This window comes from Globicephala melas, chromosome 1 (assembly GCF_963455315.2).
Source record: "Globicephala melas chromosome 1, mGloMel1.2, whole genome shotgun sequence".
Classification (NCBI taxonomy): Eukaryota; Metazoa; Chordata; class Mammalia; order Artiodactyla; family Delphinidae; genus Globicephala; species Globicephala melas.
The window spans coordinates 149,162,025-149,304,283 of NC_083314.1; the positions used below are offsets into that span (position 1 = coordinate 149,162,025).

At 45.6% G+C, this 142,259-nt stretch overlaps 4 protein-coding genes across 13 annotated transcripts in view; 3 read left to right on the plus strand and 1 right to left on the minus strand.

The window, feature by feature from the left end:
- The first annotated feature begins 4,712 nt into the window (after window positions 1-4,712).
- On the plus strand, window positions 4,713-59,147 carry STIL (STIL centriolar assembly protein). Of its 3 annotated transcripts, none has more exons than XM_030870066.2 (17): window positions 4,713-5,173; window positions 7,258-7,344; window positions 10,706-10,813; window positions 13,206-13,318; window positions 13,638-13,825; window positions 14,777-15,024; window positions 17,574-17,657; window positions 19,190-19,276; window positions 25,487-25,637; window positions 28,144-28,253; window positions 34,391-34,505; window positions 35,650-36,618; window positions 42,206-42,371; window positions 43,578-43,806; window positions 48,165-48,378; window positions 49,664-49,914; window positions 57,650-59,147. In XM_030870066.2, the coding sequence occupies exons 2-17, from the start codon at window positions 7,301-7,303 to the stop codon at window positions 58,434-58,436; spliced, it is 3,864 nt and encodes a 1,287-aa protein (XP_030725926.2). In that variant the 5' UTR covers window positions 4,713-5,173; window positions 7,258-7,300; the 3' UTR covers window positions 58,437-59,147. The 3 variants fall into 3 exon arrangements, with proteins under 3 accessions (XP_030725926.2, XP_030725927.2, XP_030725929.2); XM_030870067.2 differs by having other exon boundaries at window positions 48,168-48,378; XM_030870069.2 differs by lacking the exon at window positions 10,706-10,813.
- A 14,420-nt stretch (window positions 59,148-73,567) lies between these two features.
- On the plus strand, window positions 73,568-89,137 carry TAL1 (TAL bHLH transcription factor 1, erythroid differentiation factor). Of its 7 annotated transcripts, none has more exons than XM_030870062.2 (5): window positions 73,568-73,627; window positions 76,381-76,542; window positions 79,978-80,415; window positions 81,730-81,824; window positions 85,514-89,137. In XM_030870062.2, exons 3-5 carry the CDS (start codon window positions 79,979-79,981, stop codon window positions 85,966-85,968), a joined length of 987 nt encoding a protein of 328 aa, XP_030725922.1. In that variant the 5' UTR covers window positions 73,568-73,627; window positions 76,381-76,542; window position 79,978; the 3' UTR covers window positions 85,969-89,137. The 7 variants fall into 7 exon arrangements, with proteins under 7 accessions (XP_030725922.1, XP_060161814.1, XP_060161815.1 ...); XM_060305831.1 differs by lacking the exon at window positions 73,568-73,627 and adding an exon at window positions 73,896-76,098; XM_060305832.1 differs by lacking the exon at window positions 73,568-73,627 and adding an exon at window positions 73,896-75,459 and having other exon boundaries at window positions 75,920-76,542.
- An 8,520-nt stretch (window positions 89,138-97,657) lies between these two features.
- Window positions 97,658-112,184, plus strand: PDZK1IP1 (PDZK1 interacting protein 1). 2 transcript variants are annotated; one of them, XM_030870058.3, is made up of 6 exons: window positions 97,658-97,811; window positions 106,496-106,558; window positions 106,763-106,938; window positions 109,315-109,423; window positions 111,149-111,244; window positions 111,871-112,184. In XM_030870058.3, the coding sequence occupies exons 3-6, from the start codon at window positions 106,872-106,874 to the stop codon at window positions 111,941-111,943; spliced, it is 345 nt and encodes a 114-aa protein (XP_030725918.1). In that variant the 5' UTR covers window positions 97,658-97,811; window positions 106,496-106,558; window positions 106,763-106,871; the 3' UTR covers window positions 111,944-112,184. The 2 variants fall into 2 exon arrangements, with proteins under 2 accessions (XP_030725918.1, XP_060144141.1); XM_060288158.2 differs by lacking the exon at window positions 106,496-106,558.
- A 27,990-nt stretch (window positions 112,185-140,174) lies between these two features.
- Window positions 140,175-142,259, minus strand: part of LOC115850513 (taurochenodeoxycholic 6 alpha-hydroxylase-like) — an 11,097-nt gene continuing 9,012 nt past the window's right edge. Inside the window, exon 12 of the mRNA XM_060288161.1 lies at window positions 140,175-140,343. Within this exon, the coding sequence (XP_060144144.1) occupies window positions 140,175-140,343 (169 nt within the window). The remainder of the gene's footprint in view (window positions 140,344-142,259) is intronic.

The following is a 142,259-nucleotide window of genomic DNA, read 5'->3' on the forward strand; positions in this document are numbered from 1 at the left end:
CTTGACCACACCTGTTTGCTGGTATGTGCTGTTCATTTTTCAGGATTCAGCTCAGATTTTACTTCTTCCGGGAAGCTCTCTCTAAATTCCCAAGACTGGGTTAGGTGCCCCTCTTTTGTTTCTACACCCACTACCACCACCACCACACTTACTCCGTTCCTTGTTTACTTCTGGCCTAACACTGTGGCGTATTGTGTATCTCCCTACTAGATTTAGAGCTCCTCGAAGGAAGAGACTATGTCTGATTACTCTTTGTACAACATAACAATGTCTTACTGTTACAACGTGATTTGCTCTCTTAAGGGAACTCCAAGGTTCTTGGAAGATTCAGAATATATAACTTGGTTGCTGCCACTCAAGTTCTATCTACAATGGTCTTTGGCAACTACTTCCTTGTAATTCCAGAAATACCTTTCTTGAGTGTACCTAGGAACTGGTTTCTAGGATCAGTCTGGGTGATGGAGCAAAGATAGGGCATGTGGGTGGCACAGGTGGGTGGGTGGCAGGCCATATGCTTTGCATTCAGGACTTCACAGCCATCTGTTATATTGTGATCTATTTCCTGGAAGGATGCTTAGCCCATTACACAGCCTGATGTTTAATGGAGGTTCTAAAATGAAGATTCACGTTATTCAGATTTGCACGGTTATTGCTGTAATGCTTTATCAAAGGAGCTTTTATCAAAGATTCTGAGAGCATTGGTTAAAAGAAACATGGTCTTTTAAAAGCTGATGTGCCAAATCTGGCAACAGACAATATGCCTACCCTCCTGGGAGTGACTGTCGGCTAAGCTCAGTCCATACTGCAGAATGGCAGCCTGACCAGTGAAGGGAGATTGTCTTTGGCAGGTCTTACAGTGTTTTTGCCTGTTAACTTTGCAAGCCTAGGTAGTTTGGTTATGCCTACAGTGTCTTTGTCTGCAAAATCAGGATGATGGTAAAAAAAATCAGTGTGGCCAATACTTACAGAGAATTTACCGATGTGTGTTATTTGCTCATGCTAGTCTTTATTCCAAACAATCCAAGCTCTAAAAAATAAGTAAAATAAGTCACATGACTTGACACATAAATTATTATTATTACCTCTCCCAAGAGGTTTGAGTCTCAAGGAATTGTGCATAAATTAACAGATTAACAGTCCCCCTTAAAAATATGATGTTGCTTAAAAGCAAAGCTGTAGTTGTTTTGAAAAAGCAGCAGTCCAGCTTAGCTCAGAAGTGTAAATACAGAAAGGGAAAGTTGGGTGTTTGGAGAAATTTAGTAAATAAGGGCAGAACCGGTAACTGATTCCAACTTCCCTGTTCCTGGTGAAAACAATAGCTCTTTAATTCCCACGACTAGCCTATTAGCAGGCACATCAGGGTTTATAACACTGAACATTTACCAGGTCTTATCATAAAGAGCATGTCACGTGGTCAGGGACTGAAAGGGAATAAGGAAAAATGAAAACAATTGATATGTTAGAATGTAGAATTTTGGATTAATTTTTCTCTTTACATTTTTTTCTTTGTAGCATTGTTTATGCGACAAATTCATACATTTTTTTAAAAGTATGACATACTGAGAGGCCCGCGTACCGCAAAAAAAAACCAAAGTATGACATACTGGAAATGGTTCTCTGTGAAACAAATTAAAGTGCTTAGAAATTTGAAAAATAATACCGGTAGCTTTTCTCTGTAGGGGCCAATAGCCATAGCAATTCCATGGTGTCCTGAAATAACATAAATATATATAAGCAAGGATCAAAGAATAGCACAGTATATATTCAGTCTATTTAAACTGGCCTGTAATCTAACAATAATTCATATTTGCTTTGGATAATTACCTCTTATTACCCCCCCATAAAATTGTGCCTTCCTTGTTCTTTGCTTGTCATGTCCTTCCAATTCCCCATGCCATCTAGCACAAAGCTTAATGTGTAGTAGATCCTTGGTAGAAAATCTGTAGGTTTTATTTCACTAAGCTTATTCTCTAATTTAACAAATCAATTCCCTTAATCTCTATGTACGTACAGCAATGTGTTGCTCATTTATTAACACTGGCAGTTGTCAGTATACCTGGACTAATAATATATGGGCAGCCTTTTAATTAACTTTCACACTTATTATGAATTAACTCTTTTATGATAATGTACAATATACAAATGAGGAAAATCAATCTTAGAGAGTTTAAATGGCAGAATTGGGGCCAGATGCCCAAAGCCAGTGCTTGTTACATCATACCATATTTCAAAAAAAAATTTTCAATACCTAAGGAATAAGCCCTTTGGACTCCTCCACGTTGTCCTAAATATGAGGCTGAGTCATTCCAATCCAAAAATGAAGTCAGTAATTACTTTTCATTCAATTCAAAAATATCTACTCTATCTATAGCATTTAACGTATATCCTGCTTAGAAGTCCAGTGGTAATAAAATGTTTAATTGAAGTCTTTTTGAGTTATTATTAAGCAAAAAAGAAGGCATTTATCTTATTTTATTGCTGTTGTTCAAAAAATTAGCATATACTTCAACTCTCCTCTTGCCCCCTCCTTTCTTTTTTTTTAAACAGAGTTTATTTTTAAGAACAGTTTTACACTAACAGGAAAATTGAGAATATAGTAGAGTCTCCTCATACCACCCCCCCACCGCCACTCAGTTTCCCCTATTATTAACATCTTATATTTAGTATGGTACATTGTTACAATTAACTATCCAATATTGGTCCCTATTATTAAGATCCATAGTTTATTTACATTTTCTTAGTTTTTAACCCAGTCTTATTTTTCTGTTCCATGATAGCCCATTACATTTAGTTATCTCTTTAGGCTCCTCTTAGCTAGTTTCTCAGACTCTCCTTGTTTTGATAACCTTTACAGTTTTGAGAAGTACAGTTCAGATACTTAATAGGTTTCCCCACTGTTGGAATTTGTCTGATGTTTTTCTCAGGATAAGTCTGGATTTATAGATTATTGAAAGGAAGACCACAGAGGTAAAGCGCCATTTTCATCACAGCATATCAAGTATACATACTATTGGCCTTGATCACCTGGCTGAAATACTGATGGTCAGGTTTCTCCACTGTAAAGTTACTCTTTTCCCCACTCCTTTACATACTGTACACCTTGGAAAGCTGTCAATATGCCCAGCCTACACCTAAGGAGTAGAGAGTTGTGTGTTATGCTTGCCCCTTCCTTTTTGTCTAATTCATATCGTCTTACATTTCTCTTTCAGATATTTTAAAGTAGTTCTTAAAAGAAAACATAAATCATGAGGGGCCCACACAAAGTTTTTTTCTTTTACATCCTAAATTCACTCTGTAATCAAATTCTGTTGAGTTTACCTTCAAAATATACACAGAATCCAGCAACCTCTCACCACCTCCATTGCGGTTCAAGCCATCACTCTCCCTTACATTATTGCAGCAACCTTCTAACTGGTCTCCTTGCTTCTGCCTTTGCTCCCTACAGTTTATTCTCTATGTGGCAACCATAGTAATGCTTTTAAAACCTAAAATCAGATCTTGTCATTCTCCTATTTAAAATCTTCCATTGGCTTCCAGTCTAACTGAAGAGTGCAGGTAAGTCCTTATAATGCCTTATTTGATCTACCAACACCTCCTCCATCTTCAGCTGCTGATATTCTTCTAACCCACTTTGCTCAGCACATACTAGCCTCCTGCTCTTCCTTGAAGATGCCAGGAAACTCTCAACCCAGGGCCTTTGCACTTAATGTAAAGCATGGCAGCCATCAAAGTGTGCCACCTGTATCTCTCTCTAGAAAGAACTTGACAATTAGCTGCGCAGAGTACACTTAGCTGACAGCCTCTTGTTATGGTCTTCTGGATCTGCCTTAATTTTGTGCTTGCTCTTTTTGGGAAGCTCCAGGCAATGACTGAGCACAGCAAGGGTTCTAGTCATTTCTGCCTAATGTGGGACTCCTCCAATGGGCAATATTTGCTCCAGAGTTCCCCACTGGGTCAGCCAACTTTGTCAGACGTGCATCACTGGCTAAGGCTCTTCCTGTTCTCACACCAGAGCTGAAGAACTCACCAGCATTTCTCTTAAAATGTGTGCCCTAGATTCTAGGAATTTTTCCAGGAAAGCAGAGAATGACACTCTATGGAGCATGTATTTCTTGGCTCATTTGATACATTTTTCAGGATGGTGTTTTCACTCTGTCAAAAGGGTGGATGCATATTCAGAACAAGACAGCCTACAAATGCAGCGCAGACTTCAAGACACTCCCACATTGCTCAAGAAACTAACAAAAGTCTAGAGAAACGTAAGTGACATTTGACATTTCGAATCTGGACTCTGCAATAACTAGCTGTGTGATCCCTTGTTGAATAGGGATAGTAATACCTACGTTGACTGTTGGGACAGTCAAATACGATAATGGAGAAGGCTCAGTTACCAACGATACTTGTGGAGATAACTATAAATCATCACACTAATACTAATACCATATGCTATATATATAATACCAATACTATATATAATACCAATATCATACATCATACATAATACCAGTTTTCGTTGTGGAGATAAGTATAAATGGCTTATAAATTTGTCACGTTCTTTTCTGCTCAAACAGGAAGGAACTAAAATTTTTTTATGTTATTAAGAGGAAAGGACGATTCTTAGGAAAGAAACTGGAAGAAATCTAACTTCCCCTCTCTTTTTGTCCAATCAAGGGATTTGGTACGCTTCTAGTCGCCGAGCGAGGACCAGGGCAACGAGCACTTCCGGTTTCCTCTGCCATCCTCTCATCCGCCAGGCTGGGCTTTTCACTGCGCGTGCGCAAAGTCCGCCCCACCCCGGAACTTAACGGTTGACGAAATTGAAGTGTTTAAATCCTCCGGAATCTAATCCTGGATGGCGGGTGGCGCCCTCCTTTCTCCACGGAAGCTTGGGATTGGTCGGTATGGGACCAGTGCGGGGCGCTGATTGGCTGGAGCGCCAGGGTGTCGCGGCGACCGTGCGTGACACCTTCGGCACCGCCCTTGCTCCCTGACGGGTTGGGCTTCTGACCAGTCAACAGGCGCGGCGCGGACTTCGGTTTCGCGAGTTTCTGTTTGCCGCCCTGGTTCCCGCGACCTCAACGTCCCAGAGGCGGGGCGGAGTCGGCGGAGGCGCTCCTTGGGGCCGACCTCTGTTCCGGCCCAACAAACAAACCTCGACTCGGCGGAGGTTGAGGTGAGTGGGGATATGTGCTTCGGTTCCCCTGAGGAGCGGCAGCAGGACGGGAGGAAGGAGGGTGGGCAACACTCAGGGCCCAGTGGTGGGTTCAGGCCTCCAGGAGCCTGGACTAATGAAGTGAAGGGAAGCTAGTAGGAGAAACAAATTAAGCGGACCATGAATTCCTTGGGAATCGTTTGTACGTAGGTGTGTGAACGTGGTTTGGAATCGATAACGTGCCGTTTAAAGTTTTTACTGTGAAAATTTCTTGACTAAAGCCCTGTGTGCTCGGACAGCTACATAGTAGGGAATCAGTTAACGTTTGAAGTTCGTGGTCTACTGGAAGTAATGTATAAACAACAAAGCGTGAAAATGCTGTGTATGTGAACACAGGCGGTAGTAACACCACCATGGTGCCTAGGAAATGGTTTCACAGAGGAGTTGACATTCGGATTGGATTGTGAAGGATGCTGGGGGTTTACCAGAGCTTTCCAAGTAAAGGGGACAGCCTGCATGCAGAGATACTCGGGAACTGCAAGTAGTTCACTTTGATTGTGTTGTTGGAGGAGTGAATAGGGGTTAAGTTTGGAATAATAGGATGGGGCCAGATTTTGAAGGTCCTTTATTCTGTACATAAAGAAGAGCCATCAACTCTTCAAGCAGAATAACTTGATCAGATTTATATAGAAATAACCCTTCTAGCAGCACTGTGGGGACATTTCAGTAAATCTGGTGAGAGCTGATGAAGTCAGGAACTCAGGTAGCAGAGATGGAAAGACAGAATTTACATCGGGGAAGAGGGAGGAAGGAAGAGGTAAGGATGACTTGATGCTTTCTGTTATCCAGGGAGAATATGTTTTGCTAGGTATATGTGTTATGTTTCACTAGCTTTAATTGCTTGTGTGTTACTGTCAGAATAAACTGTCTCGTGTGTTTTTTTTATAATGAGAAGTAGGTCAACATTATCTTTTTACCCTAATGCATAAAGGAAGAGCAGACAAATATGGAGTTTTAAGACTCTTTTGTTTAATGAAGAAAAACGGCACTTTATTACTTCCTAGAGTTACGACTATCAATCTGAATATTGTTATCCATGACAACCAAGTAGCATAGAAGGACTTTAGAGTTTAAAACATGCATTGCCTGGAAGCTGTGTGACGTCCAGATGCCTCTAAGAGGGACTTTTTATCAACCTTACAAGGGCACTTTCAATAGGATTTTGTTCTTGTAAATATTTCCAACTTCTGACTTTAACTAAAAAATTCTTCTAAATGACTTCTGCACCAGCATGAATAACTCTCTCCTTCCTTATCTTGCTTTAAACAATTCATTTTTGCTAGAATTGAAGTAGAATGTACAGGGCCTAAAGATTAACTCTAAGATTTAATAAAAAGACATAGCAAATAATGAACTGTAAAGAAAGGACTTTGAGGTTTGTATTTTGCTTAGATAATATCTAGATTTAGATATCCAGTGGGCAATTAGAAATATGGGCTTGAAACTCAAAAGAGAGGCAGAAGCCGAAAGTTTGGTATATACAGATAGGTGTGGAAACAATTGAGAGTGGATGAGATTACCCAGAGAAGGTATGTGGAGCCAAAGAAACACCACTGACTTGGCACTGATACAAGTTAGTTTGTGGATATGCAGCATTTGCCTCCCATCTCCACAAGATTGAAGATTCATTGACTTTATTATAGACCTAATAAACATCTGGCCCAAATTGTTCCTATTTGCTTCTTTGTGGTTTTCTGAATATTATGAGGCTTTTGGTCAAAATCTCATGCCCAAACTACGACTGCCCTACCCAGCTCACTAAATTCATACAAGGATCTTGGGGCAGAATCTGTACTTTCTTTAATGAATAGATATATTGGTGGGTTTTGCTGCCTAGAATAAATACTAACATTAATTATACTGAATACTGTAAAGTATGAAAATGATCAGAATCCACAGGCACTTTATCTTATTAATTATGGTTGAAGACACTTCACTTAAGTAACCTAACTTTGTCTGTTATTTTCTTAATATGTGGTTAAATCGTGTTTCCTTTTGTTTTTCGTTTTTGTCACTCATTAGTAATATTCTTTTTACTTCTTTAGGATCCTGAGCATGTGAAATTGAGTAAATCATTCACCAACTATCATGGAGCCTACGTATCCTCTCACAGGGACCCAGATGAATACCAGGTATAGAAATATTTTTACAAAATGTTTTCTTTCACAGCTGCTCATATAACTTGGGTTGGAATAGAAGGGAAAAAATAATCTTTAGAACCAGGAAAATCTGGGTCCATATCCCAGCTCTACCTCTTATTAGGTGGATGACCGTGTTCAAGTTATTTAACTTCTCTAAGCCGCAGTTTCCTCATCTGTAAATTGGGGACAGTAATCTCTAACAGAAGATAATTGTGAAGGGTTAAATAAGATTACTAAACTAAAGGATCTGGGACATAGTAGGCACTCAGTAAATATTAGTCTTATTTCCTCCTTCCCTTATTTTAGTTTCACAGAGGGTCTTTTTATTCATGAAATAGTACCTGAACTTTTGAGGCTAAAGATCACATACATATTTATTTACATCCTAGACAAATGGGAAAGTGGTTGAGTTCCTTCTTCTAAACCCTAATTCCTTGATGGGAAAAATTTCACATTGGATGTATCAAGTTTCCTACATGTCCCTAAGCCTTTGCCCACTCAAGTGGTATAGGAAGGAGGAGCTTGCCAGCTGTCTCCTGATTTTCTCAGTTTGTCATTACTGTGAGGACCAGGCAAATTGGCTTGTGTTATTTGGCTCTTTGGATCATTTATTGTTCTTTTCTCCCCCAGAGAAGAACAATTAATGCTGACGTGTGAATTTTTTTCTTCTAAACTAGAATTGCATCCATGAGTTACCTTTATTTTCTGTATTATTTTTCTTTGTGCCAGATGTTCTTGATGAAGACAATGGGAAGCATGACCCAAAGAGGCTATCATATTCCTTTTACTTAATTTTGGCCCTTCTGTTCTGTCCTGTTGCTACCTCTTATTCTTTGAAAATTTGTCAACCTCTGTTCTTCTCTTTAATTTTATTATTGGGTCAAATCCATTCCTTACATTCTAGAGAAGTTAATATACTCGTGTGATTTAAACTGATTATTCCTGGTATATTCAACTCTAGTTTTTTAATTCATTTATTGAACTCTGGTTTTCAGTAATCTGTGGGCTTTAGGGCAGCAGTTTTGAATTATTTTTGGTTACAGACCCCTTTGAATATCTGATAGCCATGAATCTCATTCCCTATAAGGAAAAATACTTTTATACATACATGCAACATTTTGCACCCAATTTCAGGGCATTTGTGTCTCTCTTGCCTCTGAAGTCTACCTGTATACCTTAGATTAAGAAAAAAGACTAATAATGGCATTTATTGAAATCTTGCTCTTGTGCTAAGCACTTTGCATACATTATTTTTATTTAATCCTCACAACAAACCCATGAGGAGTAGGTACTATTATTATCCCCCTCTTTTTTTTTTTAAATGAGGAAACTAGCATAGAGAGATGAACTAACCCAAAGTTATATAGTTGGTAAATGGTATAGCCAATATTTAAACCTGAAGTGATTTCTATTCTGTACTGCAAGGAAGTAAACCTGAAGTAGTGTAGGTTGGGCTTTAAAGGTGCAATGGACTACTTAGAGCAGAAAGAAATAGCTAACATTGAGCACTTAAAATAAGCCAGGAATTTTTCTAAGCATTTTACATTAATTGACTCATATTCAGTATAACTCTACCAGGAGATACTGATGTTATTCTTTTTAACAGCTGAGGAAACTGAGGCACGGAGACACTAAATAACTTGATCAAGGTCACACAGCCAGCAAATTTTGAAGCCAGGTTTCAGACCTAAGCAGCTGATTTCCAGGCTTTGCTTTTAACCCTTATATCATACTGCCTCTCACCAGTTGGTAAATAATAAATATATTAGATATAGAGGTATAGATAACTTGACAGTTGGTCACTTACTACCTTTGTGACCTTGAACAAATTTCTTAATTTCAGACTGTGCCCTCATTTCAAAAAAGAGAGATTAAAAATCCTTATAGATATTATGAGCTCAAATCAGACAAAGATTTGAAAGCAAATAGCTAAGAATGTGGTGGATAAAGCACTACATCATTCAGTTTCTACTAGTATAAGCTTTGAAATCAGCCACACTTAGATTCAAATTCCAGCTCTGCTACTTAGTTGCTGTATCAAGTTATAAAAGCTACAGTTTGTTATCTATAAAGTGGACAATAAAGTGTTTCTGGAACAGTTTTAGTGAGAAATATTGTATATGTAAAGTGGCCAGTAGGATGCCTGGTACATAGTAGGTGATCAGTAAATGGGCTAATATATGTATATTTTTTACTGCAATTGACTTCTTTTTTTAAAAAAAAAAAATTTTATTTATTTATTTGGCTGTGCTGGGTCTTAGTTGCGGCACGCGGGATCCTCCGCTGCAGTGCATGGGCTTCTCTCTAGTTGTGGCCCGAGTGCTCATTAGTTGAGGGCACGGGAGCTTAGTTGCCCCGAGGCATGGGGGATCTTAGTTCCCCAACCCAGAGATCGAACCTGCATCCCCTGCATCAGAAGGTGGATTCTTAACCACTGGACCATTAGGAAAGGCCCTGGGGCTAATATTTTAGTTGAGAAGTTTTATCAGATGAAACATGAAAGTAAGATCTAGAACAAGATATTCTTAGTGCATGATATGATAAATATTTTTTCAGTTCAACTATTTCATAATCTACTACCATGCAAATGCACTTTTGTAGGTAGCTCACTGTCAGAGATTTCTTGCTTTAATTACATGTGATTAAGAACTCTGTGATGATATCCTATATGATTTAACATTGAAATCTTGCTTTACATTGCTTGCGTGATTTTTGTGGAGATTTATTAATGATGTCCTTTTGATGCTTCACTAATTAAATTTATGTGTGGGACTTCCCTGTCCATCCAGTGGTTGAGACTCCACGCTTACACTGCAGGGGGCACAGGTTCGATCCCTGGTGCCTGATGCCACGTGGCACTGCCAAAAAAACCCCCAAAAAACACAGAACAATAACATAAAAAACTCATGTGATAGGGCCCAAGATACCAAATTTGAAAACCCTGAAAAGTTTTTGTGCTTTTCGTGATTTTTTAAGTGTTATCTAGAAATCAGTTCAGAAGGATGGATATTAATTTTAAATTTAAATGTAAATACATGGTTTATATTCATTTTTCAGTTACTTAAAGAAGATTATATAGAATTGATATTCCCAGTTCTTTTTAAAAAGACTCACGTGTATATAAATATATATATGGATAGGATAAAAAGGACAGAAAGTCATACCTAAATTTTGAGTGCTTATTCTCTTGATAGCAGAGTTACAAGTGATTTTTCTTTCCTTTTTACTTTTTAAAAATATTTTTCAATTCTAAAAGTAATCTGAAAACCCTATCATTTACAGTTAAACTGTTTCTTGTAAAATTTCTACTGTTTTTCATTGTGCTTTGATTTAAAAAAAAATTTTTTTTAAGGTTTTCTTCAAGCAGGATGGTGCCTTTCTATTTTCCTCCATCAAAATGTGCACTTTGGAACCCAATGCCAATTGGAGATTATATCTACTTACGTCTCAATTACCACAGGTATAAAACGTTTCTCTTTCCAAATCAAACCAGGTTAAACAGGAGTCAAAAGAATATGTAAGGCAATGATTACAGTGACCCAATTTTTTTTTTTAAACTTTTCTATTCAGGAGCTCCCCTCATACAAAGTATTCTTTCTGCTGCTTCTTAAATCTGTTCCTTGTGCTTTTAAGAAGTAATCTTAATTTCACAGTTAAAATATTCTGCAAATCTAAAGTTCTAAGTATTATAGGAAATCAAAAGAGACAAAATATAATAAAAACTGAGTTTTTCGTCATGTTTCCACATGGTGTCTTTGAAGAACACTGAGAAGATTGATTTTGAGTTGAATAGACCATATTAGAAGGAACATAAAATATTTTGGTTATGGCCAGGATTGTGAAAGAAAGACATAGAAGCTTAGTCTTCAAGTAATAGAAAATAGAGATCCACTGAGATTTTATATTTAAGAAAGTTACTTGCTAAAAGCAGAGTTCTAAGAAGGATGGATCATAGTGGGGAGACCCTAGAGTCAGCCTAATGCAAGATGGTTTTCTGTAATCCAAGGAACGTAGATTTATTCTGTAGTGGTTTAAGGTGGTGTAACTGGAGTCAGACTTCCTGGAGGGGCAAATCCTGATTTTACCCTTTCTTATTTAAGTGACCTCAGTAAAGTAGCCAAGGATCAGTTTCCTTATTTATAAAATGGGGATATGACACTTGTTTCATAGTACTTTTGTAAGGATTAAATGAGACAGGCTGTAAAGCAGCAGTTGGCACAGTACCTGGACATAGGAGGTAGTCAATAAATGCTAGCTCTTATAAGGGTTTAGAGCAGTGTAGCAGTGTTGAGACCAAGAGGAAAGAATGAAACAAGGTGTTTTGAAGAAATGTATAGCATTTGATGATCAACTGAATAGAGGAACTAAAGGAAAATTACAAGTCAAAAAGTATTTAAGGGCCTCCCTCATGGTGCAGTGGTTAAGAATCCGCCTACCAATGCAGGGGACACAGGTTCAAGCCCTGGTACAGGAAGATCCCACATGCCACGGAGCAACTATGCCCATGCGCCACAACTACTGATCCTGCGCTCTAGAGCCTGCGAGCCACAACTACTGAGACTTCTTGCCACAACTACTGAGCCTGCATGCCTAGAGGCCGTGCTCCACAACAAGAGAAGCCACCGCAACGAGAAGCCCGTGCTCCTCAACGAAGAGTAGCCCCTACTCACCACAGCTAGAGGCAAGCCCGCATGCAGCAACGAGGACCCAATACAGCCAAAAATAAATTTAAAAAAAATAAAAGTATTTAAGTTCTCAGAGAAGGGTGGTATCATTGACAAAAACAGAGAGTGTCTTGTGGAAGTTTAAATATTTGTCAGACTTGTTCATTTTCTACATGTCTGTTAACCTATATTTTCTATTGCCATCTTTCTCTACTTCATTTTGAGTAATTTCTTTTGCTCTTCAGCTCTTCTAATTTTCTCTTTAGCTGTGCTTAGTTGCCATCTAATCTGTTCATTTAGGTTTTTTTTTTTTTCCTGGGGTAGTTTAGAACATATACCTTAATTTGATTTTTAAAAAATATTTGGTTGGGTTTATTTTTATTTTTGGGTGTGTTGGGTCTTCGTTTCTGTGTGAGGGCTTTCTCTCCTTGCGGCGAGCGGGGGCCACTCTTCATCGCGGTGCGTGGGCCTCTCACTGTCACGGCATCTCTTGTTGTGGAGCACAGGCTCCAGACGCGCAGGCTCAGTAGTTGTGGCTCACGGGCCCAGCTGCTCCGTGGCATGTGGGATCTTCCCAGACCAGGGCTTGAACCTGTGTCCCCTGCATTGGCAGGCAGATTCTCAACCACTGCGCCATCAGGGAAGCCCTCATTTAGGTTTTTAAATGTGGGAGTATGCTATATATGTGAAAGATTATTTATAATATATACACACAGTTTATAGAATAATAAATTTGTCTTGTCTTTTTTCATAGTATCTTGTTCCTTACTCATATTCTAGAGTCCTTTTTATATTTCTTTAAACATGTGAATTGTATTTATATTCTGTATTCAGTAATGCTAGTATCTGAAGTCCGTAGATCATATGTAAACAAATGGATGTGACTATTTCAATCAAACTTTGTTTACAAAAACAGGAGGGCTCATAGGTTCTTGATCCTAAAATTCATAAAATTAAGAATTTTATGAATGCCTGGAGAACAACTATAACTTCAGTGTCTGCTTATTGCAATTCTGCTTTCCAGGTAGCCCTCCTTACCTGCTGCCTTTGACCCTAGGATTTCCCAACAGTGATCTTTCTGTACATTTTAAAAGATGTGTATTATATCTTAGGCAACATTTCATGGCAGGAAGGTTTTTTAGGCTGTCAGGTCCACCACATTCGTAAAAGACATTTGTTATTTTTCAGAAATCCAAAGCTTGTGGTAACTGAAAAGACCATCCGACTTGCTTGTCGTCATGCTAAGCAGAATAAAGAAAACTTGCCATGCTTTTTACTTGGTTCTCTCACAGTAGATGAAGGTAATATACTTTGAAAAATTATTTTTATGAGTATAATAGATTTTATGTTTACTGTTTCAGTCAATTACTGTAATGTACTTTGGCTAATTTTCTTTACTGTATACCAACGTTATGAAGATGAGTAAAAGTTGACACTACTCATCATAGACTTTACAGTTTGGTCAGGTGGATAAATATATATGTAAGTCATTTTTTTTTAATGAAAGTTTAATGTACTCTTAGTATGAACAAAATACTTTCCTGTAATCTAGGCTTGCTTGGTTAATTTCACATTTCATAATTGGCGTGCCATATAATAACTGCTATTTTTGTTCTTCAGATGAAGAAAGTGTGACATTGACAATAGATCGTTTTGATCCTGGTCGAGAGGTACCTGAATGCTTAGAAAGAACCCCTACTGCTTCTCTTCCTGGGGACTTTGTGATCCCATGCACAATTCATACTCAAGGACTTTGTTCAAGAGAAATAATAGTGCACAATGCAGATGACTTCAATTCAGCTTTTAAGGTGAGATTTGTTGATATGTGATTATTTCTTATCCAACACAAGAATCAAACTATGTGTACTGTGTTATATTTTAATAAACCCATATTTAATAGGTATTCATTTAATTTCTGACTAAATGATGTTGACCTAAAATGCAATTAGATATGGTTTCTGAGGACAGAAATCCTAGGTAGGTAATATGGGTAGCATTCCAGGAGAGGAAGCAACATGACCAAGATAGCAAAGTGCAACATGTACTCAGGGTAACATTGAGGGTGGAGAGTTTTGCTGGATTTGTGGGCAGTCAGACTTGAGTATTAGTTTGTTTAGATCATAGAGAGCCTTGTCTGCCAGGCTACGGAATTTGAACTTTATCTAATGGGCCATGTTTTTCATTGAAAATTTCTGAAAAGAGGAAATACTGTTAAATCAGGGATGGTTAATGTGATAGGGAGGGCTGACTGAAGTCAGAATAGGTAGGCCATTGCAGTAGTCAGGTGTGTATTAGAGGGGGGTGTATTAGCCTATAGCAGAGTGGTGGCAGTGAGACCAGAAAGGGCACAGTCTGCATGAGCAACTACAGAGGAAGAACTAACTTGACAATTTGGAGTAATAGAAAAGAATCGGAGAGGAATGGACCTTAGATTCTCTGAGACTGAGTCAAAGTTAATTTATGTCCATTTTTACCCACGTAATAAATATTTATTGAAAGCGACATTCTCCAGTAAGAGTTTAAAATGCTGCTGGGACATATAGGTTGGAAATATATGATGGAGCTTGGTATATAAATCTTTTTTGCTTTAACATAATTATTCATATAACCTTTTGGTCACATGGAAGAAATAAGAGAATTGAAATGTTGCAAATCAGAAATTGTTTAATTTTATTAATATAAGATATATGAAACAAAACCTTCAGAGATAAGGACAAATTTCAAAGCTTTAAAATAATTGTATAATATTGATTCCTCAGGCTCTGCAGCATCATGTGTGTAGCAAAGATTCCTTGGATTGTGGTAAACTGCTTTCCCTAAGAGCTCATATCACTTCCAGGGAGAGTTTGGACACTGTGGATTTTGACTTGGATTGGGCAGCAGTAACTCTAGCAAATACCTTTAAATGCACACCTGTGAAGCCCATCCCCATTATTCCAACAGCTCTGGCAAGAAACTTGAGCAGTAATCTGAATATTTCTCAAGTTCAAGGTACCTATAAATATGGGTAAGTAAAAGACCTATTCATCCAAAATTTTAAATATTTGTCACATTAGTATATTTTCATGTTATTCACATAATGTGAAATAATTGTTTGGTCAGTTTACATGCCTGAGATCTGTGGCAGCTAGATAAACAACCAAGGAAGGTGAAAAAATTGTTAATTTTTGCTGAATATAGTTTTCTGATAATGAGCCTAATGGAAGTGGAGAATTATTTATAATATGCAGGGGTTTTAAAATAATTAATTAATTAATTTATTTATTGGCTGTGTTGGGTCTTCATTGCTGTGCACGGGCTTTCTCTAGTTGCGGTGAGCGGGGGCTACTCTTCGTTGCGGTACGCGGGCTTCTCATTGTCGTGGCTTCTCGTTGCGGAGCACGGGCTCCAGGCACGCAGCCTTCAGTATTTGTGGCACGTGGGCTCAGTAGTTGTGGCTTGCAGGCTCTAGAGCTCAGGCTCAGTAGTGTGGTGCACGGGCTTAGTTGCTCCGCGGCATGTGGGATCTTCCTGGGCCAGAGCTCGAACCCGTGTCCCTTGCATTGGCGGGCAGATTCTCAACCACTGCACCACCAGGGAAGTCCTATAATATGCAGTTTTAATTGTGAATAATGAGCACTGCAGATAAAGGAGATTATTAAATTATAATGTATGATACTCTTGCTTACCAAATTGTCAACCACTTGAGGGTGGAGTTTCCTCACATAGCTGAAGCAGCATCCTCTCTAGCTTCCTATTAACACTCTTAGTTTCTTAGGAAATGTAAGCCAAATTGCTTGCTTTCTGATCCTCAGCAGGGCTGCTTCCCTGAATCCTCATCCACTTTCTTTATCCATTGTCTACTGAGCTACATCAGACAATGTAAGCACCAACTGCTTTAAAGTCTAAGCAGTTCACTTCTGGCTTCCTTTCCCACTGACTCCACCCTAGTTCCTGTTAGGTCTCTAGAGCTCGAAATGTTTGGCAAAGTAAACTCAACTTCAAGTCTTGTCTACCAAATATGCCTCTTCAAAAGAGGATAAGAAAAAGGATTTTCTTTTCAGAGTGTCCCTGGAACAGCAAGAAAGTTCCCACATGCTGATCAGAGCACCTTTCTGGTTGGGGTGGCACAAAAGAAAAAGCGTTGCTATATTCCAAAATCATGGAATGGTCAAAGGTGATAGTGATTAAAAAGTGTTTGAATTAAATTGAACATTTAATTCTCTTGGAGTAATAAAATACTTCTCAATTGGTACATAGAAATTTGTGTTAAAATTAACCAAAAAATTAATTTATTTTCCTTAGTACCTGAGTCCATCTAGTGAAGCATGAATTTACCTTTCTTTGAATTATTCCTTTGTGACCCCTTGGCATGCCAGTAGTAACCCAGGATGTTCAGTATTCTACCTAATCACCTATTCCTCTTGCCCCTTTCTACCTAGAATTATTTAATTTATGACGTTTGCCTTTTTCTTTGACCACATTCACTTGTTTACCCTAATATTTATTAGGGTCCATTGTGGAATAGTATTGTTTTATACACTGGCATTAAATATATTAAAAAACCGTACTTACTGTCCACTAAGTATATTATCATGTAAACACAATGTGGATAAACGTAATAGGGTTTTATATATAGTGCAGGGAAAGCAGGAAGGTGTGTCCAAATTGCCTGGGAAAATCATGGAAAGCCTAAGCTGGTTTATCAGGTTGTCAAGGCAGAAGAGCTCTCAAAGCAGGTGTAAGGGTCATTGTTGATACATAAATCTCGTGCCAACTCAGGCTTAATCATATTGTCACATGGCTTGATAAATTCATCATCTTTGTGTTTTAGGGTTATTATAGCAATAAAATGTATCCTCAGTGATACTATTAAGACTTTATATCACAAATGGCATTGTTTTTACTTTTGTGTTTTAAAGCCATAACAGTAAACTCTTGACAGTTGTACTGTACTTATCAAATTCTTAAAACTTATTGTCAGTAATAAGTATATTATATTAACAAAGTATAAATGTAGTATGATGTCCTTTTAGGGAAAAGTGAGCTTTGGGGTTCTATCATGATGGTTGCAAAATTCTTTGATAGCGGTTGGAGGAATATAGTACATGGAAGATTGAATATCCCTCACCTAATTCAGCCTCCTTCAGTGAGAAGTCACATCTGTTGCAATCTTGTCAAGTCACCTGCATGCTTGAATACTTCCAGCAACAGGAAATTCATTTCTCCCAGGGAAACCTATTTGGTTCTGCACTTGTTAGCCTTGATTTTAATACTTTTGATTTAAAAAAGTTGATACTTTTTAGAGCAAACTTTTTCAAAAGGTATGTAATCTTCAGTGACCATTTTAATACATAGAAATTTTAAGATATTAAATCTCTTCCATGTCATCCTCATAATTAGTAGAATATTTTTCTACACTTTGAACTGTTTTCTTTGTGTGCATGTGTATGTAAAAGAAATTATTCATTTGAATCCTCTTCTCTGCCTAAAATATACTTCTTCAGCACTCAGATTATCTCTTTTAGGTAAAAGTGCATATTTCCAATTGTTTTTACATGAATGTCTTCTGTTTAGATATCTTACCATGGATGAGACACGCAAATTGTTACTTTTGCTGGAAACTGATCCCAAGATTTATTCTCTCCCATTAGTGGGAATGTAAGTATTGCATTACTTATGAAAACCTTTTCAGCCATGTATGTATTCAAATGTATATTATAAGCATGTGAATCATTTGTACTATGAATATGTATTAATACTTGGATCACCTTATAAAACCATAAATGCTAATGATGCTTAAGCTTTCTTATTTTAACAGCTGAATCAGTTAAAATAAGATTTTTGTCCAATCTTAGGAAGAATTCCAGTATATAAAACAAAACAATTCTTCTGGTTGAAGTTGAAGCCTTAGAGCCCTGTTTCTTTAACCTTATTCACTACCCCTGTCCTTAAGGCATCTTGAAGAACTCAGGACTCAGGATAACACTGTTTAAAATTCACTGCCAGGCAATTTTGCAGAAATTCTCTTTAGTGTTTATGGAGATCTCTTTTCGAGTTGGTGGTTAATGACATTTAGATAGATTATTCAGTCAGAAATTTATACTAATTCAGTATTTAATGAGTGCTTACCCTATAAATAGTATTATGTTTCATACTGTGTTGGGATTTAAAGCTCCTCAAGGAATTAATAATTAAAGGTGAGGCGATAAAATATTCAAATATTCCCACATAGAAAGATAAATAATAAGAAAGTGTATGATTTACTATGAAATAAACAATTTAGACAGTGAGCACTATTACTGTTTGCAAGAGAGATGATAGGGGACATTTTCTTAGAGAAGGCAAACTTGAGCTGGACCTTTAAGTGTATAGATAATAGAAGAGAGGATTGACTGGGTAGGGAACCCATATGTGGGAATGGTATATGCAGACAAAAAATGAGAGTACAGAAATGTTCTGTGGACCACGAAATCTCCTTACAGTCTTTTTGCTCTGGTCCTGGTAGTGGCTGTGTGTTACTGCTGCTAAGTGAATATCTATTAAGAGTTTTCTGAGACTTCCCTGGCGGTCCAGTGAGTAAGACCCCGTGCTCCCAATGCAGGGGACGGGGTTCAATCCCTGGTCGGGAAGCTAGATTCTGCATGCATGCCACAACTAAGAGTTTGCATGCTGCAACTAAGAGCCAGTGCAGCCAAAATAAATAAATAAATACTTAAGAAAATAATAAAAAAAAAATTTTTTTTAAAGCGTTTTCCGTTTTTCAGCCTACCTGTATAATTATAGACTTAAATCCTCTCAATAACTCTATGGTTTTAGGCTGCTAACTTCTTTCTCCCCTAATTCAGCCTATTCTTTCTAGTGCAGGCTAATTGATTCTAACTGATTTCTGCTTTCACCTCTATTGTTAACCATTTTCTTTCCCACAGTTTTACCATCATTTCAGTGGAAGAGGACAGAAAGTAGTGCTCTGTCTCTGAATCTGTCTATGGTTATATGTATATCTATAGTCTCCCTCTTAATTATCAGCATGGTTTAATGTTCATAGATTTCTTATTTATGAGCCCTTTTATCTGTTCCTGATGAATGCCAAGAATTTCTGCCACATTACCTTGAGAAGAGCATAATCTAAAGGATGTTAAGTACTAATTTGTAAAATGACTATAGTTTTTAATTTCTATTTTTTGTTTTAGCTGGCTGTCTGGAATTATACATATCTATAGTCCTCAGGTGTGGGCTTGCTGCTTGCGATATATGTTCAGTTCTTCTATTCAAGAAAGGTAAGTGATATTTTTTTCTGTAGGGTTTTATTTTGATCTTCACCTCCATTCATGTTTTACTGGTGTTATTTAAAGTTCATGCAATGCCTTAACCTTTTATAATACTTAGAAACCAGAAGAACAGGCACACTAAGGAAGTCAAACATTATATTAAATGGGAATAAAACCAGACAAAAAAGGTGACATTGTGCTATACTTGGAAATGTGAAGGAATTCACTTGCCTAATGACAGTACTGTAACACAAAAGACATACTTTTTATGAGTGGAAAAAAAACCCTAGGGATCATCTACTCTAGCATCCTATTTTATAAAAAAGATTAATTTTCATGGAAGTGACTGAAAATGAGTTTGAATTTGTTTCAAGTGTTTTATTGTTACCCTGTGCTGCTGATAGTACCTTAAGAAACACTTGGGATGAAGTTTAATGTTCTTGGAACTAAAGCACAAGCATTGGAACTAATAGGGAAACTTTATTTCTAACCTCAACTCCTCATTTAATTTTGTTATTTTGTACATGTTGCCATTATTTGCCTCTTACTTTCTTCATCTATTAAATGAAAATTCCAGAGTCTGTTTCTGTCTGCTTTGGTGGCTATAATACACTTTTTAAAAAAAACTTTAATGAAAAGGCAGTATAAGTACATGGCACTAAATCAGATATATATAAAGATACATAATAAAAATGTCTCTTCCACCGCATTTCCCCAGATCCTATCCCCAGAGACAATCACTGTTAAAGGAGTATCTTGTGCTTCCTTCTTGAAATACCAATGCATAGACAAATAACACCCTTCCCTGGTCTGTAAAAGTTAAATCACAAATGGGATCAAACCGTTCTACCTTTTCTCTGTTGCTTTTTTCTTTATATCATTATACCTTGGAAATCATTACTAAATCTTGGCACATACAGATTTAATACACATATTTTACAACTGAATAGTAAATAATATATACTATATTTTAAAAACTACTCCTTTTGCTTGCGGACAACTTTGTGTATACATCTTTGTGTGTATATACTAGTATATTTGTGGAATAAATTCCTAAAAGTGGTTTTTCTGGGTCAAATAGTATATCACTTTAAATTTTGTAGATATTGCCAATTTGTGCTTCAAAGACTATCAGTTTATAATCTTTCCAACAGTGTTTGAGAGTGCCTGTTTTCTCCATCCCCTCACTAACACTGTGGAACAAGTATTTGTTGAGCACCTACTATGTACCAAGCACTATTCATGATATTGGCAATAAACAGTAAACAAAATAAAGACCCTGCAGAGATAGGCAGTAAACAGAAAAAATAAGTAAAATAAATAGTATTTTACAAGGTGATGAGTGCTGTGGAGAAATAAGCAGGGGAGGTGGATGTTGTGTCTCTGGTAGTGGCAGGTAGGGTTGCAGTTTTAAATAGGGCAGTCAGGCAGACAAAGACTTGAGATGGGGGAGTAAGCCATGTGGCTGTCTGGGGCAGTATCACAGGGTGATGGGTACAAAGCTGTGGGTGAAAGATCACCTTGCATCTTCAAGGAACAGCAAGGATGTAGCGTGGCTGGAGAGGAGTGAGGGAAGGGAAAAACAACAAGACCTCAGAGAAGTAACTGGAAGGCCATTATTAGACTTTTTTTTTTTTTTTTTTTTAAATTTTTGGCTGCGTTGGGTCTTTATTGGGGCGTGGGCTTCCTCTAGTTGCGGGGAGCCGGGGCTACTCTTCATTGTGGTGCGCAGGCTTCTCATTGCAGTGGCTTCTCTTATTGCAGAGCACGGGCTCTAGGTGCGCAGGCTTCAGTAGTTGTGGCGTGTGAGCTCAGTAGTTGTGGCTCGCAGGCTGTAGAGTGCAGGCTTAGTAATTGTGGCGCACAGGCTTAGTTGCTCCATGGCATGTGGGATCTCCCTGGACCAGGAATCGAACCCTTGCCCCCTGCACTGGCAGGCGAATCCTTAACCCCTGCGCCACCAGGGATGCCCCCATTATTAGACTTTTGATCTTTGCAAATCTGACGTTTTATAATCTCATCTTCTGGGAACCTCCTAATCATGTCTCTTGCCATTATTCTGTTGGGTTGTGTATCTTTTTCACATTGCTTTGTAAGAGCTCTCTTTTTCTTTTTCACTCTCTGTATATATACATTTATATAATATGTAAAGTATATATTTCTTAAAATATATGTTATATGCTGCAAAGATTTTTATATATGTGTATATAAATATGTTATAAAAATGTGCATGTGTACATACATATATGTATTGGTATTGGTATAGATATGTGGCAAAAATTTATTTCCCCCAGATTGTCATTTCATTTCACTTTGGTTAATATTTTTTCCCAGACTTTTTTTTTCTTTTAATTATATGTTCAATACATTCTAAGCCAATATCCCATTGTGTTTGTGTGAATACATGTGTATTAATTAATTTATTTATTTTTGCTGTGTTGGGTCTTCATTTCTGTGCGAGTGCTTTCTCTAGTTGTGGCAAGCGGCAGCCACTCTTCATCGTGGTGCGTGGGCCTCTCACTATTGCGGCCTCTCCCATTGCAGAGCACAGGCTCCAGACGTGCAGGCTCAGTAGTTGTGGCTCACGGGCCCAGTCGCTCCGCGGCATGTGGGACCTTCCCAGACCAGGGCTCGAACCCGTGTCCCCTGCATTAGCAGGCAGACTCTCAACTGCTGCGCCACCAGGGAAGCCCCCAGACTTTTTTTAAAGTCCGATTTATCCATCTTTTTTTTTCTATTTTGCTTAGAAAGGATTTTTATTGAAATGAAAATCTCTTGTTTTTTCTCCAGAAGCTACAGTTCTACTTTATACATTTTATTTTAATTATATAATATAGTTAGTTTTATTTGCAATAAAAGAGAAATTAAATATTCATTTTAACGTATTAGTAATATTAAGTTTTATTATCAGTGACGGGTCTTGCTTTAATTATTTATTGATAGTAAATGCTTGGTGAAGTTAGTTTTGAAGCTCTCTCTGTCAAAATGAAGCGTTAGGGAATTTCTTTGATACCTGGACTCTTTAATTACTGCCGGCCTTTAACCAGGGAGGTATCAGCACTGCTTGGCATAGCTTAGGTTAGTACTTTACAGCATTCTGATCAGTGGTCTTGTCTGACCCTAGAGAGAGGAATTGAGCAGAATAGGCATTCTGCCTCCTAACCCTCACTGCTTTGTTTTGTTAATAGTGTAATATATCCCCAAATTATCTTTCATTCAACATTTTACAAAGTAGAGACAACTACTAAAAGGTTTTTTTTTTTTTGGGGGGTTCACGGGCCTCTCACTGTTGTGGCCTCTCCCGTTGCGGAGCACAGGCTCCAGACGCGCAGACTCAGCGGCCATGGCTCACGGGCCTAGCCGCTCCGCGGCATGTGGGATCTTTCCAGACCGGGGCACGAACCCGTGTCCCCTGCATCGGCAGGCGGACTCTCAACCACTGCACCACCAGGGAAGCCCTAAAAGCATTTTTAAATAGTGGGTTTTGGTGTGTATTTTAAGGACTCTTGATTACTTTACAGATATTTGTTGAGTCATGTAGTGAATAATAAAATGAATGTTCATTTTATCAGTGTTTATAGTAGTGAACTATTGTGAATAATTTAAATATCCACTTTTAGAAGTCTGGGTGAATCAATAATAGCACATCTATAAATTGTAATACTGGATAGTCACTAAAAAAGAATAGGGAGATCTAAGGTATAATATAGAACAGTGACATGGAAAGAAATCCAAGATTGTCAAATAATAAATAGAAAATGCAATTAAGGAAACAATCCCATTTACCATTGCAACAAAAAGAATAAAATACCTAGGAATAAACCTACCTAAAGAGGTAAAAAACCTGTACTCAGAAAACTGTAAGATGCTGATGAAAGAAATCAAAGTTGAAACAGATGGAGAGATGTATACCATGTTCTTGGACTGGAAGAATCAATATTGTGAAGATGGCTATACTACCCACAGCAATCTACAGATTCAGTACAATCCCTATCAAATTACCAATGGCATTTTTCACAGAATTAGAACAAAAAATTGTACAATTGGTATGGAAACAAAAGACCCCAAATAGCCAAGGCAATCTTGAGAAAGAAAAACAGCTGGAGAAATCAGGCTCCTTGACTTCAGACTATACATCAAAGCTACAGTAATCAAGACAGAATGGTACTGGCACAAAAACAGAAATATAGATCAATGGAACAGGATAGAAAGCCCAGAGATAAACCCATGCACCTGTGGTCACCTAATCTGTGGCAAAGAAGGCAAGAATATATAATGGAGAAAAGACAGTCTTTTCAGTAAGTTGTGCTGGGAAAACTGGACAGCTACATGTAAAGGAATGAAATTAGAACACTTCCTAACACCATATACAAAAACAAACTCAAAATGGATTCAAGACCTAAGTGTAAGGACGGACACTATTAAACTGTTAGAGGAAAAAACATAAGCAGAACACTCCTTGACATAAATCACAGCAAGATCTTTTTTGACCTACCTGCTAGAGTGATAAAAATAAAAACAAAAATAAATGGGACCTAATGAAACTTTAAAGCTTTTGCACAGCAAAGGAAACCATAAACAATACGAAAAGACAACCCTCAGAATGGGAGAAAATATTTGCAAATGAAGCAACTGACAAGGGATTAATCTGCAAAATATACAAACAGCTCATGCAGCTCAATAACAAAAAAACCCCAAACAATCAGAAAATGGGCAGAAGACCTAAATAGACATCTCTCCAAAGAAGACATACAGATGGCCAAGAGGCACATGAAAAGATGCTCAACATCACTAATTATTAGAGAAATGCAAATCACAACTACCATGAGGTTATCACCTCACACCAGTCAGAATGGCCATCATCAAAAAATCTACAACAATAAATGCTGGAGACGGTGTGGAGAAAAGCAAACCCTCCTACACTATTGGTGGGAATGTAAATTGGTAGAGCCACTATGGAGAACAGTATGGAGGTTCCTTAAAAAACTAAAAATAGAACTACCATATGACCCAGCAATCCCATTCCTGGGCATATACCTGAAGAAAGTCATAATTCAAAAAGATACATACACCCCAGTGTTCATTGCAGCAGTATTTACAATAGCCAGGACGTGGAAGCAACCTAAATATCCATCGACAGATGAATGGATAAAGAAGATGTGGTACATATATACAATGGACTATTATTCAGCCATAAAAAGGAACGAAATAGTGCCATTTGCAGAGACGTGGATGGACCTGGAAACTGTCATACAGAGTGAAGTAAGTCAGAAAGAGAAAAACAAATATTGTATAATATCGCTTATATGTGGAATCTAGAAAAATGGTACAGATGAACTTTTTTGCAAAGCAGAAATAGAGACACAGTTGTAGAGAACAAACTTAAAGATACCGAGGGGGGAAGGAGAGGATGGGATGAATTGGGAGATTGGAATCAACATGTATACACTACTATGTATAAAATAGATAACTAATGAGAACCTACTGTAGAGCACAGGGAATTCTACTCAGTGCTTTGTGGTGACCTAAATGGGTAGGAAATCTAAAAAAGGGATATATGTATACGTATAACTGATTCACTCTGCTGTACAGCAGAAACTAACACAACATTGTAAAGCAACTATACTCCAATAAAAAATAATATAAAAAAAAACTATATCACAGACCTATTGAATATGTGGTTTAGAAATACACTAGTAATCATGTTGTGTGCTTTTAATTAAATGTTATTTCTCTTTTCCCTCAAAAAAAAAAGGAACAAATGCAAATAGTGTGTATAGTATCTTGTTTTTGTTAAATTGTATAAAATGTTTGCGTATGCCTAGGGGAAAATTCTGGAAGTAAATACTGTAAACTGGAGAGTGGAATGGGATGTTTTCATTTTCTATTTTATACATTCCTGTTTTTGTTTAAAGTATTTACAAGGAATATGTATTCTGTAATAAATGTATTTTAAAAATTAAAAATTAGTAACATTAAAAAGTAAGCATAGGGAATTCCCTGGTGGTCCAGTGGTTAGGCTCCACGCTTCCATTAAAGGGAGCATGGGTTCGATCCCTGGTCAGGGAAAAGTAAGCATAAATTTGCCCCTCAGTTTTCTTCCAAAAATTGGACTGTTTAGTTAGTCTATTAACTAGATTGAGGGACTCACATAGAATTCTTTGAGTGTATTCTTGTTATTCTCAGTAAATTTTAATTAAATGGCATTTTTTTATCCAGGGTTTTTTCAGAATCTGGAAATTTCATTATAGTTCTCTATTCTGTGACACATAAGGATCCTGAGTTTTATGAATGCCTCCCTTGTGATGGCAGGTTACCTGACCTTCGATTCCAGCTACTAACTAGTAAGGAAACATTACATCTTTTCAAAGTAAGTGATTTGATTTCCTAGCACACTTATGACTATTCAGGGTTGTACTCAAATTATTAGGCTTTATTTATAATCAGTCTTACTAAATATTAACTTTATTCATTTATGGTTAATTTTGTTTTGTAAATTTTAGGCCATATCTCCAGAACCAAATTCTAATGCAGGATCAAACGTTATCTACAGAGTAACTTTCCCATGTTTTCCTAAAACCTTTGAAGACTATATCAAGAATTTAATGTATATGTTGTATCATTTTATGATACTGAGAGTTAATTTGTGATCTTAGTGTTTTCTTTGTCCTGATTGTTAATTTTTAAATGTATGGGTATAACAAATGGTTTCTCATACTTAAAAGTCAGTGTCTATAATATATAACCCTAGGAATCAGAATAGATTAATATGACTGGCAAAAATATTCGTTTGGGTTTTTCTGTAAGATCTTATGGAAAAACCTGAAAGAACTTTTTGGCCAACCCAATACATTTAGGTGATGGTCGCAGAAAAAGTAGATCTTTGAAACCGTAAATGTCATTATGTAAAAATATTCTAAGGCCAAAAATGAACAATAATTCTGCTTTTTTTTTTTACAAAAATATTGACTATCCCGGGCTTCCCTGTTGGCTCATTGGTTAAGAATCTACTTGCCAATGCAGGGGACATGGGTTCAAGCCCTGGTCCCAGAAGATCGCACATGCTGTGGAGCAACTAAGCCCGTGTGCCACAACTACTGAGCCTGTGCTCTAGACACCGTGAGCCACAACTACTGAGCCCACGTGACGCGCTACTGAAGCCCACGTGCCTAGAGCCCATGCTCCACAACAAGAGAAGCCACCGCAATGAGAAGCCCGTGCACTGCAACAAAGAGTAGCCCCCGCTCGCTGCAACTAGCGAAAGACCACGCACAGCAACGAAGACCCAACACAGCCAAAAATAAATAAAATTTAAAAAAAATTTTACTAGCCCTAAATAACCATGTGTTACCACTCAGATCTTATTTTGTGCCTTTAATTTCATTTATAGGTTGTATTGATTCATGAATCAAGTTTTTGTATTTTAATTATAAACATAATCATCTTAAATGAGGTCTATTTCCATTTTAGAGACATATCTCACATATATATCACTCATTTTATTCTTCAGATTGTATGCTCAGTTTAAAGTTACTATTTTAACTGAATCCCTGGTTATTGAGTAAGTTACATAGTAAAGATAATTAGGTTTTTACTTTCATTTATGTAGTAGGGAGACGGATAGTTTTTTTAAAAGGTTGCATAAAAATAGAACCATATGATTCAGCAATTCCACTTCTGGGTATTTATCCAAAGGAAACAAGAACACTAATTCAAAAAGATATGTGTACCACCATGTTAATTGCAGCATTATTTACAATAGCCAAGATATTAAAGCAACCTAAGTGTCCATGGATGGGTGAATGGATAAAGAAAATATAATTTATCTTATATTATATTACATTATATCATATTATATTAATATAATGAGAAAATATTCAGCTGTAAAAAAAGGAAGGAAATCCTGCCATTTGTGACAACATAGATGGACCTCCAGGGCATTGTGCTAAGTGAAATAAATAAAACAGAGAAAGGCAAATACCATATGTCACTTATATGTGCAGTATTTAAACAACAAAAAAAAAAATTTCATTGAACTCACAGACACAGAGAACAGATTGGTGGTTTGCAAGAGGTTGGGGGGGTGGGTTTGAGGGTGGCCAAAATGGCCAAAGGTGGTCAAAAGGTACAAACTTCCAGTTATAAAGTAAATAAGTAATGGGGATATAATATACAGCATGGTGAGTATAGTTAATAATGCTATATTGTATTTCGAAAGTTCTTTTTTTTTAAAATTTATTTATTTTATTTACTTTTTGGATGCGTTGGGTATTCGTTGCTGTGCGTAGGCTCTCTAGTTGTGGCGAGCAGGGGCCACCCCTCGTTGCGGTGTGCAGGCCTCTCATTGTGGTGGCCTCTGCCGTTGCAGAGCTCAGGCTCCCAGTGCACGGGCTCCAGCAGTTGTGGCACAGGGGCCAAGAAGCTGTGGCTCGTGGGCTTCAGAGCACAGGCTCAGTAGCTGTGGCGCATGAGCCCAGTTGCTCTGCGGCATGTGGGATACCCCCGGGACCACGGGTCGAACCCGTGTCCCCTGCATTGGCAGATGGATTCCCAACTACTGTGCCACCAGGGAAGTCCTTGAAAGTTCTTATAAGAAAATATTTATCATTCTGCATGGTGATGGATGGTTAACTAGATTTATTGTAGTGTGTGTTTCACAGTATATTCAAATATTGAATCATTATGTTGTTCACCTGAAAGTATTATGTCATATGTCAATTATATCTCAGTTGAAAGAATTATTTTTTTTAAAAGATTATAGTTTCAGAAATCAGAAGTCGCCTTCCCCCCAGTGTTTCAGAGCTACTTGTCATCTAAATAGAATTCTCTGGTGTTTATGTAAGTCACATCTCAAAGTATGACGTACTTTATTTCAGAATGTTGAACCTTCTGACAAAAACCCAGTCTATTTTGAACTGAGTGCTGAAGGCCAGAATGCAGAAAGAGAGTTTTTTAACAAAGTTTCCAAGAATCTTTCAATTAAGAGGTAAAAGATATTTTATTGTCATGTGTACTTTTTAAATTAATTTTATTAGTTTTTTGGTGAGTAATTAAAGTAACTCCCTAAATATTTCTGAGGAAACTATTTGTAAATCTTTTACCATAGGTATCCTTGCTTTAAATGCATTCCTTCATACTCAGAAGTTGGATGATCATTTTAATGAAGTGACAACTCTAATATGGTTCTCATTTGAGTTGATTTATTACATAGGGGAACAAAAGTATTTGTCGAGACATTATCTTGTTTAAGAAGAAGCATCCTGTTTTTGTTTAGTTTGCCTTCTCTTCTTCCCTTCCTTGTAGTATTAAACCTAGGCCTATCAGATAAACTACTATAAAAAATAACTCCTCTATCTAAAAAAGAAAACTTTTAAAGCAAATGCACTTGGAGAATATTAAATAATGGTTGTGAATTTTTGGGTCCATATATACCTTTTATGGTAAAGTAGATATTTCCTTTGTATTAGGGTTCTCCAGAGAAACAGAAGCGACAGGATATATATACATAGAGAGATTTGTGTTAAGGAATTGATTTGTGCAGTTGGGGAGGCTTGTCGGGGCCAAAATCTGCAGTGTAGGCTGGCAGCCTGAGAAAAGTTGCAGTTAGAGTCCAAAGGTGGTCAGCTGGCAGAATTCCCTCCTCTTGGGGAGGTCAGTCTTTGTTCTATTAAGGCATTCAGCTGATTGGATGAGACCCACCCACATTATGGAGGATTATATGCTTTACTCAGAGTCTACCGATTTAAATGTTAATCTCATCTTAAAAACACCTTCACAGAAACATCTAGAATAATGTATGACCAAAAATCTGGCTAGTGTGGCCTAGCCAAGTTGACACATAAAATTAACCCTTCATATCCCTATTCTAGCTTTCTCATTTATTTTACTATGTGCCTGATAATGTGCTAAGAGCTGGGGATATAGTGGTATTAAAAACAGATGCAGACACGATCCCGTTCCTCATGGAATTTATAGTTCAGTAATAGAGTGTTGAATTCTCTGTATTATTTGAGAGGTTCATTAATTTAAGTTAATATTTGCCAAGTATTTAATAACCTCATTTAAAAGTTACTTTGGAATGCTGGTTTATTCTTTGATTCTGTAGCTCAGAAACTTGTTATTTTTAACTTGCACTTACAACTGATTTGTCCTTTTCTCAACTTTTTGATTATAACCTTAACCTATCTTTGGGCCTCTTTAATACTATCTGTTTAGTATCTTGTATGAGAAACAAGCAGGTATAAGGTTCATTATAGATTATTGCAATTATTGCGAAAATAGCTTCACCTTTTTTTTTTTTTTGGCCGTGCCGCCTGGCACGCAAGATCTTAATTCCCCGAACAGCGATCAGACCCGTGCCCCCTGCATTGGGAGCACTGAGTCTTAACCACTGGACCACCAGGGAAGTTCTAGCTTGACCTTTTTTTTTTTTTGCGGTACGCGGGCCTCTCACCGCCGCGGCCTCTCCCGTTGCGGAGCACAGGCTCCGGACGTGCAGGCTCAGCGGCCATGGCTCACGGGCCCAGCCGCTCCGCGGCATGTGGGATCCTCCCGGACCAGGGCACGAACCCGTGTCCCCCGCATTGGCAGGCGGACTCTCAACCACTGCGCCAGCAGGGAAGCCCCTTGACCTTTTTTAAATAGCATTCATTCATCTGTCCTTAACACTTGATTCTGTAGGTGGAAGTTAACTATGATACAGTTTTAAAATAAGTGCCAGCTATGCCAACTATTTATAGAGGCTACATAACATAATAGTTGTGAGTTCAGGTTATGGTATAAGACATATATGTGTTCAAGTCTTGGTTGTAAACATCACTATCCCATCTGTAAAATGGGAATTATGACTATATCCATATTGGTTTCCTATTGCTGTTCTAACAAAGTACCACAAACTTAAGTGACTTCAAACAATACAAAGTTATTATCTTCTAGTTCTGGGGGTCAGGAGTCCAAAATGGATCTTTGGGGCTAAAATCAAAGTGATGGTAGGGCTGCATTCCTTTTGGAAGCTTTAGTGGTGAATCCATATTCCCTTTTCCAGCTTCTAGAGGCCACCTGCATTCCTTGTCTTACTCCATCTTCAAAGCTAGCAGCATAGCATCTTCAAATCTCTCTCTGACTTCTTCTGTCCTCCTCATATCTCCATCTCTGCCTGACCATCTTGCCTCCATCTTATAAGGACCATTGTGATTACATTGAGCCTCCACATCTCAAGATACTTAATCATATCTGCAAACTCCCTTTTTCCTTTTACACTAACATATTCACAGGTTCTGGGGATTAGAAAGATGTCTGAGGTATACGCTATCTTTGGGCATTTTAAGTTGTTCTTTTTTTTTTTTTTTTTAAGAAGATGTTGAGGAGTTTATTTATTTATTTATTTTTGCTGTGTTGGGTCTTCGTTTCTCTGCGAGGGCTTTCTCTAGTTGCGGCAAGTGGGGGCCACTCTTCATCGCGGTGCGTGGGCCTCTCACTATCGCAGCCTCTCTTGTTGCGGAGCACAGGCTCCAGACTCAGTAGTTGTGGCTCACGGGCCTAGTTGCTCTGCGGCATGTGGAATCCTCCCAGACCAGGGCTCGAACCCGTGTCCCCTGCATTAGCAGGCAGATTCTCAACCACTGCGCCACCAGGGAAGCCCTTAAGTTATTCCTGAAGCGGGTTAGATCAGCAGAAAACTATATTCTTACAGACTTGCAGGACCACCTTCATTGTCTTAAGGTTTAAGGTTTTATTCAAGATTTTATTGAGTGTTTATGGAAGAAAAAGCCAAATTAAGGGGGCACTTGGAATTTCTTTAACATTGTTGAAAAACCGTGTCTATTTTCTTTTTTTATTTATTAATTAATTTATTAATTTACTTATTTATGTTTGGCTGCATTGAGTCTTCATTGCTGCGCATGGGCTTTCTCTAGTTGCAGCGAGCGGGGGTTGCTCTTCATTGCGGTGGCTTCTGTTGTGGCCAAGCACAGGCTCTAGGTCCACAGGCTTCAGTAGTTGTAGCACATGGACTCAGTAGTTGTGGCTCTTGGGCTCTAGAGCGCAGGCTTAGTAGTTGTGGTGCACAGGCTTAGTTGCTCCGCGGCATGTGGGATCTTCTGGGACCAGGGCTCGAACCTGTGTCCCCTGCATTGGCAGGTGGATTCTTAACCACTGCACCACCAGGGAAGTCCGGCCGTGTCCATTTTCAACTCTGACCAAAGCTTTGATAAGGATCAGTTATTTTTACTCTTTTTTTTTTTTTTTTTTTTGCGGTACACGGGCCTCTCACTGTTGTGACCACTCCCTTTGCGGAGCACAGCCTCCGGACACGCAGGTTCAGCGGCCATGGCTCCCGGACCCAGCCGCTCCACGGCATGTGGGATCTTCCCGGACCGGGGCACGAACCCGTGTCCCCTGCATCAGCAGGCGGACTCTCAACCACTGCGCCACCAGAGAAGCCCCAAGGATCACTTATTTTTAGATTTTAATTTTAATAAAATGTTTATCTTACCTAGATAACTGGTATTAAAATTATACAACATTAAGTTTTTTCTTTTTGTCTTGGGTGCTAAAAAAGCTCAGAAATGAATATTTTTTGTTTTTTGTGTTTGTTTGGCTGTGCCACACAGCATGTGGGATCTTAGTTCCCTGACCAGGGATTGAACCTGCACCCCTTATAGTGAAAGCACAGTCTTAACCACTGGATGGCCAGGGAAGTCCCTCAGAAATGGATTTTATTGCTCAGCGTTGGGAAATTTTATATGTGTGTATCTATGTGTATATTTGTATATGTTTATCATAAGTAAGTATGTAGCAAATATTAATTCCTTGCCACAAACTCAGGTGTACCAAAAATGTAACTTTTTTTGTTTTTATTCTTTTCTCTTTTTTGGTGCAGCATGTGGGATCTTAGTTCCCCAACCAGGGATCGAGCCCGATTCCCCAGCATTGGAAGTGCAGAGTCTTAACCAGTCGACCACCAGAGAAGTCCGCTACTTTTTTTCTTTTTAAAAGTAATTGAGGGAATTCCCTGGTGGTCCAGTGGTTAGGACAGCGTGCTTTCACTGCTGGGGCCTGGGTTTGATCCCTGGTTGGAGAACTAAGATCCCACAAGCCGCGCGGTGCCACAGCCAAAAAAAAAAGTAATTGAAATTAATTTCTATTTTGAGCCCCTATTCATTTTGCTTAGTTATAGAAGCCAAATTTCAGTTAATTCAAGGTCTGTTTATTCTGTTTCTTCTGAGATTATATGTAATTTAGAGGGAACTAATGCTCTGCCACTACTGGTGATGTGGGGTGACATGATTATCATCCATCCACACCACTCAGCCATCTGCTGAGGTGTTTTCTTTCTTTCTTTCTTTCTTTTTCTTTCTTTCTTTCTTTCTTTGGTTGCACCAGGTCTTAGTTGCAGCAGGCAGACTCCTTAGTTCTGGCTTGCGGGCTCTATAGTTGCCGCTTGCTGGCTCCTTAGTTGAGGCATATATGTGGGATCTAGTTCCCTGACCAGGGATCGAACCCAGGCCCCCTGCATTGGGAGTGTGGAGTCTTACCACTGCGCCACCAGGGAAGTCCCTGAGGTGTTTTCATTTGCATCTGGTTTTTGGCAGTTGGTTTGTGCAGGATCCTGCTGCGACCTCCTTACCCTATTCAGGTCACTGGCTCTCTGGGTCATGCCCATGCTGCACTGAGGCATATGGAATATCATTCTGTATTCTCCATGTCCTTCTTGGGTGTGGGAGGAGAGCTTTGTGAGATTGTTTCATTGCAGCACCTTGGCACAGAAAGAACTCTGTGTTTGCCTCTACAGACTATCAGGGTTTGGGACTAAGGTCTATTCTGCTGTCAAATCTTCCATATCTACTTGGGGGTTTCTGTTGTTCTCCTGCTAAGGAGACAGGACCCTTTCTTAGGAGTTCCATTGATGTCTAAGCTCTCTTAGCTTCCTTCTGGCTTTTCTTTTGTCTTCCTTACCTCATCTACTGAGATTTTATTTAGTTTAGGATGGAAAAAAACTGGATGTGTATAGTCTTTCAAATTTTAGTCTTAAACTCTAATTTCAGCTTTTGAAACTCAGTACCAGCACTTAAAATTTTTCTATGTTCTACTGGGACATGGCACCTGTGACACAATAACTTCAACTGACTAAATGGAAGGAGGTATTTCAATTAATGTCTCAGAGTTTTTTACCATCACAGATATAAGTACATAGAAAATGTAATTCCTTACTTGATTTTTCTTTCTAACACAGTGTTTAATGCAGTATGTTTAATACAGTGAGTATACATTTCTCTTATCAGATAATAAATTTTTGATGGCAAGCTCTGTATCTTATTAATTTCTATACTCCCCTAAGTGATTAATCAGAAAATGCTCAGTAACTATTGCTTTATTATGACATTAAGATTATCTGGGTTATGGATGCAACTAGAGATAATCATACTAAGTGAAGTAAGTCAGAAAGAGAAAGACAAATACCGTATGATGCCACTTATATGTGGAATCTAAAATATGACACAAATGAACCTATCTGTGAAACAGAAACAAAATCAGGGACGTAGAGAACAGACTTCTTGTTGCCAAGGGGGAGGGGGGCGGGAGAAGTTTGGGTTAGGAGTTTGGGATTATCAGTGCAAACTGGTATATATAGAATGGATAAACAACAAGATCCTACTGTGTATAGCACAGGGAAATACATTCAGTATCCTGTGATAAACTATAATGGAAAAGAATATGGAAAAGAATGTATGTGTGCCCGCACATGCGTGTGTGTGTGTGTGTATATAGATAGATAGATAGATAGATAGATAACTGAGTCACTTTGATGTACAGCAGTAATTAACAACATTGTAATTCAACTATACTTCAATTAAAAATAAATTTAAAAAAAAGAATAACTGGGTTAAACTTGCCATGATCAGGAGAAGAGGGTAGATTATTAAGCATGAGTCTGACTGGCTCAGCTTTCCTGATCATCTGGCACTGGCCTGAAAAAATAAAATAATTTTTGGTTGTCAGATACTAAATTAAATGATCCAGATACTATTGTGGCTTATTAAAGGACTTTATTGAGCTTCAGAAAGAAAGAACAAATGAAAACTAAATACTGAAGATTTATATTTTCTCCCCTCTGTTCTTTAGGTCTTCTCAAAAGTTACCTCCAGGGAAAATGCCAATAAGTGATCATGACTCTGGTGTTGAAGATGAAGATGTTTCTCCAAGACCAATTCCTAGTCCTCATCCAGTGAGTCAGAAGGTATCACTGATCTTAGAACTCACCTTTGTGATTAGAAACCTAAAAGTCTCTTCATGTTAAAGCACTCAATAATATTACCTAAAACTTCCTTAAGTTCATTCTAAGATATCTATAGCTATCTATATGTATATGGCTTTGACTATATATAAAGAGATATATATATATTCCTCACAGGTACATATAATTATTATATGTAATAATATATATGAATGTGTACACATATTGTAATAAGTATATATAATTATTATTCCCAGAGAAAACTGAGGAACAGATTGGTTAAGTTACCTGCCTAGGATTATATAACTATTAAGTAGTAAAGCTGGAATTCAGGAAGTTTGGGATTTGGTAAACCTAGTGATTTAGGAGGTTTAGTTTCAGAATCTGGTGCTTTTAACCCATATAGACACAACATTCTGTACATTAACCAGAGCTCAACATCGTTTCTTATTACCATATTCTGAGAAAACATTCTATTTCCTTTTGGAGATTGCTAATAACCTGCCATAATTTTTTTATTGAGGCCAACTAGTGGGTTATTTTAGAATTGTTGTGTCTTAATTACTTATTAGAAGAAAAAGGAATGAGAAAGGCTTTTTAAAATTAATATTAAATTATAACCAAATTCGCCACAGCTAGTATTTTGTTTATTCTTTTTGGCTCTCTTCCAACTCTTTTAGTTGATATCAGTAAAAAGAATAGCAGTGAATAATTTCACTTAGTAGAATATTCTGAATACTTATTGGAAGACCCTTATTTAAGATGCAGAAACATTATTCTTTACTAGATGTGTTGAAGCATCAGGTCTGATAATTTTTTTTTCAGAGAGGGTAAAAAGAGGTCTGTTATAACATAGTTTCCCATATTGTGTTCTGTGATCTAAGCAACATTAATCAGTGTTCCAGTGAAAGGAGTTTCATTGTTAAATAAGTTTGTGAGGGCAAGGACCTTATTTATTTTGTTCACAGTTGCATTTCTAGTACTAGCACATAGATGCCCAGAAAATATTTAACTGTCTAAATAAAGAATAAACACTTTTTAATAAATAACTGGATGTGATTTGGAAAATACTAATCAAAGGAAAATGAAGCATATATCATTATCCTAAAAGGTACTTTTTCCTCTTTAATTTCTTTCCCACTTACAGGTTTCTAAGATCCAGCCATCAGTTCCTGAACTTTCACTTGTATTGGATGGCAACTTCATAGAATCAAACCCTGTGCCTAACCCATTGGAAATGGTGAATAATGAAAATCCTCCTTTGTTGATTAACCATTCTGAACACTTTGAGCCATTGCAACCGCAGCTTTATGATGAGAAACACAGCCCAGAAGTTGAAGCTGGAGAGCCTTCCGTGAGAGGGCTACCAAATCAATTAAACCAGGACACTGCTCCTTTGAGACACTGCAAAGTAAGACGGCCATCTACCTGTAAGAAAGGGAACAACCCCCATATCAGGAGCAGTGTTACACCATCTTCTTTTAATGGACCGTCTCCTGAGGCATCTGAAAAGCTTCAAACAGTTTCTGCTGGAAATGTACACAAAGAAGAGTATCCTGTAAGATCCTCCACATTTAATTCCAGGCAGTCTTCCTTTGCCCCACAGTCCCACCCACACAATTTTGTTTTTTCACCCCATAATTCAGGAAGACCAATGGAATTTCAGATACCTACTCCCCCACCACCATCTTACTATTCCACAAATGTTTGCAATTGTTTTCAGCATCATGGCTGTATTCAATATAGTCCAATAAGTTCTTGGCAAGGAATGAATACAGTAGGATCCACTCAAGACCTCCAGTCTGAAGCCCTTCAAAAACATTCATTATTTCATCCAAGTGGATGTCCAGCTCAGTATAATGCATTCTGTTCCTCAAGTAGTCCTGTAGCCTTGAGACCTCAGGGAAACATGGGGGGTTGTTCTTCCCACAGCAATGTAGAACCATCGCCTGTGGCAAGACTACCTCCACACGTGGACTCATGTAACCCATGGCCTTGTGCAGTATGCGTGCACACCCCCAAGACTGGGTCAGATAATGGAATGATGGGACTATCTCCGGATGCGTATAGGTTCGTCACAGAGCAAGACAGACAGCTGCGACTACTTCAGGCACAGGTTTGCTAGCTTTCTTCTGTTAAATTCTTGGTATTAATAGGGTTTTGAAAAAATAACTGGCAACTCTTCAGTAATTATAGTTTATGGAGTAGAATTGTAGAATGTCAGAACTAGAAGAGACCTTGGAAACTGAATTCTAGTCCCTGTTTTACAGGTAAGTAAAATGAGGATTAGAGAGAAAAAATAATTTACCCAATGACACATTGCTAGTTAGGAGTAGAACTAGGCCTAGAAAGCAAGTCCTCTCTTCTCTGTCTTGTGCATATCCTAACCTACAACATAGTTGTATTTTTCTTTCACTTTTTGCCTCTAATGAGAAGTCTGTATAATTTACTAAACTCTATATACAACTAAATATAAAGCCTGCACAGTAGGTTCTGATACTCTGTAGTTTGTCAACCCTATAGTGTGTAAACTAACCTTTAGCCAGTGTACCCTTACAGAGTACATGTAGTGCCGCCTCTGTGTATCTATACTAGGCTTGTTCTACTCATTTTATTCTGAAATGCTTCCTTTCTTCAGGCCTTTATGACAAAGTTCTTAGTCTTTTAATTATATCCTTGCACAGTTTAGTCTTTATTGTATTGTGTCTTTTTCTTTCTTTGCTAACTGACACCCTTCTTCCACATACCTACCGCAAACCCCCCACTCCTTCCTTTCCCCGTGGTACCAATGGAAACAACCTGAAGTAGATACTTTCATAGTTTTTTCCATGACCCTATAACTATACTAATATATGTAAAATGGACATATATACATGTGTGATTTTTTTTTAAAAGTCTTTTATAAAATTGGGGTCATAGTGTTCGCATTTTGCAAAAACAAGATAATGACATTTTTCAAATTCTGCTTTAAAATGCTTTAGATAAGACACCCAAGAAAAATTCAGCTTTGCTGTTTTTTTGAACCCAGGTATATCCTCTGAAATTGTAAAATGTAACAAAAGATTATAAACATTTGGCAGAATTTTTAATGTGGCTAAATATTTCACATTGAAAAGAAATTTTTCTTTCTTTCTGGTCTTTTTTTTTTGCGGTATGCGGGCCTCTCACTGTTGTGGCCTCTCCCGTTGCGGAGCACAGGCTCTCGACGCGCAGGCTTAGCGGCCATGGCTCACGGGCCCAGCCGCTCCGCGGCATGTGGGATCTTCCCGGACCGGGGCACGAACCCACGTCCCCTGCATCGGCAGGCGGACTCTCAACCACTGCGCCACCAGGGAAGCCCTTGATCTTGTTTTTTGAAAAAAGATAATAGCGGCTAAAAAGGTCTTCGAAGCTATTTAGAAATCTTAGTACTTGGGATTTATATACTTAAAATGTAAATTATAGACTACTGGCTCTGGTGTAGATTATGAGTCATACTTGGAGAACACAAAAGATGATGTAGAAAATGCTTCTATGATAAATTCACATAGTATTTTGCTAACATATTTTTTAAAACTTTTTTAAGGTAACATCTTATTTAACTTTTTTTTTAAACTTTTTTTTTTAAGATGTTTTTGATGTGGACAATTTTTAAAGTCTTTATTGAATTTCTTACAGTATTGCTTCTGTTTTATGTTTTGGTTTTTTGGCCACGAGGCATGTGGAATCTTAGCTCCCCGACCAGGGATCAAACCTGCACCCCCTACATTGGAAGGCAAAGTCTTCTTAACCACTGGAATGCCAGGGAAGTCCCTATTTAAATTTTTTGAGAGTATCATAACATTTTCTATATACGTTTCTATAGAACTGTCTTATTCTGCATAGGATTCCCTTGTTATGTACAAGAAATCGTCTAATTGGTCTCTTATCAATTATTTCAGCAGTTTGAAGTTTCTGCTTTTGTAAACAGTGCAGCAGTGAACACCCTTATACTTGTATCTTCTGTATATATGCATGTACCACTGTGGCATAGATCTCTAGAAGTAAAATTTTGAAGTCAAAGGGAACACACATTTAAATGTTCAAAGGTACCCAAACTTGCTCCTCTTCTAATATTCAAAGTCTTATTTTGGTGTAGTGGTTAAAGAGAGTGGACTCCTTGGGTTCTAATCCAATTTTGGTGTGACGTAAGTTATACAATCTTGGGCAAGTTACTTTATGTGTCTGACTTAAGTTTTCTCATCCACAAAAGAGGAATATACATAAGTGTATGGAGTTCTAAGGGCTGAATGAGTTACTAGGTAGGGGCCAAGAATAGTGCCTGGCATATAGTGCTCAGTAAATGTTAACTATTATTATTATTTTCATTATCGTTACTATCTCAGTTAATGACATCACTTCTCATCCTGCTGCTCAGGCCAAAATCCTATGCATAAAAACCAAGGCTTTTACTTTTCTAGCTGTATCCTGAACTTAACTATTCTTTACCATCTTTCCTGCTACCACCCTAATTCAAACCATCATTTTCTCTTCTCCATACATGCTGCTTCCAGTACTGTTCCCTCATGTTTTCCTGCAGTTGGAAACATGAGAGCCATCTTTTTAAAAGCCCAAGTCAGATCATAGGGATCCTGCTTAAAACACAATGGTTTTCCATTGCAATTAAAATAAAATCAAAATTTCTTACCTTGACCCTCAAAATCCTTTGGGTTGATCTTCTGTCTCCCTCTCCTCGCTCATCTCTTGCCACTGTCTTCCATGTTGACTACACTTCAGCTGCAGTGGTATGCTTTTTGTTCTTCAAAAACACAAACATCTTTCCACTTTATGTGCTTAAGCTTCTAGTCCCCTTTGCCTGAAACATTCTTCTAATTCTACTAATGGCTAGCTCTTTCTCATCATTCAGTCAGGCCTTAATTACATGTTTTAGTTTTTTGTCTCTAGGGAGCTCTAGGCAGGGAGCTTCATCACTGTATTCTTTAGCACCTTGAATAATACTTCACTTAAAACAGTTGTTCAGGGCTTCCCTGGTGGCGCAGTGGTTGAGAGTCCACCTGCCGATGCAGGGGACACGGGTTCGTGCCCCGGTCCGGGAAGATCCCACATGCCGCGGAGCGGCTAGGCCCGTGAGCCATGGCCACTGAGCCTGCGCGTCCGGAGCCTGTGCTCCACAACGGGAGAGGCCACAACAGTGAGAGGCCCGCGTACTGCAAAAAAAAAAAAAAAAAAAAAAAAAAAACAGTTGTTTAATACATATCTTGTAACTTGAATGAGTGAAAAAGGCCACCAGAAAGGCTATACCAATTTAATACTTGAAAATTTTTCCCATGTCTCTAATACTGGACATATCTACTCTTAAATTGTTATCAGTCTTTATTAATAGAAATGTTTGATTTGCATTGTATTATTATGAGTGATCATTTTATTGTTTATTGGCCATTTGTATTTTCTTTCTATAAAGTCTCTGCTATTTACCCATTTTTCTATTAAGTTCTTTTCTAATCAATTTATAAGAGCTTATTGTATATTAAGGAAATTGGTTCTTTATCATCTGTATGTGGTATTTCTTACAGTTTGTCTTAAGTGTTTTGTGTTTTAATCATTTGTACAGAATATTCCAGCTTAGACATAATTAGATTTATCAGTCATTTTCTTTTTGGGTTTTGTATTATGTTTAGAAGAGCCTCTTCCCTTTAAGATCATAAAAAATTTAGTCTTCATTACCACCACGCCCCCAGGATTATATTTGTTGCTTTATTTTGGTATATGAGATAAAAGATTTTTTTATTTTTAATCCTTAGATGACTGACTCCATATATTTACTGAATAATATATCTTTTTGTTAGTGATTTAGAAATGCATTTTTTATTGTATAATTAAAGTATCATGTGTTTGTATCTGTTTCTGTACTGTGTTCCCCATTGATCTGCCTGTCTATTCCAGCACTATTACCATTCAGTTTAATCTCCATAGCTTTATAATAAATCTCTTATCGAGTACTTCCTAGGCAGTCTTTCTAAACCTCACTTTTCTCAGCTGTAAATTGAGGGCAGTGATTGGTATTATATGTAGATTTGATGGTTAAATGAATTTATATGTATATGTATATATATTCACACACACACACACCTGTCAGTCTAGATAAAGTGCTTACTGTAGGATGAGGCTATAGTAAACACTCAACAAATTACAGTTATTTTGTTTATCTCTTAGTCCTCACAACAACCTTAGTTTTAGGTAATGTTGAAGCTCATAGTAGCTAAATAGCTTTTCCAAACGGTAGCAGAGTAGGATTTAAACTTATATCCTCATGACACTAAAGCCCATGCTCCAAACCACTATAAGTACATATGCCACTTTGTATTATTAATGCAGGTCGTATTTCTATTGATCTCAACAATTATTGATAATACTTATTTTCCTATATTAATAAAGTTAATCTACTAAAGTTAATGAGTTGAACACAACAGTATAACTTACAGGGAAATAGAAAATTACAGTGTTTAAAAAGGGAGGCTTTTCCACTCCTAGGTGTATATCCAGGGGAAATGAAAAAATATGTTCACACAAAAACTTGTATACACATGTTCATAGCAACATTATTTATAATAGCCAAGGATGAAATAATCCAAAGTCTATCAACTGATGAATAGATGAACACAGTGTGACATTATCTATACAATGGAATATTTCAGTCATCAAAAGGAATGAAGTACTGATAGGTACTACAGCACAGATGAACTTTGAAAACGTTATGCTAAGTGAAAGAAGCAAGATGTAAGGCCACATATTGTTTGGTTTCATTTATATCAAATGTCCAGAATAGGCAAATCTACAGAGACAGAAAGTAGATTAGTTGCTGCCAAAGGCTAGGTTCTGGGGCCATGGAGAGTGACAGCTAATGGGTACAGAGATTTTTCGGGGGTTGATGAAAATATTGTAGAGTTAGATGGTGGTGATGGATGCAGACTTTGTGAATATCCTAAAAACCATGGAATTGTATACTTCAAAGGGATAAGTTTTATTGTATGTGAATCACATCTCAATTTTAAAAGGAGGAGGGGAAGCTTTTGGTGTTTGAACTTCAGCTTTGCTACTTGTTAGTTATGTGATCTGGGCAAGTAACTTTATTTTTAGTGCCTCAAGTTTTTTTCTGTGTAAAGTGTGCTTAATAGTAGTACATTCTTCATGGAGTCATTGTAAAAATCATACATAAGAGCTCTTATTGTAGTGTCTTGTAAACAGGAAGCACTCAGTGTTAGAGACTGTTATTAATATTTCCAGTTTCAGCATGACCAAATGCGGGCAATTCTGGATAGCTTTTATAAGATGAATCTTGTGTAAAAAATTGTTCAAATTTGGTATATGGAGTTAGAGTATGCCTCCTATCTTACTTTTGGTTTGTAAGTGAAATAGGAATAAAATGTTTGAAGTGTTAACATTAAGGCTTTTCTATGTGAGTGTCAATTTATGAATGCTAATCTAAACACCTGTATGTTTTTATTTTTAAATTTATAGATAGCCCACTTAAGTTCTTAATAACTAATGACAATGATTTTCGACATTGATTAAGTTTTATGGTATAATGTAGTTGAAATGTGAGAAAATATAGTTAAAAGTCAGTTATTTATAACGGGGGCACTTTGTAATTCATTTTTAAACTCTTATGCCAGTTTGGTTGATTACTTCACTGTCAGTGTAAAGTATGTTTTTAATTGATACAGATTCAGCGTTTGTTGGAAGCACAGTCTCTGCAGCCCTGTTCCCCTAAGACAACCACTGTTGAAGACACAGTGCAAGCTGCCAGACAAATGGAGTTGGTTTCCATGGAAGCACAATCTCCCCCTGCTTTGCACATGAGAAAAAGTGTAAGCATTGCTGTAAGCACAGGTAATTTCATTTTTTAAATTTGTACATGGTACACATAATGTCAAAACCAAGGTGATGAGAGTATAACTTAAGTCTTTGTGTAATTTTACTCTTTCTGAAAACTATACCTGAAAACAGATTGGAAACCATATAACATAATATATTGTTTGTTTTTGCTGCTTTCTCAAGATGAACCCCCAGTTCTAATGAGAGAAGTCATCTGTGGTTTGAGGGATCAGGGAAGGTTTCATCTATGCAGTGTTATTGATTCTGGGCTTTGAAGGGAATGTAGAATCTTGGTGGAATTGAGAGATGGCAGAACAGATGGTAGAGAAAATAGGGCTCAGTGGGGAAACACAGGGTTCTGAGTTGTCTGGTACTCTACACATTACTGTGTCATGGAGAGGCTTTACTGCATATTTCACAAAGCCATGTCTACTTCATTTGGTAAGCAAAATAGAAGGCCTTTTTTTTTTAAATTTATTTTTGGCTGTGTTGGGTCTTTGTTGCAGCACGCGGGCTTTCTCTAGCTTCGGCGAGTGGGGGCTACTCTTCATTGCGGTGTGCAGGCTTCTCGTTGCGGTGGTTTCTCTTGTTGTGGAGCACGGGCTCTAGGCGCGCGAGCTTCAGTAGTTGTGGCACGCAGGATCAGTAGTTGTGGCGCACAGGCTTAGTTGCTCCGCAGCATGTGGGATCTTCCCGGACCAAGGCTTAAACCTGTGTCCCCTACATTGGCAGGTGGATTCTTAACCACTGTGCCACCAGGGAAGTCCCGACATTTGATTTTTAAATACTCGCCTGATATTATGTATGTCTGATACATCTCTAATATAGCATCATAAATATTGTATTTAAGAATCAAAATCAGAGAGCCTAGGGATTTGCATTTTATATATTTTCTCCTGTTTTTCAGAACAGCAGTTTTCAAAACACATATACACCCCAAATCATATTTAGAACCTTGATAGGTAAAACACATCATTTGAGAGCCACACCTCTTGAAGAGGTAGGGCCCAGAATGTCCTCTTTCCCTTTGTACCCCAGTTTTCTCTCTTTTCACCTTTCACTTACCTCTTCATGGCATTTCTGAGAAAATATAATCTGAAAACAGTTCTGGGTAATTGTGTTAAACTAATATAGCTAGTGTTACTTAACAAAGGTTTGTCAGAGAATTATTTTTATAAGTGAATGTTTGTTTCAGTATCTGTTAAATCATCTAACGTCTAGGTGCCAGCTTGTTTTGGAATGCGGCAGGTGATGATCAAGAGCCTGAATCTCAGCTGAGACAAGATGATACCAAGATTTCCAGTGACGACATGAATTTTTCTGTCGATATTAATAATGAAGTCACAAGTACTCCTGGTAGTGCATCTTCATTAAAAGCTGTTGATATTCCCAGTTTTGAAGAGAGCAACATTGCTGTGGAAGAATTTAATCAGCAACTTTCTATATCCAAGTAAGATCTCTTTGATTCAGTATTCATCTTACCTCTTTTTTTCTTTTTAAATTCTAATATTCTTCTGGTACTCTAACTCAGAAACTGTTTGTTTTCTAAAAGTATTTTCATTGGTGTCTTTCCTAATGTGATTCCTATGTAACAGACAATTCTTTTCTCTTTTTTTTGAATTTTCTTTTTTGGCCGCATTGCGTGGCATGCGGGATCTTAGTTCCCTGACCAGGGATTGAACCTGTGCCCCCTTCAGTGGAATCGAGGAGTTCTAACCACTGGACCATCAGGGAATTCCCTGTAACAGATAATTCTGAGCCTTCTAGAACCATTCCCAGATGTCGCTCACTGGATGTGTAAAACAGTCTGGCTGAATCAGAACATTTGAAGAAAATTTCAAAAATATGTATGCTCAGGCCTCACTGTAGAGATTCTGATAACACTAGATCCCAGTTGGAGCTGGGGTCCTGAATTTTGTAAATTTTTAAAGATTTACCATATTGCAATTATATATGTATAGCTAAGTCTTTATTTCTGAGAGATACAACCTGTTACCTGAGATATACTTCAGAATAAGCTGGTGGGGATGAAATGGCTAGGGGTATAGTTGAAGTAAGGTAGACTGAGTAGGTAATTTTAAAAAGTGATGGTACATAGTGATTTGTTAAACTATTCCCTCTTGTGTCTGAAATTTTTCATTATGAAATTTTCATTAAAAAAAGATAAGAATTGTGAAGTAATTTAGATCCTTAGCAAATTTGGAAATAAATTCAACAAATATTCTTTGAGTTTCTGGTATGTGCTGCCACAGAACTAGGCCCTAGAGATTGAGCAGTAGGTCAGACAAAGCTCCTGACATCATGGAATTTCCATGAGTTGTAGAGACAAACAGTAACCACATCGGCAGGAAATCATATAATTTCATATAATGACAAATGCCTGAAGAAAATAAACCAGGGTGACCAAGTGGAGTGTAACTGGGATAGTGGCATGGGAGTGAGGAGGCATTATTAAGTAGGGTGGTGAAAGAAGCCTTCCCTGAGGGGGTAACATTTGAGCAGTGGCTTGAATGATGAGAAGAAGCCAACCATGACAATATCTGGCAAAGAGTGTTCCAGGTGGAGGAAATGGCAAGTGTAGACCCTGAGGTGTGCCTGAGCTTGAGAGTTCCAGAAACAAGCAGGAAAGCCATTGTGGCTGAACTTAGTGACTGAGAGAGCACAGGAAATATGGTCAGAGATAACAGGCAGGAACCAAATTATGTAGGGCTTTGTAGGTTGTAAAAAGGAGTTCTGAATTTATTTTGTGTTCATTAGAACCAGGGAGGATTTTAAATGATGGGCTGGTATGATCTGATTTTCTTTTTTTAAAGGCCATTCTAGCTGTTTTGTGGCAAGTGAACTGATGAGGATTAAGAGTGGAAGTAGGGAGACTCGTTAATAGACTAAAGACCAAGTGAGGTGAAGGTGCCTCGGAATTGACTGTGGTGGAAGGGATCAGGTGTAGAATAAATGTTAAAGGTAGTGCAATAGTGTAAGTTAAAACACTACAGGGTAATATATCACATGAAACAGTTTTAAAAGAGGTGAATTCAGTGGTGGGGGTGGCATGGGGCAGGCCGTTGGTTACTTTTTAAAATTATAAGCCTTTTGATAATATTTGACATTTTAAATTATTCTGGTTACAATAATGATTAAAACAATAAATACACCCCTCCAGAAAACTAGAAATATTTATCTGCTTTGCTCAGTAGAGTATATGTCTTAACCTTACAATTCAATTAAGTACTCATAGTATGTACCACAAGTGTATTAAAAAGATCTGTATATGTGTCTCCCCGACTAGACTGAATTCCTACAGGATAGGGATCCTACTCATTTCTATATCTTTAGGACTTGACCCAGTGTCTGGTTCCCCATGTTAGCTCCTTCATAAACGTTCAGTGATAGGAAGAGCAATTTGGGGTGAGCCCCAAAATAAGTCCACATTTTATTTGGAATAATTATAGAAACTGAGAACAAAGAGGCATGAACTGTGGTTATCCTTATTTATTCTCCCTAACTTCTGTAAACTGTAGACTATCAGGAATTAGGAGGTTTTACCCCTGAAATAGTTTTTAAGTCAGAACTTTAAAAAGTCTCCAATCCAGGGACTTCCCTGACAGTCCACTTGTTAAGACTTTGCCTTCCAATATAGGGAGTGTGGGTTTGATCCCTGGTTGGGGAGCTAAGAGCCCACATGCCTCTTGGACAAAAAAACAAAACATAAAACAGGAGCAATGTTGTAACAAATTCAACAAAGACTTTAAAAATGATCCACATCAAAAAAAAAAAAATCTCCAAGCCATTTTGGTTTTTAACTTCAGAAACAGATCTGAGTTCATTGATAGAATGCAGTTAATTGCTTTTTCAGGGCAATTAACTAACTCTGTTGATTCCAACATATAACAGATGTAAATCTGATTTTTGTTCAGTTTAATATATGACTTGGATTAAATAGTATCTCCAGTGTGGTATATGGTGGTTTGGGTGCTTCTTTAGGAGATTCTTCCCAAACATCTGGTCTGATTCATGCTGTGGTTCCCAGTGCTAAGTATTCATACATGGCACCTGGCCACCTGGGTTCCCTGCCCTCTTTGGATGTCTTGCTGAATCAGTCTAATGTTAAAGCAGTTTGTGAAAGATAAATTTTTTGGCTTGCAGCATATATGATAATTGGTTGCTTTTTCCCAGGGGAGAGTGGTAGATGATATTTCTTTTGACACAAGCTTGCTTTTTTTTTTTAAGAAGTCGTGCTTTGGACATACCTACTAATACTTGCCATATTAGAATCATCTTTAAACAATTTTTTTTAATTTGAAATCTTTAATGTTTTGGTTCTTGTCTTCTTTTTTAGCTTTTATTTTTGTTTGGTAGGTTAGACACCAAGACACATATTTTTAAATTCTTGAAAATGCAATATAGTAGCGTGATTAAGAGCATGGTGCCGAACTGCCTGGATTTGAATCACAGCAGTGTGACCATGGGCAGGCCTCATAATGTCTAGATGACTCTGTTTTCCTGTCTATAAATGGAGACGGTGAAAGTAGTACCTATCAGCATTGTAAAGATTAGATGAGTTGATGTATTTAAAACACATAGAATAGTACCAGAATTAGTACCTAATTATTGTCATCATTTAGCTAAAGGTAGAATCAGGCAAACTCAGTAACTGACATGGACTCTCCTTATAAAGTGCTTTTGCAAATGTTTGCATGATAAAAATCCTGCTCAGTACAAGTACTTTCCCAAAAAGCCATAAAATCTCTAAAGGCTGGATTTCTGCTTCTACATTTGAGTTTTGGTATTTTCACTAAAGTGAAATTAGTTAACATGGTTGAAGATAAAGGTTCAATGTGATATTTAGGAAGCAAGGGGATAGCAGCAGGAGATGAAGAGAACTAGCAGTTATGGAGCACCCACTATGTTTATCTGGTACTATGCTAGGTACTTTGTATCTCCTTTAATCCTGTCTCATGTTTTTCAACTCAGGGAGGTGGATATCATTTTTCGCATTTGATGAATGAGGAGACTGAGGCCCAGAGAGATTAAGAAATTTGCCCCAGACACAATGAACAAACTATATTATAAATGAGAATATATGTGACCTAAGAGATAAAAGAAGTGCTAATGGGGGTTGAAAGAAGCAAGAGGACATACCCAGTTAAGGTTTTAGAACATCATAGAGGAAGCAAAGTTTTAAAATGTCCCTCAAGCAGTAGATAGGATTTTGATGAGAGTGTACCAATTTAAAGGCATTAGAACAGTAAGTCTTGGCTCAGTGGCGCTTGAAAATACAGGTAAATTTGGGCCCTTCACCAATTCAGAATCTCTGAAGGGAGAAGTCCAAACAGTTGTATTTTTTAAAACTTTACAAGTGATATTGATTTGTAGCCAAGATTGAGAACTGTTCTGTTGTAGACAAAATTTATGGGCAGAATTCAGAGTACTGTTAGTAATCCAGTTTGTTCAGAATATAAAATAAAACAGGCATTGAAAGAGATTGGCTGAAAAGCCAAGTTGACTACCAAATTTCAGAGAGCTTTGACTGACAGTATAAGGAATTGTGTTTGTTTTAATAAACCTTTTAAGGTTTTTGCTTGTTTTTTTGTTGTTGTTGTAAAACAAAATAACATAGAATGTACCATCTTAACCATTTATATACAGCCAATCAAGATGAAATGCTTATCTAGTACCACTAAGAGCTGACGGTACAAACCAGAATGCTGCCGAGTCTTACCCCGTTCTCCCAAAGTTACTGCACTTCAAATATACATTAAAGATACCTTGATAACTAACACTTACTTTATATATGTATGTCCTTTCAAGCAGCTCTTCTCCACTTGTGGAAAAAGAACCTGATGTGCCTGTATTCTTTCCAAATCCTCTGCTGGCGGAGAGTGTAAGCATGTGCTTCCAAAGTGGACCAACAGAGGGTGCCACTAATAGCTCTCTAACATCAGGGGAACCCAAAACTGAGCAAGTAATGCAACCCTTGCCTCATCAACCATCTGATAACCAGAAACTATTCCAGGATGTGTTGGTAAGAAAATGTAAAGCATTTCATCTTTTGTGAGATGGTTATTTAGTCTAGGATATGTGAGTTAAGCCTTTCCTATCCTTAAACTGATTGGGACCTTGATATAAAAAGTTTTTCCCCAAATTAATGATATGTCACTTATTTCTTTTAGCTTTTCATAAATTATGATAACCTAAATTCAGTAACTCATTGTAAGCATGCCAGTCATCAGATACTTAGATAGCCAGGGAAAAAATGTCTTATTTTAAAAATATGTTGACATTATGCCAAATTCAAACTAAAGTTAGTACCAGAAAAATAAGCGAGAGTTTGCAGGAAACTTGAAAATTGGAAAGTAGTAGAATATTTATGATAATATTTACTGACTTTAGTTCAGATAAGCAGATTTTTATTGAATATTTAGCTTAGTATAAGAAAATGAACTAAGTGGATAATATACAGATGAATATGACCGTCTCTGCCTTTGAAAACCTATGGGAAATAGCCCATGGATACCAGTAACAAATAACTATAGGACAGGCTGAGAAGTGCTGTAAGCAAAGGCAATACACAATAAAAAGGGGTAATTCTGGTTGGAGGAAATAGTCATCTTGGAAAAGCTAGAATGTAAACTGGGACTTGAAGGTCGAATGACCGTGGCTGTCGCTTACCAATTGTAGACTTTGGAACATTTGATTTCTCCATTTATAATTGAAGGCTAATTAAACATATGTCATAGGGCCTTAAGTATTCATGAGTTAACACATATTTGTTATTTGCCTGCTAGGTCCTAGACTGGTGCTAGCAGCCGTGTGCTCAAGGGAATGAAATATGATTTAATGTCAGGAAGGCAGAGATAGGATCACAGGTCATTCTCATTCAAAGCGAGAAAAGAGAGGAGTCAAATTCTCAAAGTAACATAAAGATCAAACTTATAACTCTGAAACATTATCATTTTTCAAATGAAGGCATGATTTTAAACTTTTGTTTATAAAGAATTTACTATAAATCCTTAAAAATACTTGAAATATTACTCAAATGATTTTAAATCTTTTGGTTTTAAAATGAACAAATTCTGAACAAACATTCTAAGTTTTCTGTAGGATCTGATGAAATCCTTTATTCATTAAGATGGGCTTCTTTTATAAAAACTCCATAAAACTTGACAAATGTATTTGATATTTTGTAGAATTTAGCAGGATAATATTTTGCTTTTCTCTGGCATTACTTACCACTATTATTTGCATTTTTGTTTCCTAAGACTGTTAATAGTGATTTTTCAAATATGTCCTTTTTCTTTTTTCATCAGGGTCAAGGGAACCACCTATTGAATAACTCCCACAAGGAAACTGAGCAGCCATCCACCAAAGCAGTAATTATCAGTCACGAATGCACCAGAATGCAGAATGTTTACCATACTAAAAAAAAAAACCATGATTCAGGACCGGTGGACAAAGATTGTGTTCTTAATGCAACCCTTAAGCAACTAAGAAGCCTTGGAGTAAAAATTGATTCTCCTACTAAAATGAAGAAAAATGTACATAAAGTGGATCATGCCAGGTAACTTTAAAATTTGTTTTAAAAGATAAAGAAAAATTTAAATGTATTGCAGCTGTCTCATGAAAAAAGGTATAAGCTTGCCACTCAATTCAATTGGCTTATCCTTTTTTCAGGGTCTACTATATGATGAATATAAGAGATTGTTTCTACCCTTTAGATTTTTCTAGTAGAGGAGCAGGTTATATACCTAAGTAACTTGAGGGATATTGGCCAACAATATGCTCTGGGAGTCTTATAGAAAGAGAAATGAGCTTTTGCTCATTTTTGATGTCTGGAAAAGTTTTCCTGGAGGTGATGGAGTCTGCGCCAGCTACTGGATGTACAGTTAATGCAGTTATGCCATCTAAAAGGCAAAAACATTCCTTTTTGTGCGACTCCCCTGGTGGCGCAGTGGTTAAGAATCCGCCTGCCAATGTAGGGGACACGGCTTCGAGCCCTGGACCGGGAAGATCCCACATGCCGTGGAGCAGCTAAGCCCGTGCACCACAACTACTGAGCCTGCGCTCTAGAGCCCACGAGCCACAACTACTGAGCCTGTGTGCTACAACTACCGAAGCCTGCACGCCTAGAGCCCATGCTCTGCAACAAGAGAAGCCACTACAATGAGAAGCCCACGTACCACAACGAAGAGTAGCCCCCTCTCGCCGCAACTAGAGAGAAAGCCTGCACGTAGCAACGAAGACCCAACGCAGCCCAAAGTAAATAAATTTTAAAACAAGATTATTTCCTTTAAAAAAAAATTCCTTTTTGTAGAAATGTGTTTTGAAGAATATAGTTATATGAACCTTACTTATTGCTCACCAGTTCCAACTGGCCATGTTCTTCTGTTTAGATTCCTCTTCATCAAAGATCACCTCAACACATACTTGTTTTAAAGAGGATAAAATCTGGAAATTATGTTATTAAGGCTAGTGTGCTTTCTATTAATTATTTTTGATGTCATTTTCTAGTTACAAAAATAATACAATTTCATGATTTAAAAAAATATCAAATAACATGCAAGAATATCAGATAGAATGCAAAAGCCCCCACGTCCCAGACTCCTCAGTCTGACTCCTCCTAGATTATTTCTCTTAACTGTTTCTTTGGTATTCTTCTAGAAATGCTCTAGGCATGTTCAAGTATGTATCTGTGTGATAAGTGTTGCAATTTGGGGTTTTTGCTTAACGTTATATCTTAGGTACTTTTCTTTATAGGTATATGCAGTTCTTTCTCATGCATTTAAACAGCTGGATAATATTCCGTTGTGCCCATGTACTATAATATAGTGAACCCAAGTTCTCTATTAATGGACTTTTAGGCTGAATCTCTTATTTCTTATCTCAAACAATGCTAAGTGAACATCATTCTACATATACTTGTACAAGTGTCTTTGTAGGATAAATTCCTGGAAATAGGCAGGATCAAAGGATATGTGCATCTGAAGTTTTGGTAGATGTTGCCATTGCCGACCAAAATAGTTTTACTAGTTTATATGCCTACCACCAGTGTAGGAATGAGTCTAGCATTTTTGAAGGTTTTATTTCAATACTCTTGGGATAGAGGCTATATACATCTGTTAAAATGCATAAATCACCCTGCTATCTGTGTGGAGCCCTTACGTTTTGGTATGGCTGCCTGTAGGGAATAGTTTTTTTGTTTGTTTGTTTGTTTGTTTTTGCCGTACACGGGCCTCTCACTGTCATGGCCTCTCCCGTTGCGGAGCACAGGCTCCGGACGCGCAGGCTCAGCGGCCATGGCTCACGGGCCCAGCCGCTCCGCGGCATGTGGGATCTTCCTGGACCGGGGCACGAACCCGTGTCCCCTGCATCGGCAGGCGGACTCTCAACCACTGCGCCACCAGGGAAGCCCGGGAATAGTTTCTAAGTAATGTATTTCTTCATAGTGGCCACCCTGTTTTAATCTCTTAAGTATGAAACATTGAAATGAATAAATTTTCAGTATATAATGAACTTGATTCTGTTTTTAAATGCCTATAATGAAATGGAAAGTAACGCCTTTTTGATGTATCAGTGTGGAGTAGTCACATTCTTCTCTTTATTTAAATGACAGTTTATATTATAAATTTATGCTATAAAAATAATACATGCTCGGGGTTGGAATTTTACAAAGTGAAGAAAATGTCATCTGAACTAATAACACCCAAAGAAAATTAGGAAACATAGTTGCTGTTTTACTATATATATAATTTTGTTTATTTTTCTTTACTTACCATTACAAAATAGACATTTTCATTTAATATTGTGGGCTGTTCCCATTTTTAAAATTCAATTACCTATATGAGTTGAAAAATCCATAGATATACATTCATAGATAGGATTTTAGTTTCATGTAAGATGATTTTCTCAAGGAAGTAAAAGCTGATGTGAAAAAAATTATTTTCAGTTCAAAACAATATATTAAATTAATCATTTCCATAGAGGGGTAAACTGGCTAAAATTTTACAATGATATAGCTATATCTTCACATGAAAACTTTTTTTAAAAAGCTTTATTTTATGTTATAAATTGTGTAAAATATTGTAGAGCTTTGGAAATAGAGTTTGTTTTGTTTCCATTGTCAAAGTAATATGTTTATTTTGGAAACCTTGGAAAATTTAGAAAAGTAGACAAGGAAAACTCATATTCAGGGGAATTCCCTAGTGGTCCAGTGGTTAATACTATGTGCTTTCCCTGCTGAGGACCTGGGTTCGATCCCTGGTCGGGGAACTAAGATCCCACAAGCCACGAGGCCAAAAAAAACAAAACAAAACATATTCATACCAACCAACTTCATTTACTATTAAAAATTTTGCTTTTGTATTTCCTTTTATTTTTCTAAAATAATTTTAACAGCAACCATTTATTGAGTGCTCATAATGTATGAGGAACTGTGCTGAAGTTTTATGCAACATTATTTCAGTTAATCCTTGCAATAATCTGTGTGATAGATACTATTATTATACATGTGTTATAGATGAGGAAATTAAGTACCAATTTACTCAAGACCCCACACCTGTAATTTTAAACCTACTCTTCTAACTCCAAAGTCCATAGTTTTTTTGTTTTGTTTTGTTTTTTTACTATTTTGCTCTATGCTTATTGCTTGTTTAAGTTTTTGGTGGGGTCTTAACGGTGGTGTATATTTTGCTGCTTTGTGTTTTGACCATACTGTATATACCCTCCCAAAAAAGTGTTTTTGGTTTTACACTGGAAAATAATCACGTTTTCAAAGTTGTTGTAACGTCTTCTAAGCATCATCTTTAGTGGGGAACTAATAAACCAGTAAGTAGGGCATAGTATTTGTTTACTTAACCCTTCCCCTCTTGTCAGAACTGAGTCAAATTTTTTTCAATGTCTACTATTTTAAATATTGCTATGATAAACATCCTTTTGCCAAGATTGCATTTTTTAGGTTTAGGATTATTTCCTTAGACTAGAGTCTCAGAAGTAGAAAGACTAAGTCAAATGGTAGGAAAATTTTAAGGCTGTCACTACATTGCTTTCTGAAAGAGTAAGATTTTTACCTTCCTACCAGCTATATGTGTTAGTAGTTCACCAATACTTTTACTCATTTTACTTCAATAAATATACAATGAGCTGCTACTGTGAGCCAGCTATGAGAAATATCATGGTATACAAGATAACCTAGGAAAGACATCTTTCCCCTCATAGATCTTATAGTTCAGTGGAGAAGATGCACAAATAAATAGTCAATTATAAAATACTCTGATACCTGCTATGAAAAGGAAGGATATAGTATATCATGGAAGCACATAGGAGAGGTACCTAGCATATTTTCATACTGTATTATAATTACCCTATATTAAAATTGACCATTTTAAAGATCTGTGCTAAATTAGACCAAAAATTCTTAAATTATCTTTAATTTATATTTTACGCATTATTAATGGATTCTCTATGTTATTGTGATTAAAAATGAAACTGCACTGAAACTATTTCTCTAACACATATAAGTCATATTTTGTTGTCAGTAGTCTTAGGCTGAGAGGAGATTCCAAGCATAAGACTATCTAAAGCCTACCTAATTAATTCACGTTGTTTCACAGTTTGTCTTGAACTTAGTTCTTTTAGTATAATCTCCTACCACTCTCTACCAAATTCCAGTTTACCCCTCTTTGGCATTTGCAAAGTTCCTTGCTGTTAGTTTTACCTGGGATGCTCTTTTTTATCTTTCTGCTTGCCAGAATCCTTATCCTTCAAAGCTGAACTCAGACGTCACCTCCTTTGTCAATGTTTCTGGGACCCCTCACCAGAATATTGATGTTTTGTACTCTCAGAGTACCTTGTTTCTAATAAATTATATAGCATGTTCTTGTGATAGCCTTTCCAGCAAGATTGTGAGTTTTATCTATCTGTGAATCCTCATTGCTTCTACCACATTTGGTGGGTCTTCATGGATTGATAAAGGAAGGAAATCCAAACTACTCGGGTCATCACTGAGGTTTACAATGAATGCCTTATTTTTATAAGTACCTCTGTAATACTTATTGTCAGTATTTATGGCCTTGTGTTGTTATCTTTTAACAGATATTGGTATAATATAGTTGGTGTGCTGAAAGTTCATAAGGCAGTTGTTTAGAATTTAAGACACATTTTTCCTATAGAAATAGTGTATAAATTGTAGTTTGGTATTCCAGAAAAGTAATCTTTGTAATCCTTGTAATGCCTGTTGTTGTCCTAGTTCTATAAACCAGCTACCTTTGTCATTGTACCTATGTGAAAACTTATTTCACGTTCCAGTTCTGGACTGCAGGAGCATATCTTCTAGCCAGAAGAGTAGCTGAGACAGGGGAAGGAAGATTTCCTTTCTGTTTTCCTGTTCCGTAACACTGCAGATTAAGAAGGTCCAAAAACAGGAAAACAATGAAAGAAGGTCCCAGACATACCTAGAAATTGTAGGGAAGATGGAGGACTGGCAGCAGCCTCTACAGGCATATTCCCAATTGGAGTGACCTTTTGAATTCAAAACAGATCCTTAGCAGTCTCTCTAGTTATTTCCTTGCTCTCTACTTGAAAATGGTATGTTTCCTCTAGTTGAAAACCCTATGTAGGATAAGTAGGAGGTAACTAATTGGGATTCAAACAGGACAGTAGTCAGGGTTGGTTTTCATCTTTAAGTAAGCTGGAATCGTTCCCTTAATTGTTGGCATGTGACTCTCATATTTAAACATAAATGGACTCTCATCATCCTTTTGTGACTGTATATCTAATGAGATTCTAATATAGTATATCTGTGATCAAGGCTTTTAGGATTTGATCAGTGGAATGGCCTACTTTTGCTTTTCATCTTAATTACACTAGTGTTTATATGCATTTGTCCTGAGTATTATTGATTTGTTTTGTTTTCAAAGTAATGGTGTTTCCTCCAGACCCCAAATCGAAACTAGCTAGCTGTGTTAGACAATGAAACTTGAAGAACCTTTTGAACTGGTATTGATTGTTTTCATGGATTTATATGGATCTTTTAACCATTCTATAAAAGATCTATTATTACTCAGCCATAAAAAAAGAATGAAATAATGCCATTTGTAGCAACATGGATGGACTTAGAGGTTATCATATTAAGTGAAGTAAGACAGAGAAAAACAAACATCGTATGATATCACCTATATGTGGAATCTAAAAAAAATGACAGAAATGAACTTACTTATAAAACAGAAATAGACTCACAGACATAGAAAATAAACTTATGGTTACCAAAGGGGATGGGGGGAGGAGATAAATTAGGAGTTTGGGATTAACGTATGCATATTACTGCATATAAAATAGATAAACAACAAGGATCTACTGTACAGCTCAGGGAACTATATTCAATATCTTATGATAACCTATAATGGAAAAGACTCTGAAAAAGAATATATATATAAATAACTGAATCACTTTGCTGTACACCTGAAACTAACACAACATTGTAAATTAGCTATACTTCAATTTTTAAAAATGGTTTAAAAGAAAAGATCTAATTCAAATTAGATCTACTTTTTCTTAATATTTAACATTTTGAATTAGAAGTTTTTATTTGCCTTCATATTGTTTACATTAATATTATCTATAGATATATTTTTAATATGTACAAGTCTGATTTAATATGCAAATTGCTTATAATTTTGAGGAAATAGGCAAAGAAAGTAGAAAAATGACTATATTCAGAAGATATTAGCACTATGAATATATCATAAAAGAATAATATCTAGATAGATTGGTACTATCTCTTCCATCTTATTAAGACAGTCTCCAAAGCAGTAAATACCAAGAAGGTTGAGGAAGAATTCCAAGGTAGTTATAAAGAACAGCATTATTAAGCACATTCTTCCATTGTTTGGTAATGACATCACTGGTTTTAGGGGATATTGATGGTTGAAAATAGTTTCTTCAGAATTTCAGGTACTTGTGAGAATAAAAATACCTGATAGTTATTTGGGTTTTGTGAGGGTAGGGATGCAGGCAGTGGCTGGCATGTATAGAACAGCTGAATTTCTTCGTTGGATGGTATGGAAAGTCATAGCATATTGTTTGACTGGAATATAATAATAATATACTATATTGTAATATTATATATATAATATAATAGTACACAGAGGACTCTGATTTTTAGGGAATAGAAAAACTCTGATAGCAAAATACAAATTGCTGAATACAGTGTAGTGAAACAGTGGTTATAGAGTCCCAGAGAGTAAGGCAGACCTGGGCTCAGTTTGCCAGTTACTAGCTGTTCAACTTAGGGAAATTAGTTAAAATCTCTATTCCTTAGTTTTCTCAACTGTAAAATAAAGATAATAGTACCTATTCATTCAGTAAATATTTATTGAATGCCTACCCTGTGCCAGGCACTGTTCCAGGCACCAAGGATACTGCAGTGGTGGGGGAAAGAGACAAAAAATCCCTTGCCCTCATGGATTTTCATGAGGGAGCTAGACTATAAATAAGAACTGTGAGTTAAATATATAGGTAGCCATAAGTGCCGAGGAGAAAACAGAAAAGTAGGGGAAGAGAAATGTGAATTGTTGTAATGGAGAATAAGTTTGAAATACATGATAGGGACAACCTCCCAGAGAAAGGTTTCTGCAAGGATTAAATAAGGCACTGAATGTTTAGCAGAGTGCCTAGCACATAATAAGGCATCAATAAAAATTAGCAGCTATTATTGTATATGTGATATACAGGAAAAGGCAAGTCAGTTGATTACTGTTAATGAGATACACCAGCCAAAGTGAGTGAGGATTATATCTAACAAAAGAAAATTGGTGTATACACACACACACACACGCACACATGTCCATATCCAGAGAGTGGTTGATATTTTTCATTCATTACAATGGAATCTCTTCAACTATGAACAATGTAACATTCTGAGCTACTCACCAAATCTTGTTATATTATCAGATGTGTTTTCTGTTTGATTTTATTTATTTTTATTTTACCAGTATTAAAAAGCTTTACATTTTGGGGTCTTATATTTGGTCTTAAAACCATAACTGATATAAATTTAGGAAAATTAATTTGTGTTCCACTTTCAGTCTTTGCATCATGGATTACCTTCTAGGTTATCATAGTTACCCCTTGAATGTATCTGGATCATCAAGACTTAGATGTCTGAGCTTTCAGATAAAAAGCACCATCAAGCTTTAAGCTGAAGACTTACTGTTACCTTCATAGAATGGAACATATTTACAATTACACTGTTTAGTACTCAAAATAAGATAAATGATGGCCTGCTCTGTTCTGTCTTTCAGTGTGTTGGCATGCATCAGCCCTGAAGCAGTGATCTCTGGATTAAACTGCATGTCATTTGCTAATGTTGGCATGAGTGGCTTAAGCCCCAACGGTGTGGATTTGAGCATGGAGGCAAATGCTATAGCTCTGAAATATTTAAATGAAAATCAGCTGTCACAACTGTCTCTCACTCGATCAAACCAAAATAACTGTGACTCATCTTTTAGTCTTCTACATATTAATACAGACAGAAACACAGTGGGCCTTAGTTTAATTTCACCAAACAACATGTCATTTGCAACCAAAAAATACATGAAGAGATATGGACTGATTCAAAGCAGTGACAATAGTGAAGATGAAGAGGAGCCTCCAAACAATACAGATACCAAGAGTGAACATTTAGTGAATCAAAACCTTACATGCATAGCTGAACAACTTGATTGTCAGAAAGAGCCTTCTAGGAATGCTTGGGAGATAACTACTTGTAACTGTGACTCCATGGGCACCCACACAGATATGCCAGTATTGAGAAATATTACAAATGAAGTTGTTCAGCCGAAAGCAACACCACAGTTGAATGAAAACCCAGATTTCTTATTAAAGAACCTTAAATCAAGTCCTGCAGTGAAACTCCGAACTGGAAAAGCAGAGTTCACCCAACATCCTGAGAAAGAAAATGTCAGGGACACTCCGATTTTTCCTGAAAGTTTGAAACCTTCTGACACTTTAAAGCAAATGAATAGTATGAATTCAGTAGGCACCTTCTTAGATGTGAAGCGTCTCAGACAGTTGCCAAAATTATTTTAAACTTTTAATTCCCCCGCCCTCCTGATATGAGGATGGGATGTCTCCTGAAGATACTTATGGAAGCCAGAGCCTTTTGATAGTTTTGGAATTCCTAGTCATTCTAGGGATCACTCTTTCTTGGTAGCAGCTGATGGCAAAGAGCTGAACAAGTGACCTGATTGTCTATGAGATGGCTGGCTATTAGGAGGGCTAAATGCCCTTTGTTCAAATAGTGGTGTTCAGCATCACTGGATTTTTTTTTTTTTAAACAAATCCTAAGATCAGTTATTTCAACAAATTTAGATAAGCAGATGCTATCCAACTATGAATCTGAATTGCTCTTTTATACTGTACATTTTGAAAAGTAAGTCTGTTTTCCTAGCATTTTGCATCTACCCAGTATCACCAAAAGAATATAAAGTTATCATGACCCTGAGTAAATTAGCTAAATCAACCCTTATTGAATTTAAGGGGAAAGTTTTATTTTTAAAAGTAACTTAAGATCTTTTATACAAGGAGTATAGATGTTGTCTTAAGATGCATATTTGTTAAATACTGTGGAAGTAAAACTTTTGCACTCTTGTGGGTTGATGTTAATGTAACATTTTCAACATACAGCACTAGCGATCACATAATAAAATTATAGAGTATGAGTGTGTTTTATAAACTTTGTGAGTTTTTCAGATGTTTTAATATTTTTTAATGGAACTTAATAAAAATGTCTAGATTGACTACTTTACTTTGTCCTCTGCTGTAGCATATCCTTCTCCACTTTAAAAAAAAAAACTTTTTAGACTCCCCAAAAATTACAAAAATGATACAGAGTTCAGGTGTACCCTTTATCCAGCAACCCCCAATGATAATATCTTATATAACCATAGTAAATGATCAAAACCAAGCAATTGACATTGGGTACAATATTAGTAACTAAACCACAGACTTTTCAGGTTTCACAAGTTGCTGCACTCATTTATTTACTTTTTGGTGTATAACTATGAAAATTTATCACTTATAGATTTGCACAACCACCACCACAATCAGCCTACAGAACTGTCCCATCATCACAAAGAAACTCCCTAGTTCTACTCTTTTAAAATACAGCCTCCCTCCAACACTAACTCCTGACAACCAATGATCTGTTCTCTATCACTGAAGTTTTGTCATTTTGAGAATGCTAATATAAATGGAATCATAGTATGTAATTTCTTGAAATTGGTTTTCACTCAGCATAATATCCTTGAGATCCATCCAACTTGTTTAGTGCATCAGTAGTTGCTTCCTTTCCTCACCTTCTTAAGAAATAAGTTTTAAATTGTTATTTCTGAACGTAAATGAAAAAGTCCTCATTCACTTGAGAGAGAAAGCTCTTCTGCTGAAGTTAAATTAAGACGTCGTTGCCTTATATCAAAATTTGATATGTAAACTGGAGAGAAATGGACTTTGGGCCTCTAACTACCCAGCTGGGGCCTTCTAAGGTAATAATCTGATGAAACAATTTATACTTAGCCAGCCAAAGTATGGCAACATGATGCTCTCTGCTGTTCCCCACTGGAGCCAGGCACCAGTTAGTGTACACTTCCCTGTTACATTGCCCTTTCAGGTTAAAATCAAGATATAGAAATGTCACTGATGGTGATTCTCTGTGTTTACCTTTGTTCCCATTGGCAATGTCTGGGGCTTCGGTTATTTTAATAAATATTTTAAAAATCCACTTATAGGTTTCATTGGAGTAAATTTTTAAGTAATGGAATTGTCATCGCCACTTCAAGTGTGTTCTGTTTAACTTTAGCCCTCAGTGTTTCACCCAAGAAGTGGGTGTAAGTACAATTTATATTGCATATTATTTAAAAAACTGAGAGAATGCTGATGCACTGACAGCCTCATTAACTATACCATTATCTCTGGGAATCCTGTAATTTTCACACCAAACAAGAAGCTCTCTATCTGAGCAGTAAAAACTGAACTCAAGGCTTTTTAGGCTTTTTTTTTTTAGCAATAAAAACTGAACCCAAGGCTTTTAATTCCATCACTACTGTTAGCACATCTAATTCAAGGCCTCTGATAAGACACTTAAGCAGTTTTGGAGACTGAATTTAGACTGTAGATTAATTCAATAAAACATGTCTCCTACTAACATCCAGAGAAGAGGGACCATCACTGAAGCCTCTCTAGAAGTTCTCTAAGAAGAGAACTCACTCTGGAAGTTATCTGACAAATTAGCTATCTACAATAGCTTTTCGGCATCTTTGGAAACAGCATTAATACGGGAAAAGTTGGATGAAAAGACTTTGGAGATGATTGCCTCTCAAGTGACGTTTGTCTGAATTTCTTTCTTTCATCCAGTCCCACAGAATACTGTTTATAGATATGTGGGCGCTACGTCAAATGGAATAAGGAAATGATGGAGCTTCTATTACCTGGGAAAGAAACCTGTTAGTCTAGGTCCTGGCCAGTCGGCACCTCCACACCCTTCATCAAATGTCCCTTCACTCAACCTCTGAGCCCCTTGATGGTTAATTACTCTATGCTCACTTGTCCTCTGCCTTTCCCTGCCTGTGCTAACTAAGCTCCAGAGAAGTGGATGTAGACATGTTAGACATAAGTCTTGCCTTTGCCAGCTGTAAAGGCTCTAGGGGAAACAGATACACACTGGAAACAGTGGCACAACAGTATGAGACAGTGTATGATGAAAAGCCAAAACGAGTGATTCGGACTATGAAGAGCCACAACAGTGTAATCACGATAGCTTCCATCTTTTAAGACTTAACTACATGCTCACAGGGCGCTGTGCAGAGCACTTCACATGCCTACGAGACACAGATCTTGAGCTGAATGAATGATTTTGAATACTACAGTCAGTGCTATTTCAGGTATGTGCTGTCCCCCAAGCTGCCGGCCTTATTTTCTGCCAAGAAGTCCCCCTGCCCTTTAGCCAAGACCAGAAACTACTGGTTTTTTAGTCAACAGTCCTAAAGAAGGGAACCCCAGCTCTGTTAATATTAAAGAGTTCACATCAATGATTTTACATCGTGGTAACCTCTACTGAGTACTGTAACGGCTCCAGGAAATTAGAGGAGCAAAAGAGTTTTCTGTGCCCTTGTTTTCTAGACATTTCTCTTTTTTTTTTTTTAAGATTAATATATTTATTTATTGGCTGCGTTGGGTCTTCGTTGCTGTGAGCAGGCTTTCTCTAGTTGCGGTGAGCCGGGGCTACTCTTCGTTGTGGTGTGTGGGCTTCTCATTGTGGTGGCTTCTCGTGGAGTACAGGTTCTAGGCGCACAGGCTTCAGTAGTTCTGGCATGCGGGCTTCAGTAGTTGTGGCTCGCGGGCTCTAGAGCACAGGCTTAGTAGTTGTGGTGCACGGGCTTAGTTGCTCCGTGGCATGTGAGATCTTCCCGGACCAGGGCTCGTACCTGTGTCCCCTGCATTGGCAGGTGGATTCTTAACCACTGTGCCACTAGGGAAGCCCCTAGACATTACTCTTGAGGGCAGAACCTTTCCTAGCTCCTAGATTAACAGAGACCTTTATGCCTGCAAAATAAATTTAATGGTAATGTCTTAGATTTGCAGACGGCTTCACACTCTTCAAACCGCTTTCCCACACATTTCCTCATACGATCCTCACAACAAAAACCCAACTGAAGTATGTACGGCAGACATCATCAACCTCTTTCTACAGATGATGAGACAGACACAAATAAGGTATAAGTGGGCCAAGGTCACACACTTATAGTTAACAACCTAGCCCTTCATAGCATCCAGCCCAGCAGTAGCCATTCCCTCCATTCTTCCTCTCCCCACCGGCACCTTTTATACCCCTAGTCATTCAGCAGGTGTCTAATGTTGATTCTGCTGGGCTCTGGGCTGGGAGGCTGAGCATACCGTGATGAACAAGACAACTTGTCCTGTAGGATCTCGATCAAATGGGGGAGACACATGCAAACATTAGCAATACAGTGAGGTCAGGGCTTATAATAAAACTATATGACGTGAGGATATATTAAGAGGACGGTTATTTTGCGAATGCTCCAGGTTTTTCCAAAATCTTACAGGAGCAATATGGAAGAGAAGGGGAAGATGTGATATTTCTGACAGAGGGAACAGCTTGTTGGAAAGCATGGAGATCTGAATAGGTATAGCATTGGAGGAGGGGGTTTGGGGCAGGAAACCAAAGATAGGAAGGGAAAAAAGACACATCTAGAACACTGAGTTAGGAGTCAGCAACATTTGGGTTCCACTTGTCCCTCTGCTCAAAATTCCATAACGTTGGGCAAGTCACCTCATATCACTAGGTTTATTTCCCAGTTTTTTAGGTGAAGGGGTTAGCCATGTATCTCTAACATTCTGTGATTGTCTGAAATGTTAACACAGAAATAGGCTGTGAGGAGTGATTTATAAGTCCAGAGGAGGGAAAGGCTTCTGCAAGACATAGCATTGGAATTGGGCATTGAAGCATTTTGAAGGATTTCCACAGTCATCGATGAGGAAAAGATTTCCTTACTTTTAATAATACCTAATTATTTAACACTTTAAAAAGAAAAGGAATTCCGTTTTCACCACCAAAATGTTGAGTAATAATATCTGTTCAAAGAGGTACCAACATCTCTTTCTCCAGCTCTGAATTAATACATTCCCTGACTTTAAGGAGCTCAAACTCCAGTGTGGAAGAAAACATCAAACCCACAGAAAGGGGCTTAAGGGTTTGCAGGCCTGGGTGATGTTCCCTATCTCCTCTCCGCTCCCCAAACGGGAACTGTTTGGATCACAGAAAACATCCTCACAGGAAATCCTGCTTTCCCACCTCCTGGTAAGAGGCTGAACTCCAGGAAAAGGATGGATTTGGGGAGAGCCCTGTGTCCTGCCTCTTCACGGGAGGTCTGGGACCAGGAGGACAAGAGGAACTAATTAAAAACACAATGGAAAAGGCGATGTCAGGTATTCAGAGCTGCAGTGCCCTCAGAAATCACTTGGTCCTCACTGTACAAATGAGGACATCAGGGCCCCAAGAAAAGGGACTTGCTCAAATTCACACAGCTCAGTAAGCACAGAGCTCAGGCTGGAACTCAGGATTCCAGCCTCTCAGAGCATGCTGTCATATGCCATGGTATTTGAGTCAGTAAATCAGGTACCAAGCATCAAACCTAGCCTTGCCTCCCCCGCCCCCCATTTGCCTTTCTACCATAAAGGAACGAAAAGGCTCTGTGTGCACGCGGGCACGTACACACACACACACACACACACACACACACACACACACACACACACACACTCTCCAATTGCTCCCTTTGCCTCCACACTGTCCATGGGCTCAAAGCTCAGGTTAGATGCTTCCCCGCTCCACGACTCCTCCCCACCCTGCAGGAAACCTTCCCAGAATCTTCTTGTGAGAGTGATTTTTTTCCTCTCTTGACTTCTCATTACCCTCTCTCTGGTCCTCTTTTTGTCCTCTTCCAGATAATTACAGCCAGCTTGTGTGTTGGTTGTGAGTATCCAAGCTGGGAGCTTCTTGAGGGCAGGGACCCTGTATGATCGCCTTGTCCAATGAAGAGTCACAGGGACAAGGTCTGTTGAATGTCCCCACTATGTCTGGGACCTTGTGCTAGACCCTTGGGAGCAAAACCAAGAAAGAGAAGGTTTCTGGTAGACACCTGCCACTGTAAAGATGCATCTATGCGTGCATGGACATAGGTGCAGAATCCCACTCATCGAACACTTACCTTAGTCCTACTCAGTCTCGTTAGACCTCACCCAGTCCTGCGAGGTAACAGCAGCAAATGTGCAGTTTCTCATGCAGTCACAGAGGTACTCACGACCACAGAAAACTGGAACAAAAGCAGACGAAAAGACCTGCAGCGAGAGGCAAGATCCTGCTTGAGGGCTGTGGTAGGAACATGTGATGGGGGAAAGGAACACAAGATTATTCTTAGAGATCTTTCTGAAGATCAGAAACTGCCTGTTGCAGAGTCAGTACAGTTTGCTTACTGCCTTGCGGATCCTTCAGGTCACAGAGGAAAGCACAATTACATTTGTTCTCTCATCTAATCACCATAACAACCCAGTGACTTAAGAACAATAGTTAACATTTACTGACTACATCTGCTATGTACTAAGCCCCCTACATTGTTAGCTTACTTATTTCTCACAACAACAATATGAGGTAGATACTCTTATTATCCCCCATTTTAGGGAGTAGGAAACAGGAACAGGGGGGTTACGTAATTTTCCCCAAGGTCACACAGCCAATGTGAAGAACCAGGTTTCAAACCCCAGCAATCTCGCTCCGGAGCCCTCGCTCTTCACTCGAGCATTCTATGGGGACTATCCCTGAGAGGAAATGGACCCTCAGTGATAAAGTGCTGTGCCCAAGGGGCACACGGTGGAAGCCAGGATTTGAATATAGGCCTGTCTGGCTTCTCTTCTCCTTTTTCTCCTCCTCCCTCAGAGCAGAGGGTTGAGGGAAGCATGTGTGTCCATTCCCTAAAGATCCTGTTCCTACCTTGATAAGGTGATACCAGGTCATACATGCTGGCTTCACCACAGCTGAGTCAATCCTGGTGAGTAACTTGCTCCAAACGCCCAGAATCACCCCCACGGGGTGCGCTGTGACTCTCGCCTCCTTCCCCTCCCCCACCCCCAGCACGGAGAGTACCACCGAGCCAGGGAGAGTCCAGCGCCCCACCCCCATTAAGGCCTGCATTCCCTGGGCCACCCAGGAAGGGGCTGCGACTCACAGCCTGTGTAATCGCAGAACCATTTCTCTCTCCTACAAGGGCCAGACAGGACGCACTTGCACGTTCTCTGGGGCTGTTTTCTAGAAGCCGGAGGGCTGACCAGTTCTGTTTCCTCTAAGTTCATGGCCCAGGTTCCTGCTGGGTGGTGTCGCTCTCCCTCAATTTCTTTCTCCAGTCCTGTCTCTGTCGCTCTTATTTCTTCAAAATACATTTGTGGTGCTCCTGCTCTGTCTCTGTGATAGGCTGGGACGTGGACAAACCAGACACGGTCCCTGTCTCCGAGGCCCCCATTGGGGTACACAGAAACCCGTCGCGTGTGGTTGGCACCACAATGGAGGGAGGTTTAAGGGCCACAGGAGAAGGAGCTGGAGGCAGGAACTCCTACTCTGCTGGAAGTCCCAGGCCAACCAGAGTCCCTGGCTCCCTCTGTCTTCCTCCAGGAAATTCACCTGGTGTTCACCCTTGTCCCTGCCTCCTCCTGCCTCCCCTGTGCAGCAGGGCCCCAGCGCACGGTCCTGGGAAAACAAGACAGTGTTGGGACTAATCCAGGAGAAGCAAGGTACCCAACTGTGTGCTGCCAAAGGCCCTAGATCATGGACATGATTTCATTTGACTCCTCTCCGTTCTCTTAAAGGTGAGCCTTGGCTCCTTGAGGGCAGCCCAGCTGGGCTCTGCATCCTCTCCCATCCCCCGCAGCCAGCACGGGGTCCAGAACTACCGCTCCAAAAGTGTTTGCTTAAAATGGACAAACGGGCAGGGGCTGTGCCCACTGTGCAGATGAGGAAACTGAATTCCAGACAGGACAGGAGATTGCTCCCCCACCACGGCTTTTAGTAACAGAATGAGAAGGAGCCCAGGTTTCTTACCCTAGGGCAGGGCATGCTGTCTAAGAAAGGGGAGCATGTCTTATTTGTCTCTGTCACCCAGGCACCTAAGATGTTGTCTGACACGAACTAGATGCTTAGCAAATGTGGAATAAAATGAACAAATGGAGCTGGGTGGCATGCGATGTGGAGAGCCCTGGCCCCCCCATTCTCGCTGCATCTACCACGGAGTCCCTGCGGATCACTTGAGCCACAGTCACACTGAGCTGCTTGCTGTCCCCATCTGTGCCCTTCACTTCCCACCACTGGGCCTTTGTACTTGCTATTACTCTTCCCTGTCATCTGCCCCTGCTCCTCACAGTGCAAGACAGATGACACCAGTTCTGTAAAGTCTGGTCTTATCCTTCCTGGCAGAATAAACATACACACACACACACACACACACACAGAGTCTCTCCTGGGTTCCCAGCACACTTTGCACACTCCGCCCTAGTAGCATACTGATTAAGCTGCACTATAATTCTTTGCTTGTGTGTCTGTCTCCTCCATCTTAGGATCCCTAGGTCTAAATACAGAGCTGGTGCAAAGTAGAGGCTCCTCATAAAAAATAAGAGCTTCTGTGTATCAGATGGTGCTAGGCTCTGTGCTAAGTTCTTTCTATATGTCTCATAAGCTTTCCCACAATCCTGTGAATCATATGTTATTTTTACCCCCGCTTCAGAGATGAGGAAACCGAGTCACAGAAAAGTGATGTAACTTGCATAGGGACACCACCTACTGAGTAGCCAAGGAGGAACTCTAGCCTAGGTTGGCCTAACAATCAGTAACATATGCTTAACCACACCATTAGGCTCTGCCCTGTGGGAGGGTTCCGGGCTGGATACACAGGACCCAGGCCATGTGGACAAGAGGGCTCCTGCTGCAGTGTTTTCCTGGTGACTCAGAGCTGGTGACAGAGTCCAGTAGGCCCGTGTGTGTCTTTAAATGGTGACTTTATAAACTCTCCCCTTCCCTTTCCACCTTCCTTTCCATCACCCACCCCCTCACACTGGCCCAGAACAACTGACAGACCAGCTTATAACTCTCTATCTGGTCTGACTTGTTAGAAATATGACAAGGGAACCGAGATGTCTGTTGGTACAGGTACCTGTGGGGGAACTGGAGTTCTCAGTGAGAGTCGGAGCAGAGACCGAAAAAAGAGGAAGGAGGCAAAGATGAGAAGTAAATTAAGACAGAGACAGAGAGTGAGGACCAGAGGCAGGATAAAGAGCAGACCCAGGGAGAGAAACAGAGACAGACAGAGAGTGCAAGCTTGAGATAGAGGTGGCAGAGATGAGAGGCAGAGTGAAAGAAATGATAAGAGATAAAAGGGAGAGAGGGATCCTGTGGTTCCCTCACCCCATTACATTCCCTATTACAGACGGGGAAACTGAGGGTCAGAGGGAATGACACTACTTCCTGGCAGATGTCTCTGTCACTTTTCTAAACACCATTCATTTAGTTCCTCTCGTGTCCCCAGGTACGTACGACTGCCTCCTGTGCTGGCCCTGAGCAGCACGAGTTGGACTGTAGTGGAGGGTTCAGGGGGGTGCTCATCAGAAGAGAAAGAGGTAAGAGGAAATATCCATGCAGGATTGACCAGGGAAGGCTCCCTGGACAAGATACGATGGAAACTGGGCCACAAAAAAAGGTTTATAAATGACTTTATTGAGGCATGATTTATGTACAATAAAACACATCCTGTTTGAGTGTACAGTTTGTTGAGTTTTGACATGCATACACTCATATAATCACCACCACAATCAAGATATAGAATATGTTCATTACCCAGAAAGTTCCCTTGTGCAATTTGCTGTCATCTTCCCTCTCCCACCACCCCGATCTGAGCTCTGTCATATTATAGATTAGCTTTGCCTTTTCCAGAGTTCCCTATAGGTGGAATCAGACACTAACACGCTCTTTTGTGTCTGGCCTCGTTCACCGAGCATAATGTTTTTGAGATTCCATATGCTTGCCTGTATCGTAGTTTGGTTCTTTTTTTATTGCTGTGTGGTATTCTGTTGCATGAATGTACCACAGTTTATCCATTCACCTGTTGCTGGGCATTTGGATTGTTTCCAGGTTTTAGCTATTATGCATAAGGCTGCTATGAACATTTATGTACAAGGGGTCCTGTGGATGTATGTTTTTCGATTCTCCCACGTCAGTGTATGTTTATAAACTGCATGTTTATAAGGAACTGCTAAAGACCCACTGAAGTGGTTGAGTCATTTCTGCACTCCCTTCAACAACGTATGAGAATTCCAGTTGCTCCACATCCTCACCAGGACTTGGGATTGTCAGCCTTTTAAATTTTAACCATTTTAGCGAATGTATCATGGTATCTCATTGTAGTTTTAATTTGCATTTCCCAAATGCAAGTTTGCACATCTTCCCATGACATTTTGGCTATTTGTTTATCTTCTTTAGGGTCACAAGGGATTTAAACCAGGACGTACCACAAGATTTTTAAGTAGTTCTCCCAATGTAGCAAATATTTCCTTATAGCCAGCAGGAATGGAAAGGTCACTGGGTCCGAGCTGACATGGGTGCGACTGGCTGAATCACCTTGGGTAAGTTGTTTCCTCACCTCTTAAGTTGGGGTCACATTAGCAGCCCAGCAGGGTTATTGTGGAGGATGAAGTAACCAACAGAGGCAGAGCGAGGAGCAATGCAGGCACACACAGCAGGTAGTCACCCTCATTGATCCCACCCACAAGTATTTACATTACACAAGGGCCAGGGCCCCATCTGGGTGACCAGTAACAACTATTTGCTGGCCAGAGGGCTGGTGGCTGCACACATGTTCTTCTGTCCTTTTCTGACAGTTCTGGGAGCAAAATCATTTATGGCAGAGCTGTGTGGGGTTCTCGCCTTGTGAGGACAGACCCACTTAGGTACTATCGGCTCTATAAGTCTGGGGAGCAGCTCTGGACTTCTGGATGCTCCTGTACGAAGCATGGGTTAGGGAAAGGGAAATGGCTTCAAAACATTGGGAAGCACAGTGCTTTCTAAATACATTCAATTCTTTTACATTGGTCTTTGCGACACGAGGGTTGTAAACCAGAGCAGTGGCTCTCACAGTTTTGTGCTCATCAGAAATCACCTGGTTGTCCTGTTGGAACACAGATTTCTGGGCCTCACTCCCAGAATTTCTGATTTAGCAGGCTTGGGGTGAGGCCTGAGAATTTGCTTTTCTAACAAGTTCCCAGGTGATGGTGATGGTTCCCTTTGAGAACAACTGAATTAGAGTGAAGTCCTTTCCATCCCTGAGCATTGTGATGGCAGCGCTGGGTTTGGCAGCACAGAGATGACTCTCCTCACATCTCAAGCTTGGAATTCTGGGCTCAGATGTGCTTACTGAGGAGGCGAGGTTCTTCCAGGGCAAGGAATGGAGACAGTGGTCATATGGAGGTAGAAGGGGGAAACAATGACATCTCAAATCAGAGTTTTTACTGTTAAAAATAATTCTAAGAACAGTATGATGTATAGACAATTATCAACTCCCTTCTACAGATGAGGAAAGTGAAACTCAGAGATTAAGTAACTTTCCTGGAAACACCGGGCAAGTTGGGGAGCAGGGTGGGAACTCAGGACTGCCTGACTATTGTACTCATTCTGCTGCCCTAGGTGGGCAATCTGACTCCACCACCTACCAGCTGGGTGTTCTCTGCAAGTTGCTCAACTTCTCTGTGCCTCAACTGGCTACCTACAATAATGGAGGTAACGGTAGTCCCTAGTCACTGGGTTGTGGTGAGGATTAACTGAAATTAATATTTATGAGGTGTTTAGGACAGCACCTGGCACATAGTACCACCATATACGTGTACTGCAAACAAACCTGGATGACCACAACGGTGCGCACACACTGCATGCCTCCAGGGGACTAGCTCTGGGGAGAAAGCTCAGAGATTGCCTAGGACGCAGAGACAGGGTAGGCAGAAAACACTTGAAAAAAATTTAAAGCCTCGAATCTGGGGGAGAATCCGGCCTTTGGTGGGGGTAGGGGACAGGTCGGAGAGTGGCGACGACGCCCTCAGGCCCAAAGCCCCAGAGCCGGGCTAGGCTGTTCTCTCCAGGCTGCTCCCTCCAGGACCAGACTCCGGACGCACAAGTCTGGGTCCCCACGTCCCCTCCCCCTCGACATCCCCAGCCCAGGAGCTCCGGGTTTCCTGCCCGTCCGAGGCCCCTGCTTGGGGCAGGCGGAGGAGGGGTGGCATTTCCTGGCGGGGCCGTGGGCAGCGTCACTCGCTCCCGGACACTCGGACAGCGCGCTGATCGACAGGCACCAGACGCTATTTCGGGCGGCTCTCGGCTCAACGCGCAGTTTCCGTTTTTCCATCGACCGTCGGAAACGGGGAAAGGGGGGAGGGTGTAGACGTCACAAGCCCCCAACCCCAGGCAGGGAGTTGGGGGACAGGTCAGGATGGCTGCCAGACTGTCAGAATCTGGAGCTTCGAGAATAGAGGGGGATGGGGAATATCACCTCCCCTCGCGTCTCTCTCTCCCCCCGCTCGGCAGGGCTGACAAAAGCCTTGCCTGTCCAACAGCCTGTAGGTGCCTCGAAGGCACCTAAACTCAAGAAATTTAAAACCAAATGCAGAATCCCTCTCCGTTTCTCTTGGCTTCCAAGCCCCCATCACCTGGAATAACACTCCCATCTAGGCAAATACAGCCAGAAACCCAGAGGGTTCCTGGATTTCTCCTTCCCCCTCATCTCTCAAACCCAATTCTTATAAACCCGATTTTGTAGCCTAAATACATGTCATCTGCATCTGCCTCTTGCCATCTCTCCTGGCGACACCCTAGTCCATGCTCCCCCACATACCCCTTCTCCACCGTGCAGCCAAAGAGCTTTCTAGAAATGCAAAGCTGATCTTTTATAGGACATTACGCACCCCCTCTAACCTAATGAACAAAATGGTGCCCCCCCCCCAAATTCTTTGAATTGTCCACAGCCTTGCTCCAGCCAGTACTGGACTCTTCTCTATGCCTTTCATGAACCTCAAGCCCTTCGGTTCCAGCCCTTGGCTTACCTGGAAGGTTCCCAATGCTCACTCCTCTACCTACCCTCAGAACCCACTCTCCGATCTCAGTCCAGGCATCAGTTTTCAGAGAAGCATTCCCTGGATGGGCTCTCCTTTTTTGGAGGGGCTCAAAGATGTGAAATGACTGGCCCAGTGGTGCCACAGCCCAAGGGTGGCAGCGCTGGGCTTTGAATTCAGAATTATATTTAGTGATGCAACCAAGCAAAGACAACAGGGACCAGGGGAGGGAGAGATGAAAACCAACCCCTGTTGCAGAGAGGCTTCAAGAAGGATGGAGCAGAAAGACTGAGTCTTGAAGGATGGTTGTGAGAGGAGAGGGTGCAGTAAAGCAGAAGCTGACAGGTAATGGAGGGTGAGTTGAATTTGATAGCAGTGGGTGATGTGTGGCTAGAGCCGCGGGGAGAGAGTATGAGATGGGGCTGAGCAAACCACAGAGGTCGGTCCCCTGAGTCCCTGCTGAGCAGTTGGTGTGGCTGGGCCAGGGGAGGCCTTGTGGCAAGTCCAGGAATTAGACTCTTTTCCTCAGGAAAAGGGTAGCCCTTTTCCCATGGGATTCTGTAAAAGTTACCTGTATCCACATGGCATCCTGACTTCCGCCAGAGAGCATGACAGGAACAGAGGGAACAGGCTGCACTGGATTAACTGTATCTTCACGGAGAGTTGCCTGATGGCCAAGGAGGGGCCAGACTCAGACTGCAGCCACACTCTGGGCTCAGTCCTCGACTGGCACTCAGTCTGTGAATTCTCAGGCGCCAAAAGGAGCTCAAAACCAGAGATGCTAGAAGGACAAAGCAGCCTGGCATGTTGGGTAGAGTTGTGGACTGGGAACTGGATAATTGAGTTTGGGTCTTGGCTTTTCCTCTCGGTCACTGTAAGCTTTGGTCAAGTCACATCTCCTCATGACCTAATTTCCTTCCCTATAAGGATAGACCAGAACTCCTGTGTGCAAGTGCACATGATGTCATGCTGGGCTCCAGGCTGGTAAGTTTCCACAGATTATTGCCCTCACCACCTTTTAAAGATCATCTTATATAATCCTCGTAACAGCTCTCTGAGGTGAAACTGAGGTTTGGAACTAAGTGACTTCTATTTATTTATTTTTGGCTGCGTTGGGTCTTTGTTGCTGCGCGGGGGCTTTCTCTAGTTGTGGCGAGCAGCACGGGCTTCTCCTTGCGGTGGCCTGTCTTGTTGCGGAGCATGGGCTCTAGGCACGTGGGCTTCAGTAGTCCTGGCTCGCCGGCTCTAGAGCACAGGCTCAGTAGTTGTGGCGTACGGGCTTAGTTGCTCCGTGGCATGTGGGATCTTCCCAGACCAGGGATCGAACCCATGTCCTCTGCATTGGCAGGCGGATTCTTAACCACTGTGCCACCAGGGAAGTCCCTAAGTGACTTTGGGACTCCACCCTAAAAGAATGAACCCAGATACCCTCCATGGGCTGAGCCCATTGCCTACCCCTCACTGAACCCAGATTTCTAGGACACAGTACAGATCTCAGCTCGTGCTGCGAGTTGAGCCCAGATCCCTCCTCCAAGCCTAGGCTCTAGCTGGGCTCCAGAGGACTCTGGTGCCAGATTTCCGTCAAACCCAGGTTCTACCACTCACTAGATACGTGACACTGGGGAAGTTTCTTTCACTCTGCCTCAGTTTCCTCATCTGTAAACTGAATAATTGCACCAACCTCTTAGGACTGTTTATGAGAACTAAATGAGTTAATATTTGTACCCTGCTCAGAAGACTGCTTCAGTATCGAGATTAAAATGTTAAATTATGAGGGGAGGGATGTTTCCCAGCTCTGGGCTCAGCCTGAAACTCGGTATAATGGATATTTTAAACTCTTCGTTGACACCAGTTCTGCCTCCATAGAGCCTCTTGGGTGTGACCTCAGTCCCAACATTCAGGCAAGCAGGCTCCATTTTAGAACAGAAAAGAGCCAGGGTTGAAGCGGGTGAGAGTCGGGGGGAACTGGGGAGCTTTCTGGGATAAGAGGAACTGCCCATTGAAATCCGAGTATCCAGGACACTGGTATGAATGAATGTCAGGGAAGGAAGGGTTGGATGTGATCATTTTGGTGTTGTGGTCTTGCTGGGGTGCGAGTCGTTGGAGAAATGTGTCTGGAAGGCCGAGGGACTGAGGTTGTGGGGAGCCCGGCTTCCCGAGAGGCCTCGGGATCAGTAATGAGGCTGGACCCGGCGGGTCCTAGACAGAGCGCCCGCCCAACTCTCTCCGTGGCGCATTACGGAGATGGTCCCAGAGCCGCGCAACCAGTCCCCACTCCCTCCGGTGAAATTGCCAAATTAAAATGAATCATTTGGCCCGTAATGGCCGAGGCGCTTATCGGGGGCGAGCGGACCCGCGGCAGTGCCTTATCTCCGCGGCACACACGGCCCCCGCGCGCCTCGGCCCATGCTAACGAGGCCTAGAACGTGAGCGGGATTAGAGCGCGGCGGTGGAGGAGCCGGGCGCGCCGCGGCGCGGAAGCGGGGGACTGGAGGGGGGGTGGCTGGGGGAGGGCTCGGCACTAAGGACCAGGCCTCAAAATGGCCACACGCGTACCCCCTTAGCGGCAAAACGTGAGCATTCTGGCCTTTTTCTAGGGGCAGGCAACCTGCAACCTCCCACGGAATCCCCATCCAGTTCCTCCCTCTTTTGCCCGCTCGCAGAAGAGGTTTCGCTCCTTTTCCCTCGGTTTCTTTCGATGGGGGGCATTTTCCACCGACGCCCTTGAGCTCGCCGCCGCCGCCCCTCCCGCCTCGGAGACTCTCTTCCTTCCTTCCCCTTTTCCTTACGCAATATACAGAAATGCGCGAGGCGGTGGTTGGTTTTCATTTCTCCTTAGTGGTTGTGTGCATGCGGTGGGATTGTGAGAGGGAGTGTGTGAGCTGTGGGCAGTGTTGACTTCTTCTGAGAGTGGTCTTCTAGGCGATAGGTTGTGTGTCCAAGTGTGATGGTGTTTGCCCTCTTTAGGGTGTAGATTTGAGTTCTCCGAGGCCCTTCTGCGTTTTCATCGTTGTATATAATTACGTTCGTTTGCCTTCTCGACATGTGTGCGGGGTTGCTTGGCCTTTGCGATTGTGTTTGTATCGTCTCGTTGTGTCGGGCGTGTGTGAGCCTGACTGCGTTGGGTTGTGCGTCCCTGAGCGATTGCGTTTGATCGATTTCGTTGTGTCGTGCTGGACAATGTGTGGGCCTGACCGAGTCGGCTTGTGGGGCAGTGTTGCGTTGTGCTTACTTCGCTTCCCTTCTATGGAGCTGGACCGCGTGTGGCCCTGTCCGCACCGGTGTGTGCCTGTGTGCTGGTGTCCTTTGGAAGTGCGTTTGTAAATCGCTGGGGGGTGGAGGGGAGGGCGAGCGAGCGAGAGATGGATGCGCGAGTTGAGGAGGCGGCATGGGGGCGGGGAGAGGGATTTCACGTTTTATTCCAAATTATGATGTATTCGGAAGCCAGCGTTGGCTTGGATGAGCAGCCCTGCTCTGTCCAGAGGCCACTCTGTGCCTCGGTGTTGGAGGGGTTGTTAGTGAGTGGGAGGCTCTTCCAGGCTGGAAGCTGAGCAGCGCTCGCGGAGGCCAGCGCCTTCAGGCCGGTAGCCGCCGGCTTCGGTTCTCGCCGCATTCAGGCTTCGTCCATTTCTGGTCAGTTTCGCGGGTACGGCCGCCGGGGTCTGCGGGAGAGGCCCGGAAAAGACAATGGGCGCATTCTCCAGGCCTCGCGCCTCGGGTGGGGACCTTCGGGATCATCTCCAAGGAACATTTTTCTACCCCCTCCCCGGGTGAGCGACATTCCCGCGTGGGTCAGGTACCCGTCACATCGATGACCGGGACCGGGCTTCCTGGAGGGACGGGGTCAGTGCTGCCCTAGCTCCGAAAGAAAGGATTTTGTTTTGCCAGTTACTGTGGTTGCTAATGTCATCATCATCACCACCACCACTACTACCACCACCACCATCATCATCATCATCATCGTATTTTAATTAAAATAATCGTCCAGGAGCGAAGCGGCTTGTCCCTTTTAGCTTCTTCGGGGCGATAACAAAGCAGCGCGGGTTTCCTCCCACCAGCGCTGATCTTTAAACTGCTGGGTTTGTGGTAGGGAGAGAAAATGGAGAGAGGGACGAACACAGAGACTCCGTCCTAAAGCAGAAATTAAACCCGACCTCAGACACCGGGCGTGACTGGATTCCTTCTTGTTCCCACACCTCCCCCCTCATTTGGATTAGAAGAGGAGAAAGAAAATCTCCCGCATTGGACTGAAACCGCAGGGAATAATTATTACTGTATTTCCACTAAAGCCGGGGCAAAAAGGAGGTGGCCTTAGCAATTAATTCAAGACTTCGATGTGTGACCATAAACTGGACAATTTAGGCAAAACAAATTAAACAAACCTTCCGGAGGGAGGGAAAAAAAGGTGAACTAAATTTCACTACCGCTACACCCTGGGAAGCAGTACTGGATTTATTTTTACCCTCCGTCCTTTCCTTGTTTATTGCTGAAAAGAATTACTAAAATTCTCCCCTTCTCTGACGATCTGAATGCCGATAAATCGAAAATCTTGTGTAGGGATTGTTGAGGGAAAGGCGAGGGCCTTTCCTTTCTTTCTTTTTCCCTTTCTTTTCTTTTCCTTTCTTTCTTTTCCTCCTCTCCCTCTTCTTCCCCGCCCCCCTTAATCTGTAGGAAGAAAAAAAGGGACTGGGTTACATCAGATATCCCCCCACCCACCCCTTTCTCTGGGATCTGCGCCGTTCAGACTGTATCCCTTCGGGAAAGTATCCTTTGGAATTGGGTTCTGGTTTCGCTTTGGGTTGGAGGTGGGCAGGTGAGAGTCATGGAGAGAATGGGGTCCTCAGAGGTTCTGTCCCACCGACCAGGGTCTGAAGATCGGATTCCCCTTTTCGGACACACATCCCCCTACCCACCCATGCCAGGCTGCGGACGACTCCGCGCTGTGGCCACAGCTCCGGCCTGACTTCGGTTCCCGAGCCAACGGCGTAGACGAGTCTGCTTAGAAAACAAATGGCCACACTGAACCAGACATCCCGGTTGGAGGGTCCGATAATGTTCCGGGCAGTCTGCGGCTGGGTTGTTGTTGTTGGACTAGATAGTTATTCCTGATTGGTCAGGTGTAGGGTTCTTTTTTATGGGGGTGCGGGGGAGGCTTCAAACACCTGCAGGTTGGGGGCGGAAAGCTGCTGGCGATTCCCGGGGCGGGTTGGCGAGGACATGAGGTAATTCCCAGCCATTGACCCCCATTTCTCTCTCTCCCTCCCTCTCGCCCTCCCTCTTTCTCTCCACCCCCATCTTTCCTGGAAACTCGCTTTGGGCGCGGCAGACCGCCCAGGACCACACCGCGGCCTAACTGCCGGTCTCTCAGTGAGAGAGGGGGAAAGCAAAGACCCCTTCCACAACCTGGACCTCGGCTCCTGCCCCTCTCCCGCCGGAGGAGGAGTGGAGATCCTATTCAGAGGGGCCGCTCTCTCTAAATATGCCCCAGGTGAGTTTTTGGGGGAATAGTACTGGTGGAAACAGTCACCAGGAAGGCCTTGGGATCTGGCCTGAGGTGGGGAAAGCTTGGGACAGAGGACAGACCAGTTTCAGATTGGGGAGGAGGAGGGGAGGACGAACCCAGAGTTGGGAATCCGGGATCTGACTCTGCCACTGACTGTGGCCTCTGTGCCACTGTGGCTTCCAGCAGGGCCGTTTCCTGGCCCTGGGTGAAAACAGCTAGTTGGGCTTAGTCCCCCCTCACCCAAGGTCCCCCTCTGTCCTGGTTCCGTGGACGTTTCACCGGGCTCATAACTTTGGGGCGGCTATATCCGGATAGCGCAGGCTGTGTGCTCCCGGGGCTCTGGCAGGAAGAAGGCCGCAGCCATCCTGGCTAACGCAGTCCCAACTCGGGTGGGCCCAGGCTGGGGCCTAAGGCCTAGGGTGGGGCTGCGTTCAAACACCGCTCCACTCCAGTAGCAGCGGGAAAGTGGTTCTGTTCACGGGCGATTTGGGTTTGCGTGCAGGCTTGGGGCTCCCCCAGTGGGTCATGCGGGTGTGGATGCAGTATCAGGGACCAGAGGCTGTGTTTAAGGCGGCGGCTCTAGCCGGGGCATGGCGGAGGCCGTTTTCACATAAGAAATTTTCCTTGCTGGGAATTGGAAGCTGCCGGAGACCAGGTGCCTGTCCCCCAGGAGCTCTCGGGTTCCCCTGTCGTGTTCAGACACACATGGAAGTTATGTGGCTGGCTGTCTGGCAGCAGGAGATGAGCCGGTGTAGGGGGCTTTGAGCTGGGTCTTGGTTGCACAAAGAGGAGTTGTAATGGTCTAATAGTCTAGTGCTGTTCGGTTCGAAATCTGAAACCTTCTCACCCCCTTCTTCATTTTCCCTAATAAAAATAAATAAACATCACTCTGGCTTTCCTTTTAATAATCTTAACCAAAGCCAAGTGATGGGATTTAGTCACCGACCACCGAAAGTGCTTGTGAGTTCTCTGGCAGCTTCCTCGTGAGCCTGGCCCTCTGGCCTGGGTGATCCTGGTTGCAGATGAACCGGCAGGGTTTTCCTGAGGTCCTGGGAGGGGTGGGGAGAGGTTGACCACAGACCCCTGGGGACCAATCATAGGTTTGGCGGGGGGGGCTCAGAGATACAGATATTTATAGGCGTCTGGAGAGGGCATTTGGGGCCAGAGTCAGCTCATCTGAGATACGTGCTCCCCTTGCCCCTCTGGGATCTGCTCCTACTCAGAGTCTCGGAATTAATCAGAAGGTACAAATGTGTCATATGGAGAGCTTGAGCTCATTCTGGCAATTGCTGAGTGAACGGTTTGTCACTCGGTTAGGAGCTGGGACTTAAGCACGTGTCACTAGGTGCACAACGGTGCCTGGGGACAGTAAGGTAGGGAGCCAGCTCCTTGGGGCTTGTACGCTTTGCCAGAGGACGGTATATTTCTAATGCATTTCACTGTTGCAGGGGAGCCAGGAAGTCTCCAGTGGTATACCTCTGGTGCGTTTCTAGTGGCCGCGGTGTCTTGACGGTCGGTCCCATTCTGTGGATACAGACAGACCTATTGTTTCCACCATGAACATAAACTCGTTTCCAATGAAGTGTTGCAGACCTACTGCCTTTGCAGCCAGGGTGCACCAGGTCTGGGGGAATTTTGTCATTTTGGGGCACTGCCCATGGGGCTGGCAGAGCTAGGGCAGGAGCTTAATCTGAATGGTGATTCTCCATCAGCTGTGTGTCCAGTGGCCATTGAGCTGAGCTCCTGAGGAGGTTTCAGAAGGTCGGGTCTCTCTTCTGGGGTGGGAGGATGGTTCCCAGGCCGACTCCAGTCCAGAGTGGTGCAGTGGCAGAGTGGCTGCCAGGAATGATCAGATGGACTCTGCTTGGTGCTGAGTTGGATTTTTGTGTATTTGTTTTCTGCTATAAAATACGCCAATTATATAATTCCAACAGCAGAAATCTTATTTTGAACATCTTATGAAGCCTGTTGAGTTGATTATATTTTTATTGTTTTATTAAAACTCACAAGCATTTCCCCACTCTGGACCCAGAGTCTCATAGTTTTTCTGTTTTCATCCTTGCGGGGGTGGGGTGTGTGTGTGTGGTGGGTTTTGGAAGAACTGGAGGGAGCGGTAGTGGGGAGTGGAGCCTCTGCCTGCGGTCACCCAGGAGTATGGTTGAGGAGGAGAGGACTGTCCTTTGCTGGAGGGGGGCGGTATGAGAGGGTGTATATGGGAGGATAACAAAGACAGAGCGAGACTGGAGTTCGAGTCCTGCTCTGTGGCAAACAGGCGAGTGTGACCTTGGGCAAGGTAGTCTCCTTGCTGGCCCGGTCTCCCAGTCTATAATAATGTTTACTTGAGCATTTGCACAGTGCTTTTAAATGCATATATGAGGTACACCTCCCATTTCCCAGAGGACAACACCGAGGTAGGAGAGGGGGATGGGGGAGTGCTGGACGAGTTCAGCAGCCATCATGACACCCCTTCGCCCCACACTCCTGGATGGGAGCCCAGACCCCAGTGGCCTCAGGAGCACCCTTTGAACGTCGGGGCTTCACACTGCCTCAGGCAGGCTTCCCTTCTAGACCCCACCTCACTTTTGAGTTCAGCTGAGCAGAAGCGGGTATATATAGTGTGCGGGGAGGTATGGCCGGGATCATCTTCTTCCCTTCCTTATGTCCCGTCTCCAGTCCCGGGAGGAGTAAAAGTAAAGGGCCATTGGGGTTTCTGGCGGCTACACAGAATACAGGTGGATTTGCGGAGTGTAGACGGACGCCGTCCCCGCAGGGGTGAATATGTGTTGAAAGGGAGAGCTGGCTCCTCCGGATAATTCTCTGCCAGCTCTGATCCCTCTTGCACACACACCCCCACTAGGTTTCTGGGTGTATGTGTGTGGCGGTAGGCTGGGGGCAGGTATTGCTGAAAGGCAAGGGAGGTTCGAAAAGCACCCCACCTCCGCGCGACAGGTTCCCCGCCAAAACCAAAAGGGGGGCGGGAAGAACACGGTCGGGGATTTGTTCCCTCCTCTTCCCTTGCGGCCTGAGAAGGGGCACGGGGTGATATTTCTTTCTCGCCTCTTTCTACATTTCCTTCCTCCTTCCCCCCCACCCTCTGTTTTTCTTTCGCTGGCTGTATTCCTTTTCTTCCAATGTCTTTGTCGTCCTTCTCCACCTCTGTCCTTTTGGCCCTCAGTCTCTGTCTCCCGGGCACCCTCTTCTCTTCTCCCGAACCAGAGGCCCCCTTTCCCTCCTGCCCCAGCACTGCGGGCGGGTGTGTGTCCACGTGGCGCTAAGTTTGTCCGCCTCTTCTCACGTTTCGGTGCGTGAGTTTCTCTCTGCCTTTTACCCCCTCCCGCACCCCCCGCTCCGATCCCACCCCACGTGGATGGGCTGGGGGCGGTGGTCAGAGCGGGTGTCCGCTTGTCTGTCTGCCCGCAGGATGACGGAGCGGCCGCCGAGCGAGGCGGCACGCAGTGACCCCCCGCTAGACGGACGGGACGCGGCCGAGGCCCGCATGGCCCCCCCGCACCTGGTCCTGCTGAACGGCGTCGCCAAGGAGACGAGCCGCGCGGCCCCGGCGGAGCCCCCGGTCATCGAGCTGGGCGCGCGCGGCGGCGGCCCGGGGGGCGGCCCCGCCGGTGGGGGCGGCGCCGCGCGAGACTTAAAGGGCCGCGACGCGGCGGCTGCCGAAGCGCGCCATCGGGTACCCACCACCGAGCTGTGCAGACCTCCTGGGCCCGCGCCCGCCTCGGCCCCCGCAGAGCTGCCCGGCGACGGCCGCATGGTGCAGTTGAGCCCGCCCGCGCTGGCGGCCCCGGCCGCCCCCGGCCGCGCGCTGCTCTACAGCCTCAGCCAGCCGCTGGCTTCTCTCGGCAGGTCAGGGCCGGCGGGAGGAGCGGGTGGGCAGGAGGCATGGGCGCCGGGGCTCCTCTTCCGCACGTCGGGAGCCGGCTGCCCTCCTCCCGGCGGGGCAGTGTGGCTGAGCGCGCTAGGAGAGGGGGAGAGGGGGACGTTTCACACCCGGGGTTGGAAAAGTCTTGGCTGGAGTCCCCGTGCAAGTGAGGAACGAGCCCTCTGCTAGTGTGTGTGTGTATGTGTGCGCACGCGGGGGGCGGTGTGCAGGTGTCTTGTTAACGCGGCGTGCTGCGAGCTTGGAAGCCGAAGAGGGGGAGTACCGGCATGCGGCTGGCTGTGAGCAGAAGCGCTGGGCGCTGCCTGGTGGTGGTGGGGGGGCGTGGGGTGGACAGGAGGAGTCTGAGTGTGAGTACCAGGAAGGAATGTGTCTGAATGCGCTCCGCTGTGAAATTCTTCTGGAAGCTGCAGCCCTCGGTGGACAGGTAAGAGATGTGCTTGCAAGAGGTCTCCCTCCTCTGAAACTCCCTGCCAGGGCCTGCCTGGGGAATAGATCCCTCCCTCCTCTCCTGAGCTCCTCTGCCCCTAGCTGCGATCTCTGGCCAGGACCTGTGCTCCCTTTGGTGTGAGGGTATCCATTTCCCTGCTGGGGCCACAGAGGTGGTGGAGAGCAGGAGACACGGTTGGGGTGGGGACAGGAAGATGAGGCAGGGAGAGACAGTGGGGGGCAGTCGGTGAGTCTGTGGGACACTGGAGGAAGAAGTTACGGAGAGTCGAGTGGGTAATGGGGGGGCATGTCAGTGGGGCTGAGTCAGGGTTTCCTGTCTGTTGTCTGTCCTTGGGCCCCATGGGGCTGGAGTGAAGGTGGGGTGAAGTTGGGGGTAAGGAACAGGGTGCCCTTATGTGGTGCAGGAATTGCACACTGCCAGGTGTGAAGGCCGTGTCTGCCTGTGTGAGCACCTGTTTGGGAGTGGAGGTGCCTATGGCTTGTGCGCTTGTATGTGGGGGGTGTATGTTCATTTTTGTGTTTGCTCCCTGTGTTCACCATTAATTCTGTGTATGTGTGTTTGTGTGTGTCTGAGTGTGTGTGTGTGTAGGGGTGTGTGGCCACCCTCCCCTTGTTTGTCTCACCACAGAGAGAGTCTGGGGGTGTTGTGTGTGTGTGTGTGTGTGTGTGTGTTTCATGCTTCTTCTATCCCCAGTTCCGATGTGAAGGGACCAGGGTTGCCCTTGTTTTTTGGGGCGGGGGCTCAAGAACATGTGGGGAGGATCTGTATGGAGCCCCTCTCTCCCCTCCACCCACATGTGATCTTGTGATCTGCCTGCTCCCTCCCACAGTGGGTTCTTTGGGGAGCCAGATGCCTTCCCTATGTTTGCCACCAACAACCGAGTGAAGAGGAGACCCTCCCCTTATGAGATGGAGATTACTGATGGTGAGTCAACCCCCCCCCCCCCCCGCTCCACTTGTGTACTCACTCCCTCAAGGTGTTAGAACCCTGAAGGAGGAATCATCGGGGACTACTCCCTAGGTGTCTCACATAGATGGGCAGCTCTCTTGGAGCCAAGAGAAGCTGTTGAAGTCCTCGCCCTATTGACCTGGGACTAGGGGAGGTCATGGGTGGGGCTGGGGGTTTACCACGGTCCTGGGAAGAGAGTGCATGGGAGTGAGGACACACTGTGGCACTTAGTCCAAACCTCCACGGTCAATTGTAGTCCCCACTCTAGCTCCATTCCTACAGTTGGTAAGGATCCCCCAGGAGGGCAGAAACACACAGTGTTTCTAAGCACCAACCTCCAGGGATTCTCTGTATCTCCTCCCAAGTCCTCTTTGGAATCTGAAGTCTTCTCCCTGCCTGGAATTGCACCTTTAAGGGTCTTGTCCCAGGTCCCTGCAGAGTGGGGCCCTCTTGTCCCCTTTTCCACACTCTGAGCTGAGACTCGGAGTTCCCTTCCTGACATCATAGATTCTACCCTGCTCCCTCCCTCCCCCCGACCCCAAAGGCCTCAGCATTTTTAATGTGAACTACCCAAGTAGTCTTTGGCCCCGAACTTGGGGGAAGGAGTTGGATGAGTGGGAAATTTGGAGGACCCCCTCCCTCTTCCCAAGGTTGACTAGATGTAGTAGATGGGGCCCAGCACCAGGGGGCAGGAGAGCAGGCTCTTCAGAGCCGAGGGACTTCCTGGAGCTCCTGGTGCACACCGGAGGCCTTGAAGCCAGACTGGGATTTCTGCAAGTTGCTGGTGGGAGGGATGTATGTTGAGCTGGGGCTTCTGGAGGGGATCCCTCTGTGGTGTTCTGGAGAGGAGGCAAGCTAGCATCTGGACAAGGAACAGATCTCAAAAGACCCAGCCAGCCTGGGGCACAGGGGTGTAGGGCCGGGAGGGAAGGGTGTTGGAGTGTCAGTGCTGCTAGGTTAGAGACAGGAGGTGGGTGTACCAAACAGGAAGTAGGCAAGACCAGCCCTGAAGTTCCCCAGGGAAGAGGCATTTTCTACAAAGGTCAGAGACGACAGAAATCAGGCACAGAGGAAGGGGCAAGGGGTGAGGGTTTGGGGGGAGTGCAGGAGTGTAGAGAGGAGATTACCCATGAATGATGCCAATATTTACCAAGCAGCTACTCTGTGCCCTGCCAGCGTGAGACAGAGGACATGGAGGGAGGTACAGACTCAGGAAAGAGGAAGGTGTGGAGAGGTGGGTGGTTCTCTGGAAAGGACCAGAGAGGAATAGACAGAAATGGAGGTGAAGGGAAGGGTGGAGGGGTGCAGGATATGCCCACAGGATTTTGAAATCAGAGATTTAAATGAAAAGAGTCCATAAAAGTGGGGCTAACACAAGGTCTAAAGCCAGGACTCGACGTGCATTCCTGTTGCTGAACTTTTCTGGGCCTCCGTTTTCTCATTTGTAACGTAGGGAGAATAATAGCTTCCTCACAGGTTGTTGAAGGAGCACAGTGGGGTAAAGTGCTTTTAGGGCCTGGCTTGGGGTAGGCACGGCTTCTGGAGTCTGTGTAGCTCTAGTTGTGACAGCGGCCATAATGCCTCTCTCCCCACCTAGGAGCTCCCTCAAGATCAGCCAGCTTCAGCCACAGAGCAGTGGTCCTCCTGGTGGCACAGCTGAGGGACTCCCCTCTGTCTGTCCTGGAGGCCGGAGAACAGCAAGTTATTTCCTCTGAGGCACCCAGGGTAGGACTGCCCAGCAGGCGTGCTGTGTTTTTCCCAGCCTGGGTCTGGCCTTTGGCAAAGAGTCAGCTGGGCTGGGGCCTGCTGGGGTTTGGAAAGATAGCTTCTGAGGCACTGTGGGCAGAGGATGAGTGATTCTCCCTGGGGGAAACATGGTGTGTGTGTGTCTGTGTGTGTGTAAGACTGGTGTGTGTATGTGTAAGAGATGATTAAGCGGGAAGTGTCGGCGCGGATGAGCTGGGTTGCAGAGGCAAGGTCTGCCTCCGTTCTGGCCGCCGTCTCCATAGCTGTGAAATGAGCAATGGGTCTTAGGTGATGTCTTCTCTCCTACCCAGCTTTCCACGTTCTGAGATCCGGTTCCAGGGTCATCAGAAGAGGGCAAGCAACCATCCCAGTACTGGCAGTTCCTTCAGTGCTCAGAGCTTCCTGAGGACTGCCAGGAGCTGGCTCTGTGCCTCAGGGTTGCGGAAGGAAGCAGCCACCTCAGCCCAGGAGCCTGGGAGCACTAGCGGGGCGCTCCTCTGCCTTTGCTGGCTTTGGGAATCCCAGGTCACGCTTGGACATTTAGTGCAGTGCTTTGTATACCATAGGTGCTCGATACATGCACACTGGTGTCTGCCCCTGCTCTGCAAGTCTTAGTACATGAGCGCTAGTGAATACTGTTCTAGTCTGTGATCAGTGCACTGTAGACACGGGGAGACGGAGGCAGCCCTCAGACGCCTGCCTAGAGCCTCAGGCCATGCCTGTGCATGGCTGTCTCTCCACTCCTCTCCTGGGGAAGAGAGCCTGCAGTGTAAGTCATTTCCCCACCACTCTGCTCTCTCCTCCATTCCGTACCTGCCAGCATGATCAGTTGGTCAGCAAATATTTATTGAGCTCCTGCCTACTCTGTGCTTCCATCACCCTTAGAATAAAATCCCTACATCTTACCACAGGGCCCTATGGGATCTGGACTCAGGCTCCTCTGATCTTACCCACACTAATCTCTCCGGGCTGGCTTCAGCCATTTCCCAGCTCAGGGCATGTGCACATGCCCTTCCAACTTCCCTTCCTGTGTCTGGCTGGCTCTTCTTCGGCCTTAAGTTCTTCCCTTATAGATGTCACCTCCTCCAAAAGGCTGTCCCCAACCACCTCAGGTAAACATGGCCGCTCCTTTCCATCTTTCGTTTACATTCAGCTTCCCGTTTGTTTGTTATTTGTTTGCCGATTGTTCATCATCTGTCATCCCCATTAACATGTAAGCTCCACGAGGGCAGGGACTCTGTGCACCTTTATTCCTTAATGCCGAGCACAGTGCCGGTTGTCAGGAAATAACTGATGAATGGATAATAATAGCTAACATTTATTGAATGTTTCGTCAGAGCCAGGTATTATCTTAAGTACTTTACCTGTATTAGTTGTTAGATTCACAAGACAATCTTATGACTTGAGTTACTAGTGTTATCTCCATGGTACAGGTGATGATGCTAAGACACAGAGAGTTCAGGTAACTTGCCCAGAGTTACTATCTAGGGAGTAACAGTCAGGAATTGAACCTGGAACGTCTGGCTCCAGAGTTTAATCTTTCTAACTAGTGCCATATGGCCTCTTAGCACAAGTGAATGAATGAATAATATATGGTTCCTGTCCTCAAATGTCTCACAGCTCAGAGAGGGGGACAAACATGGAAACATAAGTGATGATCAAGAGTGATGGAGATTACAGGATTATAGGGCCATGGTGGTTGGTTAGATCTGTCTGGAGGGATGAGGGAAGTTCTCAGAGAGGAGGAAACAGATAAACAGGGTTTTGAAGGACAAGTAAAGAGTTTTCTGAGTAAAAGGAAAGAGGGCATTCTAGGTTTCCCAAGTTTCCAGGTGGATGGCTTCTCCGCTTCCCCACAGGAGAAGACGCCCTGGGGGATCCCCGACCCACTGTCCTAACCCTTGTCCTCCTACCTCCAGGTCCCCACACCAAAGTCGTGCGGCGCATCTTCACCAACAGCCGGGAGCGATGGCGGCAGCAGAATGTGAACGGGGCCTTCGCTGAGCTCCGCAAGCTGATCCCCACGCATCCCCCAGACAAGAAGCTCAGCAAGAATGAGATCCTCCGCCTGGCCATGAAGTACATCAACTTCCTGGCCAAGCTGCTCAATGACCAGGAGGAGGAGGGCAGCCAGCGGGCCAAACCTGGCAAGGACCCTGCGGTGGGGGCTGGTGGAGGGGGTGGTGGCGGAGGGGGCGCTGCACCTCCAGATGACCTCCTGCAGGACGTGCTGTCCCCGAACTCCAGCTGTGGCAGCTCCCTGGACGGGGCAGCCAGCCCGGACAGCTACACGGAAGAGCCGGCACCCAAGCACACGGCCCGCAGCCTCCATCCTGCCATGCTGCCCGCCGCGGATGGAGCCGGCCCTCGGTGATGGGTCTGGGGCCACCCAGGACCAGCCAGGAGGGTGCCCTCAGGCCACGGGCACCATGGGCTTTAGGGCAGGTGGGGTGAGGATTGGGCAGCTCTGAAGCAGGGCATGGACTTTTGATGAGCTTTCCTTGATGTCTGAGCTGTGGGAAGTCCCAGCTGCCTCTGGGGCTGGCTTTCCTGTTTCCTGCCTCAGTAGGAGAACAGAAACATGGAGCAAAGTGGTAGGTACTTTTTATGAAGATGGCACGGTCTTCCCCCTTTTCCATACCCCTAAGACTTCTCAAGTGAGAGGCTGGAGCGGCGTTGCTTCCGGCCTGGCGCACGGGAGCCCTGTCTTCGCTGAGACCTGGGGTTGTCAGCTCTCTCCTGTGTCCGGCAGCCTCTGCCTCGCCTTGAGCCCCTCCCAAGCTCGCTGGGGTGGCTTTTGTGGCCACACTGTCCAAATACACAGGTACCCAATAGCTGCCCGTTTCTTGAGCCCCATCTTCACCCAGGCCCCTGTTGGTCCGTCCAGCTGCAGAGAGTCACAAGCCTCGAGGTGCCTTCTTCAGGGCCTGGCTGAAGAAGACGGCCAGTGGACAGCCTGCTCTCGACTAGCTGGGCCAGAGGGTCAGAAACCCAGAAGCCCTTACTCCTTGCCCTGGGGATCGAAGCTCTGCTCTCTCCCCACTGAGACTTGCCTTCCTCATCCTTGTGGCTGTGGGGACTGAGTCTGCGGCTGTGAGCGTGCCCTGTGAGCTTTGTTCGAAGGCAGACAAAGGAGAAATGATGAGAGTGAAATTGAGCAAGAGCTATTTGGGGCACGTGGGCTTCAAATCGTGGTGGTGCCTCAGAGCTACCTGCCTGCGTCCTCAGCGACACGTCGCTGTTCACGCAGGGAGCAGATGCCAGTGTGCTGATCGGTGTGTGTTGATGCTGAGAGTAGACGTGCGGCCCCATCTCGCGTTCTCCTAGCTCCTCAGAGGGGCCTCCCTGCTGCAGGATGTCTGTTTGCTGATGGTCTGGTCTGTGTCCTGAAACTGAATCGACAAACTCTGTCCTATGAATTCTTGGCATTTGGGATTTTGCTTAACTTCAGGTATTTGTGGGATCTCTAGGTCTTGATATGACCCAGGATCTAGCCCCACTTCTAGTGCCTGGGGAGCCCAGTGAGAGACCAGGCCCTGGCGGAGACCCAAACACATTGACGTTCACTTAGCAGAACCTTCGGCATTCCTGAGCGCACAAATTTTGGTCATCCAGGGTGTGTATGGGAGGCTGGCGTGACGCAGTAGGAGTACTCCCCCCCAGAAGCTGTACATGACATTTTTGTAAATCAAATCCTTATCTTCACCTTTTAAAGAAATACTGCCACGAGTCCCTTGGTAAAGTGGAGAATCCTTTTGTAGAGTGGACTGCTGCCCCCTCATTGATCTCCCGTGTCAATCCAGATGGTGGGACATGGTTTTCTTAAGGCGACGCCTGCCTGTGACCCACCTCCCAAGTCCCTGGAACAAACTGCACACAAGTCCTACATACCTGTCATTGTGCCCTCAAGTCACCCCAGCCGGCTCTGACCAGGCGCTGCCTTTGAGGTCAGAGGGAAAACAATGCCCTGACTTTGCCCTGTCCATAGCAATGTGGAAGAACCACCGCTGCGGCTGTCGGGAAAGGCCCTCACACCTTATGGGCTCCAGCCTGGTGGCTCGCCTTCACCATGGCAGGACCTTGGGGACAGCCGCATGCCCATGGGGAATGATCCCTGCTCTCCTCCCCTTCCTTTTAAGTTGTGAGAGGAGAGGTCCAGTTTGTGGGGGTGGGAGCAACATGGTTAACCCTTGTAGCACTCTCTCTGTCCCATTTCAGCGCCCCCCCCCCATCATATTTTGATGAACATTAGGATTCGTTCCTTTCTGATACTTGGAAGCTCCTGTGAAAAATCCCATCTGTCTAAAGATGGAGCACCTGTTCTAGGTCCTAAGGCTGTGTTTGCTTCCGGTGGGTTAATTTGACCTGGGAGTGAAAAGTGGCCACGGTGAGCATAGGTGGATGGGTTTTAGGAGATGGATCACACATTCTTTGAGGAACTCCAGCTACTGGCTTCCTCTTCTCTCAGACTTGCAGTGTGACCTGGAAAAGTTCTCTCTCTGAAAGTCAATTTCTCATAAATACGCTAGCTTGGCCTGTCTCCTAGGGCTGTGGTGTGGACTGAATGGAATCGTGAAAGTAGAAGCATTTTGAGATCGTACGGAACTCTGTCCCCCTCACTATCATTCCTGCAGTGGGGTTTCCCACCCTGAGTCCGGGACCGAGGCAGTGGGCCAGTCTGCCTGTCTGCATAGCATTTGGGTAATTTAGGTTCTAAACCACTTTATCCTGAGATATCTAGGTTATCCTTATCTCTCCAGATTGACCTCATTTCAGTCTCATTCCAAAGCAAGGCACAGGAGGGAGACTAGAAAAGAGAGATGGGGACAGAGGCAGAATATGTGAAAAGTACTACAGCTACCCGAGACAGGCCTGGGTAGGGGTGGGCAAAGCTTTGTGTCTTTGTTAAGTACTAGAAAAGATCCATAATTTTCACTTTCCTTTCCAGCACCTCCCCCCACCATACTCTTCTCCTTCCTCTGCCTCCTCTTCACCCATGAACATTCTCCATCCAAGAATAATATCTGTACAAAAAGGAAAAAATGTAAAAAAACATGAGGAGGACAAAGATGACTGTTAATGACTGGAGGGAATCATGTCTTTTAAGACAAATTCGTATTCTTTTATTTGTAGTGGCAAACGACAAGATGGTACAACCTTTATCCTTTTCCGAAAGCAAAACAAAGGGCACAGCATCGGTAGTCAGCCGACAACTGTCTCGGCCTTTGGGGGTGGTCGTGTCGTACTTGTGATGTCAATGGTACGTGGCCCCCGCTGAAGGCTTGCCCCCCAGCCCATGTACATAGCGCATCGTTCCTGCGGGCGGGCCCAGCACTTTCCGTCAATGTTGTACTGTACGTGATGCATTGCGTTGGTCTCTGCATTTTTCTGCAGAAGAGGAGTAACCGCTCCAGGTACCTTGACCTTTGTACAGCCCAGAGGCCAACACTGTGGGCGTGTGACTCTAGCGACAAAACCCATGTGGTGATGATGTGTGTATATATATAAGGATATATTGGGAAGATTTCTAAATAAAAGTTTTACAAAGGGGCCTAGACTCTGTGCTTGCGTGTTGCACCCCTAGGATGGGACATTAAAGGAAAGGCGTGGCACGAACCTGTCTCCCCTGAAATGGGTTCTCCCGGGGTGGGCTCCCACCTTCTACCCTGAGGCTCCCCCCTTAGGGTTTCTGTTCTTTTCCCTCTGCCAGGCCTCAGGGAGGGGGGCCTCTTCTCAGTGCTGTGCACGCACGCTTCGGGCACGGGGCCTCGGGCTGGAGAGTCTTCTCTGCCTGTCGGGTTCAGCTCCGTGGCTGGGGCAGTGGCTTTTACCATAGGTTCAGGGCAGATTAAGTTCTGCCCCAGAGAATGGTCCCAGGCTCCCCAGTGACTCAGTGGAGGCTGCTTTTGAGGATTGGGGGTGCGGGTCTTACGTGGGGCTCAGCGACAGGGGCTGAGGCTTTGGGAGCAGTGAGTGGAGGCTCAGGCAGAGAGCCGCCGTTCAGAGGCAGGGACTGTGGACGCCGGTGAGGCCTCTGCGTGCAGACTGTTGGATCTTCGGGAACCTCGGTAGGTCAGGTAGGCACTTCCAACGAAGTACCAATCCTTCTTTCTTTGGTTCATTTAGCAAATATTTATTGAGCCCCTATTGGGCCAGGTATTGTTCTAGGTTACTAGGATCTAGCAGTGAAGAAAACCAAGATCCCTGTTTCTGTGTCGCTTAAATTCTAGGAGGGAGACGGTAACCCACAGACACACACAGCCATATGAATATGTTGACTGTATAGTAGGTTAGAAGGTGGTTAGTATTAAGGGAAGAAGATGAGCCAAGGGGGGAGCTCAAGGGGCCCACAGATAACTTTGGCTCTTTTGGGGTGAGCCTTGCTCATCCTGCCAGGCTCTGATCTTGGCCGCCCCTGTTCCGGGGGTGCTTCCAACGGTTGCTAGGAGGGCAAAGGCACAACAGGGCATGGGGACACTGCTCTGGCCTGTAGGGAAGCTCCTCGGCTTTTGAAAGACGCCAAGTGTGCCTCTCGCCAGCCCAGAGCAAGGAGGTCCCTGGGCAGAGAGATGGTGAAACTCAGTCATGGGATGGGGACACCAGGGGGAGTGGGTTGCAGGTCTTGGCGCTGGTGGTGGGAGCAGCATGGTGAAGGGACATGAGAGAGAGACAGGGCAGGGCAGTCAGAGGAGTAGGAGAACTACTGGCAGAGTGTGAGTGTGGGGTGTCAGAGGCTAAGGCCAAAGGGTGTTTGGGGAAGTGGTTAGCCAAGCCCGAGGCAGCAAGAAAAGGTCTGAGAGTGCTGGCTGGACCTGGCAACGTGGAAGTCACTGGTGGCATTGGTGAGAACAGCAGCAGGGGAGGGGTGGAGGCAACAGTCTGACTGTCGCGGACACAGAATCGGAAGGGAGGAGCACCCATTTCCAGGAGGACCTTTCTCAGGAGAGAGCGAGGCAGTCCATGTCCAGAGAGCTCAGGAAGAGCCCATCAGCTCTGTGGCTGCCAGGCAGAGACTACGAGGCCATCGACTGCCCAGGCTGGCTGGTGCCCCATCTCCAGATGGGGAGACTGAGGCCAGAGGGGAGAGGAATCTTCCCAGGGCCACACATCCCTTGGACAGCGGCAGGCAGGGCAGGGCCCGGCCTCCTGCACCCCCCCCCCACCCCGGCTGTGCCTGTGAGGGGGAGGGGTGGCCACGGGCCTCGCCCAAATGGTCTCTCCAGCCTCATTTCTCACCACTCCACCCTTCGTTCTCCCTGCTCGTATTTCGCTAGCCTTTCTGCTCCTGCTACTATTTTTTTTAACTGTCCAGTTTTTGCACTTTGGGTTTCTATCCATCGTCTGTTCCCACCCTCCTCTCATCTAGGTAAGTTGCCTTCAGCATCAGGAGACTGTCCTGACTCACTGGGGTCAGCTGCCTTCTTTGTGTCCCCACAGGCCTTCCTTCACTCTCTGTCTGCTTTCCCACTAAAACACGAGCTCCTTGAAGGTGAGGCCGTGCCTGATTTGCCTGTTCGCCTCCTGCGCCCTGTGTCAGACCCGGTATGGGGCCCTTTCAACATTTGCTGAATGAAGAGGTTCCCCTGCATGGAATCTCTCAGCTCGGTGTTGAGGCCAGTGTGGAGTGAAAGGGTAGAGGGATGGATGGGTGGGAGGCTGGGTTATTACTGCAAAGATGCCCTCCGCCTAAAACCGTGGTCCTGGGCTGGTCAGGGGCAGACGGACAGCTCTGCCCCTTTGGGCTGGTAGAGGACCTTGGGCTGCTTTGGTTGATGGATAGGAAGGTGGGGTATATATTTTCTTGGGTTGGGCCCCCCTAGCCTGGTTCTCGTACTGGATCCGGGTTGGGGTGAGGTGGGTATAATGAAGATCAGGAGGCTGGTGATCTGGTCTGCCCATAGCAGCCTTACCTCCCCATGCTGCCCACTCCCCTTTCCCCAGCTTGCAAAACAACTAAGTGTTCCCCAGCAACCAGCTCTCCCCCTCTGGCTGTGTGACCAGACTGCTGGGGACGGGCCCTGGTGCTGGGCACAGTGTCCAGCAGTAGAGGCTCAGCCATCATGACTGTAAGGACAGGAGTCAGTCAAGATCACCCAGGCACCCTCTCTATCGTCCAGAGGAGGAAATGAGGCCCAGAGAGGGTACGGACTTCACCAAGGTTACACAGGATTTGAATTCAGGTCTGATCCAGAGCCAGTGCTCAGGGCCCCTCAGGAGAGGAAGAAGAAATGGCCAACAGGTAGTTAGTGCTCTTAGAGCAGGTGGGCCTGTGCTAGGCTGGGGGCAGATAGCAGCTCGGTGTGTCCAGCAATCTGCCCAGGACCATGAGCAATCAGTGTGGGCGCTGGAGAGCTTGCCGATACCTACAGGCTCGGCTGGAGGACAGGCTCGCGGGCAGTGAGGACAGTTGATGTGGTATCAGCTCAGGGAGGGAGAGGCCAGGACAGGAATGGGACTGAGCAGGAAAGGCAGCAGGGCCACAGAAAGAGCCTGGCCTTTGGGGTTAAGTTCCAGGGCTGCCGCTTCTTGTGCCTGCTGTGTGACTTTAGGTAAATCACTTAATCTCTCTTAGTCTCAGTTTCCTCATCTGTTAAATGAAGTTATTAACACGTATCTTACAGGACTGTCATGGGACTTCAATAATATATGTAAGTGCTTGTGTCTTGTAGAAAGAACCATTACTCTCGCTGGAAATGGGTTTGGGATAAGGCTGTATTTGGAATGGCAGAAGAGAGAAAGAGGACAGAGGGGAAGTGGGAACATTAATCATTCACAGCAGCAGGAATTCCTCTGGACCTGCCCCATGCTGGGCAATGCTGGGGAGCCAGCAAGGGACCTTCCTTGTCCCTGTCCTCAGGGGGCTTGCAGGCTGGGTGGAAGTGAGACGTAGGGGAAGAGATCCAGAGCAGGACAACCCTGGAGGCAAGTGCTGTGAGAGAGAGGCCCAGTGGGTGTGGGAGACCTGGCTCTGGCAGTGGAGGCCCAGAGCAAATGTTTGCTGAATTGAAGGAGCCTGGGAGGAGGCTGGGGAAGGCTTCCTAGAGACGATGTCATTTCCATTCTTCCGGGTGCCTTTGCAGGTTCGCACAGCCTGTCCCGAGCCCCAGCATCTTCTCTCAATGGCAGGGGCTAGCTGCTCCAGGGATGCTGGTCCTCCGTCCTGGAGGCCCTGCTCTGGTCCAAGCCACCTGGGGCAGGGCTGGGCTGCTGGAGCTATCCATGCCCACCAGGACATTCCCTCTGGCTCCTCCTTTCTCTCCCCACTCACTTGGTCCGAGCCCTGCCTCCCTCCCCAGCTCCTGGCCTTCTCTGTCCACACAATAACAGGATGTGATCCGTTCGAAGAGAGGAAGTGGGGAGGATGGGCAGTGCTGATAGCGAGGTTCTGACTCTCCGCTCTCCGGGCCTCCCCTCCCCTCCCCTTTGGACCAGCCCCTGAGGCCGCCTCCTGTCCAAGGCCCTGCCTGCCTGGGCCTCTCTCCGCGTTGGGAGGGATGAGTTTGGGGTCTTCAGGCTTGACTCAGGCCTGTGTAAGCCCACGGAGAGATACACACTGGCCCTCTGCACGGCCTGCCTCCTGGCTCTGGCTTTGCTGGCCTGTCTGAGACGCTGAGACTCAGGGAGCCTGGCCTGACAAGCTCGGGACTCCAGGGTGTTTTCTGGAGTTGCCAGAGCCTGTGGGTGGGCAGGTGGTTCCCTCAGGCTTCACCCACCGCCTGTTTCCACGTGGGCCTGATCCAAGGCAGCGGGGCGAGAGGGTCAACCAAGAGGTCCTCCTCAAGCACTGACTCTGCTCTGCCTTGCACAGAGTGTGGGATAGGCCGCCATAGGGGGAAACTGAGGCTCCGAGAAGCAAAGGGAATGTCTGAACTCAGCATGAACTAGGAGCTAAGCTGGAGCTAGAACCCAGCTGTCCTGACCCGCAACCTGGAGCTGCCTCAGCACCTTAGGCCAGTGCGGTCCGACAGAACTCCGTGGTGATGAGCACGTTCTATCTGCCCTGTCCAGTATGGAAGCCTCTCGACCAGAGCGTGCAGCTCTCCGGCACTTGAAATGTGGCTAGTGCATAACTGAATTTTGAAGTTTGTTTAATTTGAATTAACCTTAATGTAGACCTGTTAAACTACCATCCCCTCAGGGAAGAGCTGGTTTTGGTAGAGCGAGGCCAAGGGTCCCCTGGCCCCAGACCTGGGGAGCTTGGGAAGAAGATGTTGGTCACCAAGGTTAGCCTCACCTGTGCTCAGTGTCTGCAGTTTATACCGAAGAGCTGTGCTTTCAGCTCTGCCATCTCACTGACTCCTCCCAAGAACCCAGTGTGAGGGGACAGTCACTCCCATTTCCCAGATGAGGAAAGTCCAAGGTCAGAGACGTTAAGCGACTTGGCCAAGGTCGAGTGGCTGAGAGAGAAGCCCAGCTGGGATTCTGATCCGGGCTGTTTGGGGAACCTGTTCCCTCACCCCAATGCAGATGAGCCCCTGAATACTGCCGGGATTACTGAGAGGGGCACCACCCAGTCCCTGGCTGTTAGTGTAAGCCTACTCAGAGGAGCCATCAGAGGAGGGCTGCCCCCCATACATTGTTGGGGGGAGGTTTTGTTATATGTTATTTTGTGAGTCCCTGTTATGGGGGAGACACAATCTCTCCTGACTCAGTCTCAGTTCTGCAGATGGTGATCTGAAGATAACACCCCCTCCCCCAGTTGGCCCCCACCCCCTTCTTATCCCATAACTGCCACCACCCCCTGCCCCCTGCAAGACCCTTACGTTTCTGAGACCCAGTGGAGTTACGGGACCAGGGTAGAAAACCCTTTCCCACCCCATGCCTGGTGACAGCCCAGCCAGCTGAGACCCGGGAGCCCAGGGTCCTCAGCCCTCCCCAGCTCACCCCCAGCAGCCTGGGACCTGTGGTGCTCCCGGGTCCCAGGCTCTGTGGGATCTCGGCGGGGGGCGGGGGGCGGGGGGCGGGGGCCAGGCCTTCTGCCCTCTGGCCGTTCCCACACCGGCAGCCCCAGTTCCTTCTCTCAGCGCTCCGCCCCTTCTCCATCAGTCCCCCGCGAGCTGCCGCCTTCAATGGGCTATCAGGCTTCCTCATCACTCTCACGCCCCTTCCCCACTACCCCTGAATAGGTGGGATCCAGACAGACACTGGCACTCCCAGCCCCAAGCCCCCAGGCAATCTCTCCCAGGACCTCCTGGGACCTCGCAGCTATGATGCCTGCTACCTGCCTTCCATGCTCAAGACTCTAGGTCCTGAGGCTGCAATTCTGTTGTTGAGCAATGACGCATTCTAGAGCAGCGGTCCAAACAAGGGGCGACATGCTGTGATGACCCTGAACTGAGCTAAGATTCGACTCCATGAGTCTAATGACAGGTAGACGTTGATGTCTCTACGATCCTCAGGTCCCATCGCCCTAGGAGCTGTCATTCAGGGATCACACGCTTACTGGACTCCCTTTGGCTTTTTGGCGGCCGCAGCAGGTTCCGTGGGGCAATGCAAGGAGAGGCTTATGGGGTGGGCAGAGCCGGGTGGGGATTGCCTGGCTTGGTTATATTTTGAGGAGGGGGGCCAGGGTTGGCCACAGGCCCCTTCAGGGTTCACATCTGCTCGGTTGGGGCTCGGCCAAAGCTGGGCTGCCGGTCCAGTTGCCCGGCTGCGGCTAAGCGGGGAGCCTGGCTGGCAGGCTTTCTGTCTGATGCTAATGAAGGCTGTGGCAGGCGAGGAGGGGGAGGTACCGCTTTTGTCTTGCACTTGTCCATGCTGGGGTCCTCAGAGAGAGACAAGGGACCCTCCTCACACCCAAGTGGCCGTGATTAGCCTGCTGCCACTCACTTTGATGGCTCCCCGTGCTCTGGGGGTGTGGACAGAGTTTCGGGGAGGGAAGGGGGAGCAAGTATGGTCCTGTGCCCGCCCCCCGCTGTGTTTTCCAGAGAGTATCCTAAAAAATAGGCTAGTTTAAGAGCTGAGCGAAAAATGTGGCCCCATTCTCTCTCCTCCAAACTCTCTTAAGGGCCTGTTGAGCTCCCCAAGTGTTCCACATCCATCCTTACTTTCCCTCCTCTAAGCCTTTGTATAAACCCGAGATGCCCTCTCTGTAGACTCCCACCACCAGTAACACTTCTGTGTGTTAAACTTTATCTGAGGCTGCATCTGCTGGTCCACCTCCCGCCCCGCCCCGGACCGGGGTCTCTCCTATTTCTGAACTCACAGAGACCCTTGAACCAGATCTGGGTGCTGCCTGCCATCTGCCCATGTTTGAATCCAGGCCTCATCTCCCTGTTTGTCTGTGAGCTGGTCATTGCTGGGACAGTGTGTCACTGGTGCCTCCGTCAGGCCCAGTGTGTGTGTGGGGTACACAGGTGCTCAGTAAATGTTTACTGAGTTATTTCATCAGATCCTTGGGGTGAGTGGGCACAAATGGATCATTACCGTCATTTTATTGTGGGCATTTTCAAATATACATGAAAATAGAGAGGATCATATAATAAATGACAGGAATCCATCACCAACTTCAACAATTGTCCACATGGGTAATCTTCTCTCATTTATACCTTCATCCCTCCCCACACTCCCTGTCCTTGAAAAGGATTATTATGAATCAAATCCCAGACATCATGTTATTTCATCTGTAAATTCAGTTAAAATCTCTATTAGTTGATTAAATTAATATCTACTGAACATCCATTCTGTCTGGTTGTGTGCTACGCCATTCTGGTAAATTCCTATTCATCTTTCAAAGCCCAACTCAAATGTCACCTCTTCTTGGAAGTCTTCCCTGATTCTTCCTTTTCCCAGGGGTGTTTAATGGCTCCTTCTTTGGGGTTCTAATTGTATACCTTCTTCACAGAACTCATTGCTTTTTAGTATTGTTTGGCTTTGTTTTGTTTATGTGAGGAGGCATTGTAATGTATACTTAAGAGCTTTAGAATCAAATAGATGTGGATTCAAGTTCTGGATCCATTTACTTAACGAGTTTAACTTCTCCGAACCTCAGTGTTCTTGTCAGTAAAATGTAGATATAGCACTCCCCTCATACTGTTGTGAGGATTAGATGAGCAATGGATCTGAGGCGCCTGGTACAGAGCCTGGCCCACAGTAAGCATTCCTTCCAGAAGTGGCAGCATCACTGATGGGACATGCCTCTCTGTCACCATGGACTGAGCTGGATGGCAGGACCCAGGTGCTTCCTGTGTGTGTCCTGGCACCTGAACGGTCCCTGTAGAAGAGTATGGTGGGGGAAGCCTCCAGTTAGCCATACAGACTGGGCTCTTCCACAGAACTCTAGTGGCCCTGCCTGGCCAGGGATGGCAAAGAAAGGCTCTGGGTTAACTTTTGGGCTACTTAAGAGCATCAGTAAAAATTTGGAAAAGTAACATGATTTTGCCTTTTTAATGCACATTTTATTTTATTTTTAAACTACAAGATCTCTCGCCATTGCCCCCTACCCTCCACCCCAAACAAACATTCCTTGTTATAGAAAATCTGGAAGGAACAGGAAGAGAGGGACTTCCCTGGTGGTGCAGTGGTTAAACTGCAAGCTCCCAATGCAGGGGGCCTGGGTTTGATCCCTGGTCAGGGAACTAGATCCCACATGCATGCCGCAACTAAGAGTTTTCATGCCACAACTAAGGAGCCCTCCTGCCACAAATAAGACGCGGTGCAACCAAATTAAATAAATTTAAAAAATATTTAAAAAAAAACCCAAACAAACACAAACTCAGCCCAGGTCACCAATGAATGTTTTCATGTATTTCCTCCCTTAAACCACATCCCCCCCCAAAAAAAACCCCATGTTTTTCTTTTCCCAACTGTGAAATTGCAATTGCATTTGTTTAACTTTTGCGTGCAGCCTTTGAAAGTTATTTTCATATTGAAGGTCAAAGTCTGACCTTTCAGATAAAAGCTCCAAGCGTGAAGTGGCCCGATGGTTTGGGTGTGGTTCCTTCTAGACCGAGTTAGAGGTGGTGAATATGTGGCCAGCAGAACGTACCCCTCTCCACCCTGCTGGTGCTTCCGTTCTGAAAAAGGAGCGGCTTGGGACAGGGCAGTACAGCTCAAACACTTGACGCCTTGTTCAGATCTGGGAGCTCCTAACATTGATCAAGTATCTAAAGCTACAAGGTATTCAGATGCATTACCCTCCAACCAATCTGGTGCAGCACTGCTGGGAGACGAAGGCTCAGAGAAACGAAGAGACTTGTTCAGATCACACAACTACAGGTGGGTGATAGCCTTGACCCTCAGCTCACACCTCCTGGTCCCCAGGGACTAGGCATTGAGTCTATTCATCCCTCCCCTGCCCCTTGCTGTGCTCTACCTCCCCCCTGCAAGCTCACAGCTCCTGCTTGCACACCTCTAGTGATGGGGAGCTGAGCACCTTTCAGAGTCATCTCTGCTATCACTAGACAGCTCTGTTAGACAAGCCTTCCTCTCGCTGAACCAAACCCAGCCTCTGTGTGACTCCTCTCATCACCCCCAGCTCGGCGCTCAGAGGGCACAGAGCACAGTTTCGCTCTGATCTGGAGACAGAACCCTCTGAGACGGCTCCTTTTCAGGCTGAAAGCTCAGCTTCTCCAAATATTTCATAGACCAATGGCAAAATTAGTAACAAGGGAAGAAAACAGTTTTAGTTAGGATGACATAAAATCAGTTCCATGACTCCAAAGGCCCTGAAATGTGAGGCAGGCCTGATGCTTGTAGATCGTAAGGAAATAAAGCCCGTATGTGCGGCTTATCTTCCCTTCAGTTCAGATGGAGACCCACGCTCCACCCATTTAAGTAGGGCATTTCTTTCTTTTTTTAAAATTAATTAATTAATTAGTTTGTTTAATAGATCTTTATTGGAGTATAATTGCTTCACAATACCGTTTTAGTTTCTGTTGCACAACAAAGCGAATCAGCCATGTGCATACACACGTCCCCATATTAACTAGGGCATTTCTTAAGGCTGGGGCCCAGCCTGATGTCTCATCCTTCCCTATCATGGCCATATCATCTCTGCCTAAGGCCTCAGCCACCACTCATGCGCTGCTAAATTCTAAACCTCTAATTCCAGCTCAGATCTCTCTCAGGAACGCCAGACTGACACCCCTAGCTGCATCCTGAGATGTCCCCCAGGCCCTGCGAACTCAGCCTGTCTGCACTAGAAGCCCGGATATGTTTCATTGCTCATTGCTTGTCCTATCCACTAACATGTGGGTTCCCCCAGGGCAGGGCTGCGTAGCTGTAGTGCCTGGAACAGTGCTTGGCACAGAGCAGACACTTTGAGTGTTTTGTTAAATGAAGGAATACATGCTCTCTCCTCACTCCTAAACTGCTGCTCTTCCAGTATTCTCTGGTTTAAAAACCAGCACCAACATCCAAGCATTGTCCAAGGTGGGGACACGGGTGCCGCCTTGACTCTTCTCTTTGGAGGCCCTTCCTCCCTGCATCCATACGGTCACCGCAGCCTGCCAGTTGTACCCCTTCAATTGATCTTTGATCCTCCCACTTTTCTCCACGCACTGCTCTAAGCCTTGCCACACCATCTCTCTCTTGGATTCCCGCCCCCGTACTCTCCTACCCCCATACACAGCCTGCTTACAGCTTCCTGCCTTATCTAACCCATTCTTCAAGCTGTGGTTGGAGAGATCTTGCTGAAATGCAAGACTGCCTATAACCCCATAATGGCTCAGTATCCTCTGTAAGGTAGAGACCAAACCTCTTAACAGGTCCTGCAAGGCCCTCAAGACCCCTTTCCCAACCACCCTCTGCTCTCCGGCCAAGCCCATCCCCCATCAGTTCCTCCTGCTGGGGTTCCTTCCCACAGGCTTTTATCCAGCCTGGAAGGGCTCCTCCCTACCACTGCTCAAGCCCAGCACTTCAGATCTTCTCTCGCTGGGACCCAGGGGAGCCTTACATCACTGCCCCACATCTCCCAAATGTACATCTCCAGCCTGGACCTTGCCTCTTAACTCCAGATGCACGTGCCCGTCTCCAAACCAAACTCACAAATCCTGCCCCTTCTGAGCAAGAATGGCCGGTGTTCCTGAACCTTCCCCATCGCAGCCCAGTGCGCTGAGCAGACTCAAAACCTTGATACCATCCTCTTTCCCTCACATTCCAAGTCATGTCGCTTTACCCTCAAAAGACGCCTAGATTCAGATCGCGTTATCCCCAGCTCATGGCTGCCCTTGACCTAAGCCACTGGAACCTCTTGCCTGGAGTGTTCAGTAGCCTCCTAACCGGCCTCCCTGCTTCTGGTCCTCTTGCTCCCGTGGCCTTTTCTCAACACAGCAGCCAGATCACGTCTTCTGTGCTCAGAGTCCTCGAAGAGCTTCTCGTCTCAGTCTGACTAAAAGCTGAAGTCCTTCTGGCGCCCACAGGGCCCAGAGGAGCGGCCTCTTGCAACCTTTCAACCCTCCTCTCCTGCCCTGTCCCTGCACTCACTTCCCTCAGCCACAAGGACACCTCCCTCCGTACTCCTTCCCAGGGCCTTTGTACATGCTATTTGCTCTCCTTGCCTGCAATCCTCTCCCCTCTGACAGCCGAATACCTTGCTTCCCCACTTTCAGCTCTCCTCAAATGTCACCTCTGGAGGAGCCTTCCCTGAAGTGTCTGTGTAAAGCAGCACACCCTCCCTGCCAGGACCCCATCTTCCTGATCCCATCTGGCCTTTCCCCTACTGCCATGTGACCTATTTTATCTGTTTATTTGTTTGCTTCCTGGCTAACCTCTCTAGAATATAAGCTCTGTGAGGGCAGGGACTTTGTTTTGTTCACGGCTGTATCCCTGGCATCTCGAAGAGTGCCTGGTCCACAGAAGGCATTCAGTAAACATTTGCAGAATGAATGAAGAAGTGAATTTTAGACTTAATACTACCTTTTCTTGATTTCGTAAACTAGAGGGCATACCCATTTATATACTCTTCGCGCCCTTCCATCTCCTGTGAAATATTAGGTGCGACGGTAATTAGATAATAGCATAATGGAAGCTCTACCTTGTTCACTACTGTGTCTCCAGTCCCATGGGAGACAGTACACGTGTGCTGAGTGAATGGATGAAAGTAGCCGATTGCTGTTTGGGAAACTGACCAACAAGTAGGTGCTTCACAGTGGGACTGGGCTAGACATAGGAATGCTTGGGCTTTAGCCCTATCTTGCCTACTATTGATAACTTACAGTGTGACCTCCAGTTAGTGACTATCTCTTTCTGGGTCACAATTTCCCCAGCTGAAAAATGAGGGGCAAGACCACGCTACTCAGGAGGAGCCTTTAGGCCAGGAGAGACCGTGATTCTAGAAACCACACCCACCATGTGGTTCCACTGCTGACCTACAGCCTGGGGCAGGGGAGCAGGGCCGTGCTGGAACCACTGGGCAAAAATTTGGTCTCGGGACCTCTGCTGGCAGGCTGGGCTCTTGGCCCAGGGCCAGCCCTTTAGTTTCTTGGCCCAGTGAGTGGGCAGCAGGAGGTGACTGAGCTTCCCCCACTGGGGGGTCCTGGTCCTAAATCTCACCAGCCCAGTGGGGTCACCTAGGACCCAGGAGTCCAGCCAGTACATTCCTTTCTGCTTTCTGCTCCTTCCAGCCCCCCGGGGCACTGGGGCCCTCTGTGGGCAATCTGACTGTAGCCCCCAGCTCTGAGCCCCAGAAAGCCTCTGTCCAGGAAGTGACAATCTTTCTTCAGGTCTGACCTTGAGATCGTGTGGCTTTGCTTTGAGCAGACCTGCCCCAGGCTCCCTGTGTCAGGACTTCCTAACTCTTTGTGCCATGGAAACCTTGGGCAGTCTATGGACCCCTTCTCAGAGTAATGCTTTTATTTAGTTAGTTTTGAATAGATTTTATTTAGTTAGTTTTGAGATTTTATTTATTTATTTATTTATTTATTTATTTATTTTTGGCTGCGTTGGGTCTTCGTTGCTGTGCACGAGCTTTCTCTAGTTGCGGTGAGCGGAGGTTACACTTCGTTGTGGTGCACGGGCTTCTCATTGCAATGGCTTCTCTTGTGGAGCATGGGCTCTACGTGTGTGGGCTTCAGTAGTTGTGGCATGTGGGCTTCAATAGTTGTGGCTCGCAGGCTCTAGAGCGCAGGCTCAGTAGTTGTGATGCACGGGCTTAGTTGCTCCGCGGCATGTGGGATCTTCCTGGATCAGGGCTCGAACCCGTGTCCCCTGCATTGGCAGGCGGATTCTTTTTCTTTTAATAAATTTATTTATTTAATTTTGGTTGCGTTGGGTCTTTGTTGCTGTACGCGGGCTTTCACTAGCTGTGGCGAGCAGGGGACACTCCTCGTTGCGGTGCGTGGGCCTCTCACTACGGTGGCCTCTCTTGTTGTGCAGCACGGGCTCCAAGCATGTGGGCTCAGTAGTTGTGGCGCTCAGGCTCAGTAGTTGTGGTGCACGAGCCTAGTTGCTCCGTGGCATGTGGGATCCTCCCGGACCAGGGCTCGAACCTGTATCCCCAGCATTGGCAGGCGGAGTCTTAACCACTGTGCCACCACGGAAGTCCCTGGCAGGTGGATTCTTAACCATTGAGCCACCAGGGAAGCCCAGTAATGTTCGTAAATGCATAAAATAAAATGCGTGGCATTGCAAGGAAACCAATTACATTGAAATACAGTTATTAAAATATTAAAAATACAAGTTTGCAATATAGTAACTATATGTTTTTTATGATAAGAACTAGTGGAAGTCTAGTCCCAATGACTGTTATATTTCCATAGTGATGAGCAGAAATAACCCATCCAGATATCTGCAACAATTGCATGGTGACAGGAAAAGGTCACAGAGGGACTGTGGTTTAATGCCTTCATTCCTAATGGCAGAATATGGTGAATTTCACTTAGAGGTTAGTGAGATACAGATGTAATGTTTTTCCCATGCAAGTTCGTGAACCGAGTACTGCCCATGGGCTCTTGTGGAGGGAGTGCTAAGTGAAGTGAGCTGGGGGAACCAAATGCTGAGTCTGAGAGGAGAGAGACTCACCCCTAACCAGCCCACTTCCTCAGAACCTGATTAAAATACAAAAATCTACCATAGTCTTTTAACAGAGTCACAGAATCACAGGCTTCCAGAGACGGAAGGGCCAGAACCCCTTCTGTAGTTGCCCCCACTGGGGGACCTGGTTCCCAACCCTGGCTGGTGCACCTCTAGGGATGGGAACTCATGCTCATCCCGGGCTGGCCAGGTCCAGCTTCTCTGCACAGCCGTGACCCTGTCTCCTCTCACCCAGAGATGAAGCAGATCCCTGCTCTGTGCCCACAGCTAGAGGACAGAGAAAGATAAGATCCTGACTAGAGCTAAAATACCTTACTCATTCAACAGTCATTCTCTGAGCTGCTCTCCGCGAGGCCAGAGGTAGGCGCTGGATATACTGAGACTTACATTTGTTGCGTGTGTGCTCAGTACTAGTGTGCTGGGGCTGAAACGGACACGATGCCTTCTCTCCAGGGAGACAGAGACTAAATGAGTAAACACACACATCAACATGTCATTGCAATTTGTGATAACGGCTGTGAAGAGATGAACAGGGGACTCACAGAAGGAGTGACTTCAGATGGGGGAGAAGGGAGATCAAAGAAAGCCCTTTGGAGAAAGTGACACCGAATGCAAGACTTGGAGGAGTGGTTAGAATCCTCCAGGCAAACAGAGGGGAAGAGCAATTGTGGAGGAGGCCCTGATGCAGGAGAGAGCTTGGCTGCTGTTAGGAAGTGACAAGGGCCCTGGGGCCAGATGAAGCTGGAGAGGAGGGTAAGGGCAGGTGGTGGAGTCTTCAAGCCGATGCTAAGAAGACTGCGTATAATCTGAAGAGTAACTGGCAGCCCTGAAGGGGTTTAAGTAGGATCTGTTTGAATAAATAAAACAAGGTCTCCAGGAGCTCTCGGGCTTGCAGCAAAGACATTAGCAAGATGAAATATAAGAATGAATTAAAAAACATTTTACTTCTGTGCTCTAAGCCCCAACGAGAACGTGCCTCCGTGCTTTTCCTCAGGCTGAGCTCTCTGCCTGGATGCCTTCCCCCTAGCTGTCTCTCTGCTAGTTCCAACAATTCAGCTAAACTTTTCCTAGCATCAGCCCCGCCAGGACGCCATCCCTAACAATTTAGCTGTAGTGCTTCCCTAGAGCATAGCCCTGAGCATGCCAGGTGCGCTGTTCACAGCATCACTGACTGTTTAATTGTCAGCGTCCACCCTCCCTTCCTTCAAACTACCCCTGGAAGGGGTCGGAAGTGGGGCGCTGGAGAGAGGAAGTTGCAGAACCTTCAGCGGCAAACTGGCTCCCCTCCATCCCCTCCCCAACTAGTCTGGGATAGGGGCTAGACTCTGCCACCTGCTGGCAACAAGTGGAATGGCAGGCTGGATGGGGCGCGGAGAAAGGGGACCCCTAGAAGCAGTGAGGCCCACTTTGGCTTTTCTGAAGGGTAATCACACAAGACCTAGCTGTGTGGAGGGCATAAGGGGGCCTGATGACACGGAGTGGCAGAGCTGGGCTGGGAACAGGAGGGAGGAACTGAGCGTTGATGGAACAGTGGCTCAGCGATGAGGACACGGGGTCCAGCCCCGTGGGGCGGCTGAGGCCTGAGTCCAGATCTTGGACCCAAGCCAGACCAGCAGGGGCTCCAACCTGTTACCATGGGGACCCAGGGCTGTGTCCATATAGCTGGGGAGATGACCCCCCCTCCCCTCAGCTGGATGAGGACCCCTAGAGAGAAGGGACCAGCCTCAAAGCCAAGTGTCCACCCACACCCCCCTTTTCCGGAACAACTTGTTTTGCTCTAAAGCTTGGGACTTTGACCTGGGAGGTGTGTTTTCCTCCTCTTGGTCACCTGATGTCCTTCCTGCTCACCCCCCTCCCGCAGGGTCCCCAAGCATGGCCCAGGGAGTTCTTATCCTTCCCTGGGTTCTATAGGGAAGGGGGGTGCTTGGATGAGAGAGGCAGGCGCTGGGACTTGGGGACTGATGGGAGAGGCTGGGCTGCTCTGGGGGGGCACTGGCTGGATGGGGGTCCCTGCCTGTCATCTCTTCTTGGATCTCACCTTCCACACTTTCTGGGACACCCACTCTCTTGGAGTTTCCCCTCCTGCTACATCCTGACTCCTCTTCCTCTGAAAGACCCTATGCGTTCGACTGCGTCTGGGTCTTTCACTGCTTCCCTCCTTGCCCTGGCTCTCTCCTTGCTGCGTGCGCATGCACACACCCACACAGACACACCCCGGGGAGACCACGTGCTCCCGTGCCTCAGCTACGAACGCCATGCCGAAGGCGGCTCCCAAAACGCGCCTCTCTCCTCCAGACCTAGGGATCCCACTGCCTTCTTGTGCTTCCCTCTGGAGCATCCACAAGCACAGTACATCCGAACCTGCAGCTCGGCATCCCGCCCTACCTCCTGAAACTTGGTCTGGCCCCTTCGGAGGCACCACCAAGCCTGAAACTGGGAATGACCCTCAGCTCCCTCCGTCCCTCACTCCCCACACCCAGCTGTCAGTGTTCTAGTGACCGTGTCCCGTCCATTTAATCCTCCTAAATATGGCTCAAGCCCATCCCCTCTGCCCTGCCCTGCTGCAGCCCGCGTCTCCAGCTGTTACAGCAGCTTCCCCATGACCTCCCTTTCTCCCGTCTTTGTGCTCCCCTTTCATTCTCCACGCTGTCCAGAGGTGTTTTCTTGAATGCAAATCTGACCCTGTGACTCCCCTGCTTAGAAGAAGGCGTCAGTGGTTGTTTGTTACATTCAACCCAGTTCCCTGCATTCTAATCGGTGATTCCCTGGCTGTTCATTAACACACAGGGTGCCTACTCTGGCCAAACTTTGTGCCGTTAACACTCTGAGGACACCCAGTTGGGGTAGGACAGACAACAACTGTCTAGGTATAGGAGGCGTCACTCACCTCCAAGCCACGTTCCCCTACGTCATCTTGAGACCCCGTCATTGCATGGCTGTGTGTACCACCCATGGTAGTGGGCACACACACACACACAGGAAGCAGGGACGAGGCATGATGTCTGGGTGCTACCACTGGCAGGAGAAAGGGCTGCCCAGGAGGTCTTGTGAGCAGCCGTCTGGTGGCTTCTGGGCAGGGACGCTGTGGAGGGGCTTCCAGCTCACGCCCTGGCTTCTGGGGACCCTCCATCTCTGAGACTTTGCCCCAGTCTTCTGCCTCCTTCTTTCTTGACATCTGTGGAGCCAAACTCCAGCATCCCTGGCTTCCTGTACTCCTGGGGTAGGGGAGGGGGTGGGGAGAAAGGAAACCCAGTATGGCCCTTGGCCCCGGGGCCTCGACAGGTACTTGGGTCATTCTCAGTTCCTGAGCTGGAGGGTCTCATGGGCTCCATGGGATCTTAGGAGTTGAGGGCCCAGGGGTTCAGGGCCCCAGACTTGGACCTTCCACCTGGGGTGTCCTTCTTTCGCCCTCTAGAGCAGGGCTGTGTTCACTTACTTCTCTCCCTGTGATGGGTGGAGAGGGATCAGAAGGTGTGTGCAGAGGCCTCTGACCGAGCCCAGATCCTGTCCCAGCTTCCAGGGACCACCTCTGGGGCCAGGAGGAGGAGCTGAACTGGGTCAGGTCAGCTGGGCTGGGTGGGGAAGGCTGGGACTGGGACCCTCAGGCCCTCTGTTGTGATCCCCATGGGAGAGGCCGCATTTAGAGAGTTGCTGAGCTGGGCAGGGAGTGCAGGGACAGAAGCCAGGGCTGTGCCCCAGGACTGGGGCCCCGGGGTCTGGGTTGGCTGACTGGGGACAGGTGAGGGGAAGAACAGGAAATAGGCCAGGCTCTCGGGGAGCGGGAGCTTTGACCTTTCCCTAGCCTCCGGGATTTTCCCCGTGTCCCCGGGCCAGCCAGCAAATTAATTAATCCCACCTTCAGCCTTCCCAGAGGCCCCACCCACTGGGCTCATTCAAGGCAGGAGAAGAATGTGTCACTCTATCCCCAGAGCCCAGCCCCGCTGCCAGGAAGGGGAGCTGACGCAAGACTCCAGGAGGCCTGAGGCCTGGAGGTGAGGCCCCGATTCTCCCCACGTCTCCCAGGACCTCAGACCCATGGTCTCTAGAAGATGACCCCGAAAGCCAGCCTGAGTGGGCTGGGCTCCAGCCAGGGGAGGCCAGGCCTGGCACATTACCATGGGAGGGAGGGCAGGTTCGCTCCACCTTCCCGCCTCCGTCCTCCCTCTCCTCCTTCCTTACTAGCACCTCTCCTCCAGGGTCAGACGGAGACCAGGCTGATCTCAGCAGACACCGACAGGCCCCAGGGCAGCTCCAGGAGCCCAGATTCCAGCGGCTGGAGAGAAGGCCTGGGAGCTGCCTGCAGCCATGTCAGCCCTCGGCCTGGTCATCCTGGGCCTGCTCACGGCAGTGCCACCCGCCAGCGGTCAGCAAGGTAGCACAGGCCTGGGCCAGCCTGGGGTGGGGATAGGGGCTGCAGTACTGGGTGCTGGGAGCCCCGGGGTGGAAGGGGTGGCCTTCTGGCCCGTCTCATCACCCTTGGCACCTACGCTTTGGAGGGGGAGCAGGGACGGGCTTAGCCAGAGGAACCTCCAAAGGAGACACAGGCTTCTGTCTGTGACTTGTTTCCCACGAGTGAGAAATGGGGGCAGCAGGGGAAATATTGGATCTAGGGTCTAGGGTCGGGGAGGGGAGTTGAGACCCACGTTCCAGGAGCAGGAATTGCCCTAGAGGTGGCTGGTTGCTGAGGACAGAGCGTCGGGGGCTATAAGGGGGGTGGGAATAGTGTGTGAGCCACTCTCAACGGCAGGATTGTTTCAGGGGTGGGCAGTGCTGTCAGGCATTTGCCCATGGCTTTGGCCTAAGTTGTTTCCGCTTCCTACCCAGAAGACAAGTGTCCCAGTGTGGCCCCCACCATGTGCCTGAGCTCTTTGTCCAGCTCTGCCTCTGTCTTGCTGTGTGGCCTTGAGCAAATCACTGTCCCTCTCTGAGACTCAGTTTTCTCATCCATAAAATGAGGACAATAAACCTGCCCCACCCACCTCCCAGGGCAGCTTCCACTCAGGGGTGGGGAAGGGCTTCACATTGGTAAAGCACCACACCCACCAGCCGGTGTCAGCCCTGAGCTGTGGGCAGTCTGCCGGTGGGATTTGGGTCCAGGGCGGGTTGGCAGAGATGCTCCCAATGCCCCCCTCCTTTGCAGATGCCCTGAGCTCTCACGCATGTCTGCTTCAACTCTGTCTCTCAGGTCTTAGAAGCCCTCTGTGGGAATCGAAGATCAGAGGGGTGGAGTAACTTGTGTGGGTCACACAGCAGAGCGAGAAGGGACAGGGCTCAGTTCACCTCTCTCCTGCCCCAGGCTCTGCCCCTTATGCTATATGCTCATCCCAGAGCCACCTGGAAGGAGGAGCAGTGTCCCTGGTCTGGAAGGAATTGGCTGCAGGGTCTGGAAGAAGCAAGGACAAGCCTCCCAGGGCTTAAGCCCTAACTCCCAGTCCTTGAGTAACCACTGACCTGAGGAGACAATGGGTCTGAACTATTGTTTTTTGGGGAAACAAGTATGGGCAAGTATGGAACTTACAGTAAGCATACTGCGTATCTTTTGTTATCCAAGGAGATAAGCAAGGGCTGACCTGGCCGCAGGACAGAGTTCCTAGAGCCCTCCCTCCTTCCCAACACCTGCCAGGCTCAGAGAGCGCTTGGAGAAGAGGCAGGGCCTCCCTGCAGCAGGAGAGCTTTCGGGTAGACTCAAGGAAGGACTTCTGAGCAGGAGTGAGGCAGAAGGAGATTTTTGCTGTTCAGCCTGGGCCCCTCAAGACACAGGATGGCACTAGGGAGGCAGGTGTTTTGGCCTGGAGGCAGGATTCTTCAAAAGTCTCCTTTTGGCCTCTCTCCCCTCCTGAGACCTCTAACTGCTACTGTGTGTCTGTCCTCTGCGGGGCCGGGCCCCCTCGGGCTCACAGAGCACAGTGATGTCCGGGGAGAGGAGAGCCCTTTGGGGCTGCCAGTGGCTGAGGGCAGAGACTTCTGGGAAACCTGAGGGTTAGAGGTGGTGGCACGGGGCAAGGGGCAAAGGCAGAGAAGGTACCTGGAAGGGGTCTCAAATTGGTCTCTGGCCCAGTCAGTCCCTGGGGTGCCGAGCCAGAGAAGACAAAAGGGGCTCAGGCTTGAAGCTCCCCTCCCGGCCCCCAAGACCCAGAGGAGAGCTTGCCCCTCTGTCTTGACTTTCCAAAGACGTTCTGTCCCACCCCTTTCTCTGGGCACTCCTGGCACCCCAGCCCCGTCCGCCTGCACTCCCACGCCTACCCAACCCCACAGAAACCTCTGTTACAAAACAGGATCTTCCAGATGCCAGCCTAGTCCTATTAGCTCTGGGCTGCCTCAGCCTGGGAGCCGGGGAGGAGGGGAGCCACCCTCACTGGAAAGGCCAAGGCTGTCTGTTCAGGGGGCTGCCCTTTGGTCCCTGGGGCCTAGGCACTCCCCCGGGGGCCCTGCACTGACCCACTGCAGCGGGGGAGGGGTGGGGGGTGAGGGGACGCTCTGGGCTGCCTGGACCTCAGATGCTGCTCTCTCAGGCTTGTTCCCTCCTCAGCTCCTTTCCTTCTTCCCAATCCTGTCTTCTTCCAAACCACGGTCCCTTTTATAAGCCCAGGGGTCAGAGGGGTCCTCGTTCCCCAGAAGGTCTCCACTGGTCCCAGCAGCAGGCTGGTAGCCTCTAAGCAGCCGTGGGGGGCGTGAGGCCCCACCTGCACTGGCAGCCCCCCTGTGCCCAGCCCGCTGCAGCACCCGCCCCCCACTCCTCCCTTTCCAGGCCTGGGGAACCTGCAGCCCTGGATGCAGGGCCTGATTGCCGTGGCTGTGTTCCTGGTCCTCGTTGCAATCGCCTTTGCCGTCAACCACTTCTGGTGCCAGGAAGAACAGTGAGTGCTGTGCGGGGGCCCTGGGAGCTGCACCGGCGCGAGCCGGGAGGTCCCAGGACCACGGCCACTGCTCTGGTAGCAGTGAGAAGGGCCGCAGAAACCCTGAGCCCATTCCTCTCACTGTGTGGAAGGGGCACTGAGGCCCCAGGTCTCAGGGACCAGAGCTGAGGCCTGCTGGAGCCCTGCGAGCGCACTTGCTGTGCTTCGGGGAGCCGTCTTCTCTTCTTGGGGTCTCAGTGTTTCTATCTGTATAGTTGGGACAGTGGCCCATCTGTGATGGACGCTGTGAAAACCCCTGGACAGGAATGTTCTGTCCTTCTTCAGGGTCTGCTGCTGTGTCACATGCAGGGGCTACAGGGGGGCAATGGGATGGACACTACTCTTGTGCTCACAGACTCCCAGACCAGAAGGGAAGGCAAACATGGAAGGGGTGATCGCAGTGTGAGTGCTGACGCTAAAGGAGCAGGCAGAATGCAGTGTGGGCCTGAGCCGGGAGGTCAGAGAAGGCTTCCTACTGTGTGTTTATCCTGAAGCCCAGGCAGGAGCTGAGTGGGGTGGGAGAGCACTGCCATTGAGGGAAGAGTCACTGGGGGTCCTGAGTTCGGAGCAGAGCACAAAGGTAGAAGGGGTTGGGCTGAAATCCAGCTCACTCCGCACCTGCTGACTCTGGGGCGAGGCTGCATCTGCCCCCAGCTCTCACACCGGCAACCTGGTGCCTGGGTACCAGCAGCAGTGTAGGACCCGCTGAGGGAACAGAAGGAGCTCATGGATGGAGAGGCCCGAGATAGACTGCTGAGGTCGGCAGGGCCCAGGCCAAGCAGACCCTTGGGCACCAAAGCCCCGAACTTTGGGCTCTATCCTTAGTGCAGTAGGAATCCAGTGCAAGTTTGTAAGCCAGTCTTGGGATGAGATGTGGCCGGAATGGAATCACTGGCTGCCCCGTGGCGGATGCTTTGGGCCAGTCTGCAGGCGAGGTGAGCAACGAGGGTGAGGTCAGGGGAGAGTCTGAGCTGTGGAGGCGGCAGAGCAGATGGAGAGAGAGTACAGGTCTAAGAGCTTTCTAGGAGGGGGTGGGGACACTGAGAACAGGAGGGAGGAAGGACAGGGATTACGTCCAGGCTTCTGATGGGACCACCCACTGAGACACAGAGCACAAGAGGCAGATCTGGGGCAGGTTGGGACATATTAAGTCTGAGGTGCCCATGGGATGTCCGAGGAAAGATGAGCAGTGGTTAGGGTCCCTGTGACCCTCATAAGAGTGGTGTCTGGGGAGCTGGGGACAGAGGACACACTCGAGTAAGAGGCGAGGAGATTTTTGTCGGAAATATTGCTTTTCTCCACTGGCCCCAGCTCTGCCGTCAGTGACCGCTCCTACCGCCTAGGAGAACCTTCCGGAAATCTAGGGCAGACACTGAGTCCTGCTGGGTCTGCCCTGGAGCTGAGCTGAGGCCAGAGGAGAACAGCAGAGGGAGGCCAGGAGGTGGCCGGTGCAAGGCCTGGGGTGCATCTTTGGTAGATCTCAGGCTGGGACCTGAGGGCCCCACGGTGGAGCAGGGAGAAAGGCGTGCGGCCCCACGGCCAGAATCAGGCTGTTGACAGGGCCCTGCTGGAGAGAGGAGCTTCTGCCTTAGGGCCTATAGAACAGGGCCTGACTGGACTAGAGGGAGGAGGGGGGACCGAGGGAGAGGGGACCCAGAGAGCCCTGATGGTGAGCTCTTTCCCCAGGGAGCCTGTGAACATGGTCATGACCGTCGGAAACAAAGCAGATGGGATCCTGGTAGGAACGGACGGCAAGTACTCCTCGATTGAGGCCAGTTTCAGGTGAGGTGCTGGTATAGGGCTGGCCACCCTGTGCTCCAGGGTCCCCTGGGGACCTCAGGACCAGGGGCTTCTGAAGGGGAGAGGGCTCAGAGGATGGGGGCTCATATGGGGAAGGGCTCAGTGAAGAGAGGGGGTTCCGTGTGGGGAGATGGTGAGCGATGGGGGCTTTGAGAGCATGCAGGGCTCCATGGGGACATGCAGCCTCAGTTTGGGAAGAGGGTTCAGTAAGGAGATGGGGACTTGGTGGGGGGAGGGCCTCAGGGGGTGGATTGGGACTCATAGGGGTGCAGTGGGGAAAAGAGGCTCAGCGCGGGAAGGGGACTCTGAAGGGATGAGTTGGGGTACTCAGTGTGTGGGGGAAGGATCTGTAGGGGAGGGAGCTCAGTGGGGAGGTGGGTTCAATGGGGGCCCAGTGGGGGAAGGGCTAGGTGGAAGAGAGAGAAGGGGTTCAGGGGTGGTGGTGAGAGGCCTCAGGTCTCAGGTGCAGAAGACCAGATGTGGTCAGGGGAACCCCCTTCTGGGGCTCAGACATTTATTCTGGAAGACACTGCCCTCACAAATGCAGGATGGGTCAGGGAGAAGGGGATGGGACAGGAGGAGCAATGACCCCTGTCATCCTCTTTCAGGTCCAGTGAGCACGAGAATGCCTATGAGAACAACCTGGAGGAGGAGGGCAAGGTCCGCAGCACCCCAATGTGACCCCTGCTTCCTTGTGCCCGATGTCCAGGCCCCTCCTTCTCTGTACAGGAATCTGCAGTAAGGGGCTGACTCCTCCAGCTCTCACACCTGCCCCACCCTCCAGCCAAGCTCGGAGCTCAGACTATGTCCACGTTGGGGCTCAGCCGTGGCTTTGGGGTCCTCGGGGGCCTCCCACTCAATTCAGTTCAGAAGACCCTTCTGAAAAGGACAATCAACTCAGCACCTCCCATCCTGCCTCACGTCTCCCTCCCTCCAACCGTGGAAATGGCTCTCATTTCTGTGAAATAAAGACGTTTTGTACTTCTGTGTCTGAGGCTCCCAGGGCTCAGAAATAGCTCTTCAGGCTACCAGTGAGGCCTGATCTTGCTTTCTGGAATCATCTTCCAAAGCCTCTGTCATGGTGATTCTGGAGGATTTCCCAGGAAGCCCTCTCTGGGAGAACACCTGGGGCCAGGGAGCACACCCCTTACTCCAGGCAGAGACCCTCCTACAAGTGCCCCCTCTCTTGACCTGCCTTTCACAACCACAATTCTGGGCGATTCTGGGGTCTTCATGCAGCACCAACATCCTGACCCCCTGTCTCCATGCTGCCGGGCACTGAAGTGGGCTCGCTCATCTCCCGTCCATCCAGCTCTGTCCTCCTGCCCGTAGCCCTTCTGGGCTGGGCTTTGGGCATAGGAAGCCCCAGGAAAGAGTCTTGGGCTAGGACTCAGGAAGCCCAGATTGCAGTCTGCGGTCCTCTGCTGACTTGCTGTGTGACTTTGGAGAGTCACTGTCCCCTCTGAGCTCTGCTAACCCTCTGTGGAGGATTTGGCCAGTCCCACCACAGAGCTCGAGTAGAATCATCCTCCTTAATGCCACTGACTCCCAGTCCTGGGGGGGCCGGGGCCAAGTAACTGGGCCCCCGGGGGAATGAAGCAGGAGGGAGAGGACACGGGAGGCTTGACTCAGCCGGGCTGGCTGACCGTGGAGGACCCTCACCTCTGTGACTGTCATTCTTATGGGAACAGCCTCTGTCTCTCTGTCTGGGGTGACAACTGGAGGCTGGCTTCCCCAGGAGCACTCCCAGATCCAGAGGAGAGGGGCTGGAAGGCAGGAGGCAGCCCACCTTGTCCCAACGGTCTCCCTCTGTCGCCTGTTCCAACCTGTCACAGCCCCTCGTTTCTCCGTTAGAGCTGCTCCTCTGCTGTTCCAGGGTTTCACCCAAATATCCCTGGGGAGACCCATCTGAAATCCGAATTATCCTTCTCACCTCACTGGGGTCTAGTTTGCAGCCTGCAGCAGAGGGAAGATCCCCGAGCAGAGGGCTGGCTGGGTCTTTGCCCTGCTGTGTGACTTGCTTCCCCTCTCTGGGCTTCAGCTCAGTGAATTGTGGCTGGAGCTCTTGTGATTCCCACTCTAGGCTTGTGTGCACATGGCTGGATGCCTTTTCACCCATCTCTGCCAGTTGAAACTGCATATTCCTTTTCCTTGGCCCTGCGTGGGTTCCTCTTCCTCTAGGAAGTCTTCCTTGGTTAGACCAGAGGGCGGAGTCAGCTGACCAGCCTTTGGCTGCCTTGGATCTGATCCTCCTGGAAGGAAGCTACATCCCCTCCCACCTCTGCCCCCTGCTGTCCCAGGGGGGTTCCAGTCTGACCCCTCACTGGACTGCCAGGGCCTGAAGACAGAGATACCATCCCTCTGTTTTCCCTCCAGCCCCTGACACTCGTGAGGTTTCACCAGCAGGAGCTGTGGCACCTGCTGTCCTGCCCTGGCGCTGGGGGTGGGGGAGCGGGGAGCTGGGGTCGGGTCGGGGAGGCAGAATCCCCAGCAGGCTGCCTGGGCCTCTCCAGGACCCTCCTCAGCCCCTCCCCACGGGCAGGACCAGGATGGTGGGAACTCCATCCTGGGGGCCTTGCCGTGCCGGGCTCGCACTGACCTTCCCTCCAGCCCCATGTTCCTGCCCTGACAGGGGGCAGGGGGCATGGAGCTGCCGACTCCAGAGCTGCCCGAGCCCCCAGTCCTTATCGCCAGTTCCCACCTGCCAGCCTGGCCAGAGGAGGGAGGGAAAGGTGGCTGGGCCCGGGCCAGGGCGGTGCTTAATGACCCTCCGGGGGCCTAATCGCAGACTGGCAGCCGCGGAGTGGCTCGGGCTGGCTCCTGGAGAAGGCTGATAACACACCAGCTGGGCCCCCCACCATCTATCGGGGCTGCACAGCCAGTCCCTAGGGGGTGGCGCTGGGAGGGGGAGCCTCTGGGCTCGGGCGGGGCGGCAGGGGAGGTGGGGGAAGCTCTCCGCCCCCCGCCCTGGGGGAAGCGGATTCTGGGCTCCTTGATTGGCAGACAAGGGGGAGGATGCTCCTTCAACGCCTTCCTGCTCCCTCCCCACCCCTTCTCCCCAAGCAGGACCTCCCCCACCAGGGCCCGGTCTCCTCTTCGGCTCTCCCAGCCTTTACTCATCTCCGTCTTTGTGCTTCTGTCTTTTTCTGAGCGTATCTCTCGTTCTGTTTTTACCTCCATCTTCTTGTATCTGTCGCGTCTCTCCGTTCTCCTCCCTGCACCTGAACTCAGTGCTCATCGGCCTCTCTCTCCCCTCGCATCCGTCCTCTCTTTCCAGCTGGCTCTCCCTGTGGGCCCCTCCCTAGCTCTCCCCGACGTGCCCGCGCTTCCCTGATGCCTCCTCTTGGCGGGCGGACTCCGGTGCCCTCACTGGTCTCACTCTTTGTGCCCTGTGTGATGTCGCATGACCTCCAGCTGAGCCCGCCACCTGCTCTCTGGGCAGAATGCACGGGCTGCCCAGGCCCTGGCTGTAGGAACCCGAGGTTCTCTTACCCACACAGGGCGTTCTGGCTCTTCCAGCTTCCTGGAACAGGGCTTGCACCTTTCTTATTCTCCTACCTAAAACATGTGGATTTCACAGGGTTACATTATAGGTTACACACAAACTCGTGCACTAAAAGCTCCTCGCAGGAAATGAAGATAGATTGCAACACGGCTTACTTCAGTTAGACTTGAAGAGGAAACTCCAGCCTGGAGATGGTTTTGAAAAAAGGCTGCAGAGTTCTAGCTTGAGTGTCACCTGTTGTTAAGACAGAGTTAGCAGGGTGTTGGGCTGATTTTCAAGATGACTTCCCTTATGCTCAGCGTGACATGAGCAGGAATACTGCTTGCTTATTGCGTTTCAGGGACCCATCAGATGGGAACTACTGCTGGCCAGAGTCTCCTCCCCCAGTGCAGGGTAAAGGAGTGGGTGTGGGGAGAGGTGCGGAGTGGGTGTGACTTTCTCCTTATCCTACCGGAACCCCTTGGACCAGCCTCACAGATGAGTCAGATGGCTGGAGCCGGCAGAACTCGCTCTGGGATGCCGGTGGGAGGCATCTGCCTCCCCTCCAGATCTGGCCCGGGGCCCGGAGCCCCCAGCTCAGCTCTCCTCCCTCCCTAGCAGTACACACAGTGGCCAGGAGCTTGAGCTTAAGAATCATGAAGAGACTCTGGTTCGAATTCCAGCTCTTCTCCTCACTGCCTGTGGGACCACCTGGCCTTTCAGATGCTCCTTTCACTTGCCAGTAAGATTGGTTCTGTCATGGCTTCCCTGCAGGGCTGCTGGGAGGACACAGAGATAATGTACGTGTTATCATCACACCTGAGACTCGCCAGAAGTCTGCCTACGCTCGGCTTAGAAGTTACTTCTTCTGGGAAGCTTGTCCCCAACCCCTGGGTCAGGGGCTTCCTCTGAGCCACACCAGCCATCTCTACACTCACTGCCCCGTGTTGTCTGTTTCCTTGTCTGTGTCCAGCTCCAGCCCCAGTTCTGGGAGCTCCTCAAGGGCAGGCAGGGGGTGACTTTCCTCTCTGAGTCACCAGCACCCAGGACAGGGCTGGGCCCAGGGAAGGAAGCCCAAGGGATGGTGAAGAGACCCAGAAGGTGGACTAAACCCCAGTCGTCTGTCCAGCTGTACATCTGTCCGTGCCCCTCAGCCTCACACAGGCACAGACACACACCTGCACGTGCTCTCTCAAGCTCTCTCTGGCTGAAGGTCCTGGGGTCAGCGAATACTGTTACTCCATCTGGTCTGCGGCTGGCGGGGAAGGGCTGCTCTCCCCCATCTGCCTGTAGCCTCGGCTGCCACCTGGTGGCTGTACACTCAATGGGACAGGCAGATTCAGCAGAACCTCTGAACTTGACCTTCAGGGGGCTCTTCCCCCTTAAGCACCGGGACCAAAGGCCTTCCCATGGCACGGCCCCGGGGACCCCATAGGTTGTGCCAGCACCTTGCCCTGCAGGCTTCAAGGGCAGCCAGGCCTCCAGTGTCCCCTCCTTGTGTGGCTAGAGGCCAACTCCGTGAAAACCTCAGGTTCCGTGCACTACTGGTGGGGCCAGGCTCTGGGGCACTTAGCCTCCGGTCCTGATGACACACCTCCCTTTCTCTCAGAAATGGTCTGAGAGCCCAATGGCATCTGTCCTGAGTCGCTATTCCAGAGAGTAAGGAATGACAGTGTTTGTGGTGCCCTGTTCCCTAGAGACCCTGGCCCCCTGGAGAAGCAGAATAGAGAGAGTTTGATGAGAGAGAGTGCGAGAAAGTTCAAGGACGAGTCTCAGTACTTTCCTGAGCAAGCTGGAAGATGCTGGAGCTGGGGGGACACCGCACTGGGTTGTGTGGACTGCACCTCTACCTGCAACCTGGTGGGCCTCCATCCGCCTGCAGGGAGGGGTGCCTATTTCTGCTTCTCGCAAAGGTACTGCGCAGGCTAGCGGAAGGCCTGAGCATGGCAGGTGCCAGGGGACAGGCAGGAGCATGTGGGGTGAGGATGCATTTGGACACATGGAGTTTAGGAGCTGGTGGGACGTCTACAGGGCGTGGACCGGGGGCGGCGCAGTTGGATGCACGGGGCATGTCTGAAGCACAGTTGAGCAGTTTGTAGTTGAGCCAGAGATTTTGCCTTCTAGTTGGATGCCCACTACGAGGCTAAGAGGCCAGGTCTGGGCCAGGCAGCCTGGACACAGCACCGCTCTGACACTAATGCCATGTGACCTTGGATAAATCAACTCAACCAAGCTCCAGGTTACTCATCTGTAAATTGGGGGCAGTACGTGGGGCCTATTTATTTATTTATTTTAATGAGAAAATGCGCTCATAGTTTTATTTATTTATTCATTTTGCAGTTCTAACGTGTCAGCACAGTGTTATCCACTGTTTTCTTTTTTTTAATTTTATAATTTTTATTGGGGTATAGTTGATTTACAATGTTGTGTTAGTTTCAGATGTACAACAAAAGGAATCTGTTATACATATATCCACTCTTTTTAATTTTTAATTTTAAAATTAATTATTCTTATTGTTATTTTATATATTTTTATTTTTTGGCCATACCGCGTGGCATGTGGGATCTTAGTTCCCTGACCAGGGATTGAACCCACGCCCCCTGCATTGGTAGCATGGAGTCTTAACCACTGGACCACCAGGGAAGTCCCCTACCCACTCTCTTTTTAGATTCTTTTCCCATATAGGCCATTACAGAGAATTGAGTAGAGTTCCCTGTGCTATATGGTAAGTCCTTATTCATGGTGTCTACTTAATAAGAGGTGTTGTGAAGATTCAAATAAACGGTGCACACAAAACATATAGAATAGTGCCAGATATACAGTTAGTGCACACAGTAAATGTTAGCTTTTGTTTTTTATTACTATCGTTATTATTACAGGATGAAGTCGGTTGGATTCAAGACTACTGTGTCAGAGCTAGCAAAAACCTTAGAATCATTTAGCCCAGTTTACTGATATTGCACTGTGGAATCTGAAGCCCAAGGAAGGGATGGCACCTGCCCAAGGTCATGTAACAAGTCCGGGTGAGAGGCAGGCTGGAGGCTCTTCATGGCTGGTGGGTACAGAACATGCTGAGCACAGCTGCTCCCCTGGACCTCTGGAGGCACCAACGTAATGGGGTTAGTTCGTTCTGCATTGCTGAGGCTGGTACAGTTCTGTACATGGACTTTGCCAATGAATAACCGGCCTCCTGACTGGTTCTGGCTGTGAGCTGGGGGTATGGGATGGGGGTGGTGGTGAGGATGGGTGTGGGCAAAGTGGGGGAGTGGTGAGGGAGGAGAGGGAGCTCTGGGGAGCAGAGGGGAAAGGGAGAGAGAGGGATGGGAAGAAGCCAATGGAAGAAACTTCCAGGTGCCAAGAGCTAAGAAGTTGGAACAAGAGACCGGGAAGGGCCTTCCCTCAAACCAAATGCAGCATGGTTGTGGTAATGGTGGTGGTGGTTTGCACGTTGAAACTGACGGCCACTATATGGTGTGTAGGATGTCTTCTGTTTGGAGACTTATTCTGACCCTACTTTCTTGAGGAAAAAATGCAGATTCAGAAAGGGAGGTGACTTGCCCAAGGTCACACAGCCCAGTAGTGACACTGGACCTGGTCTAATTCTATCCCAGCATAGGGTTCTGTGTGTGTGTGTTTATGAGAGGGAGAGAGAGAAAGAGAGACAGAGAGAGACAGAGAGAGAGAAACAGAGAGCTGAAGAGGAAAATAGAGTGTTTGCCCCTGCAGCACTCACAGTCCCTTTGGAAAGAAGCATCTGGGAAAGTGTCTGAGAGCGGTCCTCGCAGCATCTAAGTGGAGTGGTCTGCATCGTCTTCTTCTGCCTCCATCCTTTCCACTAGCTCATCCAAGTCTTCCACCCCCAACATGCTGCCGAGACTGCTCTCACCAGGAGCACCAGAGTCCCGTCTTCTTGTTGCAAGATACGGTGGCCTGTCTGGTCCTTCTGCCCTCAGCATAATAGGATGGTGGCCGTTTTCTCTGGGGAGCTCTTCCGGACCAACCGCCCTCAGCTCACCAGGCTCCCAGAGGCCCCTGGACTCACAGCCTCAAGTTGGTCAGGGCGTTGCTCTCTGAACAAGGTTGTGAACGCTGATCTCCATGAGGCAGAGACCACAACTGTCTTGTTTGTCGTGATGTCTGAGTATCCAGCACAGGTCCAGAATACAGGCGGTCCCCGGTCAATGGTGGTTGAATGAATGACACAGGGACCTAATCCACTCCATTCATTTACATCACTTCCCATGAAGTATCAGCTTCCGAATCAGCACCTTCAGCCCCGTGCCCTCCAGGACCCAGTTGCCTCCTGCACAACTCCACGGGCACCTCAGGCCAAGGTGGAGTTCCTGATCTCTGACCCACTTGAGTCCCCTGTGCTGTTAGTGGCACCACCACTCATCCACCCAGGCCAGAGGCGGGACGCACCCTGAATTCCCCTCCCTCACGCCATCCCACCTCCCCTGCTTCGGGTCTGTGGCTTGCCTGGATGTTTGCAGCTACCCTCCGCTCTACTTCTTGTTTTCACTCTCGTTGCATGCTCAAACTGTCCTCCACATGGTCACTAGAGAGACCTTTCCCAAACACAGAGTCCACCAGGACCCATCCCTTCACACCTGGGAGGTGAGCCTCCCTCCTCCAGGCAGGTGTAGCTTAGTGGCCGCAGGCCTGGGCTTGAAGCCAGACCTCCCTGGGCAAATCGTGCCCTGCCAATTTTATATTAGTGTGACATTGGGCAAGTTAGTAATAAATGCGCCTCAGCTCCTGAATCCGAAAGTTAGGGGTAAAATGATGTGCATATTATTGGGCTGCAGTGAAGAGTAAATGAGTTAATGCATGTACAGGAAGCATAGAGTAAATAAATGCTCAATAAGTGTTAGCAACAGACATCTGAATTTTCCTTCCTGTTTTGCCTGCAATGTCTTAAGCAGCCACTAGATGGCCACACTGCAGGCTCTCTGTGATTTCCCACACCAAGCTCTCCTTCCTCCCCTCCCACAACGTTTCACATCTCAGTGCCTATTTGTTCATGTTCCGGGCTCATGTTTTCCCTTTTGCCAGCCTCACCTCCTTCAAGACAGCTTTCTGATACATCTTTCCCACTCCATGCTCACCAAATGGGCTATGTTCTATGTCTGAGAGCTCCTGGAGGGCAGGACATCTCCAGGACACCTGGCAGAGTCCCTGCATAGAACAAGTGCTCAGTGTTGGTCGGATGAATGAATATGTGTCAGCCAGTCCCAGCTCAACGACTTAAAAATTTGCATGATCTTGGGAAAATCGCTTAAGCTCTCAGTTTTCTTTTCCTTAAATGGACATCAAAAAGAGACTTTATGTCGTATTTGTGGAGAGTCCGGTGTAAAGCCCTAATAAGATCTGGCATGCTGTAGCCCCAGGGCCGGCATGCACAGACACCGACCAACCATGGCTCATTCTCGTCGCCCACCAGCGATTGCCCACTTGTGCTTACACCTTTCCCTGTCCCAGTTGAGGGTATTAAAAATGGTTTTACCGGGACTTCCCTGGTGGTCCAGTGGTTAAGAATCCACCTTCCAGTGCAGGGGACACGGGTTCGATCCCTGGTCGGGGAACTAAGATCCTACATGCCGCAGGGCAGCTAAGCCTGTGCGCCACAACTACTGAGCTGGCGTGCTCTAGAGGACCACACGCCGCAATGAAAGATCCCGCGTGCTGCAACGAAGATCCTGTGTGTTGCAACTAAGACCCGACACAGCCAAATAAATAAATAAATTTAAAAAATGGTTCTACCTCTTCCCAAAGGTCCTTCTTTACCAAGTATGGTCTGGAATTAATCTGCAAGCTGGCTGGGTTTGGTGGGCCTAGGCTTAGTTGATGGTTCAGCAGAGCCCAGTGGGCTCTGATTTGCCTGGAAAGCACAGGCTCAGCCTCCCTGCCCCTGAAAGCCCCACTGTCCTCCTGAATGAGGCCCTCCTGGGCCTCCTTTTCTTCACCCCAGTTCTTGATGTCCCAACACTGGCTGGCGTTCGGCAGAAGGTCTGGTTCCTGGATCTCTGCACTCTTATACTACCTCTGTCTGGATGACCCTAGTCATTGTGCCTCTCCCATCAAACCACTGAAGCAATGGCCCTTCCTTAGGACAAACTCCCAGGAGTGGGATGTCTCCATCAAAGAATATGAGCATTTCTGAGGCTCTTGTAAGGTACGTGCTCACTAGTGGTTTCCTTAAGAGCTGAATCCAGTTTACATTTAATCAGTTCATTGTAGACAGTGGGGGTGGGGGTAGGGGAAGATTTCAGTTTGCTTTGAGGCCAAACACTTTCTAAAGGGCTGTTCATGAAGTACAGCACTTTTTTTTTTTTGCCGGATGTCTCTTCTGTCCTTTTATCCTTTCTCCCTATTCCTTGCAATATCCTGAACAGCCACCAGATGGCAGAGCTCACACAGTTCCTGGGATGCTCCCTCCTGTACCAGCAACCCCCTTTTCCTGTGTGTATAGGGGAGTGTGCCCAGCCTGGGGGTCTGAGTGTAGTGGCCGTTGATAGGATCCCTGGGGAGATGTGGAGATGGCCCAAATGGAGAGATCCCTGGCTGGAAGTCAGGGCGTTGTGTGTAAGGGCAGTTCTTCAGCCCCAATCCAACAGGAGCTGAACAGATTGACCTGAGCGAAGAAAGTTACCCACAGTAGTAAAAAGAAAGTGACGAGAAAGTAAAAGGAAAATGAAACAGAAAGCGCCTGGATGGGAAAAATTAAAAGACATGTTGATTCCCATATTTTGTACATGTAGCTTTTGTGTGAGCAAAGGGATAGTAAAATTGCATGGATTATGGGCCGTAGGGGATCTTGAATAGAGGTAGAGAAAAGAATTTTCTCCAGTTGGAAGGCAGCAATAAATCATTTTATGATGCTGGAAAAGCTAAAACACCGACCAGATGTAGGTATAATTGAAATAGAAAGATAGGGAAAAAGAGAGTAAAAGTTGACTCTGAGTTGTCTAGTTTGAGCAACTAGGCACGTGGGATATTATGTAGGTAATAAACATTACAATGAATAGTGTGTGAAAATACCATTGCGCTGAATTAAAAAGAGGAAACTTCTATATACTAGGTAATAGCGCAGATCCTCATGAACAAGTAATGGGAGAGATCTCAGAGAAAACTGGAGTTATTGTTTCAATATAGTGGTTAAGAGCACAGACCCTGGAGTTTAACTACTTGGGTTCAAATCCTGGCTCCAACATTTACCGGTGGTAAAATTTCACCTCTTTGTGCCTCAGTTTCTCTAAAATGTACATAATAATATGACCTTCATGGCAGAACTGTTGAGAGGATTAAATGAGTTAATACATGAAAAACATATAGAACAATGCTTACCACCTAAAAAGTGCTATATAACTGTTTGCTTTTTTATTACAGAAGTAGAGCTGATTTTGTAGGAGACAATTAATTGCTGTTGGGCAACTATAGTAGCACAGCTGCAATAAAATACTGCTACAGTTTAATTGGACTACTACAGCTGCCCAAATCAAAGCCAGCACTTGAAAGAGGGTTAAGATTAGAGGAAGCTGTAGAAAAACACCCAACAGAGTCAAAGATAAATTTTGGCCTATTCCTTTATATGTCTGCATACGGTATTTGTTTTTCTCTTTCTGACTTACTTCACTCTGTATGACAGACTCTAGGTCCATCCACCTCACTACAAATAACTCAATTTCATTCCTTTTTATCGCTAAGTAATATTCCATTGTATACATGTGCCACATCTTCTTTATCCATTCACCTGTCGATGGACACTTAGGTTGATTCCATGTCCTGGCTATTATAAATAGAGCTGCAATGAATATTGTGGTACATGACTCTTTTTGAATTATGGTTTTCTCAGGGTATATGCCCAGTAGTGGGATTGCTGGGTCATATGGTAGTTCTACTTTTAGTTTTTTAAGGAACCTCCATACTGTTCTCCATAGTGGCTGTATCAATTTACATTCCCACCAACAGTGCAAAAGGGTTCCCTTTTCTCCACACCCTCTCCAGCATTTATTGTTTGTAGATTTTTTGATGAAGGATGGCCATCATTAAAAAGTCTACAAATAATAAGTGATGAACCACACATGCATGCCCAGGACTTATCCAGAGGTCCTGCTTTGTCTTCCTACAGAAATTTGCTTCCCTTCACATCAGTAGTTCTTCACAGCTGAAGCTGCTGCATAACAAATGAAGCAAAATATAGGGATGTTTGCTTATTAGTTCTAACTCTAAATATTACAATGCAGATACATACTCAATAATACAATCTCTCTACCTACAATTTATGTAGCATGTTCATTCAAAGGGTACAAATAAGCCTTTCTGAATGATGACCATGCCATATGTCCATGGCAGACACAGAGTCTGTGTCTCAGACAATGGAATGTCTCACAGAGGACTCAGGCGATGCAAAGCCCAGGACTAACCTGTGTACTGATGGACCAATTGGCTAGATTTAGAAAAGATGTGGCCTTGAGAGCTGAATTTGAAAATCAGGTCGTTGTGATACAAAAGACTGTACATGTGTTGGTGGGTGAGTTTGGTAAGGTTGAACACTGCTTCCAGGTAGAATTGGAGGGTCCTGGAAGAGGCAAGATGGGACAACATGTTAGTGGGTGACAAGTACTTTCCTTTGGCCACTGACTTGTCAGTCTGTATGTTGCCCTGCTGGCTGAAGGCACACTTCACAATGGTGTCCAGGGCCTTCAGGGAGACTTGTTCAAAGATCTCCAGGTGTGGGTCTTGGGCAATGATCCCTCCCATTTGTCCTGGGGCTGGAGATGAAGATCATGATTATACACAAGCCCCTCTGCTCCTAATTTCTAAGTTCTTTTGTGCCCCTTGGTCCAGGATGTGCTCTTCCAAGTTATGGAGGCTTGAGTTTGAACCCAGCTCTGCTTCTAATCTGTCTTATAATCGTAAACAAACTGCTTAATCTCTTAATCTCAATGTCCTTACCAGTAAAATGGGGATAATAATACCAAAGTCATAAGACTGTAGTATTGGGTGGGCCAAAATGTTCGTTCGTTTTTTTGCGTAAGACGGCTCTAGTAGCACTTAGTCGTCTTTAACTTCATTCAAAACCATTTTGTTAGATTGTATGTGACAGCTGTCTTTTCAGCGTGCATTTTAAAAAAGACTTATCAAAATCGGTGAATTTTTGTGTAGCCATTTTAATACTGAAAGTGGAAGAAAAAAAAGCAACATTTTCAGCATGTTATGCTTTATTATTTCAAGAAAGGTAAAAATGCAAAAAGATTTGTGCAGTGTATGGAGAGGGTGCTGTGACTGATCAAATGTGTCAAAAGTGGTTTGCGAAGTTTCATGCTGGAGTTTTCTCGCTGGACGACGCTCCATGTTCGGGTAGACCAGTTGATGTCGATAGCGATCAAATCGAAACAATAATTGAGAACAATCAATGTTATATCACGCGGGAGATAGCCGACATACTCAAAATATCCAAATCAAGCGTTGAAAGTCATTTGCACCAGCTTGGTTATGTTCATTGCTTTGATGTTTGGGTTCCACCTAAGTTAAGCAAGAAAAACCTTCTTGACCATATTTCCGCATGTGATTCTCTACTGAAACGTAATGAAAAAGTTCCATTTTTAAAACAAATTGTGACAGGCGATGAAAAGTGGATACTGTACAACAATGCGGAACAGAAGAGATCATGGCGCAAGTGAAATGAACCACCACCAACCACACCAAAGGCCGGTCTTCATCCAAACAAGCTGATGCTGTGTATATGGTGGGCTTGGAAGGGTGTCCTCTATTATGAGCTCCTTCCGGAAAACCAAACGGTTAATTCCACCAAGTACTGCTCCCAATTAGACCCACTGAAAGCAGCACTTGACGAAAAGCCTCCAGAGTTAGTCAACAGAAAACGCATAATCTTCCATCAGGATAACGCAAGACCGCATGTTTCTTTGGTGACCAGGCAAAAACTGTTACAGCTTGGCTGGGAAGTTCTGATTCATCTGCTGTATTCACCAGACACTGCACCTTCGGATTTCCTTTTATTTCGGTCTTTACAAAAAATTCTCTTAGTGGAAAAAATTTCAATTCCCTGGAAGACTGCAAAAGGCACCTAGAACAGTTCTTTGCTCACAAAGACAAAAAGTTTTGGGAAGATGGAATTATGAAGTTGCCTGAAAAATGGCAGAAGGCAGTGGAACAAAAGGATGAATACACTGTTCAATAAAGTTCTTGGTGAAAATGAAAAATGTGGCTTTTATATTTACTTAAAAAACCAAAGGCACTTTTTGGCCAACCCAAGTATGAAAGGATAAAATGAGCCTGACATGTAGTAAGTGCTTAGAAGTATTTGCAATCACTGTATCTGTATGTGTATCTGTATTTTGCTTTGATTTTAATTTTAGAATAGGAGGTGGGCATGGTGACAAGTGTCAGAAATGATGGCGCTGTGGTGCACTGGAAAGCACGGGGCCAGTCAGAACTGGCTTAAATCCAACATTTGTCATATACTGAAATGAGACATATTTAGGTGATCTCATGCCTCTGACTCCCTGCCCCATTAATACGTCTTTGCGACTACAGCTGAGGTCCTGTGTGTGGAATTACCTCACCCAGTGCCTGGCATCTAGTGGGTGACCAGTAAGGACCAACAACTATTGTTGTTTCCTCAGTGTCTGAACCCTGTAAGTTGGTGGCAAACCGCATGAAAGCTTGGAAGTTTCTGTCTCCTTCAGCGCTTCACCGGACCCAGCCTACAGTACACAGAATTCAGCCTTCTGAAATCACAAGATCTTTCCTGGGAGTGAATGAGTTTTGTTGCTTCTCTGGGCTACCTGAGACATTAACAATTGGTAAATCACTTAGGCTTTAAGTTCTCACAGTCACCTCATTCAGGACGGCTAAACAGATCGAAACTCCGAGAGGAGGGGCTTGGAGACTCAAAACTGTCTTCTCTGTGGGTCCTCTTGAAAGCCTGTGAATCGTCTCCTGCCTCAGCTGAAGCCAAAGCTCCCCTTTCGCCCAACCACAGGGCTGTCCTCTGTCTGACGTGCCGTATCTATAAATCCTTTCCATTCTCCAAGCCCTAGCTCCAGCTGCTTATGGAGTCTTTCCTGATTGCTCCTGAGCAAGGACTCCCCGCCATGTGGGCATCCCTACTCCTGTTTTGTCTGAGCCATAGATGTGATGCTTTGCTCTTCTGCCTTGTTTTCTCCCAATGTGGTGAGTCTGCTGGACTCCGTCACTCCTTCATTCACGTAACTCTCACTGAGCACCTACCCCAAACGCATCCCTGGAATAGGTGCTGGGTATATAAACATGGTAAGACGAGGGCCTTGCCTCCGGGATGCTCATGGCCCAAGAATCATATAGCCCCATACAAACAGCTGTGAGCATAGCTCCGAGGGAGCCCAGAGTCTGTGGTACCATGTGCTTGGTAGCACCTCAGTCCAGAGGCCTGGTAGAAATGCTCTCTCCTCCTCTCACCAGCTTCGTCTGTATTTTCTCAGATATCATGGTGATGAAAATTTTCAGAATGTGACATTGAAGCCAGGTCTTACAATCTGGCGGTACTGTAGCCACTTAGAACTATGCAGGGTCACCAGTCCTCGACCTTATGAAATGAGAAGGGCAAATACTCAGATTGCAGCCCAGGGAAATGAGGAGAGACTGGTGCCCAGGCAACAATCCTCTGTCTATGGCCCTGGAGGGGAGAAGTCAGAGTGAACAGAGCTCGAAAGAGTGAATGAGGGTGAGTAGACCTTACATTTTGGGAGTTAGGTCCAAACCATGTTCAATGAACTAGTAATTTCACATCTTAGTCATTTTATTCAGCTTGACTCTGAGCTGCTGCTCAAAACCAGGGTGGCATCTCCTTCTCTAAATGCACCGTGGTACCTGGAACAGTGGCGCCTCTCTTCAGACCCTTGTTCTTTTTTTTTTTTTTTTTTTTTTTGCGGTACGTGGGCCTCTCACTGTTGTGGCCTCTCCCGTTGCGGAGCACAGGCTCCGGACGCTCAGGCTCAGCAGCCATGGCTCACGGGCCCAGCCGCTCCGCGGCATGTGGGATCTTCCTGGACTGGGGCACAAACCCGTGTCTGCTGCATCGGCAGGCGGACGCTCAACCACTGCGCCACCAGGGAAGCCCTAGACCCTTGTTCTTTGAACAACCTGATTTTATTGCAGCAAGTGACAGTGGCTCCTGAGGCTCGTGCGCCACCTTTCCCTTCCCACGGTCTGACTGTTCCGTAGATTCCATAAGAAGCCAATAAATCATCTTTCTGCCTAGTTTAAGTTGTGTTTTTCTCACTTATGATTGAAATAGTCATGATTAAAACAAAACTTACGAGAGTTGCACTTTTAAAAGATCACTGTACAGTTTCCCCTTCTTTGCCCCTTTAGCTCCGGCCACTGCTGTGGTATCAACTCCGTGTGGGCCAGTTTCACTTGGGCACGTCACAGCCCTCTGCTGGTGCCCACGCTACTGGTGAGCTGTGTTGTTGTTGATGCCGGGGTGTGAGATGCTTGAGACCTGTTCAGTGTCCATGCAGGTATAACCGGGTACAAGGAAATTAACTCATTAAGACACAAACCCTTGAGCAATCAGAACTGAGAGCTGGTAAATAAATTCATCCCTTCCTTGCCTACATAGGTTGCCCTAAGAAGCTTTACAACTTATAAGTCCTCTCCAAAGATGGTCCCATAACATCACACAATCAGTCAACCTTGGTGCTATGCACTGATCAGATCAGTCACACACTCTTGATCGGTTTTCCTTCGTACGCTGTCCCAATGCCTTTCCCCCTTATTCCTGCTACCTTGGATTTTGCTCTCTAAATGAAACAGCAGCACATGTGGCTTGCCTCAGTCTCTGCTTTCAGGGGAACCTAGGGGAAGATGTTTTGGTGGTCAAGCAAAGCACAGATTGGATCATGGTGAGAGTGGATGCAGAAGACCAGTTAGGAAGAGACCAGGAAGGAAGAGGCTTGAACTTACTTAGGTGGTTGCAATAGGATGGAGAAAAGTCAATGGATTCATATAATAAGGTAAAGGAGAGGGGGGAATCAAAGACGATACTATCTCAGGCCTAAGCAAATGCATGGCTGGTTCTTAATCTTTGGCCTTTGATCTCCAATTTCACTCTTGTATATATCCTGCTCTCTAATGCTGGGGCTGGGTCTCTGCCTACCATGTTTTAATACTCCTTTTCCAGCTGGCTTCCTGATGGGTCCTGACAATAAGGAGGAAGAGAGAAGAGACTTCCTATCTGTTTTTCAGGTTCTCTCAGCATCACCCCAGCCTCCAGCTTCTTTGAGCACTCCTTGCACCAGCCATGCAATGTCGTCTCCTGAGACATCTGAACACAGCTGCACAGAGCTTCCCTGCTGGAGGTCTGAGCACCAGCCCTGCGGGCCCCTTCCCTGAGCTCTTACTTTCTGAAATCCCATCTCTGCCCTTTGTTACCTCAGCCCTAAGGGTGGTAAGTGCTTCCCCTGGGTTACCTCACTGTACTCTTTTTTTCCCTCTTTCAGTCTTGCAAAACCTATATTAACTATTACCTGTATTTCTTTTTTCTATCTGAAATACCTAGTGTGATTTCTCTTATACTGACTGGTCCTTAAATGTTACAGTTTCATTCTTGTAAGCTAAATGCACAACTGATGAGACGCTACTGTGTGCATCATGTAAATAAAAGAAAATTCATTTTCTCTTTTTAAAAAATACATTAAACCACATGTTTCTAATAATCACCAGCAGCTCTCCCTATTTCCTTCCCGCATTCAGCCCTGAACTTCTGAAATGCACACAAATGGAATCTTTGCAAATTAAATATTGCTTTCCCACTGACTGACGCACTCTTTCCAGAATGACTTTCTTTCCCTATTGAAGCATTTTCATAGAAAATAGTTTTATGACATTATACTAAGCATAAAAATACATGCTAATCTAGAGGCTTAAAAAACTCCTTTCCGGAATTGGAAAAATAGAGAAAAAGAGTACATTAAGGGGAAAGCCTTCTGGCAAGGGATACCATCTTGTTCCCATGAATGGAGAAAGGGTACAATTGTCAACTATTCCTACTGCACAGGCAGAAAGGTACTTTCTTCCCTGTTTCCAAAAGAGGTCAGGATAGGCGATACAGCAATAAAAATGCTATTTTCAAGGAGAAAAAAATCACAGGCAACCACAAATTCTGAAAATAAAGCCAGTAAACGTCTCAGGCTCCCATAGGAAATGAAACAATTAATTGCCCACTCTATGGCTGGCACTGTGATATGTCTTTGCCTGCATTCTGTCATTTCTTCTTCTCAACAACCTTCTGAAGGAAGTTTTGTTATGCTCAGTTCGACAGGAAAAAACTGAAGCTGATGGAGGAATTCACTCAGCTATTAGGAAAGGGAGCCAGGATTTGAAATCAAACATGATTCTGATTCTAAAGCCAGTGACCTGTTCGTCTGTTGTGATCTGCGGGGTTTCTGGAGGTAAAAGCTTTAGTCTGGACAGATGTACCCAACTAGATATCCCTTGCCGTTTGACAGCAGTAGGGGTGGCTAAAATTACTTTATTGGGGCCCGTCCATTTTGGCAATAGTTGGTCTTGGCAGGATCCCCTCTTTCCAGGTTTTAAGAAGATCTTGGTCCCCAGGGTTTATTTGTAAAGGAACTGCTCCTTCCTCTGCAGTTTTAGTGGGAGTTGGCTGTGTCTTGTGGGCCTAGTCCTGGATTGCTTTCTGAACCTGTCCTAGTTTAATAATATATCTCAGGGCCTGGTTCACTTCCACATCCAGTAGAATGTCAGTAGTAAGAAAAGGCCTCCCGTAGGTCATTTCAAATGGACTAAGTCTCAGACCACCCCTGGGGGCTACACGGACCCTGAGGAGTGCAATAGGGAGCAAGTTGGTCCAAGGTCATGAGTGTCTTGGCAGAGCTTTGCTAAGGTTTTCTTTAAAGGATGGTTCATTTTCTCTACCTTCCCTGAAGGCTGGGGGTGCCAAGAGGTGTGTAGCTTGCAGTCTATCCCTAGGGCCGTTGTGAACCCCTGTGTGATTTTGGCTATAAAAGAGGACACGTTAATTGCTCTGGAGGGACTTTGGAAGTCCAAACCGAGGAATTATTTCTTTTAAAAGGGACTTACAGACTTCCATAGCCTTTTCAGATAGGGTGGGGAAGGCTTCAACCCATCCTGTGAAAGTATCAACAAACACCAGAAGGTATTTATATCCTGATCCTGGGGGCATTTGGGTGAAATCTAACTGCCAGTCTTCCCCTGGATATGTCCCTCGGTGTTGAACTGGCCTGAGTAATGAAGGGGGGATTGGATGGGCCTGTGGGTTATTACGGGCACATAAATCACAGGCAAGTGTTACTTGTTTTATTGTTCTTTTAAGCCCCTTCCCTGAAAAAGCCTTTTGCATCAAGTCCCATAGCGCATCCCTCCCATGGTGGGTGGCGTCATGTAAGCTCTTGGTGAGTTTCCATTGTTGGGCTTCAGGGATTAGAACCCTATCCACCTTTATATACCAGCCTGTGCTTCCCTTCTCATAGCCCCATTTCTCAGCATTTTCTTGTTCCTGTGGAGAATACTGGGGAAGGCTAGGGAGTTCGGAGGAGCCAATCACTAGAGCCATAACTTGCTCAGGTTCCTGCAGTCCAGCTGCCTGTTTTGCAATTTGCAATTTGATCAGCTTTGCTGTTTCCTTGGCCCCTACAGTGGATTACTGCCACCTGGGTGGGAAGCTGCACTGCTTCTAAAAGAGCCAGGATCAACTCTTTATTACGTTTTTTTGTTAGTCTGTTTGTTTGTTTTTGTTTGTTTTGTTGTTGTTTTTTTGGCTCGTTGGGTCTTCGATGCTGCGTGCGGGCTTTCTCTAGTTATGGCGAGCAGGGGCTACTCTTTGTTGTGGTGGGCGGGCTTCTCATTGCGATGGCTTCTCTTGTTACGGAGCATGGGCTCTAGGCGCATGGGCTTCAGTAGTTGTGGCACGTGGGCTCAGTAGTTGTGACTCGCGGACTCTAGAGCGCAGGCTCAGTAGTTGTTGTGCACGGGTTTAGTTGCTCTGCAGCATGTGGGATCTTCCCTGACCAGGGATCGAACCCTTGTCCCCTGCAGTGGCAGTTGAATGCTTTACCACTGTGCCACCAGGGGAGTCCTTTATTTTGTTTTATGGGGGAATTTCTAGCGGTTAATGTTCTTCTTTATTTCTGAATGGCAGCATGAGTACATAGCATGTGGAACCCATATTTAGAGTCAGTAAAAATATTTCTTTTCCTTCCCTAATTGCAAAGCTCTCACTAATGCAATTAGTTCAGCCTTCTTGGCTGATGTCCGGTGTGGCAGGGTCTTGGTTTCTATGACGTCATCTGGACTAACTATGGCATACCCTGCCTTTCGGGTTCCCATTTCTACAAAACTGCTCCCATCAGTAAACCATTCGACCTCAGGGCTTTCAAGAGGCTCACCTAGAAGATCAGACCTGCTGGAGTAAGTTCATTCTCTGGTCTCTATACACTGATGCAGTAAGTCTCCACTCTCGGCCTCTGGAAGCAGAGTTGCTGGGTTCAGAGTTAGGCACACCTTTAAGGTAATGTCAGGGGTGTCCATTAGGAGGGCCTGATATCTTGTTAACCTTCCTCCAGTCAACCAATGATGTCCTTTGACTTCCAGCACAGACTGTACCTGATGAGGGGCTGACACATCAAAGTGTTGTCCCAGGTGAGCTTGGAAGCCTCATTAACCAACAGGGCTGTGGCTGCTACTGCCCGCAGGCAGCTTGGCCATCCCAGGGCCACTGAGTCCAGTTGTTTTGAAAATTAAGCTACTGGTCTCTGATCCGGTCCCAGCTTTTGGGTCAGGACTCCTAGTGCTATCTCTGACCTCTTGTGAACAAATAGGGTAAAGGGCTTGTCCAAACTTGGAAGCCCCAGTGTTACTCAACTCAGTCTTTAGAGTCTCAAAGGCCCGCTGGGGGTCCTTATTCCATTGAAGGAGTTCCCTTTCTCCTCCTTTCAGAGCCTCATATAGGGGTCTTGCTATAAGGCCATAACTTGGAATCCAGATACGACAGAACCCAGCCATCCCGAGAAAGCCTTGGAGTTGCCTCTTTGCGGTTGGAGATGGTAATGCACTAATTGCTGTTTTTTGATCTATGCCTAGGGCTCATGCCCCTGGGGTCAAAACAAATCTTAAATATTGAACCCGTTGCTGTGAGATCTGAGCCTTGGTTGGAGAGACTTTATATACCTTTCTTGCCAGAAAATTTAGGACCTTAATAGTATTTTGATCTGAATCTTGTTTGGTCTCACTATTTATCAATAAATCATCAACACCCTTCTCAAGGCTCAGTTCCCTTGCTAATGCATTTTCAAAACGATGGGGGCTGCCCTGAAAACCCTGCGGAAGCACTGTCCATGTATATTGGTTAGCCCGCAGGGTGTCAGGGACTCTCCATTCAAAGGCAAAAACATATTGAGAGTCTGGATGTAGGGGAATATAGAAAAACGCATCCTTGAGGTTTAAAACAGAAAAATACTGAGCGCTCCCCGGCACTTGGGTGAGACGGGTCTATGGATTTGGCACCAATGGGTGAATAGGGATGACTGCCTCATTCACTGCTCGTAAGTCTTGCACAAACTGATACTCCTCGTTAGGCTTCTGAACAGGGAGGATAGGGGTGTGGCAAGGGGATTGGCAGGGCCTAATGAGTCTGTGTTTTAGGAATTTGCTGAGCAGCGGGTGGATTCCTCAGGGCCTCAGGCTTTAAAGGATATTGTCTCTTCCAGGGGTATTTTTTCCCAGGCCTTAACCTTATTTTTATTGGGGGAACACATTTTGCCCGAGGTATCCCAAACTGCAGGATCTACTTATTCTCTAATTTCTTTTCCTTTTTTTTTAACATCTTTATTGGAGTATAATTGCTTTACAATGGTGTGTTAGTTTCTGCTTCATAACAAAGTGAACCAGCTATACATATACATATACCCCATATCCCCTCCCTCTTGCATCTCCCTCCCACCCTCCCTATCCCACCCCTCTAGGTGGTCACAAAGCGCCGAGCTGATCTCCCTGTGCTATGCGACTGCTTCCCACTAGCTATCTTTTTTACATTTGGTACTGTATATATGTCCATGCCACTCTAATTTCTTGGTGGATGTCTTGGGGAATATTTTGATGCCCAAGAGGTAGGTCATTTGGGGCTACTAATAGATGCATTCTCTGTTTGAATTCTTTACCTCCTTGGACTTCACCGTGTCCTAAGAATATACTAGCTCCTAACTTATTTAGCACGTCTCTCCTGAGGAGAGGGCCAGGGCATTCTGGCATATACAAAAATGAGTGAGCAATAATAATGGACCCAATTCCGCAGGCAAGGGGAAACATAAATCGCCTTACCTTTGGCTGTCCATCAACTCCCGTCACTGTACAGTCACGCCTGGAGAGGGGGCCGGCTGGCCAAGTCAGAACAGAGTAGGTGGCTCCAGTGTCTACAAGAAATTCAGTTCCCATACCTGCCATGTCAAGGGTGACCCGAGGCTCTGCTGGAGTGATGAGGATGGACTGAGTGGGACCTGGAGCCCAGCAGGCGCTTGGGCCCTGTCAGTTGGTGTGCAGGAATCTATCATCCAAGAGATTTGCCAGGAAATGGGGCCGGTTGGGGTCGCCCCTTGGGCGTCCCACAGGACAGTGCTCAGGACGTTCCCTCTTCCAGTACCCCCCTTTCCGACAAAGGCACACTGGTTTGGGCCCAGGCGGCTTCTTAGTGGTCTGTCCAGGCTTCTTGGCCCTCCAGGGTCTCCTCGACGTGGTGGGTGGATCAGAGCAGCCAAAAACTGCCTTTTGTTTATTAGCCTCTCATCCTCATTGGCCTCCTCCATTAAGTCTCCGTTGTTATAGACCTTGAAGGCTTCCTCTACCAAGTTTGACAGTGGGGTTTGGGGCCCAGCCTCAAGCTTTTGTAATTTTCTCCAGATATTAGGAGTAGGCTGGGTGATAAAATGCACGGCCAGTAGTGTCCTCCCTTCTGCAGACTCAGGGTCTGTATTGGTGGACTTCACGGATGCTTCCGTCACCCGGCTCAGGAAGACTGCTGGGTTCTCATCTTCTTCCTGTGTAACCTCTTGGACCTTATCATCATTTACAGGCTTCACCATACACTTTTCATTCCTTCTGATAGACAAGTAATATAATGTCTCATCCTAGCCTGGCCTACATGATCTTCACAGCCCCAGTGTGGGTCATGATCTGGGATTGCGTCCCCACCCACCTGATAAATTTGGTGGCATGGACTGGTGGCCAGTAAGCCACCTGCGCGTTCCCTGGCCCTTCTCAGTATATGCTCCTTGTCATCTGGGGTGCAACAGTGGGCCAGAATAACCATGATGGCCTGCCAGGTGAGAGATCACTTAAAGGCACAGAAACTCACACAAGCTGTTATCAAAAGCAGCGTTCCAGGACAACTCTGTTCTTTTATGAGAGAGAAACCAAATCCAGTCTTGCATCAGCCTACTCTTAATAAAATCCATTTACCTAATTAAATTTAATCCAACTTTAGAAAATCCTGACCACATACAAAATTGTTTCCTCGGTGCAGTGTTCCTCGTCCGCAAACCTTCTGCAAATTTCTGTAGCCATAATTTGTCCCTTATCCTTTCCCCATGGAGAAATATCCAGCTCTACCACACGATCACCCTTTTTCCTTTCGACAAAATATATTTCCACTCCTCATACCTTCTTTTCTGAAAACACGCATCCTACTTTCCTTAAGCAACCATGAACTGTCCTATTTATTTATTTATGGCTGCGTTGGGTCTTCATTACTGTGCGTGGCTTTCTCTAGTTGTGATGAACGTGGGTTACTCTTCATTGCGGTGTGCGGGCTTCTCATTGCTGTTGCCTCTCTTGTTGCGGAGCACGGGCTCTAGGTGCACGAGCTTATGTAGCTGTGGCTCACGGGCTTAGTTACTCCACGGCATGTGGGATCTTCCTGGACCAGGGCTTGAACCTGTGTCCCCTAAATCCCATTGGCAGGAGGATTCTTTTTTTTTTTTTGCGGTACGCGGGTCTCTCACTGTTGTGGCCTCTCCCGTTGCGGAGCACAGGCTCCGGACGCGCAGACTCAGCAGCCATGGCTCACAGGCCCAGCCGCTCCGCGGCATGTGGGATCTTCCGGGACCGGGGCACGAACCCGTGTCCCCTACATCGGCAGGTGGACTCTCATCCACTGCGCCACCAGGGAAGTCCCCCATGAACTTTTACATAAGCATTCCGTATATTGGTAGAGAACATTTCAAGGCAGTACCAAATAGCTTAATTTTTCTCTCACAAGAAGACAAAAGTAGGTAAGTTTAGACCTGTTTAGCAATTAATGTTCCAATATTTTACCTTATTTGAAATGGCCTGAATGTTCAATTTAACTTAATTTAGTTTCAAATTTACCAAAATTTTGAGAGACTTCTTTTAGATGGATGTTTCCAAGAAGTAATTATTCCTATAGAGGTTATCAAAAACTTATCCCAGTACTTTCACTTAAAAATTTAATGATATCAGGTTACTTCCCCTGTTGACACATTTTATAACAGAAACAATATGCACTTATTGACTTCCAGGAACCTTAGGTACAATGAAAGTTGATGACTCTGAAGACAGGTCTGTATTAATTAAACCCACAAGCTTAAGTTAGACAAGTTAATTTCTACAGAACCAGAGATTTCATAGTTTTCCTGCTTGAATTTAAAATGGCCCTCTTTTTCTTTTTTCCCTCGGTGTGGGGGACTACAGATGGATCAGGTGCTTCCTGAGAGCCCAGGCAGCATAGTTACATTGCAAAGGCAGAGGCGGAGATGCAAGCCCCTCGATCCAAGGAAAGAATAGTTATGCCGATCACAAAACTTAAAGACACAAACAAGAAGTTTCAGGATAAAGTGGACGGAGTGTAGGGGTGAAGACCAAGGGAGAGGTAAAGGGAGGAGGGACAGAAAAGAATGTCAGAAAGAGACAGAAAGAGAGAGATTGCCCTTTCAACCTGCCCCCGCGGGTGTCCATTCAGGCACCAAACAGCGCTCTTCCAGAAAGAGCCAGTGACGGAGGGAGCCCATGGGGGTGATTAAGCCCGGAAACCAGCCAGTTGTATGTTGTCTGTGGGACTCTCACCCACACGTACACCAGTATATAGAAAGCTGCCCCTTCAGCCCGTTCCCAGTGGGACTTTCCTTGGCGGCAGGAAAATAAAGGTGAGACTATTGGGATGATAGGGCTTCCAGCCATTCCACGATATGAGGTTTGAACATCTATCACTCTCATAATCTCTGGTCAAGGAGAGCCCTCTGGACCACGGTCTGCACGGCGTGAGGCGAGCCTCTCCCACCTCTGCCTGTCACCCGTCAAGGTGAGCCGTTGCCGGCCAGAGGGAGCAGGTCTCACAAGCTGAGAGGAGTGATGCTGTAGCTGCCTGACGTCCACTCTCTCGGAAGGACAGGACAGAAGGAGGAGAGGACGGAGAGAGGAGAGGACAGAAAGAGAAGTAGAGAGATTTCAGGAGAGGGAAAGGCACTAAGGGGAAAGGGAAAATGGTGAGGGCAAAAGGACGAAGGGAAGCGGAAAGTGTTGTCTGAATGAGGGTACTGAAGCCCCCAGGGGCCAGGAAGGCAGACTTACCAAATGTGGTGACACTGAAACAAGAGGTTCAGGTGGCCGCTTGTCACCTGCTGTGAAGCTGCGTTCGGTGGTCCCAGAGGTGCCCAGATCCTCTTCCCAGACAGGCACAAGGAAGGGCCCAACGTTGGGCGCCACAAAATATGTAACTGACCAGGGCTCTTGGCCTCCTTAATCAATATAATAATATAATATATATATATAATATATATAATATATATTATATTATATATAATACAATAATATATATAATATATATTAATTATATATTAATTAATATATTAATATTATATAATATATTTATATATTAATATTAATATATATAATATATTAATATTATATAATATATTAATATAAAAATATTAATATTAATTAATTATATATTAATTAATTATATATTAATTAATATAATTAATTAATATAATATAATCAATATAATAATAATAGAAGTTGATCAGAGGCCAGACAAGAAATGCAGGCAAGGCTTTATTGGGGCCCCTGCTGCAGTGGGGGAGCGAGAACAAACAACAGGTTCCCTTGCTTGCCTGCTCCCCGAAGGGGGTCAAGCTTGTTTCTTACATGGGGTGAGGGTAGAGGTGTGTCCAGGGGTTGGGCCAGAGGGTGGCTTAGGTGGTCTGCCCACCGCTTAGGTGGTGTCGTGTGCAGGGGGAATGCACAGCACCCTGCTTTTCCTCCTGACACCCTGTTTTTAATCTAGGCTCTTCAAAAGTGGCAGTTGGGGGTCAGAAGCAAAAGCAGGGTGCTGCCCACGCCCCTTGCACACAACACCACCTACGGGGTGGGCAATCCGTGGTGCTGGGGGACCTGGACAGCTGCGAGCACAAGAGTGACATTAGCACACTCCCTACACCATCCACAGAAACAAGCTCCAAACGGATTAGAGACCTAAATGTAAGGCCGGACACTATCAGACTCTTAGGGGAGAACATAGGCAAAACACTCTTTGACATAAACCACAGCAAGATCTTTTTGACCCACCTCCTAGAGTAACGGAAATAAAACCAAAAATAAACAAATGGGACTTAATTAAACTTAAAAACTTTTGCACAGCAAAGGAAACCATAAACAAGACCAAAAGACAACCCTCAGAATGGGAGAAAATATTTGCAAATGAAACAACAGACAAACGATTAATCTCCAAAATATACAAACAGCTCATGGAGCTCAATATCAAAAAAACAAACAATCCAGTTAAAAAATGGGTGGAAGACCTAAATAGACATTTCACCAAGGAAGACATACGGATGGCCAGGAGACACCTGAAAAGATGCTCAAATCACTAATTATTAGAGAAATGCAAATCAAAACTACAATGAGGTATCACCTCACACTGGTCAGAATGGTCATTATCAAAAATTCTAGAAACAATAAATGTTGGAAAGGGTGTGGTGGAAAGGGAACCCTCCTGCACTGTTGGTGGGAATGTAAATTGATACAGCCACTGTGGAAAACAGTATGGAGGTTCCTTAAAAAACTAAAAATAGAACTACCATATGACCCAGCAATGCCACTACTGAGCATATACCCTGAGAAAATCATAATTCAAAAAGAGTCATGTACCACAATGTTCATTGCAGCACTATTTACAATAGCCAGGACATGGAAGCAACCTAAGTGTCCATCATCAGATGAATGGATAAAGAAGATGTGGCACATATATACAATGGAATATTACTCAGCCATAAAAAGGAATGAAATTGAGTTATTTGTAGTGAGGTGGATGGACCTAGAGTCTGTCATACAGAGTGAAATAAGTCAGAAAGGGAAAAATAAATACCGTATGCTAACACATATATATGGAACCTAAAAAAAAACAATGGTACTGATGAACATAGTTGCAGGGCAGGAATAAAGAGGTAGGCATAGAGAATGGACTTGAGGACATGGGGTGGGAGGGCGAAGCTGGGGCGAAGTGAGAGTAGCATCAACATATATACACTACCAAATGTGTAATGTATAAAATAGTTGGCTGGTGGGAAGCAGCTGCATAGCAAAGGGAGAGCGGTGCAGTGCTTTGCGATGACCTAGAGGGGTGGGATAGGGAGGATGGGAGGGAGGCTCAAGAGGGAGGGGATGGGGGACACGTGTATGCACATGGCTGATTCGCTTTGTTGTGCAACAGAAACTAACACAGTACTGCAAAGCAATTATACTCCAAAAAACATCTATTAAAGAACCCACAAATATTAGAAACTATCAAAACTGCTTTATCAAGGGATTTTGCCCTCTCTCTTTAAGAGTCTTTGTGTACAACTACCTTCAGTGGGATAGGGACAGTGGGAGGGAGGCTCAAGAGGGAGGGGATATGGGGATATATGCATACATATAACTGATTCACTTTGTTGTACAGCAGAAACTAACACAACATTGTGAAGCAATTATACTCCAATAAAGATGAAAAAAGAAAAAAAAAGTGACAGCTGGGTTTTTTGGTCTCTTGGTATATTTTGCTCAGAATTTGCCCCAACTGTGCATGGACATAGTTATTTTTAGTCCCATACACTTTCTTTGTATTTTGTTGCTCGAAGAGAGGTGTGACCAGGTGCAAGAATTGCAGCGCTACAGCAAAGGGTCCCAGGCCCAGCCTGTCTCAGTTGGGCCCCTCTAAGGATGTAGCGAGGAAGCTACCACACAATAGCTGGGAGGCTCCTTCCCTGACAGGTGCCCGGGGTGAGCTTCTTCCCTCTGAGCCTTTGGAGACGAGCCCTTTCTCCTGACTCAGCTGCCGTGGGAGCCTCAGGTGACAGGCGGGTTGTGGGGCATGCGGGACCCCAGAGTGTGAGGCTGCAGGGGCGCTGGGACACGCTTGTCCTGCTGGGGTTCTGGGCCCACAGACCAGGGGTCATGTCCTCTCCTCGTCTCCTCTGCCTTCCCTCCCCTTCTCTCTCTCTTTCATTCGATCCAGCTCCTTGCAAGGGAAGACACACACGCTCCATATGACATTGTGAATTTATCCAGGGAGTGGGAAAGAGGGGAAGCCAGGTGAGTGACAAATGGGCAGACCCGTAACACACGGGAGTGATCGGGGGCCCAAGGCGATGGTAGTCACGCAGGACTTAGCAGCTACAGTAACGGCTGCCCAGGGTGTCCGTGTCCTAATCCCCGGAACTCAGAGCAAGCCTGTTTTTTCTGAGTGGGACTGTGTAATCACAAAGGTCTTATGAAAGAGAAGGTGATGTGAAGACAGAAGCAGGGGGACATTTGAAGAAGCTGATGGATTTGAATATGGAGGAGGGCCCAGGAGCCAAAGAACGCAAGGATTGCAGCTCTAGATGTGGGAAAAGGCAAAGAGAGGGATGCTCTCCTACATCCCTGCACCGGGGGCCCTGCCAACACCTTGGCTGTGTCCAGGGAAACCCACTTCCGGCTTCTGACTCCAGAGCTGTCAGAGAATAACTCTGTGTTGTTCGAAGTCCTTAAGGCTGTGACCAATTATTTTATCAGCAAAAGGAAGTGAATTCAGGGACAGACAGGCAGGCAGAAGGGGAGAAAGACAGGGAGAGAGTAGACAGACTGGAGGAGGGCAGGCGATCAGGGTTTAGGTGGACAGTCAGAGGCACAGGTGGGTCAGAGACAGATGGAGAGATAAGCAGATAGGGAGCCTGGAGAAAGGTGAGAGGAGGAGGGCAGAACGTCTGACGGGCAGGAGGCAGGACATGAGGTAGGCCGGCAGGTGGGCAGATAGAAGCAGGAAGTGGGCACAGAGGCAGGACGGGAGCGAGTGACAGTGAGACAGGATGGCAGGTAGAGGCCCTCAGAGCTCGTCTTTGTCTCCAACAAGCGTTACAGGAGCTTCCTGAGCTGCAAGTGGATCCCATTCTTGGACTTCAGCACAACTCTTGGAATGGGAACAGGGACCCTGGAGGGATCGGGTGCCAGCTCAAAGCGAAGCAAGGTCAGGGCCACGGCCACCTTCATCTCATTCATGGCAAACTGCTTCCCGATGCAGTTCCTGGGTCAGGCAGGGAAAAGGAAGTGAGCAGAGGCTTCTAACCCCTGCCGGGCACAGGGCATTCAGGGCTCTCCTCCACCTGGCCCAGCCCCGATCCCTTCCTTACGGGTCACACTGAACGTGCCGCCCAAGCCTCGGTCCACCCTCTCCCCCTGACCCTTACAAAGGCCACCTCTCTCCAGGACTAGCTCCTAACTCCTACTTCTGCTCTCAGTAGTAGCAAGTCCTATTGGTGAAGGTCTGCCTTCTAAGCCACAGGGTCAAGTCACGTGAATCAGTAAATGTGAATTAGTACTTTGTTCACTCGTCCACAGGTAGTTTCTGGTTTCTGTCCAGGCCAGGGCACTGTAGGGGGGTGTGGGCAACTCTCAGGCCCTCACCACCCATGGCAGACAAGCAGGGGCCCCAGTCCCCAGACAGGACAGGACAGGGTTGTGTAAGGAAGTCAGGATGGCAACCGGGAGGCTTCTTGGAGGGGCCACGGGTTAGCGCCCCTCGACCTGCTGGACCACTTGCCTCCCAGTTAATGTCCGGCCTCCTGTCTCCCTGCAGCCCCGCAGTCAACCCGCCCCTGGAGCCTTCCCATTCTACTCCAGCAAGGCCCCTCCTCCCATCCCGTGGGCTCCTCACTGGCCTTTCCAGTCTCCTTGCCTCCCGTCCCTCTACTGCAGCCACGGCGGCTCGGGGCCTGCTGCGCCCTCCATCACAGGGAGGACACGTCGCGGGGCCTCAGCTGGTGTCACAGCGCTCTCTGGGCTGCTCCTCACTCACCTCGCACCTGTCCAGCCCCTCTTCCTCATTCCGCTGCTGTTGAGGTCCCCTCCCCCCGCCTCTGCCGGCCACATGCTCAAGACTCAGTCTAGTGACCGCCTGGCCTCCCGCCTCTGCCGCCTGCGCCTCTTTCTCCCGCATCCCCAAGCAGCTTTCCTGTTAACTCAAGGACACATCACCGTCCCGTGACCAGACAGTGCCAGGAACATGGAACATTCCACAATCTGCTCAGTGAATGAACGAGTGAAAGAGTGGATGAATGCATGATGTCTGTCTTGTAAGGCCAACGTACTGACCACTACACTACGGAAACGCCGCATGTCTGTCTTGAAGAGCGGTAGTTGCCTCTTGACTGTGAACTCTCAGAGCAAGGAAAGTTCCTTTCGTCTCTGTGTTCCCATCTTGTAATATATGGTTTGGCACACAGAGACAGGTTAATAAATAGCTTTCTATTTGAACAAAGTTAATTGAATTGAAAAAGAAAGGACTGGAGTAAAATTAAACATTAATTCTGACCTAGGAATTGAGTTGCCAGGTACCCCCGGTCCTCTGGTGGCAGCCGCATGACCTGCAGCCAATGTCTACAATGAAGAACAGGACCTTGGCACTGACCAAATCCTAGAGCAAATTCCGGGAACGTGTTGCGTCAAGCCTGTTCTGTGAAGGTTGATTCACCAACTGAAAATTTCACAGAATTACAGGCTCAGAAAAAACTTGGATTACTAAGTAGTTCCAAAGTTATGGAAGTTACTATTTCGGAGGGGATCTGTAGCCGTTGAAGGTTTTCACAGCAGTCATTGTGGAGTGTATCATCCAGGTGAACAGCTATTTCATGTGTGCTTTGTATTGTACACGGCAGGAACCTCTCAAATGCATGAGTCCAACACAAAATAGTGAGTTTTCTCTCAAAAGCACTTGATTGCCTTCAATTCCATCCTTTTTTGCCAAAATGAGACTCTGTAGATATTTGGACTATGGTATGTAATCCCTGCTACATGTATAGATTATTGGCAACTAGAAAAGCTGTCGTGTATATTAATATGCTGTTATAAGTTTGTTGGGCTCGACTACAGAAAGAGAGAAGACACACAAGGCTTTCTTCAAATGGCAACTGTAACTGATCACATACATAGCTTGAAGCCTCA

What these genes read in the sequence shown, in the direction of transcription:
- TAL1 (XM_030870062.2), top strand. Translation starts at nt 79,979, where the DNA reads ATGACGGAGCGGCCGCCGAGCGAGGCGGCACGCAGTGACCCCCCGCTA. An exon ending in CCGCTGGCTTCTCTCGGCAG is followed by an intron (nt 80,416 to 81,729) that starts GTCAGGGCCGGC and finishes TCCCTCCCACAG; the next exon opens with TGGGTTCTTTGGGGAGCCAG. An exon ending in TGAGATGGAGATTACTGATG is followed by an intron (nt 81,825 to 85,513) that starts GTGAGTCAACCC and finishes TCCTACCTCCAG; the next exon opens with GTCCCCACACCAAAGTCGTG.
- PDZK1IP1 (XM_030870058.3), top strand. Translation starts at nt 106,872, where the DNA reads ATGTCAGCCCTCGGCCTGGTCATCCTGGGCCTGCTCACGGCAGTGCCA. An exon ending in ACCCGCCAGCGGTCAGCAAG is followed by an intron (nt 106,939 to 109,314) that starts GTAGCACAGGCC and finishes CTCCCTTTCCAG; the next exon opens with GCCTGGGGAACCTGCAGCCC. An exon ending in TCGATTGAGGCCAGTTTCAG is followed by an intron (nt 111,245 to 111,870) that starts GTGAGGTGCTGG and finishes ATCCTCTTTCAG; the next exon opens with GTCCAGTGAGCACGAGAATG.
- STIL (XM_030870066.2), top strand. Translation starts at nt 7,301, where the DNA reads ATGGAGCCTACGTATCCTCTCACAGGGACCCAGATGAATACCAG. An exon ending in CAAGGTACCTATAAATATGG is followed by an intron (nt 15,025 to 17,573) that starts GTAAGTAAAAGA and finishes TCTTCTGTTTAG; the next exon opens with ATATCTTACCATGGATGAGA. An exon ending in AGTTCTTCTATTCAAGAAAG is followed by an intron (nt 19,277 to 25,486) that starts GTAAGTGATATT and finishes TTTTTTATCCAG; the next exon opens with GGTTTTTTCAGAATCTGGAA.